Source organism: Eleutherodactylus coqui, chromosome 6 (genome assembly GCF_035609145.1).
Source record: "Eleutherodactylus coqui strain aEleCoq1 chromosome 6, aEleCoq1.hap1, whole genome shotgun sequence".
NCBI classification, from domain to species: Eukaryota; Metazoa; Chordata; class Amphibia; order Anura; family Eleutherodactylidae; genus Eleutherodactylus; species Eleutherodactylus coqui.
Genome location: NC_089842.1, coordinates 98,163,965 through 98,308,143, shown reverse-complemented (window position 1 = coordinate 98,308,143; position 144,179 = coordinate 98,163,965). Strand labels below are relative to the sequence as shown.

General features: G+C 44.9%; 1 protein-coding gene across 3 annotated transcripts; it reads right to left on the bottom strand.

Moving 5' to 3' along the window:
* Positions 1-31,635: 31,635 nt before the first annotated feature.
* On the bottom strand, positions 31,636-129,509 carry ETS1 (ETS proto-oncogene 1, transcription factor). Of its 3 annotated transcripts, none has more exons than XM_066607254.1 (10): positions 129,466-129,509; positions 129,258-129,340; positions 101,366-101,492; positions 43,083-43,202; positions 42,734-42,934; positions 42,336-42,413; positions 41,761-42,009; positions 40,775-41,035; positions 35,470-35,588; positions 31,636-33,826 (listed from the first exon to the last, which is right to left on the bottom strand). In XM_066607254.1, exons 2-10 carry the CDS (start codon positions 129,327-129,329, stop codon positions 33,611-33,613), a joined length of 1,443 nt encoding a protein of 480 aa, XP_066463351.1. In that variant the 5' UTR covers positions 129,330-129,340; positions 129,466-129,509; the 3' UTR covers positions 31,636-33,610. The 3 variants fall into 3 exon arrangements, with proteins under 3 accessions (XP_066463351.1, XP_066463352.1, XP_066463353.1); XM_066607255.1 differs by having other exon boundaries at positions 42,336-42,410; XM_066607256.1 differs by lacking the exons at positions 101,366-101,492; positions 129,258-129,340; positions 129,466-129,509 and adding an exon at positions 57,313-57,460.
* Positions 129,510-144,179: the final 14,670 nt, after the last annotated feature.

The window sequence follows — 144,179 nt, the reverse complement described above, 5'->3', positions numbered from 1 at the left end:
GAATCAAAAACTGTTCACCGCCTGTCTGTCGATTACAAATTTGCCACCACCTTTACAGGGCAAACTGGGGAACCTCAAGCCCAAATAGGCAACCAAGTCTCTTTCCCAAACTGATGTATATTAGACCGACAGAAGCTAATAGGAAGTGCCTCGTCTATAACCAGAATGTCAGAGGCCATCAGACTCCCTCCACCCCCAACTTTCTATTACTGGCTGGGACAAGCTTACTGACTCTAAGAGCAGCAAAGAAAGCAAGTACACATATTGCACAAAACAAGGAAACAAGGCAGGACTGCACACTACATTCAAAACCCTCAACAAGCGACCCAACAATGAGAGGAAAATAGGGTGACAGTTTTCGCCTCCCATCTTCTTCCTCTAACCCCTTGACCATCTGATGACCCACAAAATGTTTATTCACATCCCTATCTCCATGCAACTGCAACAAGAAGGCAATCCCCAACAAACTCTTCTATACCTTACCCAATGACGACCCACTATTATGACCTTCAACAAAACTTCCTCGGAGCAAAACCATCGATCCCATGTCAAAACGTAATTCCTACACATTGCCTCTAAAACAGAATTACAAATCAGCTTCATCAGTTCCCCTCTGCCAGGCTCCATAGGAAAACTGAGCATGGAGCCCCCACCTCATCTGCCATCGGCTGCAATTCTCTGAAAACTGGAGCCAAAAATTAGATAAAGCATGAGCCATTATGTTCTAACAACCAGGAACATGCTTGGCTTTAAAACAGATATTTAACTGTAAATAGCGAAGTCTAATCAAGGCTAGGATAGGGATAGAAGGCGAGGATTGACTATGCACCACATGCACAACAGCCATATTATCCTATCAGAAACAAAATACACCTATCTGCTAAATATGCCAACTCTACTGCAACCACAATGGGAACAAGCTCGAGGAATCAATATGCCAGGGACACCAGCACCAATGATTGCCAAAAATCACCCCGAGACGGTCACTCCTGCAGCATCTGCAAAAAGGCTCAGCTCCTTATTATCAATCTACCAATAAATGAACCCAGAAACGTCGACCACACACAATTGTCTATCAGGTCCTTAGCCAGCCTTCTCATTTCATACAGGTTTCAAACACCTTTTGTTGCTAAAGAAAGATGCCTAGCAAAATTCTCCCCATGGGTATAACCTTGCAAGCAAAAATTAACAAACTCAACAGCACCTACATCTGATGAAGGGTGACACAGAGCGACAAATGCTCGACATTATTCGCCGGCAGGCAAAACAAAATATTCAGCATCGATCTCTATCCCTAAAAAAGGACAACTTAGTCGCAGGCCCTTTAGTTTTCTTTATCTGCAACAGAAAAGCACAAGTAGTCAAATCACAGGAACCAACGAACACAATCATCCTAAATAGTGGAACACCTATGGGATGCCTGTCTAGTAGTGGAACATCCACTCCAAATACAAACTGAATAACTCAAAGTAATAACACAAAGCAGAAGATTCCGTGTTGTGGAACCAAGTCGTGGAAAACAGTCCAGATAGCTTGGGAGCAGACGAAAAGTGGATTCTATATCTGACTTGAATAGCAGCGCTCCCCGACCAGACAGCTGTCCAACAGCCATGGCTCCCCCTTAAAAGAGCCATATGTGATGCTGCACAAAGAACAATTCTATCCCCACTTCATAGCCTCCAAAGCCCAGAAAGTCAGGCTTGGGGTCTCATGACCGCAAAATTCTTCATAATGCCACTGCGTTGCATCGCCGTGCAGCTTATGAATACCATAGATGGAATTTACATATACCAACAACTCTAAACATTTCTCAGCTGTTTCTCACAAACACTGTGCACCAAGACTAAAGATCCTTGGAGTCAATTGCCAAAAGTTTGCAGCCATTTTCAGCTTCCTGTCCGACCCTCTCTCAAAATATCACTCCCTGTCTACTGTCACCTGATCTGTTGAAATGAGGGACCAAATGTCCACATGCTCCCCTTTTAGAATCTTGTTCCAGACCTCAGCCGAAACATCTATTCCCAATGGAGCTGCCTGACAAAACATAGTATCAAGAAAAAGTACCCCAGACTCCTTCCCCAGTTCTACTGATGGGTGACCAGATTGAACTTTTCCTGTTGTCAAACTGATCTAACAAGTTCTTAAGGGCAGACACCAAATCGGGCTTTGCTGATAGCATGGGAGTAAAGAAAGAAGACCAAGCTGCAGCACAAGAGTGCTCACCCTCCCTTCAGCACCCCACATATGCTGGGTTCAGAGCCTGACAGCTTGAAGCTGCAGGGTACCTCGCCAACAAATGATTCAGGGTAAACCCCCTTTCTGCTCTTGTTTTTATATTAACCAACTGTTACATCCATGTGGCGCACCAAAGCGCCATGCCTAAGCATGTGTCCTATTTAAAACTACATACCACACAGAACAGGACTGCGCATACAGCACATGTCCGGCCACCTGCACAGACATACAAAATATGTCACTGTTCACAGCAACACACAAGGTTATGCAAACCACACAGAATAGGACTGCGCATACAGCACATGTCTGGCCACCTGCACAGACGTACGGAACAAGTGGCAATTCACACCAACACACAAGGCCATGCATACCACATAGAACAGGAACCCACTGAGAGCTCGCATGCATCCAGATAGCAAACCATAGCTAGTCCAAGTGTCCTCACTCCAAGGAGATAGAGAGTCAGCCACTGTGCTGAGATACAGGGAACAGTGTCAGGCATCCCCCATCTGACACACACATAGGACATCAGACGTCTGGAGGCGGCACCTGCCAAGGGATAAGGGAGAAACCTGCAGGTGTATGCACCTGTGTGGTCACCGTACCACACACTACTCAATGCATACACCCCAGAACACAAGGAAGGGTGGAACAGGTTTCCAGACCATCCTCAGGGAAGGTGAGAGAGACACTTCAGACAAGCATGCATAACACCAACTCTAAATGGGTTTACAACAAAGTAAAGCTCTAAAGAGGGGATTGGCTGGAGAAATGCCACACCCAGCCAGCTCAATTAACCCTTACCTGTGAATCTATGCTCATGGAAACCTGTAGAACCACAGGTCCCAGACGCACAACCTAACACCAACCTTCCTTTTTGACCAATCATTGTGCCCTCAGTGTCTAGATTATTCCACACATTTACAGGCAGTCTACATCAATGTCATTAACCATTTCATGGTCATTTACTATTCATGGAAGTAATAGCTTAGTCTGCTGCGCTAATTTGTAATTTCCCAAAGAGTGGAAACCTTACGGAAAGTAGCCTTCCGGTTTTATCAGTTATTTGTTCTGTTTAATGGATGATTTTCTTCTGTGCATGCTAAGAAGTACCCTAGAAAAAATATGACACTAAAAACAGATCTGTTGAAACTGATGCGAAAGTGATACAAACATAGGCTAGTGTCCGTGTAACTGTTCCATCAGATAACATGCTATACTCTGCATATGGACTCTCTTTCAATGGACTAAAGAAAACTTTTGTTTTTTACTTTTGCAACATTCCTGCTGCTAAGTTACTACACTTGCTGAACTCTGTCGGCCTGACTCTTGTATGTTTTTAGAAGAGGATTTGGTGAGTTGACCATTTTTTGTGTGTTTTTAGAACTGGGATTGTGTAAACTGAAGGATGCCCATGCAGTGCGAGAAGATCCTTTACTTGCACTCTCTTATTCCTGGAAGAAAAGCTGACACTATCTCTTACAGGAGAATCCCCAGGGAACTCCTCTCTTCCCAGAGGTTGATTTTAATAAAGGCCTTCACAAGGAGTACCACTAGGTAGATCATAGTCAACCCTCCTAGTCGTCTTTTGCAATAAGCGACCCTCCCTCTTGACTAGCTTCAGTCTGTTCAACATAAGGCAACCTTCACACATGATGTCTGAGCTGTGGAAACTCAGCTGTGGATTTGCTGTTGCATTTCTGCAGATGAGCTTTGCAGAATTTACAGCTTTTTTGTTGCAGAATATGTATATGTACTTGCGTCTTCATATGCAAATTTTCTGCTGTGGAATGTGTTGTGTTTTTGGGATATGTTGGTGTCAGTGGTATTATTGTATCAGGGGATGACACCCCCTGTTCCTCATTGGCTGGAGAGCTGGCTGGGCTGCAGGTCCTGGCAGCCCAGTAAGGTTAGCCTCCCACTGAATGCATTTAAATAGCAGAGAGCGGCCCCCGCTGCAGGTGTAGGTGCAAGGGGCTTCCCTGGCTGCGCCCCAGAAGGCGGCACCCCCCTCAGTGCTAAAGCGCAGAGCGGGGTTGGCAGCAAGGAGGCCACATCGCGGGAGCGGCAGCGCCACAGGCGGTGGAGGAGAGCAGGGAGCCTCACAGAACCGCCCTCTACAATCCCCCAAGTGCCGGGACAGGCCAGCAAAGAGCGGGAGCGACACCGCCGCAGAGGCCGCGGCTTGGGCACAGCGACTGCGGACCCCATGAGTGACGGAGTGGGGCAACTGGGAGAACAGCCGGCAGCCAGTGCCTAAGCACAGGTGGGTGGGGGAGTAGTAGCACACTACTCACAGCAGGACAGCAGCCAGGGGACCAAGGCCAAGGCAAGCGTCCAAGGAGGGCTCAGTGAAACGACCCAGGAGGGGAAATCATGGGCTTCCAAGAATCTTCCAGGACCTGCAGCTATTCAGACAATCGGGAGCTAGGGTTGTGCCAAGGGCGTTCTTCCATGGAAGCCCTGTCAAACCCCTAGCTTCCGGTGGCATCAAGATACAATAATACCAGTGTCAGTTCCTGCACTGAGTTTACAACATCAAAACTGAATTTCCACCATCAACAATGACAGATTTTCAAGGAGATTCAGTGCGTTTCCGCAGGGGGAGTGCTTCAAGATTTGCAACAAAACTCGATTTGCGGATTTTGGTGCGTTTCCCATTCATGCAGATATGTGCTGTTGCCGCAATATAAGTAGACATGCTGCAGATTTCAAAAACCTCTGCATTTTTTAAATTTCATGCTTTTCCACAGCAGAACAAAATCTGCACTGTGTGAAGGAGATTTGTCACATCTTATTCACTCGTGTAGTACTGTAAACACTGTCGAATTTTCGCAGCTATTTCGTTAGGCTTCCTGGCAGTAAGCACTGCAGCTGCCACTAACAGTTAAAACAAACTGTAGAACTAAGTCCAGAGACTCTGGCAAGAGGCACAGATATTTAAGAAAAGACAACAGGTATGTTTTGATCAGATTTATTCTTTCTCTTAGGCCAGTGATGGCGAACCTTTTAGAGACCGAGTGCCCAAACTGCAACCTAAAACCCACTTATTTATCGCAAAGTGCCAACACGTCAGGGGGCGGGGCTTATTACGACGTATAATTGTACCCCTGTCATTCTAAAAAGGACAGGGCCGCTTCAAAATAGACAGGGTGCAGATTTTGACTGCTTTTTGGATGCAGAAATGCTGCAGAATGTCCTCAGCGGAGATTTCTGTGGAAAATTCTGCAGCATTTCTGCATCCAAAAAGTAGTCAAAATCTGCACCCTGTCTATTTTGAAAGAGCCCTGCTTATTTCTGCCACATGTAAACATACCCCAGCTGTAATAGTGACACCCCCCCAGCAGCCCCAGCGGTAATAGTGACACCCGCCCCAGCGGTATTAGTGACCCCCACATCACAGCGGCCCCAGCGGTAATAGTGACCCCCCATAGCGATAATAGTGACCCCCACCACACAGCAGCCACAGCAGTCATAGTGACACCCCCCCAGCAGCCCCAGGGTTAATAGTGACCCCCACCCCACAGCGGCCCCAGAGGTAATAGTGACCCCACCCCCACCCCACAGTGGCCCCAGCGGTAATAGTGACCCCCCCCAGAGTGATAATAGTGACCCCCACCACACAGCAGCCCTAGCGGTAATAGTGACACCCCCCCCCCAGCACCCCCAGCGATAATAGTGACCCCCACCCAGCAGTAATAGTGACCCCCACCCCCCAGCAATAATAGTGACCCCCACATCACAGCGGCCCAAGCAGTGATAGTGACCCCCACAGCGGCCCCAGCAGTGATAGTGACCCCCACCCCACAGCGGCTACAGCGGTGATAGTGACCCCCACCCCACAGCGGCCCTAGCGGTAATAGTGTCCCCCACGGCACAGTGATAATAGTGACCCCCCCCCAGCAGCCCCCAGTGCATTAGGGATACCCCCCAGCGGCCTCCAGTGCATTAGGGACACCCCCAAGCGGCCTCCAGTGTATTAGGGACACCCCCCAGCGGCCCCCCCAGTGCATTAGGGACACCCCCCAGCGGCCACCCAGTGCAGTAGTGACACCCCCCAGCGGCTCTCCAGTGCAGTAGTGACACCCCCCAGCTGCCCTCCAGTGCAGTAGTGACACTCCACAGTGCCCCCAGTGCATTAGGGACACCCCCAGCGGGCCCCAGTGCATTAGGGACACCCCCCAGCGGCCCCCAAGTACAGTAGGGACACCTCCCAGTGCAGTAGTGACACCCCCCCAGCGGCCCCCCAGTGCAGTAGTGACAGCCCCCCCAGCGGCCTCCCAGTGCAGTAGTGACACCCCACAGTGCCCCTCCCGAGACCCACATACTTACCTCCTCCTCCTCCCCCTCCTCCTGGAAGCTCAGCTCCTCTTCTGGTCAGCGATGGTCCGGCATGCATATTAACTTTTTCTTACCCACTTCTGCCTCAATAGGTAATTCCCAGCAACCTGATTGGTTGTTTGGTGAATCAGCCAACCCAAACAACCAATCAGGTTGCTGGGAATTGCTGATTGCTGCAGAAGTGGGGAAGAAAGTGTTAATATGCTCCCGGCACACACGCTGCTGGATGCCTCCCCCCTCCTGGCGGAACCAAGTAGTAGGAGACGTCAGGGCAGTGGGGAGAGGGATTCCAGCTGCACACTGAAGTCAGTGTGTGCCAGGATCAGCGCGGCTAGCAGTGCCGTTTGTGAATGCCGGCAGGGGAGCCGCGGACCCTGCTGGTATTCACAAGTGGTGAGCGGCCCATGGGGCGCGTGCCAGTAGGGAGGGCTCTGCGTGCCGGCTCTGGCACGCGTGCCATAGGTTCGCCACCGCTGTCTTAGGCCATTTTCACACAGCCGAGATAACTGCGCAAGATTTGTGCGCTGCGAGACGCACAATTTTTTTTTTCAGCATCGCAGCATGTGTTGTCTTTGGGCGTTCCCTTGGAATGCCTTGCATCGCCCATTGTTTTCAACGGAGCTGGCACAGCATTACATGTCCTGCTAGGTGCACACGAGTGCAATGCTAGGTTTTCCCATTGAAAACAATAGAAAGCGCTCTGCGATTCTTTTAGCTGCGTCGGATGATTGCTACTTCCCTTAAGTGATGTAAGGCGAGTTTCACGGCCCGATATCGCACTCTCCCGTGTGAGATTAGCCTTAGGGTCAAAAATGAATCAACAGCCACTCCACTGTACAGCTCTACTGCAAGAGCAATAGGAATACCCATGCATGCTAAATTTGGTGGCCTGGTCTCTTGCAAAAGTAAAATGTCATCTTCAGCCAAGAAAATCAAAGACTGCTGAGCTATCCAGTTTAATGCTGGCTACATTACTGGACACCAGTATCAACAAAGTGGGTGCCATCATCCTGGGTGATTGAATTAGATGACTTTGTTTTTCCAAGCCCCCTTCTTTACCGTCTGCCTCTCAGCTTCTTTTTACATCTGTCACACACAGGCAAGTCTTCCCCTCTAAGGACCTCACATCCCCAGAGAAAGAAGACTTAGCATCAGAGGTGTAACTTGAAGCTCCCGGGCCCCGATGCAAAATTTGTAACAGGGCCCCCAACTATAATGCTATACGTATAGTACTGGGTTCCCTATATGGAGAAAAGAGGCCTTATGGGCTCCCTAAGGCTCCTGGGCCTGGGTGCAACCGCATCCTCTGTATCCCCTATAGTTACGCCCCTGCTTAGCACCCCCTATTGTCCACATGACCACCTTCGGAGTTTCATCTTTGGTCTTTCTTTCCAAAGAAGAGGAAGAGATGTTATTGAGGGCTGATTGAGGAAGAGATGTTATTAATATTGTTGGAAAGACTAACCAGAGTTGAGTCAGTTTTATTTTTCCTTACCCTGATCTGAATGCCTATCTCTTTTTTTTTTTTGTCTTTTCGGTCCTTTGCTTGCACTTTTCTTCCAGCCACCTCTCACCATTCTCATCCATACTTTTATAATGCGAGGACTCTGCAGAGGTGACATAGACCTTCCTCATCCAATTTATCATCCCTCACGGCCTCAGCAATAAGTTAGCAAAGGAAAGAGAAGAAGCGCTGACCTAAGTCACCACACAGGTGACACCATATCTCTGCTCAGGATGTGGCTGGATGGTCTACACGTACAGAAAATGTGCACTTCTAAACCATGTAGGTCACAGAAAAAAGTGTGGGGTTGCCACCAATGTGACAAAGCTTCAGTTGACCCCGGTAGATCAAAATGTGATGTCAATGAAGGAAGCCTGTAGTTGGAATGTTGGCAGCCATGTTTTCTAAACACTTCAGTTTTGCATTGAATGTCCAGACTCCTAACCAAAAATTCCCCCTGTTCTTTTTGGGCACCTCCACCACCTCATTGTATCTATCCAAATACATCATGATATCATAACAAAGAGTGAATGGTAATGGGTAATAATGGTCACTTCCTATCTGGTAAGAGGTCAACAAAGTCTACTCAGCCGGACTTCATCTTTGCCAGCTCATAATTTGATCAGAAGAGCCCTGACCCCATCTGGCTGCAGATTTTGATACAGTTTTTTTTTAGCCCAAACCAGAAGTTTCTTAAAAAGGATTGGGAAATATAAAGGAAGGTTTTATACGTCTCCATCCTACTGAATCTACTTTTGGAGTTGACGCAAATAGTACATCAAAAATTGTGTATCTTTTCTAGAAAAAGAAACCTGTGTATCAAACCACCCTTAGAGGGAGCACTCACCAGACATTGCTACCTTCAATTCAGGAAGTCTTCTGGCTTCCGCAGGTCTCTGGAAGGAGAGATGTGCATGGGCTGCATAGCTGCGGTCACACATAGATCTCCTTGAATTGGCTAGTTGGCCTGATAATCAAACCCCCCTCCCCCACCTCCCTCCCACCCCCGCTCCACTTTTTTGGGAAACAAGAGCCTTCCTTCACTTATGCCTGGAAACCTACTCAGGGTGCATTTATATGGGCCACAAAAACGTACAAGCTCTGTGTATTTGTGGGACGCATAGAACTCATGCATTGTAATAACCTATTTACAATGGGTATACTTACATGGGTGATTTTTCTCTTGCAGCGATGCTGCTAGATAGGAAGATTGCCACATGTTCCAGTTTTGGGTGATATCATCCATTATTTTCTATGGGAGTTCGCAAAGATTACGACACTTGCATACAGATGTTTGCATGCAAGTGCGGTGCAATTTTTTTCACGAGAATGAAAAATGCATGTTCAGATATGCGATGTGTTTTTCTCGCAAAACGCATAGCAATCGCAGGAAAAATCACATGCTTGCAAGGGCAATATCAGTTCAAGGTTCCCAGACTGATATCACGCTTGTCCTTGTAAATCCAGCCTCACACTGTAAGATGGAGTGCACACGGCAGAGTAGCGTCTTTAGCGACCTCACCCATTAAGACACCGCAGCAACTGGAACTCTAGACCATGGCCATTTTTACACGGCAGTATTTTGGTTATTATTTTGCTTCAGCATTTGTAAGCCTAAGGCCGGGCTCGCGGGAATGGATTTGAATTGCGTATTCCGCGGTCGCCATCCACACGGAAGATCCGCTGGGAGAAGGGGGAGGAGAGAGATATTCCGCTGTTTCTGCAACCATTCGCAATTACTTTCGGCAATGGATCGCAGGTCTTCCACTGCGGATATCCACATGCGGAATCAAACCCATTCTTGTGATCCCAGCCTAAACCAGTAGTAGGTCTAGTAAACAGAAAAGGTGAAAATTAGAGATGAGCGAACGTACTCGTTTCGAGTACTTACGCACCCGAGTACCGCCATTTTCGAGTACTTCAGTACTCGGGTGAAAAGATTCGGGGGGCGCCGGGGGGGCGGGGAGAGGCGTGGCGGTGCGGGGGGAGCAGCGGGGGAACAGGGGGGAGCCCTCTCTCTCTCCCTCTCCCCCCCACTCCCCACTGCTACCCCCCGTGCCGCCACGGCGCCCCCCGAATTTTTTCGCCCGAGTACGGAAGTACTCGGAATTCGCGGTATTCGGGCGAAAAAGGGGCGTGGCCGAGCACGTTCGCTCATCTCTAGTGAAAATCTTTCCATTAGGGCTCCTGCACCCGGCGATCGCGATATCACTGTGGTATTTTTTAACGCAAATGTCATCAGGACTTTCTAAAGTGAAAAACGCATTGCACAAAAATTGCAAGCGATATCGTGATCGCCAGTGTGCAGGAGCCCTTATACTTTTTCTCTGTAGGTTCCATTCCTTGTATTGGCTTACAAATACTGACGAAAATAGTGACTTGTGAAAGTAGACTATTAGAAAAAGTATAAAACATTACAGAATCAAAAATGTAAATAATATCAAAAAGTTTTAACAAAAACAGCAAAATAATAATAATACTGCAGTAAGCATAACATAATAAGATGAAGCATAACATGATACAAATATAAATAAAATATACAATAAAGTATAATAAAAACAGAACTATTCCAGCCAGCACTTATACTACATAGCCATTTTACAAAAAAATCTTTACATACCAGAGCTGCACTCACTGTTCTGCTGGTGGAGTAACTGTTTACATACAGTCTATTACTTCACTTGCACTGTACTGAGTTACATCCTGTATTACACTCCAGAGCTGCACTCACTATTCTGCTGGTGGAGTCACTGTGTACATACATTACTTATCCTGTACTGATTCTGAGTTACATCCTGTATTATACTCCAGAGCTGCACTCATTAGGGCCTGTTCACACTACCATTAGTCTCAGTCAAGCATTTCCGTTTCTCTGTTCTATTTAAGAAGCAGAGAAACAGAAATAAAGGAATATTTTGTCTCCCATAGATTTCTATGGGATTAAGGGGTTGTCCCGCGCCGAAACTGGTTTTTTTTTTTTTTCAATAGCCCCCCCGTTCGGCGCGAGACAAACCCGATGCAGGGGTTTAAAAAAAAAAAACGGATAGTACTTACCCGAATCCCCGCGCTCCGGTGACTTCTTACTTACCTTGCGAAGATGGCCGCCGGGATCTTCACCCTCAGTGGACCGCAGGTCTTCTGTGCGGTCCATTGCCGATTCCAGCCTCCTGATTGGCTGGAATCGGCACACGTGACGGGGCGGAGCTACGAGGAGCAGCTCTCTGGCACGAGCGGCCCCATTCAGGAGGGAGAAGACCGGACTGCGCAAGCGCGTCTAATCGGGCGATTAGACGCTGAAAATTAGACGGCACCATGGAGACGGGGACGCTAGCAACGGAACAGGTAAGTGAATAACTTCTGTATGGCTCATAATTAATGCACAATGTACATTACAAAGTGCATTAATATGGCCATACAGAAGTGTATAACCCCAACTTTGTTTCGCGGGACAACCCCTTTACATTAAAATATTTCTGTTTAATTCCATTTCATTTCTGTGAAACAAATAGCGCAGTAAGCAGTCCGCTGCCAATGGCTGTAAACCATTGACAATGATTTATGCAGCCATCGGCTCCAGCAGGTGGGCACAGCTTGGCTTAGTGCAGTCCTCTGCACTGTGTCTCCACATCTAGGCTAACTTCACACTGACGAGCGTGATACCGGGCCGTGAATCACAATGGGAGATGCAATCCGACAGCATGCAGTAAGATAGAACTTGCTGCGATTTCTTTCCCGCATGGCAGTGCCATGCACGAAAACATCGCTCATGTGTATGACCCCATTCAAAGGAATTGGGTATTCGTGTGAGATTTGTGCGTCTCGCAACGGACTAATCTCACAAAAATTTCTCGGCCATGTGAAGGCAGCCTTAGGACGGGGCCTCAACTCTTGGTCCAGTGCTGTGTGCTTGCCCCCCAGTATAAAATCTGCCAGCCAACCCCTGCTTGTCGGGTCCCATGTTTACACAGTACGACGATCACTTAAAATCTCTCCTTTGAGCAATGCTTTGGTTTAAAAATTATTAAAAACTTAAAATAACCCTTTTTTGTGAATTTTCCTGTTTGTTTAAAAAACCCACATGTTTGGTATCATCTTGTCCGTAATGACCTGTACAATAAATTGAAGACACTGTTTATGGGAGAAAGGGCAAAAAAAAGGAGCCAAAATGCTTTTTTTGTTCGTTTCGCCTCCCAGTGAAAATGATAAAAGGGTCATATATGCATCAACATTGTACCAATAATGACAACAGCTTATCACGCAAAATGTAAGCCCTAACAGAGCTGCAATGATTGAAAACTAAGAAAAGTTGTAGGACTTTGAATGCATCAATGCAAAAAAAAATCCAAAGAGGGTTTTTAGGTTTTTATTGTGCAAAAGTCAAAAAACCTAAAAATATATAGAATTTTAATATTGATGTAATTGTACCAATCCGCAAAAAAAAATTGTGTAATTTATGCTGCATGATTAATGCAGTAAAAAAATTGATGTGTTTGTCTTCCAGCTCACCGAAAAAATGAATAACCGTTATATATCATATGTACCCCAAAAATATCACCAATAAAATCTACAACTCGCCACACAAAAAGACAAACAAAGTTATTGCCCTTTTGAAAATTGGAGATGAAAATCCCCCCAAAATAGTCACGTCCTTGGGTCCAAGATAGACCATTCCACTAAGGGGTTAAAACCTCTGTATGTGATAAATGCCATTGATTGCTTTAGGAAAACCTGTGGAATTGACCATTAGGTTAATTCAGTTTGAGGATTGATTGTTCTCGCCTCGAGTTCAGGTCACGTGACCCGATTACATCTTTGGTCGTGAATTTTAAATGATCATGTGCTTTGCAATTTATTGTTTTATTGCCTGAGGAAGATGCCATTATGGCAGCTAAATGCAGAGGCTCTACCAGTACAGCTTCTAAACCACCCGCTGGGTATCCTCTACCTTGCTGTGGCTCTCCTGTCAAGATGGACTGTTCCTTGTTGGTTTTATAATGACTTCTGTTGGTAATCGATGTAATCTCTGTTACTGGAGATGGCATGATGGCAGAACAGGAAGTGGAGGGGGATAAGTCATCCTGCTTATTGAAGTCTATAAGAGCAAAAAGGAAGGGGGAGGAGCAAAACCAAAGACTCACAACAATGTGTTCTTAGAGATAATGGTGAGTCAGTTACTGCTATTTATTCACATCTTCTCTGGTTTATACTGCTGTATGTTCAACTATATGATGATGTTAATTCTCTGTGTGTGTTATAGACAGTTAGAAACCAGGATCTGCAGTTCTCTGCAGTCTATAGAACACGGCACCGCAGCCAAGCTGCTCCCACCACTTGAGAATCAGTTGTACACCCTGCAGAGGGGAAAATGGTGAAAAATGTAAAAAAAATTCAAGTCTTATAATGGTCAGAAATAGTGGCATACATGATTCCGTGCTGGAGGAGAGTTGTCATTGCCACATTGTCTTGGTTGGAATCATGCAGATTGGCTGAATATAACCAGCTCCGTTCTAGAGCACTCGGCTCAACATTCTCATCTACTCATAGACATGAAGACCTTGGCCTCATTCTCTTTTACCAGAAGGCTGTGAATGGCTTCCTCATTGCAGCTTTGCAGATTCTCAGGGAGGGTGATCTTATCTATATATAACTGGATGCAGCCAAATGTGAAAAACCCCAGCCAGCTGTGAAATCTCTCCCAGCTCATTGCATTGCATGTATACATTCATAAAGCTGCACAGGTTCTAATCTAAAACAGGGGGATGGGAATACAGTCCAGAACAGTCTTTCTCCATATAACCATGCCCCCTACTCAAATAATATACACAATTGAATTGCGGACGGGCCACGGATTCCACGGGAAAGCAGAAGTTTAAAAAAAAACTCCATTGTGGATGTGTGCGGCGACGCGCCGGTGCTTCCGCACATATCCACAGTGAAGAAAATAGAAGAACCGGACAGGCACGCAGAAGATCGGGACGGGTAAGTAGTGTCCTCGGCCGAGGGCAGGGTCGGATTCCGCTGCGGGCTCCCGCATGCAGAATCCGATCCGCCCGTGAACATTGGGCCTAAGTGGGATAAACCTCCGGAACCCTCCATAGAAATGAATTGGAATGTTTGAAATAGTGTAACTGGAGATAAAGAGCACAGAGTTTGGGTTCTGATGATTCAGCACTTTCCTGAATTATGGGATACAAATCGATTTGCAGAAGCACAAAGATCATCTTACTGAATGTATCTCATGACAAGCGGATAATGAGAGGGTCCCATAAACCTCCAGCGTCCAGCCTGGCTGGCCATGTGTCTTACTTGACCTCTGGGTTGTATGAGCTGCAGATTCTTTCTTTGGTTTGTATCTCCCCAAGGACTCACCTTGTGCTGCTTCAGCCTCAGACTTCTCTCTCACATCTGCTTTTACTTGTTGCTTTGCCTCCTGGGTCAGATCTGCAGCAAAAACTGGCCTTTCACCTCCCGTCTTCACTGGCAGGTCATGGCTGCCTCCCTCTCCTTGTAAACATATACGATCTAGCTTTTCTGCAGGGACACTTCATTAAAAAATCCCCATTCCCCCAACTTGTATGTCGGAAGTATTCTTGCAGCCGCCTCTGATCCTTCTCTCCCACCTTGACTATTGTAACCTCAGGGTGCTTTTTTATGGAACGATTACTGTTCAAAGAATCGCTGGCTCGTTCCAACCTGAACGATAATTGTTGACAGCCAACAATGCGCTGCTACAGTCAACTGAACGACCGAACGCTCATGTTAAAAAAAACTATTTATCTTTGTGTTTAAACCAAACGAGCAAACTGTGTCATCACTTGGTCGGGCGAATGATTTCTTGCTATGAGTGAAAGAATCTTTAAGGGCTCCATCACAATGGCGAATGCACATTTGCGTGCACCTCAGTGCAACATTTTTTGCGCACTGAACGAGTCTTTTTTGCAGGCATATCGGCGTATTTTACAGTACTGTTTACACGGGGCAGAATTTCCGTGCGGAACGTCTGCACGGCAATTCCACCCGCGGCTCCTAATCCCGGAATTTTGCAAACTTCTCATCCACATGTTGCAGCTAATCCCTTGCGGCCAAGCCACACGAACACTGACATACAGTGCGGAATTCAATCCTGCAGCATGTCAATTCTTTTCTCATTTCTGCAGCGGCCTCTCTCCTCTCAATGGGGAGAGAAAGCCGCAGCGGAATGACAATGGTAAAAATGCTACAAAACCCGCGGCTAAATGCCGCAGGTTTTGACGCTGTGCTTTTCCAGCGGAATCCTCACGGGTTTTTCACTGCGGCCATTCTGCGAGAATTACGCTAGAATTCTGTCCCGTTTGATTCCAGCCTAAGGGCACTTTCACATCTGCACTGGGGATTCCACTTTCCTGCTCCCTTCGAGGAGCAGGGAAGGGGAATTACTGCGGTAAAATGGTTCTGTCGCTGAATGGAACCGAACAGCGCCGGACGGACCGCATTGACTGTAATTGGGTCTTTCCGCTTTTTGCCCAGCTACCCGGGATGCAGCTTCCAGTATTTTGAGCTGGCTCTGTGACAAGTTTTGACGCAGGTATGAGAATCCGTCCTAATTTGTACACCTGGCTCTGTGCAATCACCTGATGTAGAGAATACTTACTGCATATCAATTAGTCCGCCTTCACACAGGCAGTAAAAGCTACGGAGTTTCCGCTAGCGAATTTGCTGTGGAAATTCCGCAGCCTTTTCAGTACAGTGAAAGAGATTTGACAAGCTGCGTTTGTTGTTTGTTAATAATAATGTTAGCCGGTGTGACCTGAGAAGCAGGGACTACCACTACTGTATCATAAAACGCAAGACATTCCGCAGCGGGAAATCCTCACATAAGAAAGCAACTACAAACTTTGCAGCAAAATCCACAAAGCTTGTTAAGGGCTCCTGCACACAAGCGATTTTGTGCCTGATTTTGGCGCGCGGTAATACGGTCGCAAAAACCGCATACAATAGAATCCATTGATTTCAATGTGTTCCGTCACATTGCTCATTTTTCTGCACGCTTTTCCGTTGAATGAGAAAATATGCGACATGTTCTATTTTTGTGCGGATTTGCGCACCAAAGGCCCTCATGGGAGTCTATGTAGGTGCAGAAATACACACAAACTGTGAACGAACGTGCATGGGAAACCTTGCTTTTCTGCAATCACCTGTCAGAGCGTGATAAAGTTTCTAGATAATTGCAGGCAAGACGCGGCAAACATTTTGGAAAGTGCTTAGAAGAGTCTCTTTTTACGAGCCCCCTCCATCGAGTGGAGATGGAATTGCTCAGAAATCTCATAGATCGGAGGCCGCACTCTGCGAGCCCAGAGAATGAACTCCGTACCTCCTCCATCTCAAATGCCTGCCTCAGGATAGGTCATCAATGGTTGATCGGCCGGGGTCTGCCGCTGCGGACCCTGACTGATCAGCTGAGCGCAAGCTGTCAGCTCCGCAATACCAGAGGTCAGAGCGGAAGCCTCCGCACTGACCTCCCATGTCGTGGCCGGCGCTGGTAACTGCAGGCACGGATCTCATTAAAATCAATGAGGGTTTAGGTTGTGTCTGTCCAAAGCTTTTCTATCCTGAAGTCATTGTGAACAATTTCACTTTAATTTAGAAATCCCCTTTGTCGCCATCTTCTAGCTTTTTAAATAATTTTTGCAGAATTTTTTTACTGGAAAAGAGTGCAGAGTCTGGGATTAGCTCATTTTGGGGTTTATTTTCTGGCTTTTCAGCCCTTCCTCTGCCTAGTCTCCTCTTCCCTCGAAATTAGCTTTGCCCATTCATGACTTTTCGCCGCCACATTGCTGAGCTTAGCCTTTACTCAATGAAATCCTGGTGTGAAATGTGAAAAGAGGAATTCTCATGGAAAAAATGTAAACTCCCCTTATTTAACCAGCTCAGGGCCGGATAGTCATTGGATTTTTTCCCAGGGTTCATTGCTGATCTACATATGGATCTCATTATTTCAAGTCATTGCTGCGGCTCATTAACATCCCGCTGAAGTTATGAATCCTGATCATGAAGAGCACAATCTCTCTACAATCCCCGGCTGCTTCCAGGACTCTCCGAATGCTCCCATGATCAATTTAAAGGTCTTATTTGTCTCTTGAGGCTGAGTTTACATATAAGATGTTTTCTGCATGTGTCTTAAAGACAGGACTTTGTGATTCTCTGCCCTGGCATCTCAGTGTTATAACAGTCACTGGGCCTCATAGACACTAGGATCAGAATCGGGCTTTGAAAATAAAAACATTTGATTCTTCGCTGTGATGTGCAATCCCCTTATGATAACACGGAGATACTGGAGCACAGAGGGAAATGTTATCAATGGGACACGGGCACCAAAACTTTTTTTAATTAAACTTTTACTTTTCTACCCTTTTGATAACAGATAGGATGGCATGACTTGTAGGTAAAGTTTCACTGTGTAGGTAGTGTAAGTAAATGGAGCCAACCTGAGCCCCGGTCCATGTGCCTATGTGAGTGCAGACCTCTCAACCAGCAATTTGTATACCTCTAATTGCATATTTGCATGTGTTTCCTCCCACACGCCAAAAACATACAATTACATGAATACAGATTGTGAACCCCAATGGAGATAGCACCCAATATTAAGTGAGGGTGTAAAGTGGTACGTAATATACACGCACTATATAAATAAAGGTGGTTATTATGGGGGTGACCTAATGTTAACGCTATGCACATGTCACAGGTAGATGATGATGTGACACTGGTTCAGGATGCAATGCAGCAGGTGGAGTAAACCAAAGGTAACCATATTTATTTAAGAACATAAAAAGTGAACATTTAAATGAGAAATAGTGAAATATCAGGATTAGCCCTTCAATTCTGTATCACCTTTACCATATTAATGCTTTCTGCACAAAGGGCCAAACATGTGCATAAACAGGGGTGCGCAACCTCACAGTCTATCCCCTTAAATAATAGCTCAGTCTGTTGATTGGCCTAGCCCAACCCATATATCTGGGTTTAAACTCCAATAAACTGTCCTCAAAGTCCCTACAGCAGGCCTATCCAACTAGTAATGGTCCTTAAGGATGTGCACATTGGTGTCTACCAAGACCGGCCTCACTTACGCTCTGTTGCACAAAAGCCACAGCTGCCACTGACCCTGCCTTGTTCGAGGTCAGGAGTGTGACTCTTCCACATGCCCCCTTTGCTGTTTCTCCAGAATTGGACAATGCCCCTAACTGAGCTCTCTCGCCTTCATCTCCACATGTTTTCCAGTTTTCCAGATGCCCTTCTAGTGAACCAACATCAGCTCTATCAGCTGTGAGGGAGATAGTGCATTCAGCGCTTCCCCCTTACCACACACAGCACAAGATCAGTATAGTTTTAGGTTGGTGGAACAGAACATACACATGCCTGTCTACAATAATGTGGAGCGATAGTCTGAGAAATCCAAGTCTAAAAGGACCTACAAAGCTCTGGACCACAGTGTTCTGTAAAGATGGTTCTGGACCACTGTGTTCTGTAGGTTTGGCTCTAGATCTGTGTGTCCTGTAAGGATGATTGTGGACCCTGTGTTCTGTAGGGATGATTCTTGACCACTGTATTCTGTTTGGATGGTTCTGGACCATTAGGTTCTGAAGGAAAAATGTAGGTTTCTGTACCTCTATGTTCTGTAGGAATGGTTCCAAATCTCTGTCCTAAAGAGATAATTCTAGATCTCTGTGTCCTGTAGGGATAGTTATGGACCTGTGCGTTTTATAAGAATGGTTTTGGACCTCAGTGTACTGTAGGGATGATTCTGTACCTCTGTGTTCTGTGGGAATGCTTGCAGATCTCTGTCCTGAAGAGATGGTTCTAGATCTCTGTGTCTTGAAGAGCTGGTTCTAGATCTCTGTGTCTTGTAGGGATAGTTCTGGGCCTCTGTGTTCTGTAGAGATGGTTCTGGGCCTCTGTGTCCTGTAGGGATGGTTCTGGGCCTCTGTGTTCTGTAGAGATGGTTCTGGGCCTCTGTGTCCTGTAGGGATAGTTCTGGGCCTCTGTGTCCTGTAGGGATAGTTCTGGGCCTCTGTGTCCTGTAGGGATAGTTCTGGGCCTCTGTGTCCTGTAGGGATAGTTCTGGGCCTCTGTGTCCTGTAGGGATAGTTCTGGGCCTCTGTGTCCTGTAGGAATAGTTCTGGGCCTCTGTGTTCTGTAGAGATGGTTCTCGGCCTCTGTGTCCTGTAGGGATAGTTCTGGGCCTCTGTGTTCTGTACAGATGGTTCTGGGCCTCGGTGTTCTGTACAGATGGTTCTGGGCCTTTGTGTTCTGTAGGGATAGTTCAGGGCCTCTGTGTCCTGTAGAGATGGTTCTGGGCCTCTGTGTCCTGTACAGATGGTTCTGAGCCTCTGTGTCCTGTAGGGATAGTTCAGGGCCTCTGTGTCCTGTAGAGATGGTTCCGGGCCTCTGTGTCCTGTAGGGATAGTTCTGGGCCTCTGTGTCCTGTACAGATGGTTCTGAGCCTCTGTATCCTGTAGGGATAGTTCTGGGCCCCTGTGTCCTGTAGAGATGATTCTGGGCCTCTGTGTCCTGTAGGGATAGTTCTAGGCCTCTGTGTTCCGTAGAGATGGTTCTCAGCCTCTGTGTCGTGTAGGGATAGTTCTAGGCCTCTGTGTTCCGTAGAGATGGTTCTGGGCCTCTGTGCTCTGTAGAGATGGTTCTGGGCCTCTGTGTCCTGTAGGGATAGTTCCGGGCCTCTGCGTCATGTAGAGATGGTTCCGGGCCTCTGTGTCCTGTAGGGATAGTTCTGGGCCTTTGTGTTCCGTAGAGATGGTTCTGGGCCTTTGTGTCCTGTAGGGATAGTTCTGGGCCTCTGTGTTCCGTAGAGATGGTTCTGGGCCTCTGTCTCCTGTAGGGATAATTCTGGGCCTCTGTGTCCTGTAGGGATAGTTCTAGGCCTCTGTGTTCTGTAGAGATGGTTCTCGGCCTGTGTGTCCTGTAGGGATAGTTCTGGGCCTCTGTGGTCCGTAGAGATGGTTATGGGCCTCTGTGCTCTGTAGAGATGGTTCTGGGCCTCGGTGTCCTGTAGGGATAGTTCCGTGCCTCTGTGTCCTGTAGAGATGGTTCCGTGCCTCTGTGTCCTGTAGGGATAGTTCTGGGCCTCTGTGTCCTGTACAGATGGTTCTGAGCCTCTGTGTCCTGTAGGGATAGTTCTGGGCCTCTGTGTCCTGTAGGGATAGTTCTGGGCCTCTGTGTTCTGTAGAGATGATTCGGGGCCTCTGTGTCCTGTAGGGATAGTTCTGGGCCTCTGTGTCCTGTTGGGATAGTTCTGGGCCTCTGTGTTCCGTAGAGATGGTTCTCGGCCTCTGTGTCCTGTAGGGATAGTTCTGGGCCTCTGTGTTCTGTAGAGATGGTTCTCGGCCTCTGTGTCCTGTAGGGATAGTTCTGGGCCTCTGTGTTCTGTAGAGATGATTCTGGACCTCTGTGTCCTGTAGGGATAGTTCTTGGCCTCTGTGTCCTGTAGGGATAGTTCTGGGCCTCTGTGTCCTGCAGGGATAGTTCTAGGCCTCTGTGTTCCGTAGAGATGGTTCTCGGCCTCTGTGTCCTGTAGGGATAGTTCTGGGCCTCTGTGTCCTGTAAAGATAGTTCTGGGCCTCTGTGTTCTGTACAGATGGTTCTGGGCCTCTGTTTCCTGTAGGGATAGTTCTGGGCCTCTGTGTTCCGTAGAGATGGTTCTGGGCCTCTGTGTTCCGTAGAGATGGTTCTGTGCCTCTGTGCTCTGTAGAGATGGTTCTGGGCCTCTGTGTCCTGTAGGTATAGTTCCGGGCCTCTGTGTCCTGTAGAGATGGTTCTGGGCCTTTGTGTTCCGTAGAGATGGTTCTGGGCCTCTGTCTCCTGTAGGGATAGTTCCGGGCCTCTGTGTTCTGTATAGATGGTTCTGGATCTCTGTGTTCTGTACAGATGGTTCTCTAGGCTTGTCCTAGACACAGTAAGTAATTATATAGTAATTGGCACTGCGTTTAATTTCTATCTGTTTTACTTTTAGATAAAGACCCCCCAGAAGCCAGACTTGTGCAATTGCTTTTCTTTACAGTTTTTTTCCCCTCATTTTCTTGGGAAATCTCTGTCAGCATTTTCCCGTCAGAAAAACAACAGAACTAACAAGCAATGGACCCGGGAACCGAGTGTAAATATTTGTTTTGTTTGTAGTGGGCAATTGAAGGAGATGGCCGCGCTGGTCAGGACCTGGAATCGCTGGCACTTAGGGAAAGTTCTTGGCTGCAGTCATAATTAGAGGGTTTGGCAGAGGCGAGCGCTGGTGGAGGCTGGAACAGGAACAATTAGTGATACAGATGCCCTCACAGTTCAAGCTTTATTTATACAGGGAGGGTTTGGTTGGGGACAGTGGCTGCACTGATGTCTGTCTGTAATATATGGACTTGGCATCCATAGCTCCCGTGTGTGGACTAGGAAGGGTGGGGGGCAAAGATTCTGGATAGTACGGCTGCACTGAATGACTGTGAGATGTTTTGTTCAAGTTTAAAACCATGAGAATCTTCCGTAGCCTTATTCGAGGGGCTAATCTCTCCCAACCTCAAGAAACTGAGAAAGATGTCCTACAGGTGGTGAACTGCTCTGCTGGAGGAAAAAAAGTCATATAACAGCTGGGATATTACTAATGCAGGTTGGACATTGGACCACTGCGAAGGTGGAGCATGCTATATACCTAGTATGCTGTAGCACCCCTGTGCATAGAGGTGACGGAAGGCAGACCGTCTAATATGTGCAGGGGGGGTGGGGGTGGAATTGAACCTCTTGGAGCTGTGGAGTTGTGGTATTTGGGGGGCTCCTTGCTTACCTCTGCAAATAAGGAAGATGGAACAATACTTCTGCAGTGCCACCTATTAGATTGCAGCATTCCTTCAAATCAATATCAGACCCTTTAATTTAAAGAAATGCTGCCATTCAATAGGTGGCGCTGTAGATGTAATGTTCCATCTTCCTTATTTGCATATATTACCCAGAGGAGCATGCATGGCCTTATAAGACTCCTCACTCACCGCTCAGGTGTCTTCTCACACCCCTTCTGGGTGCTCTCCTTGGGGAGAGACGATGCCATCCCCCGACCCACTCACTCCCTTTTACACACTTTTTGGGTGCTCTCCTTAAGAAGAGACGACACCCCTCTTGCTTACCTCTATGACACATTGTGAGTGTGCAGACAAGGTGCTGTGTCAGGCTTCAACTCTGCTGACTTCTGCAGTTTTCCTGCATCTATAAAACCATATTCTGGTTTGCAGTTGAGCAGCGGGGGTCAGTGACTCATAGCAGCCGCATGTCTAGGCCTTAAGTGAATACAAAGAGACACTCATTGCACGGAGAAGTGAGCAGCTCAGGGCATGAGAAGGACATCTAGCAGAGGGACGTCACGACAGGGAGAAAATTGCACTATTTAAACCACATGCTTCAACGTGGCCTGGAGCTTCCTTGGCACAATCACAGGAGGCATCAGAACACATGGTCAGGAGTGAGCCCAGGCTGCATGCACCAGTCAGTGCGCTTATCTATTGCTATACATCCCATGGTGCCCAACAGAAGACACCTCTCCTAAGCCTCCATAGTGAGGTCTCCATCATAGCTGACACATTGACTTCATTATCATGTTGGAAATAAGCAAGAACCCCAACTTCTTGTTTTTACTCCAGTGGACATGACTTCAGTTGCAACTAGAGACACAAACACAGACATGCATTACAGGGGGTATAGCATCAAGACAACCTCTGTCTTTTTGCCCTATTGGTATATGGACATCATCGAAGAACCCCAGCTCCCCACTATTAGCCAGAGAAAGAAGGACATCATAAGGTGTGGCTCTTGCCATCAAATGATCTCAATGACTGCCAAGTAATATAACTTCCAGAACTAAGATATTGATGACCTGTCCTCAGGATAAGTCATTCATTTCAAATCAGTGGGTTTTCACTCTAAAAGCCACCACCAATCAGTTGTTTGAAGAGGCTGTGGTGCTCATGCAAGTATCATGGCTTCTTCTCAGGCATGTGATGTCACATTCATCGGTCACACGGCCTGAGAAAATCTCAGTCCCAGTCTAGTGAATGGGATTGAACTGCTATACCAGGCATGGCCACTATGCAATGTACAGCCCTGTACCTGGCAAGCACTGCAGCAGCTGCAGAGCTCGCGTTACTACAAATAACTGAATGTTTGAGGTCTTCAGCAGTGGGCCCCCACCCATCAGATATTGATGACCTATCTTGAGGATAGGTAATTAATATGTTACTTCCGAAAAACCCCTTCAAATACTCAGTGAAGTTGCAACTTACGTCACCCTTCATTACAAGTGAATGGTGACAAAGACATAATGTTTCCAATTCGCTTCTACAACAGAGAGTAGTTTCACAACTCTAAGGGCGCCCACCCACTGGCGTTTTTTTTTTCTTTGCGTTTTGCGTTTTTTCTCAAGAGCAATTAGTTTTGAATGTGTTCCTGTCCACTGGCGTTTTTTTTTTCAGTCCGTTGCGTTTTTTAACATAGGAACTGTCAGTTGCATATGTGTCCTTATTTTTCTCGTAATGCACCCATGAATGTCAATGGAAATGGCGCGAAAAAGCCGCGAAAATGCCGCAAAAAACGCGCCGAAAACGCTGCGTTTTTCACGCACGGAAATCGCAAACGCCAGTGGGTGGGCGCCCTAATTGTGGAATTTCATCTTGCACTTCAGTCACGTGACGCCTCTGGCTGAGATTATACACCTGAAGTCATGGACTGGACTTAGTCTGAGGATATGTTGACACAGCAGAAACTCTGCGGACTTTCCTTAGTAGAATTGGCTGCAGAAGATTCTCGAGGCTTGAAAAAACAAAGATGGTCGAATCACTTCTCTGACTACCTGACACACTCTGTGCATAACATACATAGATAGGCTAAGACACTACCTGCTGCTGTAACTGGCCAGCATGGCTCATGTGGGCAGTACTGATAAATCAAAGCAGGTGTGGTGTCTTAGACTAATGAGGGTCAGGAAGGCTATCATCTCTCCTTGAGGAGAGTACTTAGAAGGTGTGTGAGGAAACTTATAAGGCCATGCAGGCTCCTCTGGAAAATATGCAAATAGAATATACAATAATACCTCTGCAGCGCCACCTACCTCTGCAAGTCAATGTTAGGTCTATAGGCCTCTCATTAGCCAAGCCAGAAACCTACTGTGCACTAATGAGGGGCAATCACCCCGAAACAGCTGTCTGTGTATGATTTCTGTCTTCGACTTGCCATTTCCAGTCATTGTTACAAGACTTGTATAAAAAGTCTGACATTGACTTGCAGGAAGGCTGCCTTCCAATAGTTGGCGCTGCAGAGATATTGTTCAATCTTCTCGTTAGACTAATGATGCATAGTAATGCACAGTATGCATTAGGTAGTCAGAGAAACTGGTGTGGCCATCTTTGTTTCTCCAGGCCCAGAGGGCAGCATTAACCCCTTCTGACTCCAGGACGTACATTTACGTCCTGGAGCGGCGAAGTGTGTATGAAGAGTGATCGCGGGGCAACCTCTCTTTATACAGCGCGGGCGTCAGCTGTTTATTATAGCTGACACCCACGGGCAATAGCTGCAATCAGCCGTGCGGCCGATCGTGGCTATTAATCCTTTAAATGCCACTGTCAAATCTCACAGCTGCATTTAAATCCCCCAAATGATGTTCGGGGGTCCCATACAACCACCCCCCCCCCCCCCCCCCGTGTGAGGTCGCAGGGAGCCGTATGGGTGTTATGGCAGCCGGGGGTCTTCTGAAAGATGCAAGGGCTGCCTTAGGAGACTGCCTATCAAGCCATCTCCGTGGGGTGGCTTCATAGACTGCCTGTCAAATCGCAGTATGACAAAATGCTATAGCATTACGCCATACTGCAGAAGTGATCAAAGCATCACTGGTTGTGGTCCCCCAGGGGGACTTTAAAAAAAAAGTGAAAATAAGATCAATAAAGTTTGATTAATTTAAAAAAATAAAAAGTAATAAAAGTTTAAATCACCCCCCTTTTGCCATATCTATAATAAAAAAAACATCTACACTGTAAAAGAAAAATACGTATTTGGTATCATCGCATCTGTAAAAGTCTGATCTATCAAAGTAGCTCATCATTTTCCTCGCAAGGTGAACGTCGTCCCCCCCAAAAAAGGTCAAATGCACTTTTTCAGTCACCCTGTCTCTCAGCAAAAATGCAATAAACAGAGATCAAAAAGTTGTATGCATTCTGAATTGGTACTAACGGAAACTACAGGACATCCCACAAAAAGTGAGCCCTTGCACAACAACGTCAATGGAAAAATAAAAAAGTTATTGCTCGCAGAAGATGACGGCAGAAAGTAATTTTTAAAGATTTAATGTCTTTGAAAAAAAAAAGAGTAGTACAGTAAAAAGAAAACTATACAACTTTGGGTCAGTACGATTGCTACAATACCATAGAAAAAGGTTTTCATGTCATTTTTGTTGCAGTCTGTGTGCCATAGAAACAAGACGCACTGAAAGATGGCGAAATGTCATTTTTGTTTTCATTTTTTAAAAGTTTTTCAGTACATTATATGATGCAAGAAATGGCACCATTAAAAAATGCAACTTGCCCCGTAAAAAACAAGCCCTCATAGAGCGACGTCGATGGGTAAATAAAGGAGTTACAATTTTTTAAATGGGGAGGAAAAAAACGAAAAAATGAAAATGGAGGGAAAAAAAGGGGGCCATGTCATTAAGGGGTTAAAGTCTGTTACAAAAAATTGTGTGGAGGTATTGAGGTTCCCAGGATCCTAATTAACTCTTTTCTTTGTTGTAGTGAACCAGTAAATCATACCTGATGATGGGCTTGAGTCCTCATTGTCCAGGACTCAAGTTTATTACACACTTGTTCAGGAACTTTTTGTATCTGAGGCCACTGGGTTCTTTAGAGTGGGAGTCGGAGTATGTGGGAGCAACGGTGGCTTTACAGGCTTCTGCAGTCCCAATAGTTAGCAATTAGAGCACTTGTTGGGCTATAGTTCCTGATCGTGAAAGAAGCGTTCAAGTCTTTACATGTGGCAATTATTTGATACAGAAGTCCATTAAACATCATCTGTGTTTACACAACAATTTTGCCGATATGATTTTTTAGCATTTGCAGTTTGAAGTCGCCTACGAATCTTTACACACTTGGACGATAATCAATTCTCAAGATTAGTCAAAGTCTACCTTTATTATCCAATTGACTCATCATCATATCATGTGGGGCTTTCTGAGATGTTTGGTATCTGTTCTCTGACGGCAGTGACCTCCTCCAAACTCACCCCAATTTCCTTATCAATGTATTGTCTATTGTCTGACAACTTCCTCCAAAATTCTGCTGGAGGAACTCGAATGTCTTATCTGCTGAGTGCATCCATCTTGTAAACAATGAGCAAGTAAATCCCTCTGATTCCTGATCTCAGCTCCTTTGTCTTAAACCTTTTCCATGTTTACATTATTGCTACAAACAAATTCACATTCACTTCTATGGGAGAAAATAGGAAAACGGTATTTTGGGGTTGGAGAGCAGGTTATGTGGTCAATGATACTGCCAGATCTTTATATAAGGAGACACAGCACTACTAGAGCTTTCTAGAAATGGCGCATACTATCCAAGAAAAAAAAAAAGCCTCAGCGTCCCCATGACAACACTCCCTTTCTAATAACCCAACAAAGAAGGAAATTATATCAGCAGCTGACTTGTTGTCATTTAATACATTTATCAAGCAGAATGCAGAAGAAAAATGGTATAGTGTGTGTTGAAAAAATGGCACTAGTGGAGACCGCCATATTTATAGAGGAACTGCGCCATTGTTCATCTTAGTTTATCACAGATCACATGGCTGGGGTTAAGCAATTTGCAATGTGTGTGCAAAATGGATTACACGGTGTGCATCATCTCTGCTCCTCTTGCCAAATCTTTAGCTGAAGTTTTCTGCCACCCCCTGCCCCTTCTAAAGTTACGGTTTTATACTGCCTCAATCATGTGATCTCTATAATGTGATCCTTATGATTTGGCATCAGCTGATGATCACAATGTAATGTCTACAATCAATAAATAAGTTGTGTATTTACAGCAAGGATACATCCCAGTCCAGTGTGAGGGGGAAGCTGGTCATGCTTTAATGATGAGAATTGTAATAATGCACCAGCTCTACAGGATGCAGCCTCTGCATAGTGTGTTGTCACTATATATTACACTATGTATTCTGTAGTAATCCTGAGTTACATGCTGTATTATACTCCAGAGCTGCACTCACTATTCTGCTCGAGTCACTATACATATATTATTGATCTTGTAGTGATGCCAAGTTACATCCTGTATTATACTTCAGAGCAACACTCACTATTCTGCTGCTGGAGTCACGGTGTATATACACTACTTATCCTGATTTAGGCCAAATGCACACGGCTGGGTCGGATTCCGCATGCAGTATCCCGAAACGGAATCCGACCCTGTGCCCGGCCAGTGATCCCTGCTTACCTCCTCGGATTCTTCATAATCTATATTGTGGATATGCCAACCAGCACACATGCGCAGTACAGATTACGCCGAATCGTCGCTAGGCGAAGACGCGGATTCCACGACCTTTCCACAATGATGATTGCAGAAGGCCCAGGGATCGGACAGCTTCCATTGACTCCAATGGAAGCCATCCACGCTGGAATAGAACATGCTGTGATTTTCCTTCCTCGTGCGGATAATGCCATTTGATTTCGCTCGTGGACATTTTCCATAGCATGTTTATGGGCAGTATTTGCTGCAGAATCCGGAGACGGCCGCTCGCTCCGGATTCCGCAGTTTAAATACAACCGTGTGCACTCAGGCTTAGGCCCCATTCACACAAGCATATGCATATTTTCACGTGTCTGAGTGCTGCGTACTTGCAGAATGAATAATGCATTATTTTCACACAGATCAGCATAGTTGACTGTACTTTTTGCGCTCACAATGCATGTTAATTTGCGCACGGCAAACACAGATGTACCAGTTGAAATGGCCAATTAATCTGAGTTCCAGATGTTTTCCCTGCACAATTACGCAGTGTTACACGTATTTTCTAGCGTATTGCACATGCATCTCTATTGACGTCTATGGGAACTTTGGGTGGGCAAAAGCACAGAAAAATCCACGCATGTAAACTGACCTATTAAAGTTAATTGTCTGCATATTGCGTGTGCAAATACGCCCATGTGAAGGGGGCCTTACCCGATTATACTTCAGAACTTCACTTGCACCTGGTGAATCAGAGAGCAGATGTAGATGCAAGCAGGGAGAAGCGAATATGCTCTGGAACCGGTAGTGCTCTCTGTTGTCAGCTTCTCCATAGGCTTCAGCATCACATAACATTTATCAGCTTCATACAAATTTTTGGGGGTAAAACGGTTATTGAGAGCCTCCATAATATGAGCACTGTGCCAGCCCTGCATGTAAATACATATAGCCATGGTGGAGGTTGTAGTTCTCTGCATTATACAGTCATACTGGGTTACGATGGAGTTGTTTTGGAGGTTCTAGTGCCTGGTGGCAGGTAGTTTTGGTCATCCGCGTAAATGTTTTCAGTGGCGAGAGCTATTTCTGGTGAGGTTTTGTCTTCTGCTTCGGATACATTGTTGTTCCGCAGTACGTTTGATGTTTATCAGTTTCCATGGTGACAAGAAAACAAGGTTACTGTGAATGTAGCACTTTGCAGGTTGATTGCTGGTGGGCGACTAACATGACAGGGGTAGCTAAATGGATCTCGTTTACTGGAAACAACTCTTTTGGTGACATATAGGAAATGCATCCATACATTTAGCATGACAGCTCATAGGAACTGGGCTCTGTGATCAGAAAATAATGTGAAATGTTCATCAGCAGAGGGAAATAAGATAGAAATGCTGTATTTTCACTTTATTTGGTGCCACGACTTGTAGTTCTCGGACAGTGAAGGGGCAATGGAAAGCTTGTTTTCTCACGCTTCAGGTCCCAAACACAACTGAAACCTGCAATATTTAATAGTTCTGCCCCCCCCCTCCCCCCCTTCCCTGAAGTGGGTGCTGTAAAATTTTGGGTACATGATTCAAAGTGGACAAAAAAAAATAAATTAATGCATTGTAGGGTTAATGGCAGAGTTTAGGTGTGCACCAGCACCTCTCCAAAGCTAGTGTAGGCTACATGCACACGGGCGAGCATGATATTGGGCCAAGAAACTCAGTCCAACATTGCGCGTGCCAGTGTGTTTTACACCCAAATGCCACCCATTTTTCATTCAAACACACAGTGCATCACTTCTGGGAAATTGCGATCCTCTGGTGCGTTTCACACGTACTAGAGGATCGAAAGCGTTTCCTATTGTATTCAATGGGAAACATCACACCACATGCGAGGTCTTTAAAGGTCCCATCAAAAACAATGGGTAAGGTGTTCAGAGGAAACGCCAAAAATTAGGCCATGCAGTGATTTTTAACCTCACAGCATCAGGGGAAAAAAAAGAAGAAAAAGAAAAAAAAAAAAAAGAAAAAAAAAAGCTTATGTGAATAACGCCATTCAAAAGAATGGAGTTCATATTCATACAAGTTCTGAGTGTCTCGCAACACACAAAACGTGCGCGAGATTCTCGCTTGTGTGCATCTAACCTAAGGCCGGCTGTACACAAACAGGTCAGATTCCGCATGATGGAGCCCGCAGCAGCATCTGACCCTAACCACAGCCAGCATCCGTGCAGACCGCCAGTCATTCAAATCTTTGGTTTTTCCACATAGGCGATGATGCCGGAGCGGACCGGGAAGGTCTTCTATTCCTCACGGCCGGATCTTTCTTGCTTCGGCTCGGCGGATGTGCCCGACGCATGCGCGTGGCACGTCGACGTGTCGGCGACGTGCCGCCGGCGTGACGAATTCATCCGCCGGCCGAAAAAGAAGATCCGGCCGTGAGGAACAGCAGACCTTCCCCGCCCGCTACGGATAGGTAAATTCTTTTAAATTCTTATTTCCAGCCCTCATGTCCGCGGGGCAGGAGGGACCCGCTACGGATTCTACATGTAGAATACGTAGCGGGCCTGATTTTCCCCGTGGACATGAGGCCTTAGTGTAGTACAGATCAAAGAGCCAGTTTTCACCCATTAGTGAGAGAACTCAGTATGAACTCCATCTACCACAGCATTCTTATAAAGCTGTATGATATCATTCACATGAGGCCTTTCTGTAGCGATTGACAGCTGTAATCATAAGACATCTTCAGCCAGAGGACCCCCACCACACCAAATACTGAAGAATAATGAAGGACAATGACTTTTGTATAAATGCTTCATTTAATTAAAACATTTTGACAGTAAGAAATGAAATTGCTGAATATAGATTCACATATATAGAAAAATATTTAAATCAAAATTGATGTTCCTGCATCAGTAGAAACTACAGGGAAATAAAAAAAAAACAAAAACCTCTATTTCTAGACTCTGGACCTGGACCCCACATTGTGCTGCAGCACATTATTCCAGGACCTGGACCCTTTATATCATTGTTACGCCAGAACATAGAACAGTACATGAAATGCTACATTGTCAGTACAGAGACTCCCGCAGAAGTCTCATAAATTACAAAAAGGGAGGAAAAGCGGCTCAACCGATGCATCAACTGTGCAGACAGGGAGAATACAATAGAAAATCGTGTTTAACCTCCTCAGGGGTTATTTGCCAAGTGACAACCCATCAGTAATTGCCAATATTAATTCATGCTGCTTCTGGGGTCTACTGAAAGTATGGGAGATCTGCATCCCTTTCCCATGGATACCTGGGGTCTGTCTACTCTTGTCAAACTTCCTTGTTAGGGCTCACTTACAAGGGTGTAGGTTGCCCATGTAATACCAGTTGCTAAAAGCCCATTGATTTGTATTGGGCCACGCACACCTGCATTTTATTACATGCTTAAAATAATGCATCATGTCCTATTTGATGCGTAATATGCACCAATATTGGCTATGTCCTGTGTATAACACAGGCCATATATGCTCGTGTGGGTGAGCACTTAATCGCACTAACTCTATGGGATCTCCAACAATCGCAATAACCAACCAATCAATGCCAACACTAAGAGGTCTCCATAGACTTGAATGAGAGAGAATTACAGCCCTGACCTTCAGGAAGATATGTGAATGATTGCCATGCTCTATTCTACAAGGCATCTGCAATGTGTCCTATACATATAAAAGGCACTCCTCCAATAATGATAAATAGCTAAATGACAGACATAAGGCATGATCGTCCTCTACGGAGACAGATATGGTTGGTACGTTGTGTGTTCTGTAGGTAGATGACCCTTGTCTCTGCATATTCTGCATGATTGCAAATAACATTCATTAGCTGCATAGTATAAAACACCAGATTGTCTGCGATTGTCCTTGCTTCTGTGCCAGTGAGGTCAGCCAGTTCTGGATTAGTCCAGGACCTATAACATTTAACTACAACATGATATCCCCTCTACAATCCTCTCCGATTGTCTTGGTAATGGTTCCCGCTACTCTTTCAATACAACCCTGGTGCCCATAAGTGTCCCCGTCCCCCCCCCCCCCCCCATGCAATTTGTAAGTAGATCTCTTAAAGTGACACTCCAGCCCTGGACAAAAATTAAAAAAAAAAAACGGGCAAACAGCTTCTCAGACTACCTGGTGCCCACTGTGCATTATTCTTCAGGCTTGCTCGCATGGCTGTTTACATAGAGCGCTGCAGATCTCTTGCAGCAGTAACCACATTAGAGCCCATACGCTCCATCGGCAGAGATCACATATGGGCTGTGTAGGGCACAGCGCATGCCTGCAAATGGCGTGCTCATGGGCATGTGCAGCGTGAAATTTTTTAATTTTTTTTTTAAGAATTCCCTGCTCTGTTCAGAGCAGTGCTACATATGGAGACACTGCCCTTACAGAATGTATTGTGTATGGATCGCGTATCATACGCAGCCCATATAAGGGCTGCGTATGATACGCAAAGAAATAGAGCACACTGCGATTTATTTCTCCTGTGTATCGATACGCAGTGTGCATGGATCAATCAAAAACCGTGTGACACGCATGGGATACATACGTGGTGACAATACGTCAATGTGAATGAGCCCTAAGACGCTACACGCTGTTTGGATTGGCCTGTGCTGTCCATGTGAGCAGCAGCGGCCAGTCCGATCAGCATGTAGTGTCTTAGACTACCATTACTTACTAATGTACAGTGTGCAACAGGTAGTCAGAGAAGTGGCCAACTTTGTGTGTCCCGACCAGGTGGATGGGGATATGTCTTAATGACCCCCATGTAAAGCACCAATACCAAAGCACTATCCAAACCAACTAAAGAATTTTGCATAGAAAAAGGGGAGACAAAACATTCAAAGATGTCTGACCATGGAGCGTATTCATTATCCTCTGGAGTCAGAAGTGGAATTGGAACTTTAAATTAATCATCTTTATTTCTCAAAAGTAAAAAAGAAAAAAAAAAAAAAATTACAAACTCAAGTATTCCTGATGCCTGTCAGTCTGCAAATGGTTACTGCGGAGAATGAGTGGAATGTATAGAAGAGAGCTGTCCCCAGATGGGAAGGATGGCACCTTCATCACAAGTGTGCCACCTTCATTTGGAGTGTTCCCTAGTACTGCCGCAGAGCCCCCAGCTTAAACCACCACCCTGGTCCTCTCTGCTGCCCAGACAGTAAGTGAAAAAGGAGTTCCAGGCTGAACCCTTAAGAAATGGCAGTGTCCTTGCTGCATCTATCAGCTACCACACACGGGATTGTCATAGCAGATCATGATCGCACATATTAACTGTCTTTGGCACATTGAAAAAGCACAGCAATGTAAATCTGTACAGTTATCTTTATAAAATATATACATAATATTCTTCTCTATAAAAATACAATCTGGGAATACGCAAAAAAAAAAAAAAAAAAAAAAAAAAGGCAAAAAGAACGAGGGTGCAACCATAGTCTTAGAGGCTCAGCAGAAGGGCTACATTAGCGAGTTTGCGGCAGGGTAAAGGGCTGCGTTTGGTCACTACAATTATGAGTCCTGAGAAAGATTTGTAAAGTTTCTGTAACTTGAAACACTCAGCTTCATGATCAAAACAATATAAAAAAAACAAACAAACTTAAATATGTAATCCCCCCCCCCCCCCCCTTGTGTGGCAGCGCCAGTGCTCTGCAGATAGAACCCTTCTCTGCCCATAGCTGCTAATGCACAGATGTGACATTCTGGAGCTTATCTCACCACCGCCTGCAACCAACAAGTAGGAATGTCTCTCTTAGGAAAAGATGAGAAATACTGGCACAACACCTGGAATGACTATTTGCCCATAGAAGCCATCATGTCACTTCCATTTCAGCATTAAGGTGAGAAATGACCAACTGATCTTCAGTAACCGAGTCTCAGTCCATTTCCACCTTGCAAATGACAAAAAGCTTCTCTTCCCAGAATCCTCTGCATCCAACTTATAATAAAGTGTTCTGGGCATGGAGGGTCCATAGGGTTTTGTCTTTGATATGACCATCCCCCCCGTAACGTGTCCTTATTCGTCAGTGTCTGGTTTCACATCCAGCATGGCATGAAGCTCTTCCGGCACATATCCCAGGAGGCTTTGCAAATCACATACAAAGCGGTAGACGTATCGCTTCCCAGCCGTCTTGTGAATTATGTTTTTATCGTAGTAATATCTCAGTCCGCGACTCAACTTTTCGTAGTTCATTTTAGGTTTGTTTTTCCTTTTGCCCCAACGTCTGGCAACCTGTGAGGAAGGAGGACAAGAGTGAACCATCCGGTGGGATACAATGGAGATTGACCCTGTAGCAAAATGATGGGTGCTTAAAAGGAGACGGACAAGAAGAAATGTACTAAAGTAACCTTTAATGTGCATTAAAAATGGATAGGAAGGAAAAATCCTTTTTTTGGTCTTTTTGAAGTGACCGTGAAAAGCCTTGTGTGGATTTAAAGGGGATTTTCAGGATTAAACTATTGATGACCGGTTATCAATAGCAAATTGGTCGGGTCAATTTAGCTGTTTGTAAGACCCACTGCATTGTAAATGCACAGCTCCGAACACCGTGCGGTGGCCTGGAATAGTACTGCAGGTTCAATCCTATTCAAGTGAATGGCACACAATAGCTCCAGGCAGCTGCTAATTGGTGAAGGTGCCAGGTATTGGAACCAGATAATCTGCAATTGATGACTTTTCTTGAGATCAGGTCAATTATTGTATACAGGAAAACCCCTTTAAACCTCCATCCACATCAAAACCTACATACTGCCCGGCTTGAACAATGATATACTTGCTCATCTGAATTGACAACACTGAGCCTGACAAATCAGTAGAGGCCATGTCTTCAGCATCGCCCTAGTGCAGCCTCAGGCTCAAGTAAAAAGGAAGCTTAATAAAATGGTAAATAATAAAACCTGGAAAGGATTCTTTTGGAACGTTTAACAAAGAAAAAAATCAAAAAAGTGTACATGGCGCAGAGTGCTAAGGCAGCAGAAATGCAGGCCTAAGCTCTCGCTCTTGACCTGAAGGTTGCAGGTTCAAGCCCCACATGGTTCAGGTAGCTGGCTCAAGGTTGACTCAGCCTTCTATCCTTCCAAGATCGGTAAAATGAGCACCCAGCTTGGTGGGTGGTGGGGGGGGGGGGGGGTGTAATAAATAAATTACCTGAAAGCGCTACGGAATAAGTTGGCGCTATACAAATGAGATAATTTGAATAATTGGTGTTGCTGCATTCATAAAAGCTTAAAGTATTGGAATATTGCATTCTTTATCCTGCACAGTAAACCTTGTAAGAAAAACAATAGGCAAAATTGTATTTTTGTTACCCCAATCCTTAAAGAAAAGGGAATATGAAGTGACGAAAAAGTCACATGTAACCCCAAATAATGGGTATTAAAGCTGCAGCTTGCCCCACAAGAAGCCAGCCCCCACACAGGTTTATTGATAAAAAAGTTATGGATGTCAGAATGTCGTGATAAAAAGTTGTTTTTCTTTCAAAGAAAGATTTAAAAGTAGAAGAAACAAAAACAAAAACAAACCCCCCCCCCCCCCCAAAACTATAAATTAAGTATTACCACAATCTTACTAACCCGCAGAAGTTAACATTTTACTTTTACCGTACCACAAGTGCCGCACATCCACATTCAATGGTACCATATTAAAAAAAAAAAAAAAAAAAAAAAAAAAAAACCACGCCACACAACTTGCCCCACAAAAACAAAAGCCCTTATGGCTCTGCCAACTGAAAAATAAAAAAAAAGTTACAGCTCTTGGAACATGGGGACAAAAAAACAAAAACAAGTGGCCAGTCCTTAAAGGTGCAAGTTCCTGTCACTGTAGTGGTACAGAATTGCTGGAGGTCAGGGCATCAGAGTGCTGTTTTCACCACTTACCTCATCTGGGTCGGAAAGTTTAAACTCCCAGCCATCTCCCGTCCAGCTGATGAAGGACTGGCATGACTTGTCTGTTAGTAGCTCTAAGAGGAACTGCCAGAGTTGGATGGGTCCACTGCCTGGAGGAGAAGTGATGAACAGTAAGAACCCGCAATACAGGCAAACGACATCAGGAATACAAAGATGCAAAGCCTGAACATCTAAAGTTCCCAAACCACGATAGCAAAAAGTGGCGGTCATTACAGCTTCAGCAGAGGACATCATTTATTTTACCCAAATACCTGAATAGTGCAGGGGTACGGGTGGGGGCACAAGCTAAAAACTACTGCATTTATCCACATTTTTAAAAAAGTTACCATCTTGAAAATTTAGAGAACAACTAGGAAAATGCAGAACTCCATTATGGGGTGAAAACAAAAGTTATTTCTTCTGACCGTAAGTTCCGTTGCATTCTAATTAGTTAGGTGGTCATGTGATAATATATTACACAGAGGATCGGGGTCGTTAAACTCCGTGCTTAAGGTTTAACACACCATAGTTATATCAGTGTAGGAATACATGGTCAATCTGTACAGGAAGTAGTCAGGTAGACATCAGGCCAAGAATTCAGCTAAACATAACAAGTCAGGGGCCGGTTGCATCAGGCTTTTAGTGTACGGTTAGTGTACACGCGACGACTCGTTCGCATCTATGTGAGAGATTTCAGTTTGAGTTCTGTAGGTCTTCCATTTTTGGAGAACAATTAAATTCAAATAGAATTAAGTATTTGTTTTTTTCATGGATTTCAATTGTTGCGTTTTTTTAACGCGATTGTCAATGGGACTTTCTAATGTTAAAAACACATTGCACAAAAATCGCGAAGCACAAACTTGCGATGCGTTTTTAACATTAGAAAGTCCCATTGACATTTGCGTTGAAGTGGGTAGGAGCCCTTACGCAAGCAGGAGCCCTATTCTTTTTTTGGTGCATTCCGAAGGCTAAGCATACGCAATTACTTTGCGGATTTGCGACTTTTTTTTTTTTTACAAGGAGACATGCTAAGAAAATTAAAAAAGAAAGGAGGTTTTAGGCAGACAGCACAGGAGCCTCTAGTGACCACCGACCCATCCAAGCTGTTGTATGTGGATTACAGAGGCCATAATAATACTACCATGGCTACTTTTGATATGGACTCATTGCTCTGAGGCATCGGGCGTGGAAAAAAAAAAAAAAAAAAAGCCACGCCAACAGAGCCTCATCCTGTAGTGAAGACCTGGTTCTCAAAAAATTGCACCTTTGTGATCATGTGAGCACTAGAAAGGCGTATTAATGGAGTTGGGCAACCTCTGACACCGTTCCTTGCATGCGTAAAATATACAGTACATAGGCAAGCATACGTGTAAAAATGCATGCATACTCCAGTAAAACACTGCAAATCTTACGCTGTGTATTACGATATGGTCGTGTGAGCCCAGCCTAAGAGGATACGCTAACTGTATAGTCATATATTGTGTCGGTTTTTACATAGAACATATTTTAATGTAAAGTCTTTTTACAAAAAGTTTGTAGTTGAACTTTGTCTTTTTTTTTTCTCAAATGCAGAATAAAGTAGACAGGAAAGGTACAGAAACAAAGCTTGACTTGAACATAAGGGATTTTTTTTGTAGAACAGACAAACATGGTATGCAATTCTACTTCACAACAAAAGCATAGACAAGTGTAAGGGAGATCAAAGTATGCAAAATAAGTGCTTTCGAACTAAGTTTGACCCAACATCAAGCAATACATTTGAATAAATTTGTTTGTTTTTTTTGCTCAAACATATAAGCTCAACGGCTAGCTAAAACATGATGTGAACAGCCTCTTAATGTAAAGTCATCCTCCTGTTACATGAGAGAACCTCACACTCATGACAAGACCCCATGATCTAAGACCCAGCAACTCAACCCCACAGTAGAGAACAATCCAGGTCCCTCTCAGTCACTATGATGTATTTAGAGCCGACTTAGAGTAGATCAACAAAAAGGGAAGCCCCTGACCGGTTCATCCTGGCAAAGGGGTCAACAGAATTGTCTCCTAGACAAGCAAAAAAACAACAACTTTAGGCTTCTGGAACTAAGGGAATGAACGCTACATATAATTTAGGATTGTAAACGACTGCAATCCGATGACATCATAGTCATGGCCTCTACTAGGCTACGGTCTATTCCATTTGGGTAGAACAATGCCTCTACTGAAAACGATGGCCATGAGTGTCTCTTCACTTCATTACTTAAACATGTGACTACTTCATGGACAAGAATGGATTCCTGAGCCTTGGTAGTGGTAACTGGCTGGAAAGTCCCCGAGCAACCACAGATTGGCTGATAACAGCACACTTGTGTCCCCCGCTGTATCCCAATGACCCCTAACCTGAACAGGGTTCAAAGACTACACACAGTCAATGGGACTCACATGCTATCCCGGCACACAATGCAGCCTGTGTTACAGACCACAGCCAGCCATGGCGACCTCATTTAAGTCAGTCACATGATAGGAATGCGCTGGCCTCACCGGGAAAAAATGTCTACCCATTCTGTAACCGGGGGAAAGGGAACCCTGATTCTAAAAATAAAGCATGGCAAGACAGACTCCTCTTCTGTCCCCTTCTCGGGACACTGTCTGGTCTGCAGAGACACAATGGCCGCCTTATCATGGACCAAAACACAGCCAGCTTTAATGGAGAGGCTGGAGAAGGAGAGTGGATTTACCGCTCTCAGTCTGGGGCGAAGAGTCATTACGATGTACAATGAAGAAACAAAACCCAACTGCGCCGCATCTACAATTCACGATGTGGAGGCCGCGGCGCTACAAGAGGACTGAAATGAATTTTGACCTGTGCACACTTTTGGCTCCGGCCTTCAGGCCACAGCTGTGAGTGCAGCGACCGCAAGTCCCAGGGGCGGTCGGAGGAAGAACGTTCCCAGGCTCACTACATGTTTAAATAAGAAAATATTTCTTCAGATACTGAGCGGCTAACATGCGGTCTTATCCATCCGCCTCCCCCGACCCCTCTTGCCGGGACTCCATGTTGGGTATTCTTTGTTTTAATAGCAAATTTTAACTTTAAATTTAAACAAAGCTGACCCTTCCACAATCTTCACATAGGTTATTTATCTCCTGTGGTCATTATGCCCTAATCAATAGTTAACCTGGAGATGCTGGTCACCATCGTCATGGCCCTTCTACACGGGCATCTCGCGATTCTCCTGTGCCCGGTGGCACAATCTGGGCATCACGCGTTTGCTCGTACTTGGTTGGCCCTTTTAGACTCCGGTACTTCTCTTTCAGTGTTGTACATACCTATATGAAACACTGAACGATCACTGTTTAAATGCCACGATAATTGCCCGAGACGGCGCTGGATTTTATGCCGGTTGAAACTAAACCTTACGATTCTCGCTCGCTGTTCAGTCGTTTGCCGCATTTAAACCTAACGATTATCATTCACTTGAAGCGATTTTCTAAACGATAATCATTTCCTCTAAATGGGGCATTAGAAATAACGTTCCCAAGTGCCGGGTCACGTACAGTGGTCTCAGATACCAGCCCCCCATCAATAGCCAAAGCCCACATTGTCTGTGCCAAGATGTATGTAAACACGTGTCCAAATGTTCCCATCCATCTGGTGAGAGGACTTGCAGGGCCGCCGTCTGGGAATTACAGCCACATCCCCATTGTATACATATTTGTGGCCTGGGAGCACATATGGATGTATAGTTTGTGTATCTCTGCTGGAATTGTTTAAGGAAAGATCGGTAACACTTTGTGTGGGAAGAGAAGACACTCGGCGTTTAGGCCGGCTTCACACGGGCGGGAAAATGGCACGAGATTTGTGAATTGCAAGACTCCTAAATACACAAGATTTTTTTTCCGGCATAGCAATACGGGAAACAAACCACGGCACGTCCCATCTTTGTGTGTGCTCTTGCATCGCCAATTGTTTGCAATGGGGCTGGCGGCAGCACCACAGCACGTGCTAGGTGCACGCAGTGCGAGGTTTCCCCATTGAAAGCAATAGGAGAAACTTGGTGATCGCTACTTCACCGAAGGGATGAGGCAGTTTTGAGACAAAAAACGCTTCTCATCTGCGGAGAAATTACATGTTGACGAGCGCTATAATTGGGTCAGCCTTACTGTTGCAGTCAATGTGTCTCCTAATGGTGAGTGAAGCTGTCAGACATTACAAGTCCAGCTCACTGTTCCCACTAGGATGCGAAGATGGGTTTAGCAGAAATACAAAAAAAAAAAAGAAGTGTTAAAAAAGAACACTTTCATTTGCTATGTGAGTCTATAATCATGTTACTATGGGAACCACATTAAAAAAAAAAACAGGAAGTACAGATTAGTGAAAAATGGATGTAAGACACATGCAAACTGCAAGCGAAAATTGCAAAAGCGAATCACAAAAGGTTAGGAAAAATTAAAAAATTTTTTTTTTTTAAAGCGCAAAGAGAATGGTCAGCTTTGCACCGACTAAAATGCTGGATATTTGAAATCTGATTCTTTTAAAAAGGTCACAATTTCTTACAACTGTAATAAGTGCAAACCGACCACAAGATGAGCATTTCCACAATTGCAGCTAAAGACGTAACTATTTAATTTCAAAGCATCATTTCTAGGGTGCTCTGCAGGTTATATACACAACACCGCAGATTAGAACCAGTCTAAGGACATCCAGTTTCCACCAATGATAAAAAGTCTATTAACCGGAGCGCTCAGAGTCTCTCAAATGATAACGATTATTGCGTGAACCTCACAACGGCTTACTAGGAGTGTAGCGGGTCACCATCCACGGCAGCCCGTCAGATGTTGGTTCACATAGCTGTATGTGACTAGGTATAGCACAGGCCTATACAGTCCTACGCTGTGCCTTTCTGCAAGCGCCTTGTACGTTCTCTATGGCTAACACCTCTCAGCAGTGCCTGGTAAGCTCCGCGCCTCAGATGCTATCACCTCAGTCACGCAGAAGGTGTGAAAGTTACTTACAACGGAAAGCAAAAACCCTAAAGCTACTTTTGATGTTGTCTGAGCTGAGGTTTACTATCAGGGGTAGCAATCATGACCCAATTTAAGAACCTGAAGCGAGGAACATGATGCGCCCCTCACCGCCCACTCAGTACCCAGAAGTTTGCAGGCTCCAGTTCTCGGCTTCCACAGCTGCTGGAATTTCAGGCATGTAACATTCAGTCATGCTGCGGACGCAGGTTGCTGCATCAAGCCCACGCCCTGGCAACTTATAGGATTTCCTGCGCCTCACTGCACAGCAAACTGGTGCGGGCCTCACCTGTGTATCCAGCCAGGGCGGCTGCAGGGATGACTGGCTTGTCCTTATTCAGCTCCGCTCGGTCTCTGACATAGTCCTTGAATGTTCCTTTGGGTTTGTGGTTGGGCAGTGCAGGCTGGTAGTCCTCAGAGTCAAAGCTGTCGTAGGAAGGAACGCGCTGCAGGCTGTTATAGGAAGACTGGCTGCTCCAGGACTGGGTCAGGCGGTCACAGCTGTCATGACTCTCAATGCTTTCAAATGACTCCTGTCCCCCAAGTTTACCTGTCCGGAAGGAAGAACCAAGGTTAGCACAGCAGAAGTGAAGGAGCCTATGGAAGTATACAGATTATATGTCTGTGCAACAAAAGGAGCTTTAGGCGCCGGGACGGAAATCTTGCAGAATATCCGCAGCACGGAAATTGAGCGAGATTTCTGCAGAGGAAAGGGTGCTTCAAAACCCGCGCCACCTGGATTAATTCAGATCCTATGCAGGGCAAACAATTGTTTGTGTAATCGATTGATTGTCTATGCAGTACGTCACTGTTGGCTGCGTTCACACTGAGAGATGTGCAGCCAACACCACTGATTTTTTTCAGCTTCATAAAAGATGCGATCAGCCAACTAACGAGCGTTTGTTCGATTTCTCAGCTGATTGGGTGCTACTTTATACGGGCCAACAGTCTAGGAAGAAAATCGGAATATTCTGAAAAAGCAACAGATTAATTCCACAAAAGTTTTTTTTTTTTTAAAAGCCACATGCAACTCATATGGCCAAAAGCAGAGATTTATTACCCAAACTTACGCCAATAGTCATTTACTAAACATTTGTACACAGACTGCTGCAAGGACAGAGTCTGAGTCAGTCATTAAGGCACAAAGCTTGGCTTAAAGGAATTTCAAATGTTAAGAATTTGTGAATCACTTGATGAGTCTTTATTACATCATGTTCAGTGATCGCCTGCAACCCCCCCGCCCCCCTCTTCGTGTTTCTTGGCAGAAGTTCTTACCTCGGCTGATCCGTCCAACGCACATGTTATCTGGAGACACAACCTCCTGCTTGATAGTGAAGTAGTCTCCTTGCAGCGAGTCAGGCGGTAAGGGGTCTCGCAGAAGCGGTGAGGGGTATTCAGTCTCGTATTTCAAAGACAAGAGCTCCTCTGAGCTGATGGGGTGCAGGGTCTGGTAGGATTCTGTGATGAAGCTGGGCTCCGAGAACTCGGATGGTGGGACACACTGTGGATGTTCGATGCCGTAACCTGCAATACATGATAAATACCAATCATAAATCAGCTGTGCCCTGCTGTTGTTGTGGTTTCATTTATATAATAAGCCTCTATGGGCATGCTGCAGAGGGCCCTTTTACACAGGCCAATAAACCGTTCAGCTTCCCACTGACTATCGCCCAGTGTAAATGCACGCCCCGCGAGTGAATGACAAACGACTCGGTCCTGTGTAAAAGTGCAGGAATGAACATCCTTGGAAAAGGGACGCTGGTCACTTTTACTGACCACTTCAGCTAAGACCCAACTAAAATGGGCCATGACAGCAAACCCATAATGTTCAGGTGGTCTCCAATACTCACTGATAAAATAGTCCGAGCTGTATCTGGACTCTGGGTATGCTGGGGCCAAATCATTCGTTTGGTACAATTTTGAGTCTTCTTGGCCAAATGGTAGAGAAGAAGCAAAAGAGAAAGAAAGATACGTATTAATGACAGTAATGGAGGGACACAGTGAAGAGCAACATTTCCTCAGACCTGCATGACATGATTGAGAATACTCCATTATGCCATAGGACTGCGGTCCTGGCAATACAATATTTAAATTTCTATTAATAATTAAATTATTACATTCGAACGCCTGTCCAATGCTATGTGGACAAGAGTGGCCAGATTGGATAAGATGCTTGCAGAGTGACCCCGTACATAGCCTTCTGCAGCCACACACTCCGACAAGACCCAAACTCAAAGTAAGACGTTACCTTTCTGCAAGATTTCCAAGTGTTCCCATAAGATGTCTCCTACAAAATCTGGCGCCAATTCCAAGAAACATTCCTTTCCAAGTGCACATAAAGCTGCCCCACTAATGCGAAACTTCTGGAAGTCTACACTCTTCAAGGTGAACTCATTCACAGCCCACGACACCCAGTCCCTGACGTGAGCGTCCGTCCATTCTCGAGGGTCTAGTGGAGAGACAAGTGACAGTGTTCATATAGAGCTCTGTACCAAGAGCGATCCTACATTATAACCCATGGCTTAGAAGCTCTTCACTTATTTAGACCATGAGTGACCCCTTAGCTCATCTAATATATCATTGGTCATCAGTCTCACCGATGGGGATGCCCAGACGTTGCTGCTCCTTGGTGAAGCCGCTGAACGTGGCCCTGAGAGCCTGCGACATCATCTCCTTACTGCTGGGTGTCAGTAGGGGAACGTCCGCACACTCCATATCTGCAACAGAAAAAAGATACCAAACACATCAGAGATAGCTGACAGTTATTACTGCAGGATAGAGTATAAATATCTGCTTATACTGGCCATACACATGATATCATTGCTGGCAGAGAAACAACCTCTGCTTGCTGCCAGTGACACTCTACAGATCCAATTCATCCCACAGCTGTAGACTTGCTACAATTGTATCCAGTCTAGACAATGCTCTGCAAGCTTAATCCATCAGGACAGAGGGAAAGTGTGCTGATGTTTGCTATATTGTATCCGTGCAGGTAAAATGGAGATTACCTGTAGATTATTTTTGCGTAGTTGATGATCATGCTTTTGGTACACTTGCAATACATTGTGTATGTGCGGTGTTTAATACACAACACCACTAAGAAACAGACCGGGGAATTAAAAAAAGACAAACTAGTCACACACCGCATGACAGTGTACGTGAGATACTGTGCAGTATTGCTACCCTGCGGCTGCGATAAGCGGCTCACATGGTGGTAAAATGCTGCATAAAACACGCAGTGTTTCATGCATACAGCTGTGTGAATGAGCCCCAAATCTAAGCCCTTCTTGACGCTAAACCCCATTCCTGCCTCACAGTAAAGCTGACTTGTCACCTCTGGAGGAACCCCAGCAGCTGTGAGGGTTTTCAGCCTTTAGAGGTTAAAACATTTTAATTCACTTCCAGCAAGCAGAGATATTGGAAACGGCGAGGAATTTATTACACAGTGTAGTACAATGTGGCCAAAGGTTAAAACTAAATTTTAGTTCCATAGGACTGCATGTTTAAGGCCGGGCTCACACGAGCGGGTCGGGTTCTGCATGCGGGAGGAGCGGCCCCCAGTGGACTACGGCTGTGAGCCCAGCTGGTGACGCTGCTTACGGCACTAACCTGTACTGCGGAGGCGCACAGACGGTCATGCACAGTACAGGTTTCTTTGGTTTGTTTCTTGTTTTGGATTACAAGCGCCTTCACTTAGCGATGGGCTGTGGGTCGGACGCCTCCACTGACAACAGAGGCCATCCGCGCGAAATCCGTGCTAAAATTGAGTATGGCCGTCCGCGCGGACACCAATCGCAGAATCCACAAATCAAATCCGCTCGTGTGAGTCCGGCCTAAGGGTATTTGTTTATAAGATTGACAAAATAACTAGAACATTTTGTATCCTCCACAACAGGACACGAGCTTCTTCCATCACATCCGGAAAGTCATTCATACCGTCCTATGCAACACGTGAGATTGTTTTATTGAGAAGTTGCATGGAGGCCTCAGTGACGCTTCGAGCCTCCTTCCAGGAACAGTCTGTCGTGTCCTACAGCGTTCCCAGCTGCCAAATGTCAAGCGGCTTCTGCACAGAACATGACAGGCTCAGAACAAATGATTTGCCAAATCTCAGAGCCAAATCTGGAGCCGCGCATCCCAACACACCGCGCCAAGTACTCAACCGTGTCTGCATACCGCAGCAGAGCTGCGACATCGCTTGTGTGAGCGGAAGCTACAGGGTTAATCAACGCTCCATATTTAGAGGGGTGTATGCCACTGACTCACAACACAGTCAGATTATTGTTCACACTTCAAATTCCATACAACTCATGGAGTCTTGTTTAAGGATGCAAGATAAGTAACTATCCGGCCATCAAAGACTGAACAATCAACTGACAGCAGACTTAATCCTAGTAGTTAAACAGTGTAAACTTATACTAGACAGTCCAAAAATCTACCAAATTTATTACAGTGTCACTTCTCTAATATTGTATCACCCATCAGTTGGCGTAGTTTGCCAATGCCGCCATTGATTTCAAAGGGGCCTCGCAGACCAGGGCTTGAACACAACGTTTCTAACATGCTGCATGGACTGCGGGTACCCGCGTCATCATTTAGCAACGCCGCAGGAAATACAAACAAACTGCGCGTAACTGTCTGTAAGCCGCTACGGTCATTCATAGTACAGATTAATGAGGAATACAGGTTGACCATCCGGGCTCACAGCCAGAATAAGCTGAAGGCCTCCTGCATGTGAAACCTGACCAGTTTATGCATAAAGTCGGACGGATGAAATGGATAGCACATACGCATTGGGACTCAACCACACATATGGATGTAAAGGTCTCTGGAAGTGTTCAGCAGTGGAGACATGCAACAAAGTAGGGTCCCCTTTACACGGGACCACCCGTAGGGAGCAGATGTCTGACAGTCGTCCCACCGATGATCACTTCCGTGCTTTTACATGGGAATGATCATCGATGAGTGAATGGAGGCGAAAAGGGACAGAGATCGTTCCACCCGCCTTGCTCCATTCACAGTAAACAGGCACTCATTCATAGAGGAATGACTGCTTGTTTATACAATCCGATCCTCATTCAGTTTTTATGCCTGAAGAAACTGAATGATGAATGACAACCAAACGAATTATCGTTAGTCGTTCATTCTGCGTCTGTATTTACACTGATCGAATCATTCAGATTCTCACTGAAACGCGGGAATTTGAACGATTAATGTCCTGTGAAAAGTGTCCTTAGAGGATCATGGGGGGGAAAAGCCTGATAAAAGGGAGCAATAGACTGTAGGACAGGTGAATATTGTCAGCCCCTCTCTAGTCTGTAATAACAGTGGCTCGGGATCTCCATGACTCAGTGTCTGAAGCCTCCAGGGACTGCATATTATCAGGATGACTATGGCTCCACAAGCTGCACCAGGAATGTTCCTTTGTCCTTAATTAGCCCTTAAACTGTTCTGAATGAGACTCAAGGATACCAACACTGTTGTGCAAAAGATCTAAAGATCAGGAAGAGACGGATGAGAGGGATATTTACTGCAGGAATAAATTACTGTAGCTATAAAAAAAAAAAAAAAAAGGCACAACTAAAGGCCCATTTACACCCAACAATTAAATCGCTTAAAATTCGCTCAAAAGCCATCTTTTGAGCGGTAATCATTGGGTGTAAATGGGCTCATCTTTCAGTTTTCTGCCAAACTACAGTTTTCAGTTCTGCCTGAAATCCATCGTTTAGCAGAACCGCTGATAAGCAGGACCGCACACTGTGCTCTGCCTGGGGAGCGCTGATTACAGCTGATTGCTTTATATCAACTGTTCTCAACTCTCAGCCCAGCTGACAGAACAAAAGGTAAAGTATTCAGAGAACAGCGAGAGGTCTGTTCCCTGACTACAGCCCCCAGCAGCTCACATGCTACTAATTGGTACTAATAGGCATTAGTACCAAATAGTAGTTTATGCAAAGTGATCGCTCAAAAGCCATCTTTTGAGCGATCATCTTTGCAGTGTAAATGGGACCAGGAGTTGGTGGTATCCTGCGAAAAGGTGCAACACACTACGATCAGGGAGACATCCAGTCAGTTTCACCCCAGGCGGCGCTTCTCAAAGAGCAGCATTTTAGGAGATCAGTCATGTATCCCTTTACCTTCTCATTTCTAATGATTTGGGGCGACGCTGACCTTTCCATTATCCTCTTCTAGCAGCAGAAAGGCTAAAGTTGTCCCTGACTATTTTGACTATTGCAAGGGAACAAGGCTGGAGATAGGAGCAAGCGACTGCAGAACTAGGAGAATGTTGCACCTTCCGCTGGCTGCTGCAATGACATGTATGATTATATATAGAGGAGGCTATACATAGCTTTATGATGTTTACTTTATGTAGTTGTATTGTCCACAGCCCCTCTTCATATCATCTCTGCAGCCGCAAATACTCTTTAAATCTACTGTCTGGAGTTAACTACCCCGAGTAGCTTCAGTTCCGAGATCTACTTATGCCCCATCTACACGGGACGGCGGTAGTCAAAATGAACGCACGAGTGGGTGACGTCACCGATAGTTGTTCGGGTTCCTGCAGAATGTTTAGACATGTTGAGAATCGCTAACTTCTCGCTCAGTGGTTCTCATTCTATGCGAAACACTGAAGGCGAGAGCGTTTAGACACAGCGAGAAGCGCAGACTTCATGGTTGTCCTTTAGAATATTTTAAAGGGAACCAGTCATCAACTGTAAGGCACCATAAAATAAGCTTATAGTTTAGATGACCTATAGCCTCTAGTCATACTCACCAGGTTTCCCCTGGCAAAGTCAGAGTATATGGTATAGCCTAAGTACATAATAAATCAAAGTTCCATTTCTTGATTCCCACCAATGGCAGAATGGGGGTCACCTTCCCTCCAATAAACTACGTTATAAGGATCAAAAGGTTAGGTAAGGGGTAGTCCGGGAAGCTGTGCTTCATACTTTATTCCCCGTTCCCGCGCTGTGACCCCGCATACTCACAGCGTGACGGTTTTCAGCTAGCTTTGCGCATGCGCTCCCCCATGGAGATAAAAGAACGCATGCGCATAGAACCAGCTGAAAAGAATCACACTGTGTTGTGCGCCAACTTTGCGGGGACACAGCACAGAAATGGGGTATCGGTTTAGTATAAAACACAGCTCCCCAGACTTACCGCTTCCTCATCTTTGAGCCCGTAGTTTGTGGGGCTCACAGGTAAGGACAAGTTAGTTTGGTTTTTTTTTTAACTTAAGAAAAAAGTATAATTTTATATATATATATATTATATATATATTTTATTTTTTTTAAATTTATTTATTTATTTCGCACACTAAAAAAGAAACTAAATCCAGTAGCCCCATGAAGATGGTATAATACAGGGTTAATGGAATCTCTGGCTTCTACACTATTGTAAAGGGTGACAGACATTGTTGCAATACAAATATGACTAATTAAATCTGCAGCATAGTAAGTACATGTGTAGGATGTCCCCGGCTGCTCCCTCATTCATGTAGGGGATTTTCCAGTCACCATATAATGAAAAGTTTGGCAACTTTCTATTTCAGCTTCACACCATTTTCAAGATCCCTACTTGCTGCCAGTGAATAGAAAGGTCACCTCCATCCAGTGGCAAAAACGGATTCTGAAAATATACAACAGCACTTCCCCTTATGGCAGCAAGCTCCAAAACTCTGCCAAAAGATCACTCATGCTTTCCTCACTAGTACCAAGAACTGATCTAGTGCATAGCAGAACTTCTGCCACCAGTGCTGAGGAGCTGGAATCTTGTGGTACAGGACCAGATCATTCCCCAGCTGCTTGCTTCAGAGATGCAAGTATAGAATACTGGCGCCACTGGAACACAATGGTCAAGGAAAGGTCATTAAGGTGGGGGGTTACTGTATATCATTTCTGCTTTTCCTATATACCTTACACCAATCTGTGTCTAATGCGAGCCCCCCAGCTCATATTCCAGGCCGGGCTCAGATGGTGGGCTCCTCTCACAAAGCTCACATGGGATTAAAGGATATTACTGGGGATTTTCACAGTAGTCAGGGGCTCACAACACAGAGGCCGCCACTTGATGTGGATTAGAGGGAAACACTTCAGAGAATACACAATGGGTGAGACATTGTTATACCCCACACACGTGGACTCCATGTTCCCAACCTAATCCCCCACTCAGCACTGATCTGTCACATATCCCTGCGGGCACAACGAGGCCGGGCACCGCTGGTACCTCAAACACCGACCACACAGCTAAATCTGAACCACTGACTCATCTACATAGAGGAACGTGGACTACAAATGAACGTGTGTAGGAGGGTTGGCCTCACCAAATTATTAAGAACTAGTTATAAAAAAATAGTAATACTCTAATTTTACACAGCACACGCAAGCGCCAGACAGCCGTCCCAATGACTATCCTGCACGTTCACACAAGAGCGCTAGTCGTTCAGTGATTGGGAGCGGAGTGCGCCAGAGATATCTTTCAGCCGCCTGACTCCATTCACTGTGAACAGGCAGTCGCTCAAATATCGAACGACTCCTGCTTAAGCCAGGCTCACACGAATGGGTCAGACTCGGGGTGATCAATGAGTGGAACAGATTGCCACGGGAGGTGGTGAGTTCTACTTCAATAGAAGTCTTCAAACAGAGGCTGGACAGACATCTGTCTGGGATGATTTAGTGAATCCTGCACTGAGCAGGGGGTTGGACCCGATGACCCTGGAGGTCCTTCCACCTCTGCCTTTCTAGGATTCTGTGACTCCGCATGCGGATTTCTGCAGCGGACCACCTGCGATCATTCGCGGAGTGTAATTGCGAGTGATCATGGACGCACGTTATGTACAGTGTATCGTCCACACGGAAAATAGATAGAAATGCCGGCTCCCCCCACCAGCCAGCATTTCTATTTTCCTTTGAAAATTAAGAGAGTTTCCACTGCTCATACGCAACGTTAATTGCATATGGGCGACGGAACACTCGCTCCCTTTGACTGGAGAGCGTCCACGCGGAATCTGCGCTGAAATAGAGAATGCTGCAATTTTTTTCCCACTTTCAGAATATGCAGTTTGTACCCATGAGTGTGAATGAAAATTTGAAGATACACGCCATTCAATGCCCGCGTTTTACTGCAGAAACCCCGTATGGATGGCAATCGCGGAATCCACAATCCAAATCTGCCCGTGTGAGCCCGGCCCTACACCAAATGAGAAGCCGCTCGAAAGTCACCCCATTTCGGTGAGCTGAAACAAACGAGTATCGAGCGATTTCTCACTATTGGCGGCTGTGGGTATACAGTACAACCATCACCAAAAATCGCCGTTTTAGGCAAATATCCGTGTAATGGTATCTTAATGTAACATAATCTCACTCAAACATCTATTGACACCAAATATTGCAATGAGCGGTGAATTTCTACCCCATCTTGGAGACGCAGACAGCACTAACACAACACTAGGGTCTTGCAGTGAGGGGCCCGGGTCATTTGGGGCCCGTCAGTCCCATCCCCACAGTGTTGAGAGTACAGCTGGTCCATCCAGATGTGTGAGGGTTAATGTCCGCCGGTTCTCCACCCCCTATGATTGAGTCATCCCTGTGTAACGTGAGCCCACCAGTTTGTCGTCACAGCGTGCATGGGAGCCCAGTCAGTGCGCCTCTTCTGCAGCCAGATTGACTGCACTTCCCAAATATTCCCACACTGCCTGATTAACCTCCTCCCGGCCAGCCGTCCTCACACACCGCACATGACATATACACCCTCCTAATGTGGGAACCAGATTGGAAATGACGCGCTGCAGCAGCTGAGAAAGCGTTAAAGGGTCTTGCTTGCTCCCCTCTCACATGTGGCTACAGAGAGGGCAGATTGCAGCACCACGGATTCCACTCCCATGGACGCATTTCTCACACCCCCAGCGGTGCCCCCTTTCATATGGAAGTCATTTCACTTACAAGAGCGGCCCCATTACAGGAATTTCTTCTCACAGTCTTGTTTTTCTGCTCCCTGGGGAAACTGGGGAAAATCTTCTCACCCCCCCCAGATAGAGGAGGAAGGTCCCACCTCACACTTACAAGATGTCAGACCAGCAAAAGCACAACATCCCATCACACGGACATGTGGGAAAAATCCAAAGAAAGCATGCATGGCGCTCAACGCCATTACTGTTCCCCTCCTGCCCGCATTGGATTCTCACCATCCAACTCCATGATGAATCCACTTGAACAGGAGAGTACAACTTATTCCTGTCTGAGGGCCACACTGCCATACTGAAGCACCTCCAAGGGCCACAAGGGTATTCCCATCTGAGAATACCCCCACCCCTCTCTCCAGGAAGCAATGGCTCTTGTTGGTTCTCGAGCGCTGCTCAGCCAATGAATGCAGCGCTCGATGAACCAATGCGTTGGGTGTGATTGGTTTTCGAGCGCTGCTTAGCCAGTCAGAGCCATCGTTTCCTGGAAGTAAGATTTATGAATCCCATAACCAGAAAGTGATTTTCTGAGGGCGCGTCGGAGCTCCGGAGAGCGGCGGGAGGGACCTGGACCAAGCCTGCTAGGTAATGTATTCCATTTTTAAAAATGTAATGCAGCTAGGGCTTCTTTTCAGGGTAGGGCTTATATTTCAAGCCTCCTTGAAAATCCCCCCCCAAAAAAGGTAGGGCTGATCTTAAGGGTATGTCTTATTTTCGGTGACACAGTACAAAAGAGAGCTGCATACATATACGATGCCTCTAGGGCCATATAGGGACCCAGACATGGCTACGCAGTGCACCCTTAGTACTTGTCCTAATGCATAGGGGACCCAGCCATGGCTACACAGGGCACCCTTAGTACTTGTCCTAATATATAGGGATCCAGAAATGTCTACACAGTGCACTCTCAGTACATGTCCTAATGCATAGGGGACCCAGCCATGGCTACACAGTGCACCCTTAGTACTTGTCCTAATTTAAAGGGGACCTAGACATGGCTACACGCTGTGCCCTTAGTATTTATTCTAATATAAAGGGGACCTAGACATAGCTACACAGTGCACTATTCGTACTTATTCTAATATATAGGGACACAGACATGGTTGCACAGGGCACCCTTAGTACTTGTCCTAATATATAGGGACCAGACATTGCTACGCAATGGGGCTTCTCAGACGAGCATTCGAGCGTGGCGTTTCTAACACCGTCATTTTCTTACAATGTCTGCCCTATTTCAGTGTGTTTCAGAGACTTAACACACCTCATCACCCATTGCAACGATGAGGTGCGATTAAAAACGCTGTTGAATGCATTTGCAAATGCTCAAAACGCTGCGTTTTCCAGACGCCTGTGTGAGAACAGCCTAAGGAGCCTTTACATGAGCAAAAAATCATTCAAACAAGCAAACAATGACAGTTGTTCACCTTAAGAAGCAGTCAGTTTACAGGCGCAGATACTCATTTACATTTGTTCGCGATTCGCTCATTCACTCAATGGTTGGTTTTTCAGGGGACTGTGCCAGTAAATGGGCGTGACTGAATGATCGCAGATGACGAAAGAGGATTTTTATATTCACATAAAACGAATAAACAAGTTAGCGTTCATTCGTTAGTCACGCTTACACTAAACGATCATTCATTTTTGCATGACTCAACGACTATTTGAAAATAACCGTTCCTTGTGAAAGGCTCTACCTCCATGTCTGACCAACTGAAAGTCCTAGGCAACATCATTGGTTCGGGCCTTGAGGACAGTAAAAGAAACTGAACCCAAAGCCCTGAACCCTGCAGCAACGTGGACTTGCACAACTCACAGTCTAGCTATAGCAGGCCAAACTTGGCGCACTCATCGCCACTGCCTCCTCAATTCACAGGCCTCAACTCAGCCAAGGGGTCAGAAACACCAGAAATGTTAATTGTGGGCGAGAACTGCATAAGACAATGCAATTGATTGCCAGCGAGTTACCACATATCATACAGGCAGACAGAGCCCGCAATTGAAATCCACCTATAACCTATCTAGCGCCATTCCTGCCTGACCATATAGTTTCCTCTACCGACCCTTGTCCCAATGCTGGTTCTCAGCGTTAAAGGGGTATTCTGGAGATTCGGCAAAATCTCTCTAATGTTATCACTTATTGCTATTATTCCAAACATCCATCTAAACTATCAAACTGAACTCTTGTACCCTTCTTTTGCCGACCTGCGCCACCGCTGCTTTCCACATTGTTATTTAAAATGGATATCGGGGAGTGCAAAAACTACATCTCCCACAATGCCCCACTGCCAGTTACTGACAAGGGTGCATTCACAAGTGTATAAACTGTGTCGTCATTACAGAAATTGAAGGCACTGAGCATGCCTGACCAGTAAGACAGTGGAGCCAGACTGAATGACCACCTAACGTGCACGGAAGTGTTCCAATTATACCTCAATGGAAGAGGTTGGGGACAAGAAGACTCAAGACAGGTTCCAGCATGCCAAATCTTTTAGCTCTAGGGTGATAAGCCACCACCAGAGGGGTCCAGAGGTAGCTTGTTGCCCTCTTCCTGTTAAAAACACATGCAGGCTGCCAAGCTGAGCGTACATGTGTACGAGCATCAGAAGAAATAGCTGAGTGCCAAACAAGCATTTCTATGAACCCATCAGCTGAACATCAGTTGTTATAGCCAATTGGTTTATAAAAGGGGTATACTGGAACTTGAAAAAAAAAAAAAGTTCTATTGAGATGATTGGTGGGGACACAGCTGATCAGCTGGGATAGGAGAGGCGGTTAATTGCTGATCATCTGTTGATGTAGGAAAAATAAGGAGTATTCTGGAACATTGTTTTAATACTAGCCATTTCCCCCCTAGTTGCACATACACAAGAATTTTCGATTTGGCCAAGCATTGATCTACTTTACATGGGGGCGGTTGAGAAAACTTCAGCCAGAAAGCTTTGGCAAATGTCTTATCTCCAGGAGAGACCAAAGGATTGGGCATTGAAATTCAAGGTGCCTGATCCTATTTTTTCCCAGTATCATCTGTAGAAGGAAAGTTGGGAGGGCCCAATACCCATCTGGCTGTTGACCGATCCTACTAAAAATCTGCGGACGCCTGTTGTACAATGTGTATGCGTGCCATAAGACTGAAAGACACAAAAGTTCAGCCAATCCCCAAAACAAAAAATAATTTGCAAAGTAGATCGATGGACACTACAGATCAACTTGACTTCATATATAGGATAAGAAAAAAGAAACTCTGCACTCAACATGCATATGGATAACACTTTTCTGAATGATACTTTTCAGAATGCAAATGATCACAGCAAGCAGGGAGTGCAGGGAGATCTCAGCTCTAAAGGCTGCAGAATTTCATGTATGGAGTATGTATAATACAGGCAGTAACTCAGGATCAGTACAAGCAATGTGATGCATGTACACAGTGACTACTTGTGAGCGCAGCTCTGGAGTACAAAAACAGAATTAGTACAATAATGTATTTACAGAGGGACACTACTGATTTTGGAGATGTAACTTGTAATATGCTGTATTCAAACGCCTGTTATCATGTGTACAGTACATTGGAATTAAAAGCACTTTAAAATTAATTCTGGTGTTCACTCATGACTTCAGTTTTAAAAGTGCACCTTCATATTACTAGGAACCAAGTATCATAGACGTAAGGATTATCCTTAAAGGGTTTGTACAGGGTTAAAAGAAACATGACTGCGTACTTCCAGCACCACAACTGTCCATGCTTTGTATCTGGTATTGCAGCTCAGCTGTGCTAAAGTGAATGGGGAGAGAGTTAAAAGGGTTGCCCCATGGGATAGGGGGTGAGTATCTGATTGGTGGGTATCTTGACTGCTGGGTTTTGCAATGGAGCAATAGGCAAGTGTGTGCACTACCAATGGAACTCCCAAAGACAGCCTGAAATCCCATTGTACTGGGAAACCCATGCACTTAGGCAGCACTGACACAGCGTTATTGACTAGCAATGTGATTACATTGGGGGTTCCATCACAGTAACTGAAAGCAGAACTGACGGAACCTCAGAACAGAACCATTCACTTGCATTGTAAAGAGGACAATGCAAGTGAATGCTCCTGTCCTGGGGTTCTATTGCAGCGCCGTTTTCTGTAACTGAACCCCAAAGTAGTCACACAGCGTGCTGTGTGAATGCTCCCTTATCCTTATTGTACTATGGATAAGCACATGAAATCCCCAGTACAATTGGGAGAAGTCCATTACATTTTTGGGACTTGTTTCCTATTAATGGAAAGCTGCCACATATAATGGAGTTTGAAAAGCCCCATCTGAATGTGAATATTTGTGGCAGAATAAAGGAGACCACACTTCTCACCAAAAATGATGATGATGGTATAGAGAGAACATCTGTCAGTGACAGCGGACAGATACCTAGCTGCTGCTCTGACAAGAGGTGTGAAACCGCTGTGGGGTTGGCCTGGCTCCTGCTCCCTCACATTGATCACAGTGCATACACTTCTCAGAGTCTCAGCCCAATAACCCTAATTAAACACCCACACAAAGCCTCTCCGAGAGCCCTTTATGCCGATTGAGTGCACTTTATGGCAGAGAGGAACTAGGATTCTGGGAAGACAGACAAAGCCCAAGCTTTTAAGACACCATACATATGCCATAGCCATGTCAACTATAAAAGTCACAGCATAAACTCCATTATACCCTGTGTAAATCATTACAGGGTAAACATGGACTCTTCTATAGAGAGTGAGAATGCAAATACTATTGTGGCTACATCTGCTTTATGCAAAATTTGCTTTAATTAGACCCCATATAGATTGTTGCCTACAGAGGCCAACATCCAGGGGGGGATTCTGCATTATGTGCGCAGTAAGCTGCAAATAACACAAGGGTCACCATTATACACAGACTGGAAAGCCCTACTAAGAAGTGTCACAACTATCAGACTACCCAATAGTCATGTGTGAATATTATAATGGGTCTACATACGGGACTGATCATTTGCAGAACTACACATGCTTTGCTCTTATGGATTTTAGTGACTGTTCCGATGGCAAAATAATGGTGAAGGACCAAGAAACAACATCAAGAACAGTCACTGACCGATACAGGGAGATAAGTTAAGCAATCATTGTACTGATGGGGAAGATAATGACGTCATCAGATTCCAGAGGAGCGAATTCTGCCCAGTGTTTCCCAACCATCTGCTGCCAGATAGACGAGTGCTCTACAGGAGAAAGGGGCTTATACATCTAGAACGGAGAATTAATAATGAGTAATAAGACGCCTGAAAAGTGTTGGTCCCTACTATTGCCCCAAGACTAGCAAGTTTGGAGTAAGTTTTCTAACTGTCCACCCACAGCTGACTACTGACATTAGCGTGGGTCACACAGCGAGAGGTGAAGGCACATTTCCTGCCTCTCGACCATTGAAGGTGAAACAAAAGCATTTGTTGGCTGGATAAGATCCAGGGAGGAAGAAGCTGCAAAAACGGGGCCAAAACCCTCTAAGATGGGTCACATTCTACAAAAGAGTTTATAGGATGGTCATTTGAGAGGATGGAGGTCAGGCCTTTATCTGGGCTCAATCTGCCTTGTAATAAGGACAAAGAGAAGCAAGGAGCCCTGTCATCACTCTCTTATCAGCCCTAGGACCACAGACCCCTGACTAGCTCTGATCTACAAGACTGTTTACACCTTCCCAGCCCCCACCACATGCACACAAGACAAGATCTAAAGGATACAGATTATCTAAACACAAAGTAACAGTCACTTCAGCAAAAGTTACAAACCAGCAAAGCAAAAAATAAATACAAGAGGATTCCAAAACTTATTGATACTTATTGGACAGCAGCAGTAGATACCGGCTCCACTCCCATAACTAAACCCAGGAGTGGTTGAGAACTCCCCCCGCAGTGCAGGTGACCTCTACACATGGGACAGTCCTTTACCTCCCTCCACCAGGGCCTGTTGCACCTCAATGCACTTACTACTGTAAAAGTAACTACCTGAAGCTGAATGCTACAATAGTATTACACTTTAAAAAAAAAATGCAGAACCAGGGAGGATGATTGAGCCTCCAGCCCCCAATAAATAGTGCCTGTGTCCAAGAGGCACTGCAGCAGCTGCAGTTTCAGCCATTGCTCAGTGCTAACTCCAGGACCTGATAGGATTCCTGACTTCTACTAGCCAGCTATCATAGAGAACTAATCAGATTACTGTAATCTCCTTATCTGCTGCCTGGGATTCATGACCTTCCCCCCCTGCAAGGCGAAACCTGCACAGCCCCCAGCAGCTGGAACCACATTCATTACATCCAATTACTGTAGAAGCTTCAATGATTGCAAATGCCTATGGGGGAAAATCACTGCCCCCACACTGACCAGGGCACTGCCCAACAAATGTACCAGGAAACTCTATATAGGGCCCAAGGCACAGCAAAATGGATCTTGGGAGCTAAAAGGTTAATTCTTCACCTAGTGATGATTCCATTAGGGCACTAATTGGTGTGAAGCCTGCCCAGTGGTGGCATCTTCAGGGCAGTAAGAAGGTGGTAGCACTAAGGACAGCAAAGGATTAATACCCAGTGCCAGCAGCACCAGGGCAGTAATTGGTTAATGATGCCCAGTGGTGACACAATCAGGGTAGTAATAGGTTTAGGATGCCTGATAGTGGCACATTCAGGGCAGTACTAGGTGTATGGTGCCTGCGGTGGCAATATTGGGTTAATGATGCCCGGTGGTAGCACTAGCAGGACAATGAAGGGTTAATGCAGCCAGTTGGGAGTCTCTCCGAGCACAGTGGTCCTCTGTGTGCGGGATCAGGTCGGGGTGCAGGGAGAGGGGCCCGGGACTCAGTCCGTCCAGGACGCACAGCGCTACTCACCGGCACACGAGTACGACTCATACTCCGGCTTCTCCGTCTTGATGATGGTCAGGGTGGGCTTGATGTCTAGCGCCGCTTTCATGGCTGCTGCTACGGGTGCTGGTCCGGAATGTGCCGCCCGCCCGCCTATTGTGATCCGCTCTTCTAAGCTCCGTCCTGCCCGAGAGAGAGACGGGCGTGACCGAGCGCTGACATGGGGGCGGGGCTTACACTCTGCAGACCAATGGGAGAGGCCGGAGAGCACATAGACCCTCCCTGAGAATTGCTACCCTGTAGTGTATATAGCTCCGCTATAGCGCCACCACTCACGGCACGGCAGCGCCGCATACGGCTTCCACGCAGGTTCTCGGCTCCGGCGGTTTAGTAGCGCCCAAGGAGAGAAGGCAGCGCCGGAGATGGGCGAAGGGGTGGAAGCTGCGTGCGGCGCTCTTTACGGGTTGGTGGGTCCGACTTCACAAAGTTGGGGGGTTGGGCACAAAGGGGAGGCACTATTAATGGCACTAACAAGGGGGCGCAGTATCACTTAATGGTGTCCACAGAGGGGAAGAATTAATGGTGGCTAACGAGTGGACGCACAATTAACCCCTTAAGGATGTGGCCCTCTTCCCCCCCCCCCCCCCCCCTATTTTCGTTTTTCCTCCCCCTTTTAAAAAATCCTAACTCTTTTATTTATCCATCACCGACGCTGTATGAGGGCTTGTTTTTTGTGGGACGAGTTGTATTTTTTAATGGTATTATTTATTGTGCCATATAAAATATACAGAAATACTTGGTAAAAAGTGAAAAATGGTTAAAAAAAACCCGAAATTCCGCCATCTTTGAGTGCGTCTTGTTTCTACGGCGTACACACTGCAGCAAAAATGACCTGATAACTTTATTCTATGGGTCAGTATATTTACTACAATACCAAACTTCTATAGTTTTGTAATTTTTTTTTTTTTGCTGTACTGCTTTTGGTTTTTTTTCAAAAATGTAATTTTTTAAAATTATTTTCTGACACCATCTTCCGACAGCAATAACTTTTCTTATTTTTTTAGTCGACGTAGTTATGAAAGAGCTCAATTTCTGTGGAATGCCTTGTGGTTTCCGTTGGTACCATTTTTGAATAGGTACGACTTTTTGATCACTTTTTTTATCATGTTTTTATCATGGTTTTTCTTGAAGACAGGGTGACAAAAAAAAGCACAAATCTGGCGTTGTGTTTTTTTTTCACCGTACGGGGTAAAATATGCATTACTTTGATAGATCGAACTTTTACGGACACAGAGATTACAAATATGTTTTTTTGTTTTATTATTTAGATTCTTTTATTAGAAATATTGCACTTTTATTTATTTTTTAATAATTAGTAGAAATTTTAAAAATTATTTTCACTTTATTTTTTTAGCCTCCCAGAGGGAACAAGAAGGGCACGGCTTGATAGCCATTCAGCTATGACAGCCCTGGGGCCCTTCAGAAGGCCCCTGGCTGCCATGACAATCACAGAAAAATGGCCGTTACTGACTGAGTGCATATAGATGCATCCTCCTCTCACCATGCAGGTAGCTGACTACCAAATGGAGGAGCCAATAACACCTGTGCAAGGGGGAGCCCAGGGTGGCAGTACCAATGTGGTTCACGGATGGATATGCAGGGCAACCCGCGGAATTATCATGGCGTCATTAATAGGTTGCTGGTCTGCATGGTGGACTACATATATCAGAATGGTCTGGCACCCTGTATCCACTATGTGTGGGAGTGTACGCCAAGCACCCACCCCCCTCATTATCAAGAGGCAGTGTGAGTGGGTGTTTCATCGGTGTCTTGCACAGGTGTTATTGGCTCCTCCATTTGGTAGTCAGCTACCTGCATGGTGAGAGGAGGATGCATCTATATGCACTCCTCACTCAGTAAGTAACGGCCATTTTCTGTGATTGTTTTTAATTCTTGATTTCCCCTTCTGTGGCTGCCATGACACTCGCACAGCAACCCGTGATCTTATTGCAAGATGCCGTACGGGACCCTGGAACATCAGCCGGGGGGATTTAAAGGGTTAACAGCTCTGATGAGCCGTCCGGCTTATTGGAGCTGTTGCGGGAGGGTGTCAGCTGTAAGAACAGCCAACAGCCGCAATGCATGGAGCGAGATCGCCCTGCAACGTCCCTCCATACATACCCTGCAGCTGCAGGATGTAACTGTACGTCCTGTAGCATTAAGGGGTTAATGGTGACACAGACAAGATACACGATTACTTTCTGTGTGGCCACACAGGGGGGGACACTATTAATGGTGGCCACAGAGAAGAGGTATTAATGGTGGCTAACAAGTGGACGCACTACATAATGCACTATTAATGGTGTCCACAGAGGGGGCATGCTATCACTTCATAGTGTCCACAGAGGGGGCGCACTATTAATGGTGTCCACAGAGGGGGCATGTTATCACTTCATAGTGTCTACAGAGGGGGTGCACTATTACTTTTGGTCTGACTATACAGGGGACATATTTTATGGAGGACCATAAAGGGGACAATGTTATTTTCTGAGAGACACAGAGTAACACAATTACTTTCTAGGAGGCCACACAGGGCACACAATTGCTTTGTGTGTTCAGAGAGGCGGTATTATTATTATTATCTTTTGGGTGGAAAAAAGGGTAATTATTACCATGTGAGGGCATAAGAGGGTATTATTACTAAGTCAGGGCATTATTTCTTGTGGTGGGCACCATGGGGGAATTACTGTGTGGGGCATAAGAGGGGACACTAGTACTATGCGGGGCACGCAGAGGAGCATTGGCGTAGCAGCAAGAGGGAATGAGTGTGCAGAGACATATCATGGCTACAAGAAATCTTCATGGCGCTCTGAGCCCAGAGAGAGAATAAAAGGGGCTGTACCAGAATCAACTTTTTTCACCAATTCATACAGATTCCGCACCCAAATCCATGGCAAAATCGGCACCATTTGAGCACTCTTTTGAGTTCTATGACAGTTTGTGCTGCGGTTCATATGGTGATTTTTTTTTCTCACATGAATTCTAACATTCATTAAACTGAACTATGCTGGAAAATTCCAACCTGGATCTGACAATGCCCTAAAAATGGACTGCTACTGCATATACCCTCTTCTCTGTCTAATAATACAGGGTGGGCCTTGGAAAAAGTAGTCCGCCTTTGATCCCATTATCACACTCTTATAAAAGCGTTCTAAAAGAAAATGTCTTTGTTACCCATAGCAACCAATCACAATGCAGCTTACATTTTACCTCAGCAGTATAAGAAATGAAAGCTGCGTTGTGATTGGTTGCTATGGGCAACAAAGACAGCTTTTATAAATCTGCACTAAGGTGTTCTTCCTGCAACAGCGAATGTTGTGGACCCTGTGCCCCGGCCTTGACCCCCGCGTACCTGTCCTGTCTTTATCTCTCTGCTATGCGGATATGCTGGCTGGAGCACTGCCGCACATGTGCAGTGCGGAGAGTTGCGCCGGCAATGATGTGGTTCTGCCGCGACTCGCAGCGGTATAGATGGCTTCCATTGACTGCAATGGAAGTCGTTCCTATGAGTCTCGCAGTAGAATAGGACCTGCTGCGATTTTCCCCTGCGAGCAGAAAATTGCAGTTGATTTCCGCTCATGGGCATGGAAATGCTTTTGCCTTGCATGTCCTATGGGCAGTATTTGCTGCGGGATCCGGAGGCAAACACTCTTTCTGGATCCCATAGTGCAAATACGGCCGCGGGTATTAGGCTTTATGATGGATAAAGCAGGGCTGTGGAATTGGAGTCGGAATCAGAGTCACATTTTAGTGGAGTTGTACCAACTCTGGATTATAAGTATATATATATATATATATATATATATATATATATATATATATATATACACACCCACACATACACACATTCTAAATCTGGTATAATTAACTCAATGAAGAATTTGTTGCATATTTCCTTTCATAGGAATTTAGAAAGTTTTGAAATGTTCTTTAAAAATAAATATATGTTCTATTCCTCTAATCCCCTATTTCTCAAAAACATTGATCACTACAATGTGGAGGCAGCAATAAACCAGTTACTGCCTCTCCTCTCCATTAGACTAAGTATCCTTATGCCACTACTTCAAGGCTTTGGGGTGAGATGGGTCTGCACTGTCTGCACATGCTCAGTAGTGAGGCTCCTCCGCTGCAGACCACAGGATCAAAGCCGGATGTTACCATTTTAATATAGTAAATGTATCACTTAGAAAACGAATTATATATGAAATAGTCAGAGTCTGGGAAAATTGAGGTGTCAGAGGTTTGGCTTAGGCCAGTTTCACGTCTGCATCGGAACCTCCAGCCTGAAGTTCCGTCACCAATCCGGCTGAAAATACCGGAAGAAAAAGCCCTGCTTGCAGCGCTTTTTCTTTCATCCAAAAGCTAAGAGCAAAGCGGGTGGATCCCATTATAGTCAATGGAGTCTGCCTGGTGCAGCTCGGTTCCATCCAGACATGGAACTGTTTGGCCCCAGGGGTTCCACTTTTCTGCTCTCCAAACGGAGTGGGAAAGCAGAATTCCTACCACAGATGGGAAACCACCCTTACCGTCTCCACAGCCTTGGGATAATGCATGGTTCATTTATCGAGTCATGTAAATTCACAGAATGTTAGGTCCTAGTCTACTGAAAATCCCTACCTGACTCATGAAACACCACTGCACGACCAGAAAATTAGCCCTTAGTGCACAATGCCAGGAACACAACTGAATCAACTGTGAATACTGCGGTTTATCTGGACATGTTTAAACAGTTTTATGACCAATTAACACCTAAAGAAATAATCTGTCTACTGCTTTTTTCAACACGTTGGGGCAACATGCCACATCTCCTGCAACCAGGCTACTGCGAGGGGACAACAAGGGGCATGGCTTAACGTGAAAGGGGCATGACCTAATGTTTAAAGAAGTTTACCAAGCCATGCTACGCTCAAAGCAGGAATTTCCCCTTTTTTTGTTAATCAAAAGTTGGGAGGTATGATAAAGACAGTATTTATTTTAGACAGTTTTGATAAAAGAGGCACGTTGAGTAATCATCCACAGTGCGAAAAGAAAAAAAAAATAAGTGAAGCCATTAATTTAATAACCAGTAAATCCCTCTTTAGCAGCAATCACCTCCATCAAATATTTTTTGGAGCTGCATATAAGATATGTACAATATTAGGGAGGAATTTTTGACCATTCCTCTCTGTAAATGTGTTCCATTACATCAGTATTTCTGGGATGCCTTGCTTGCACAGCTCTCTTCAGGTCATACCACAGCATTTCAATAGGGTTAAGGTCAGCACTCTGATTTGGCCATTCCAAAACACAAATTTTGTTCTTTTTCAGACATTCATTAGTTGATTTACTTTTATGCTTTGGGTCATTGTCTTGTTGCACCACCCAACATCTCTTCAACTTGAGGTCATGGATGGCTGTCCTTACATTTTCCTGAAAAATGTTTTGATACACCTTAGAATTCATTGTTCCCTTTAGGCCGGCGGTCCAGGGTCATTGCGAAGTCCCGCGGCAGATCTCCGCCACTGAAGCCGCTGCCCAGGAGCAGAAGCCGCCACCGAATCTCCGCCGGTCAGCCCTATCTAATAGATAGGCTGACCGCGCAGAATCGGGGCAATTCGCAGCATGCTATGAATTGCCCGCCACGAGCGGAGAATTGCAATGATTCTCCGCTTGTGGACACAGGGCCGGTGCTTTCCATAGCAACGCTATGGAAAGCTTCAGTCTGCTCCAGCCTGCGTGATTCACCAGCGATTTACCGCCGGCGAATTCACGATCGTGGACAGGGGGCCTGAATGATCAGAAGACATTCAGGCCCTGAAGCAGCAAATCAGCTTCAAACCATGTCGCTCCGTCCACCAGGCTTCACAGTTGGGCGAAGGTTTTAGTGTTGGTGAGCAGCGTTCTTTGTCCTATAAACAGATGTGCATTTGTGCTAAAAAGTTCCACTTTTGTCTCATTAGTCTATAGAACATTTTCTAAGAAGCATTGTGGAACATTCAGGTGGTCTCAGGCAAACTTGAGACAAGCTACAATGTTTTTTTTGAGCTAACAATGGTTTCCATTGTGGTGTCCTATGAACACCAGTCTTGTTCTGCGTTTTTCTTATAGTGGACATATGAACATAGGCTTTTGCAGTTTGTGGTCTTCTGTAGGCTTCCACTGTTACCCTTGGGTTCTTTCTCGTCTCTTTCAGAATTGCCAGTTGTACTCTTGGAATAATCAAAACAGAACCCCCACTCCTAGGGCGAGCAGCAACAGTCCAGAATTTTCTACATTCATCGATAATTTTGTTTTACCATGGATTAATTCACACCCAGATTTTTAACAATGCTTTAATAGCTTTTTCCAGCTTCATGTGTCTATAACATGTCTTCTGAAAGTTGTTTATATTGTGGTATGGTTAACACTAATCAGTGTTCCATGTAAAGAACAGATTCGTCAGTAACCAGACTTTGTGTCTTTATATAATGGGCAAAGCACCTGTGAAGCCCAAGCCTCCAGGGCGCATTCTCACATAGTGGTCCCCAAACAGCTGCCATGCGGTTGGGTTGCAGCCAAGGAACTCGCACATGATGCATATCTACATGGTTTGTTAATGACTTAATGGCTGAGGAATATATATATATATATAACAAATACACACAGTCAAAAAATCTCAAGCAGCTAGAATGAGTTTTCGTAATCAAATGAAACTTTCTCTGTGTGATTGTAACGTTGATCTAAGTGATTACAATATCAGAGCAAAAGGATCATTTATTGCGGAAAACCTAACTCTTGGAGGAAGGCTCTAGTACCATGTTGGGCCGCCTCTAGATCATGCAAGTTCGTAGGCTGTCGAAGTTGGCGTCCCAGATGGTCCTATACATGTTCTATTGATGATAAATCTGGCAACTGGACAGGCAACACCTGGCTGCAGGATGTCCTGAACATATCCGTGAGCTGTCATTGTCCGTCGTACCACTACTAGAGGTCACCGACTGTCATATGCGATGGGCCCCTACACCATCAAACCAGCAGTGGGGACAGTGTGCCACTCCACGGCAAAGGCAGGATTGAGCCACTCACGCCTAGATCTCCAGACATGAACACGGTTGTCTTCAGGGACTAAACTAAACCTGAATTTGACGCTGAAGGTAACCCATTTCCAGTGCATAGTAGTCCAGTTTTGTCATTCACGACACCACTGCAAACAGAAGTGACGGTGGGTGTCAAAGACAATACATGTAATGGGTGTTGTGTGACCAAATGTCCTTCAGCTAAGCACCAGGAAATGGTTCCAACAGACACAGGGGCTGTAATGATGGCGCCACCGGTCTTTGGATGGCAGATAACGAAACAGTTGGAGCTGCTCGTGCTTGTTGGATGATCAGACGATCCTCTATACTGGTAGTCTGTCAAGGGCGTCCTGAGCCCGTTTACCTTGTGTGCTGTCACTGGTCCCAACACCTCTGAACAGTCTGGTCAAAATGTCCCAGGTGGCAGCAATTCGTCAATACAACCATCCAGTTTCTCGCATTCTAATAAGGCGCCCCTCTCAGTCTCTGATAATGGGGTGAAATCTCCAATGGAACATAGAGGCATCTAGTGGCCAGCAAGCTCTACACAAGCAGAAGAATAGGTCACTACACACACGGAGCCTCTGAGAGCCTTTTTATAGGCCAAGGGTGGAACCACTTGTAGGGCCTCAGGTGACAAGACCGTTCAGCTAATCACACCACAACTCTATCATTTACATATCTGCCTGAGATGTAACTGCATGCCGAGTTTTGCAGCAAAAAGACAACTCCTAACTGCTTGATTTTTTGTTTTATTACAAAGAGTGTATATCATTATATACTCCCTCCTACCCTGCGTAATATAATACTACTACTGTATATATATCCGTTAGATGTTGTAATAATATTACACTTTATATATATACACACCATTGATTAATTTCATAGTATGTTATTTTTGCTTAGAATCACTCATGCACCCCGTCACCCTGTGTAATGATATAACATGGGTATAGCACATAGGCTTGGATACACCGCATGGTTGCCAAATTAATTTAACTTTTTTTTTTCTGGACAACTTATTCAAACATCACAGACAACCAATCATTTTTTTTACAAATTGGACAAATAAATGAATGCTAAAGATGATGAGCAATATCTGTCTACAACTCAGAACACAGATATGGATAAATATGCAAAAGTGACTCTGAACTGTAAAACGTGAATTACATGCAAAATAACTTACATCAACTTCATTTTTGAAGAAAAAAGTCCCCTATCTTCACAGACTCTCCAGGAATTTATTGACATAGTTGGCAGCCCTGGGACACGGCTCAGAAGACAGTATCACACATAATAGGATTAGATACAGTGGCTCAGCAGACAGTATCACGCATGATAGACATGTGAACGCTGTTTTGTGTATTTAATATAAATAGGTATGAACAATTCTGAAAGGATTCATTTCTTAATATCTTGAGCTCTGTTCTTCTAAGACACAGATCTCATGCATTATTATAAAATGATAACATTCTGGCTGCCTGCAGCCTCCACTAGGGGGAGTGCACACCGTACAGTTTTCAATGTTTAAATAGTATGCAGTAGGCTTGAGAGCTCCCTCTAGTGATGACTGCAGGCAACCAGAATTCTTTCCTATAAAATGATGCAGGCTGGTACAGTAAATCCTACTTCTGTAAATCTTGATCATCAACTGTTATTGATGGAGGAAGTAGTGTGTGGCCAAATATTTCCCTTGCAATATTGCATAGTGGCTGTTGAATGTTTTAGCTCATGAGGGAGGGTGTTACTAAGCAGATACCCCCCCCCCTCCCTTAGTCATCAATATTCCCTAATAGGACATATGGACAGAGGTCATGTTCATGAGACAACCCCTTTTATTTTGTCTATTCAGGGAATACTGGACCCAAAGTCATCATGATAAGAATTGATAAATATTCATTGGAAGTTTCTATTTATGACAAATTCATTTTAAGCACTAAGGTGTTTCCCCCCCAAATAAGACCCTGTCTTATATTACCCCCCCCCCCCCCCCCCCCAAAGGCATTAGGTCTTATTTTACTTACCTAGCAGGCTCGGTCCACGTCCATCACACTGCTCTCCAGAGGTCCACATCATCACTTCCTGGTGACAGAATTCATAAAGCCCGCCTCCAGGAAGTGATGGCTGTGATTGTTTCTCCAGCGCCGCCCTCAGCCAATCAATGCGGCGCTCGATGAACCAATTACAGCCATCGCATTGGTTCATCCAGCGCTGTATTGATTGGCTGCACTGCGGCGCTCGAAGAACCAATCAACAGCCATCACGTTGTGAAGGCGGGTTTTATGAATTGGCTAGCCGCGGCTGATGTAGTTTTCAGATGACAGTCGCCCATTCAAGTCTATGGCTGGATTTAGACGAACGTATATCGGCTGGGTTTTCACGCCGAGCCGATATACGTCGTCTCTCTCTGCAGGGGGGAGCCTGAAAAAGCCAGGAGCAGAAATTGAGCTCCCGCCCCCTCTCTCTGCCTTCTCTCCGCCCCGCTGCACTATTTGCAATGAGGAGAGGCGGGACGGGGGCATGGCTAATTCTCGGAACTTAGCCCCGTCCCGTCCCACCTCCTTTCATTGCAAATAGTGCCGAGGGGCGGAGAGGAGGCAGAGAAGGGGCGGGAGCTCAGTTCCTGCTCCTGGCTCTTCCATCCTCCCCCCTGCAGATGAGGACACCGTATATCGGCTGGGCGTGAAAACCGAGCCGATATACAGTCGTCTGAATCCAGCCTCTGGGTGCATTTTTTAATAATGGATTGCACTTGTTTGCTGCGATTGCAATTTATTTTTAATGCCTTTAACCATGATGAACATAAAAAAATCTTGAGAAGCAGAAAATGCAAAGCTTGAACATTTATGGGTTTTTTGTTGTTTTTTTTTACACATGTGAAAATCTGATGCAAATGTTAAAAAATTATGCTGAAAATAATAATAGCAAAAACAAGTAGAAATCAAAAGAAAATTTATACGGATCACAACTGAAGCTCAGAGGTGAATGGCTGAACTGAGGTGGTAAAATCAGTACTGTGCCACCTGAGTTGCCCCTAAGTCATTCACCCGTCTATTTCAGTGATGACCACAGTGCTGGGGAGGGGGCGAGATCTACTATATCTATTACCCTAGTACAGGGCAGGTCTGCTCCTTTCGTCAGCCTTTCAAGTGAGAAGCAAATGCTGAGCGAGGCAGCACAGGGCTCGGGTCACTGTTTTCCTTCTCTAAAAAATCCACTAAATAAGCAGATGGGGAAAAATGTTCTGTGAAGTTTGGCAATTGGAACAGCACAAGAGAAAACTTTTCATTTTGTGCCAAGTCTTTTAGCCAGATGCTGAGTATGAGGGAAGTCAGGGCAACACTCCGACCATCTTCAGTGACTAAAATAGACTGCAAGGATCACGAGACAGAGGCCGGTGACTGTGACTTCTGTGTCTTGTACCCTGGCAGGAGGAGGTTTTGTGAAGCGCGATGTTGGCAGTAAGGCTAGGATCTCTATGATATCCAGGTGTATGTCCCAGACTGAAGCCAGCAGGTGAACTGTCCACTTACATGTTAATGATGAATTAAGTGATGTGTATAATTCACTATGATAGTGAGTGATCACACATAGGCTGCCACCTCTCTGCTGTGAATGGGATAAGTACCCGTTATCATAATTTATGGCTGTCACTGTAGGCAGCCACCCATCAAACATGTGTAGGATAAGTCAAAAATGTACTTAAACCCCCTGTGAAAATTGCAGTTGACTTGTCAATTTTGATATAGTGGGGCGGTGGGAGTATCAGCTCTATACTTAGATGCATCTGGTATAGCTTGCGGAATGGAAAATGAAGGAATGAAGAGGTTAGAACCTAAACCCATGCTCCCCTGATACATTGGATTGGATCAAAATAAAAAGGATCTGCTCACTTTATGTAATGTGTATGTCCAGCTTCACTGCTACACATCAGTATAACTCAGAGACAATGCATTCTTCATGGATCATCTCATATCATACAGACACCTCTACCTGAACACGTCTCTGCTCCTTACTCTCAGCACTGCTCCACCTCTGCTGTTTGTTGGCTTTTGGCTGGAGGGGCCTTTAAATCTTTCCATTTTTCAATGTAAATCAACACATACCTAACGTACTGGATTTTAAGGAAATGTTGCAGGATCAGCTCAAAAAGCGTCGGCCTGGGCATTTCATGCGAGCTCCTTGCCAACCACAGCCTGCAAAACACTGACGCATCCCACAGTGTGCGACTCCACCTAATGTCTCCACATAGTGACCCCCACAGAGGGCAGATGGAGGGATAATGTTTCCTGGAAGTTTTGCAATGACTGAGGACTTCATAGTAAATTTAAAGAGTAACTGCACTTATTAAAAACTTTTGGCATTTCAGAACAACATTACAAAAGTTTTGGTAGTTGGACATCTATACGTTCATCTTCAGCTGCCGAGAAGAGCTGGCAGACAGTGAAGCCAGCTGGAGGGGCACAGCATTTGGGTGAGCGCTGGAGCTTCTTCTTTTGAGCGGTCAGTTGGGGTCTCTAGCACCCGGACCCCAGTGTTCAAAACATCTGATAGATCGTTCTGACATAGCAAAAGTTTTTAAAAAGTGCAGTTACTCTTTAATACCGGATAAGAGCCTAATGAGATTTTTTGAGTTGTCTGATAAAGACCAAAGTGTCATATCACTGGCTAATAATAAAGGTGGACAACCACATTTAACCTCCTCTGCAGATGTTGGATTTCAACATACTGGATTTTTGGTCATGTAGGAGATAAGCTGTTAAGGGGTGTTACAGCGGCTCGTTCTCTATTCCTCATGTGTATGGGGGGTGTTGGGAGGAACAAATATTCATCAAACAGCCATCTAAAGCGGGCATATTTCTGCTGTTATGGCAGTAGAGCTCAATTCTGGGTCCAGCAGTAGCCGAAATGCCTGTCCCAGCAGCAGGGTCATGTCCCCCTATCCTATACATGCTTGTTATATTACTGAAAGCAGACCCTTAAAAAAGGTCATCAGAGTCCCTACTCCCTCCACTCCCCATCATCTGTTTCTTTGCTGCAGGCTATTTAAACATATGGAGGAGGGATGCTTTTACAGACAGCAATCAGCAGTCAGGGGGTTAAATGAGATTCCTCAGATACAACCCCCTGCAGGGCAGTAGATTAATAGCACTCAGCACTGGGGTCTTATGTGAGGCAGCATGGAAGGCAGCCCTCCAGCTAATCTTATTAAACCACCACCACCAGAAAGAGCCATAAAATTGTCCATGTGTCCCTCATTCTCATTGTGGTCAGGAGCATTGAACTGGAGGAGGCTGATCTACAAGTCACTTGAGAACTACTGCAAAGTTTATAGAAACTGTTCCCAGCATTCCCCAAGCTGAGTTGCACATACATGCTACAATGTTTAAACATGCAATAACTGAGCGTGTCTGCGTGTGTGCCCAGCAACTAAGCATGGCTGCATGTGTGGCTGACAACTGACCGTGACTACATTTGTGTCTGACTACTGACCAGGACTTTTACATAGCAGAAAATGGTCGGGTCGTCTTCTCGCAGTGCATTGTTGGTCCAGTTGCTTCATGTTTTTGGTTAGAATATATCTGCAGATTTTGAAGCTACATCGACCAATGCTTGTCTATTTTTCTATAAGATCCTGCTGCATATGGCGACTGTAACCAGTGGACTTTTCTATTTAGAGGCCACAAATTTACCTATTTCCATGGTCTGCTTGTAATCTGTGCCGTGGATTTTGCTATAGATTGTGGGTTGAAAAAGTTATACCGTATTTCCCCTAAAATAAGACCCTGTCTTATATAAATTTTTGCTCCAAAAGCCGCACAGGGTTTTATTTTCAGGGGGTGTCTTATACTCACCCAGCAGTTGTCGTATGGGTCTCTCCCACTGGGCTGCGGCACTCCAGTAGGCTTCTGTGTAGTCCTCAATGCCGACAGAGCATCTGTTGCTGGTGATGGGACTTGAATACCCCGCCTCCAGCAATTGCTTGCTCTGATTGGTTCAGGAGCACCACCTCAGCCAATCAAAGCCAGCACTCGATGAACCAGTCACAGCCATTCAATGAATGGCTATGGTTGGTTCATCAAGCGCTGGCTCTGATTGCTTCAAAAGCTCTGCCTGGGCCAATCAGAGCAATCACTTGCTGGAGGCGGGGTATTCCAGGCCCATCACCAGCAAGAGACGCTCCGTCAGCATTGAGGACTGCACGGAAGCCTGAAGGAGGTAACTGCTAGGTGAGTATTGTTTTTTTTCTTTCTTTCATATAGTGTAGCTAGGGCTTATTTTCAAGGTAGGGCTTATATGTAAAGCCCCAATAGGGCTTATTTTGGGGTAGGGCTTATTTTGGGGGTAGTTTCTCCTTGTGGAGTAAGTGTGAGGAGACTTAAGGACGTTTCACATGGGATGGAATATTCTGCAACAGTGTTGCAAATTATTCAACACCAAAATCCATACTGCTGACATGCAGATTTTGGTGCAGAATAGGAAATTGAAACCTGAAAGCAATTCTGCATCAAAATCCGTAGGTAGCAGTGCGGATCTTGCTGTGGATGGCAGGGACTGCATATTCCGTCCCGTGCGAAAGGTCCCTTATAAGGCCATGCATTCCCTGGAAATTTAGTATGCAAGTATCAAGATGGAACAATGCCTTTACAACGCCGCCTCTTAGAAAGCAGCATTCCTGCAAGTCAATGTCCGATCTTTTAACAGGTCTTGTAACATGACTAGGAATATAAACCAGAGTCTTCTCCGGGATTAAAAGATGGTTTTGTCAGTGAATTGCACAAAGGCTGTGTATGGATGGCAGTCACTGAACAGACACTGTGTGTTTATAGATACTACTCAGGTCAGAGAATGGCTGCGCCTTGAGAACCAATCCATAGTCTGTCTACAGGGTCTCCCCAGACAATAATCAGCGAATTATTCTTCACCATTAGCTCGTCTCTATCATAGTCATGTAGAATGACCGATGCGGGAGTTGCTATACAATTAGCTGGAGTTAAAGTGACACACACATAGAAATAAATAAAAGAATGAAAGATTTCCTTGTTCATCACATTACAGTCCTTTAGTAATCAGTCCAACAATGGCGCGCACACAGGCTGAGCCGGGAAAGAATCTATTCTTGTTCCATGTCCCAAGGCGGTGGGGCCTGTGCTCCCTCCTATGACAGGCGTACAATGCATCTCACCCAGACACAGATCACAGACACCCCACCAGGCTGAGAGAAAAGGCTCCGCTCTGCCCAGACAATTAGACCAGTTGAAAGGACATTTGTTAGTGCCCTCACCAGCCAGCACGTGCCTCCCCAGCAGCTCATTGCGGAGTTAATTAAATAACATGCTCGGCCTAATTACCCCACCCCTGTGTCACAGCATTTATCGCACTTGGTGAAGGCCTGGCTGCTCTGAGTACAGCCGAGCGTACAAGGATTCATAGTAAAATAAATCTTGTTATTTGTATAGCACCAACTTATTTTGCAGCGCTTTTCAGGTACCGTATATATTGGAGTATTAGCCGACCTGAGTATAAGCCGAGGCAATAAGTTTCACCACAAAAAACTGAGAAAACTTATTGACTCAAGTATAAGCCGAGCTATACTCCAGTATATAGTAGGTAAAAAAACCCTCCATACTCACCTCCTAGCCAGCGTCTGTGTCTGTGTCACAAGCTGCTTGAATTCTCCCCACTGTTATCCCCCGAATGTTACGGCACTCTGCCCCCCGAGCGCCAGATGGAGTGCCCTGAACTTCCCGCACCCCACTGTCCCTGCCTACTTGCCTTGGCCCTGGCTAACCCCAGGCGGACAACTGGGCGGCGGTCCCTGTACTGGCTAGGGACCTGGCGACTACCACGATGGAACTAACTAACGGGGGACAGAGTGCCGGCAGAAGAGGCTGGTGTAACAGACCAACAAAACGTACTAGGTAAATCAAGACTGGAGGTGGAGCTCACAGAAAAAACGAAAAGATACTGACCAGCAACTAGGGCAGACTGGAACAGACCTGACTAGAGGCTAGCAGAACCAATAACTGGCAGTGAGCTCAGGTCACTGCCAGCCTTTTAACTTCAAGCCCCCGCCTGGGGGCGGAGAGTGGGAGGAGCCGACTCTCCCACTGTGCATAAGGAAGGTGGGGGAGAGCGGGCGGCACCCTACAGGCAGACACGCCCACGCCGCCGCACGCTGGCTGTCCCACGCCGCCGGGAGAGCCCCGACTGCAGAGCTCCGGGACGCCGGAGCCGACATCGGAGCGGTGCGCGCCGGCCGCAGGACCCAGCGCTGCTCTGCATGGTAACACCAACGTCCTCTCTGCTCAGCTCTGTCATCTCTGTGTAAGTAAGTGCTGTGATTGGCTTGAGCACCAGCCAATCACAGCTGGCGCTCGAACCAATCACAGCGCTTACTTACACAGCGCTGACAGCAGGGGATTAGAAAGTCGAGCAGGGAGATGACAGCGGGGAGAATTCTAAAGCAGCTTGATTGGCTGTGAATGATCGAGCACCGGCTGTGATTGGCTGATGCTTGATCCAATCACAGCTCTTACTTACACAGCGCTGATGGCAGGGGATTTGAAAACCCAGCAGGGAAATGACAGCAGGGAGAATTCTAAAGCAGCTTGATTGGCTGTAAATGATCGAGCACCGGCTGTGATTGGCTGACGCTCGATCCAATCACAGCTCTTACTTACACATCGCTGACGGCGGGGGATGACAGAGCCGAGCAAAGAGGATGGCGGGGGATAACAGCGGAGAGAATTCAAGCAGCCTTCCGCACCACCGCCGGAGACACATACGCCGGCTGGGTGATGAGTATAGAGGGTTTTTTAAGCTTTGCCTGACTCGAGTATAAGCCGAGGGAGGCTTTTTCAGCACAAAAAAATGCTTATACTTAAAACTAGGCTTATACTCGAGTATATACAGTAATTTTTATTTATTACCCCCCACCAAGCCGGGTATTCATTTTACCGACCTTGGAAGGAGGAAAGGCTGAGTCAGCCTTGAGCCGGCTACCTGAACCAAGCGGGAATTGAACTAGCAACCTAACATGTAAAACTCAATCTGCCCAATATAAATGTCTTTACCCATGACTCACATCTTAGGATGCTACATTACAGTATAAGCTCAGTGAACGGTGCACTAGTGACAATGGTGAGCTATGCGCCATTTCTTCCGGAGTGCATCAATGGAGGTTTATAACTACTGGACCAGGCCAAGACGTTGTGCTTTCTGCATAGGAAAGTTTCATATGGCAAACATTGCCCCACCCTGTCTATCTCGGTAATTGTGAAAATATTGACGGTGCTGGAAAAAGGTGAAACTGTGTGCTTTGCCTGTACATGCTGTGCTGCCGAAAACGGCATTACAAAACCATGGGAATTTGTGGTAAATAGCTGCTCACGTGCGAGCACCATGATATATTCTTGAACCCATATTTTCCTATACAGTGATTATTGGCAAGTCAAAGGCTGGGTGCTCAGCTGTTAAAGACAAGGAGGAGAAGGCAGACACATTACAAGAAAAATAAAGTCGTATTTGACATGAAGAAAGAGGCAAAAATTACTGTATTTGCATAACTTTTTTTAAAAAAGTATATTCGTCTAACTAGCGCAAGTAAAAAAATAGCTAAAAATAGCTCCGTCATAAAAACGTGGATATTAAAAGATCAAAGGGGTGTTCTGGGAATTTTACTATTATAACCTGTCCTCAGGATACATCATCAACAGTTGATTGGCACCGGGCTGGTACTAGGTATCCCTATAGATACGTTGATTCAGTTCGCTGTCATCAGCATCAGTGGTCAGGGCTGGGAGGAGGCTTCACTCCCATCCATCTATTATACGTTTAACCCTTACCACCAATGACTACATCGAGCGAAAGTGAACGATAATTGTTCAGTCTACACATAAGTGAACAACAAACAATAATTGTTCACTTTTCGCTCGTTCATGTTATTTATGTGGCTAGGAAAAAATCTTCAAGGCGGTCTGGGCTGGATGGAAAAGACGGTAAATTAAACAACCCACGTCAGAGAGGACGTCACCTGTGAGTCACTAAATACAACTATACTGTGATCACTTATAAAGACTGCATAGTGACTGTGGAGAACTGGTGTTTACCACTATGTGGTCATTGTATGGTGGTAATACTGCTCTTTGTAGAGTGTGTATGGTGGTCTTATTCAACCACTTTGTGCTCAGTATGGTGTGGCATTATTACTTGTTTCTTGTAGAGTGATAATATTGGCCTTTCTATACTGTATTTTGTTCACTGACAGTATGTAAATATCTGACCACTATATCTTCACTGTGTGCTGGTATTATTGGTTATATTGGTACTATACTAGGCCCTGACTCAAAGAAGCGTGTGTGCCTGTTCCTGACCATGTCATATGAGGTTTATATGTTCCACTATATTCTAGTGTTGATGGTGTGGTCCATATATATATATTTAAAGGGGTTGGCCACTTTATCTTCACAGATGTATTGGAAACAACACTATAAGCCACTTATTGATATATTGTTGTTTCCAGCACAGTTTTGAAAATAATCATTAAAAAACCCTTTAGGCCAGTGACAAGGAGTATGACCAAGTAAAGCAAGGGTCACTCCGGCAAGCATAGTGCTCTGCCATTTTTCCATGAATGGGACAATTTTTATGTGGGTTGGTGGCGTGTCCCCGGGGTGATTTTCAGCCCCAGTCTAGCCCTCCGTCCGAGCTTTACTCTCAATGCTGGCAGTAGTCATAGCAGCTAATAGCACTGTAGTTCTCAGAATACTGCCTCCCTGCAATGGCAACATAGAGTAGTCTGAGATGCTCCCCAAACTGTGCCAATATCTGTTATTTGACATAAGCATAGTGTAAGTGCATTGAGCATGTGCAGCTGGTGATGTTCCTTACTATTACATGTGCGCTTACACTATTTCAGAAGCCAGAAAGATTTATAAAATAAACATAGAACAGAATAAATACAGAGTCAATATGAATTATCTGCTTTTTGTTACATTGTGAAGGGCAACTAAAGATATATCTGCATAAAGCACCGTAGAACCTAATACCAGGCCTGACTACGATGAGTGAATGTGGAAGAGGGTGGTTGTGAAGTACCGTGCTACAATTGTTGTTATCTTGTTTTTTATTTTCAGATATAGTATGTTGATATTTGTGTTAAACTATGGTTGAAGGCTGACCTCTAGTGGTCATTCAGTGTTATTGTTTTTGTTTCCCTTTGCAATTTAAACGTGACTATTTTTGTGATAGGCTGTTTGGAGATCACATGTCTAGAAAGGTCCCAAAGGTTCTGTGACACTACTTAAAGTAATGCAGTGTGAGAGCAGAGTATGCCAGTAGAGATGTGAGAAGGAAGGAGCAGCTGCCAGTGGGGATGCTGTACCAGACCCCCTGACATGGCCGTGCATGCTGAAGATTGAGGAAGGAATGGCTATCAGTTGGGAGAAGATGATGATAGTCTTAGCAGTAATGAAAGTGACAGTGGAAAAAGAACCAGCACTGGTGGAAGCACCAATAGTAATAGTAACAATGCAGTACAGGAAGCAACACAACAGAACCTTGTGTGGTGCAAAGTGTTAAGGCAGCAGTAATGCAGTCCTAAGCTCTCTCTCTTGACCTGAAGTTTTCGAGTTCAATCCCCACATGGTTCAGGTAGCTGGCTCAAGGTCAACCCATCCTTCTGAGGGTGTTAAAATGAGTACCCAGCTTGGTGGGGAGATAATAAGTTTTGAAAGCGCTGCGGAATAAGTTGGTGCCATACAAATAACAAGATTTATTTTATTTTTATTGAAATGCCAGCAGTGATTAAAGTACCAGGGAAAGAGGCACAAGCACTAGAGGAAGCAACAGAAGTGATAGCAGGATGCACTTGCGCTACAGGGAGAACCAGCCATGTGAAGGTACAAACAGTGATTGGAGCGGTCAGCAGTGATGAAAACAGGAGTAACACTGCTTGCACTAATTGAAAGTACCAACACAGCAGCACTGATAAAAGTACCAGCAGAAGGAGCACCAGTGGTAATAGAGTAACAGTGTTGGAGGGAGTATTTGGTGATGGAACTAAGGTCACTGATGGGAGTATCTGTGGTGATAAAGTGATACCTATTGGTTGAGGTAGGTATCTCCCTACTATAATGTTCTCCAGCCCCCACTTAACTCTGAGACCTCAGTCTTCTGGTTCCCCTGTTCAACCTCCAGGCAATGGATAGGTACTGCTTGATGTGTTCCAGTGCCTTCAACCATACCACTGCCCTTCTTCTCTCTGCAGCTTTGCACACCGCCTTCTAGTCTCTTTACGGGCTTGCTCTGTACCTACCTCTGATTCAACCCTACACTCCACTGGAAACCACCACTGCTCCATCATCCTCCATCCTGACTTAGCGGCCAGGGCAGGGATTTGTGAGTTGCCAGTGAAAGGCATGGTCCATTCCTGCCCTGGTGGTTGAAATACTCATGAGCACACTCCAGCACTCATGAGCACACTCCAGCACTCATGAGCACACTCCAGCACTCATGAGCACACTCCAGCACTCATAAGCACACTCCAGCACTCATAAGCATACTCCAGCATTCATGAGCATACACCAGCATTCATGAGCATACACCAGCATTCATGAGCATACTCCAGCATTCATGAGCATACTCCAGCACTCATGAGCATACTCCAGCACTCATGAGCATACTCCAGTTATTTAAACAAAAAAAGGCATGGCTTGTGGTATATAAAAAGGGGCTTGTGAGTGAGAAATCTGAGAGCCCCCTTCCATATGACATCCATATGCAATAGAGGTCACATGTACTGATGTTCGGATAAGACACCTAAACCCATCCTATAATTGCTTCTCATACAATGCTCCTTTACATTCGGACAAGTTTTTGCCTTGGGCGTTTTACTACTACATCACTGGATTTCACACTCCTGCAGCTTTTGCAATAAGTGCATTATTACTCATGAAACGTGAGGTTTACACTGGGAAATGCAGCTTGGAGCCAAATATGAAGGAAAATAGGAGACATATGGGGAAAGTCACAGTCGGGATCTGCTGGGATGTGACTCTTCATTTTCCATGACGTGAACTTGCACTGAAGATTTGATAAAATACTTTTTACCCCATTAGCGGATGTGGCCATCACTGTAATAACATGAAGCTATAGGAAAGTATTGATCATGTCTGTGAAAACACTTAGTGTACGAGTATTGAGCGCTGATGGTCTCCAGAGACCCTGAGATTTATACCTGGCTTTCAGACTAATGTAGCCCTGGCCTCCTGGATATAATATATGTCAATATAATGCACAACAAAAGCATCATAATAGCCTGAGGTTACCAAATGATGTCATCATATGCTCAATACAACATGAGTGACATCACTGCCAGGGCACCCATACATGAGATATAATACATTCTGATAAATTCGTATTCAATACGTGTCTACTTCTTTCCTCACATTCTCCCTTGCACTTCCTAAGGCCGGGCTCACATGAGCGTAATTTTATTGCGTATTATACACGCAAATTACGCGCACATAATACGCAGTGAATGGAATCAATGACAGTACATTGATTTTCATGGATCCATTCACACTCGTTTTCTATGGGTGCATTCGCAGCACAGTGCATACGCAATTACATTACCTATGCAATACCAAGGGGTACATAGCAAGGAACTCACAGTTGATCCAGTCTTCTGGACCCTGTTGAGATTTCCCTTCCTCAGTTTGGCACTGCCAATTGCTCCCTCCTCACGGTGTGTGGCACTAATTGGTATAGTGTTTTGGGTAATCTGGGTTCTTTGGCATTGACTGCCTTTCTGTATTGTGGCACGCAGTGACATAGTCAAAAGTGTTGTACACTTACACATGGGTTAGCAGGCACAGAGTAATGGTGACCAGCTGCCAAGTGGCGGTGTGTGTGTGTCGGTGGACGTGACTCCTTAAATGTGAACTTCAGCTTGCCAAGAATCACAATTTTTACATTCCTGGGGAACGGAGCCAGGATCTTGTCTGAAGTGAGGCACGGCAGCTGCTGCTATCTGAGGTGCGACAGCTGCTCCTGTGCAGGTATTGTCACATTTGAGGCTCTTCACATTATATACAGGAAATGTATTAATATGAAAAACAATAACTATGTACATGGCGGCAGCCGAGATCAACACGGATTATGTCTGCACATACACGGTATGTGTGAGTACTATGCAATGATCATTCTGACCTACTGCTGCTAAAAAGTTGGACATCTCACGAATGGTTCATCTTCCTGGATAATATGTTATCATGAGAAGCTACATGTGCATCGCCGGCTGTATACATGGAATGGGGAGCGATCATCTCTATGACTGATGGATGGGCATGTTGGCTTCTATCTAATCTGAGAAGCTTCAGACACTGCTCCTGTGTTTTATGATTACTCCAGTAATTCCACCAGTCCCATTACTGGTAAACACTGCAGTTACTTCACATGTAACAAACGAGTGAAAATACAAGGAAAAAGAGCAAAGTAATAGTAACAAATGGAAACAAGAGATGGAAAACAGTCCATCCTCAGTGCTGTTATATTGTCCTACCTCTAGCCAGAATATATGGCATATGAAGAACAAGCATCACTGAGGGCCTCACCAGTCTTATCTGACTCTAATATTCACTCCCCTTCCGTTAAGATGCTTTTAGACGGTACAATTATTGGTCAAGAAAATTGGTCAAACGAGCAAAAGTGAACGATAATTGTTCAGTCTAAGGGCTCCTGCCCACTGTCAAACATTTGCTGCAGAATCCACAACACGTAGCTTGCTCCATTTTTCCGCGGATTTTGTGCGGACGGCTTCTATTGAAGTCAATAAAAGCTCTCCAATCTGGTGCTCTTCCACAATGTAATTGCGGAAAGGTCACAGATTCCGCGGGGTGATGCAGGAAAAGCAGGAGTTTAAAAAAAAATCTGTACTGCGCATGTCTGATGGCTCACCGTGTGGACCATCTGCAGTACAGATCAAAAGAGAAGACAGCAGGTACGCACGGGATACCGCATGCAGAATCCGGCTATGCCGTGTGCAGGGGGCCTAAATGCGAGCCACAGATTGAACAACGAACTTTTGTTCGCCATTCATTTTATACAGGCATAAAAATGATCGTTGGCTCGTTCATTTGTCGTTCGGTTTAAACAGCACTAATCAGTCCCTCTCATCACTTATACAGCGAATGTGAATGGATGAACGATTCTTGTTTGAACGAGCTAACGATGTATCTGTCTGTCTAAACAGGCTGCATGAGTGCCGTCACTCGCTCGTTTGAACGATAATCGTCTTGTCTAAAAGGACTTAAAGTTCTGATTTCCAGAAAACTCCTATAATTATCAAACCGCAGAGCAACTGCTGGACTCACTCTTCAGATTGTACGTAACCTACAGTTCACCATGACATAAACTGTAGAACCTAAAGGTAGTCATGCATAGTAGGATAAGGCTTTCCAAAACCACTAATTTCAGCAGGATTGGCCGGCCATCTAATGTATATGGAATGGAGGAGGTTGGAAGAAAGTTGGATTAGGCATGTTCCTGTGGGAGTTAAGCCATTGACAAAGAGGTATGAAAGTGGGGCGCAAAAGAGTCTAGAGAGATGGGGAACAGAGGGATCTGAAGGGCAAAATAGAAGGGTCTACAGAAGAGCCAGAGGGATATAAAAGGTGACTACAGAGAGTTTTGAGGGGGGAACAGTGGTGTATGGAAGAGGGCAGGAGGGTCTGGCAGCAACTTATTCTCTTCTTCCCATTAAAAAACATATGTAGGTGAGGCAGCGCAAGCATGTGCATGGGCAAGTTAGGAGGGACGTCCGTAAGCTGTCTAATGGCTTCTTCGTGATTTCAATGGTTTAGTTTTCATTAGCGGCATTCTCCGACGGTTAGTAGTACAGGCACGAAAAGATAGCTATCTTCCCACTTTTTTTTTCAAACTCGCGTGCTATGGCGCGGAGTTTGAATGCCCCCGGAAAAAAAAGACAACGAGCGTAGTTGTGCATACGCCCATGTGTTTTTGCCCTAAGGTGTATGGTCAGGTATATACACCTGATGTGGAAGTAAAGACACAGCACCACATATAGGCTGATGAAACACGCCTGCCACCAGGTGATCCTGTCAAAAGCTGCCCTATTTACCGCGTTACTCAACTGCACTAAATGCTGCTCAATGGATTTTAAGGAAAATAAGACTTTGTAATATACTCCTCGTGTCATTCAGGCTAGGGCCAAAAATCACGTTGTAGCTCTACAACATTGCACTCACATTCAGGTTAATGGGGTTAAAGTGTGAGCTGCGGGTTGCGGATCACAAAAAATCCAGCTCCAGTGAATTTTTTGCGATCCGCAAAATAACAATAATCAGCTAGCGAAAATAGCGTCCCTGATGATTTCCACCATTCATAGTTTAGAAGCTGCAGATTATTAGCACAAGATTATGATTGCCATAAATCTGGGCCTGACAGTGCCCCGCTGGGGTTAAAAGGGTTAAACCCCCGTGGGTCAAGCACACATTTCCCACAGTTTATATAACCCCTTTCCCAGCTCCCCCCTCTCGCCCTGTTCCTAGAGGAATCTGCCCTAGCGACCGTGAGCCGGAAACTAAAAATATCTCTCGGTTTATAAACACATCTTAATGAGCGCAGAGACAGCCAAGCTGGGGATGGAGAAAGCTGCCGGCTTCTTGGCAGGGCTGCGCTGCACTGATAAGATCATGCTCATACTTTAGAGGGGTGAGGGGTCTCTCATTTTGATACTGGGCCAGAGAGAAACTAAATACAGACTAAATGTACAATGAGGAAGGAAGGTCCGCCATGCTGCCCATGTAACAGGCCAATAACTCCCACTGTGCTCCATTAAACCTAATTAAACGCCAGTATAGGACGGAGAGGCCATAAACCATACTCCGGCCCCATGGAATTCTTCCATAAAACTCAGCTTTATGTGCTGTGAAAGAGCCCCCTCCTCTATTAGATTTCAAGCTCTATGGACTTAGATGCCCATGAGTTGAAGCTCAGCAGCAGTGCACAATCCGGCATGGACAATAGGATGTAAGGACACAGCAAAGCCTGAAGGCTACACGGCAAGATGTGTCATGCGACATGATGCATAAAACTGGTGTGACTCGCTTGCTGCTGCACAAAAGTTTCAGAGCTGCAATTTGGCTGGTAATAAAAAAACAAAAACTTTCCATCAAATTGTAGCAAAGTCGTAGTTGCATTAGGGTTTCACATCTGTGGCTGGGGTTACGTTTTTCTAGGGAGCAGGAAAGGGAAATCCCCTAGCGAAACAGCGCTGAACGGACCCCATTGACTATAATGGGGTCCGTTTGGTTTCCACTCAGCTGCTCGGCATTTCACCAGAAGAAAAAGTGCTGCAAGCAGCTCCGTTTCTTCGGGTATTTTGTGCCAGATCTGCAATGGAATCACCGACCGGCACAGATGTGAACGCAGCGTTAGGCTATATTCACATGGGTGAGCGCGATAGCGGGCCAAGAAACCCGGCCTGATATTGCGCTTGTCAACGTGCGTTTTACCCACGGATGCAAGGCATTTTTCATTCAGAAACGCCTTGCATCACTTCAGTGAAATTGCAGTTCTCCAGCGCTTGTTTACACATGTCGGAGGATTGGCAATGGGATACATCATTAATTTCAATGGGATACATCACCCAGCATGCGACGTGTTTGACTGTCCCATTGAAAACAATGGGCGATGCGTTCCGGTGGATGCGACAAAATAGGATATGCAGTGATTATTTACATTACAGCATCGTTGTGAGGGCCAGTATCGCTCATGTGTATGACTCCATTCAGAATAATAGAGTTCATTTTCACGTGAGTGGCCTTAGGCTAGTTTCACACAGGCAAGTGCCATCCCTTCAGTAAAGTGTTTCCCATTGTTTTTAATGGAAAACCTTGCGCTGCACTGGCGTGCACATTACATGCCGCATGCTGTGTTTTCCTGTCCCATTGAAAACAATGGGCAATGTGTTCCAATGGAACGCTTAAAGATAGGGTATTATTGTATCTTGATGCCACCACGAAGCTAGGGGTTTGACAGGAGAAATGCCCCTCTCACACACCTAGCTCCCGATAGGCTGATGTCGCCAAGGTCCTAGCAGCACAGTGTCTATAGGTATTTGTGTGCCATAGACGATTATTAGGGATTATGTTCCTGTTAGTTACACAGACAGCGGGAATCTGCAGCAGCAGAGTGAACGGGCCACGGAAGAAGCACCGCAACGGAAACAAAACGTTACAGCCGGGGAAGACAAGGAGACCACTAGCACACCACCAGCTGCAGCAGCGCCAAAGGAGAGTGACAACGCCAGCAGCAATGAAGGCCCTAGAAGACTTACAGCAGCAGCAGCGGAGCTCAGAGGCAGGAGCTGGGACAGAAGAAAAATTGTGCCGTCCCTGGAACGCACAGCACCAGCAGCAGGAAAGGATCAACGACACTTACAGCACCTGCAGCGGGGGACCCTCATTCACGGCCGCAAGGCAAAACAGGAGCTGAATACTGAGCTGCCAGGACCTGCAGGGGAGCCATCAAACCAGCCAATTAGTTATAGGGGGCGTCACCCCCTGTCACTCTTGGCTCCACCAGTACTTCCTGGTGGCGTTCACATACAATAATACCCAAAGAGAGAATATGCCATGATTTTTTTCTGCAACGCGATGCGGGAAAAATGTTGTTCCTGTATATGACCCAATTCAAAAGAATGGGGTTCATATTCATTCAAGATTTGTGCATCTCGCAACACACAAATGTCACATGTGAAAGCGGCCTTACATTGGTGACTGTGGTGGAAAAATCTCACATGCCACTTGTGACCACGATCTAACAGAATTGAATTTTCTGCTACTGTTGTGTCAGAGTTGCATTAGGCTGCAGGTCACCAATCAACACCATTGAGAATCATTATATGCAATGTTGCAAGTGACTTGCGTTGCCATGTAACACTAACCTAATTGTAGGTATTTGTTTCCGCTCCGTCAGTGAGACCACAGATTACTACAATCATACAATTGACGTTATGATTGTTTACAGGTGTTGTCCTATAAAATGAAGTTATCTCCTATCCACAGATAAGGGGATAACTGTAAGATTGGTGAGGATTAGAAATGAGCGAGTATACTCCCTAAAGGCAATTGCTCGAGTGAGCATTGCCTTTAGCGAGTATCTCCCCCGCTCGAGACTGCAGGTTCGGGTGCCGGCGCGGGGGAGCGTTGAGTAGCGGCTGTCAACAGGAGGGAGCGGGGGGGGGGGGGGGAGAGAGGGAGTGAGAGATCTCCCCTCCGTTCCGCCCCGCAGCTCCGTGCCCGCCGCCGGCATCCGAACCTGCAGTCTCGAGCGAGGGAGATACTCGCTAAAGGCAATGCTCGCTCTAGCAATTGCTTTTAGCGAGTATACTCGCTCATCTATAGTGAGGATCTCAGCAGTGGGTACCTCACCAATCATGAAAACTGGGGTCCCAAAGGTCCAAAAAAATGTAATAGTGTTCACATCATTTTCACAATTGGTGGTGGGACTCTACCAGATAGTAATCCTATGAATAGGGAATAACTTCATTTCGAGGGACAAGCCCTTTAAGGAAAGTTTACGTCTTGCAATGTAAATATTAGATATTTTCCATTATGTACAAACTGTATCTTCACCGGGTCACATGGGAAATACCCACTCCTCTTTAGCCTCTTTTTCAAATATTTATTCCAACTGCAAACAAAATAAACAAAAACAAATTGTAACAATCATGTGATTAGGAAGAATCATCACGTCTATATAGGTTGTATTCACACGGGCAATTTTCATGCGCTAGTTCCGTCTGAGCCTGAGATGGACAGAAACCTCACAGAAAAAGAACCCATTTATTTGAATGTGATCCATTTTTTAAGGCATATTGCTATGGGGACCATATAAAAAAGAGCCAGGAGGAGAAATGTGCATTAAAAAAAACGGATTTAAAATGCATGCAAATCACATGTGAAAAATTGCAAAAACACATAGCAAATGTGTGAAAATGGCATTAAAATCACAGAAAATGCTTAGTATTTTACTGACCAAAATCGCACTCGCTCAAGGGAGTATTCACGTGGACAATCTTCCCATGTAAGTTCTGTCCGATTCCAGGATGGACAGGACTCGCAGGGGAACAGAACTTATTAATTAGAATGCGTTAATTCACAGAAGAGATTTTTCATTCTGACCGAGTTTGAAAAATCAACGCATTTCCCTTTTTTTGTCCTCTTCTTGTTCAAGAATTGCCCATTATTTTCTATGGGCACGTTCCAAAAATAGATTGCCCTTGCATGCCATGCGTGCGAGTCGCATGTGACTGCAATCCATTTTAAAGTATTTTTCTATTATAACCACATGCGATTTTTTTTTTTTCACGCACGTAAGAAAGGGATGTAAATCTGATTGCACATTTTAATCACAAAAACAGATACATAAAGACACATGAAAATTGCAGTGAAATCGCAGGTAAAACGGTCTATTTCTCTTTGCACTGTGAACATTACTCTCCATAGTCTCTGGCATGGACTAAGATTGTTTAGTGCAGTGGTCCCCAACCTTTTTGGCACCAGGGACCGGCTTCAAGCAAGACCATTTTTACAAGGCCCGGCAGGGTTGGGCGGGACATGGGCGGGGCTTTGGTTATAGGGGGCAGGGTTATGAAGGGGGTTGGAGTTTAGTGCATTCTTATTTAGTTATGACATTAGAATGTCCTGGCAGTACACACATAGGGCAGTGTATAATCTCCCCCCCCCCCCAGCACACACATAGGGCAGCATATAATTTATCTCCCCCCCCAGTAATAGACAGCCCCCATCCCTCAGTAATAGACAGACCCCACCTCTCAGTAATTAGCAGCCCCTCCCCCTGTAATAAGCAGGTCCCCCCCCCCAGTAATAAGCAGGTCCCCTCCCAGTAATAAGCAGGTCCCCCCCCCAGTAATAAGCAGGTCCCCCCCCAGTAATAGGCAGCGCCCCACCCCCAGTAATAGGCAGCGCCCCCCCCCCCAGTAATAGGCAGCGCCCCACCCCCAGTAATAGGCAGCGCCCCCCCCCCCAAGTAATAGGCAGCCCCCCCCAAGTACTAGGCGGCAGCCCCCCCCCCAGTAATAGGCAGCCTCCCCAGTAATAGGCAGCCTCCCCAGTAATAGGCAGCCCCTTCCCCTGTAATAAGTAGCCCCCACCCCACCCCAGTAATAAGCAGCCCCCCCAGTAAGCAATCCCCCCCAGTAATACGCAGGTCCCCCCCCCCAGTAATAACCAGCCCCCACAGTAATAAGCAACCCCATTCCCCTGTAATAAGAACCCCCCCCCAGTAATAAGCAGCCCCCCCAGTAATAAGCAGGTTCCCCCCAGTAATAAGCAGGTCCCCCCAGCCAGTAATAGGCAGCCCCCCCAGTAATAGGCAGCCTCTTCCCCTGTAATAAGTAGCCCCCCCCCCCCCAGTAATAAGCAGCCCCCCCAGTAAACAACCCCTCCAGTAATAAGCAGGTCCCCCCCCCCAGTAATAGGCAGCCCCCCCATAATAGGCAGCCCCCCAGTAATAGGCAGCCCCTTCCCCTGTAATAAGTAGCCCCCCCCCCCCCAGTAATAACCAGCCCCTTCCCCTGTAATAAGTAGCCCTCCCCCCAGTAATAAGCACACCCCCTCCCCCCTCCCCAGTAAGCAACCCCCCAGTAATAAGCAGGTCCCCCAGTAGTAAGTAGCCCCCCCAGTAATAAGCAGCCCCCCCAGTAAACAACCCCTCCAGTAATAAGCAGGTCCCCCCCCAGTAATAGGCAGCCCCTCCATAATAGGCAGCCCCCCAGTAATAGGCAGCCCCTTCCCCTGTAATAAGTAGCCCCCCCCCCCAGTAATAACCAGCCCCTTCCCCTGTAATAAGTAGCCCTCCCCCCAGTAATAAGCACACCCCCTCCCCCCTCCCCAGTAAGCAACCCCCCAGTAATAAGCAGGTCCCCCAGTAGTAAGTAGCCCCCCCAGTAATAGGCAGCCCCTTCCCCTGTAATAAGTAGCCCCCACCCCCCAGTAATAACCAGCCCCCCAGTAATAGGCAGCCCCTTCCCCTGTAATAAGTAGCCCCCCCCCCCCGTAATAGGCAGCCCCCCAACCCATATACTTACCTCCTCCCTGCTGTCGCTCTCTGTCTGCTTGCCCTGACGTCAGCCCGGAACGCTTCCTCCCCGAGTCCTCTCCTGCGGAACTAATGAGCAGGGGACTCGGGGAAGAGTATCCTGGCTGCACAGACGTCAGTGTGCGCCGGCATCAGCGCGATTACCAGCGGGGAGCTGCGGCGCCCTCGCTGGTAATCGCTTCGGTGGTCAGCGGCGTCGGCACGCCGCGGGCCACATAGCACAAGGCAGCGGGCCGGATTCGGCCCGCGGGCCTTGTGTTTAGAGTAAAAGTTCCCGGCGGTGCCGCGGACCGGCGCTAAACACCCAACGGCCCGGCCCCGGTCCGCGGCCCGGCGGTTGGGGATCCCTGGTTTAGTGCATTTATTTCATTGAATGCATAAGGCTCTAGCAGACAAAAAAATTGCAGGTTCTGATTTCTTAAAGGGGCAGCGCAGTCCCCGGCAGTGCAGCTGGCCTGGCAGGGAAGGGGTTAGGCCGGAGGTCTGTGTGTTTGGATTGTGTGTAGAAGCAGAGCAGGGTTTGGCAGGCTGATGTGTGAGTGGAGAGCGCACAGCTGCTGCATACACTCTACCTGTTATGAATGGAGATGCAGCAGAGCTCGGGGCGCGTGATCTCGTCATGTTGCTCTGCAGAATGTTAGGAACAGACATCATTTTCCAGTCGTAAAGATCTATGATTATGTCAGGCAGGCTCCTCTAGAGGGAGGGAGGGAGCTGAGAGAAACCATTATATGCAGGTACAAAGAGGAAAAACACAGCAAAACCTACTGAATAAGCCATTTGTTATACCGCAGTATTTATCCGCACTTCTATAGTATAATAAGATCCACAGAACATAAACCATTATTGATCGAGGTTCCTGCCCAGTCTGTGACCTTCCACAAGAGAAGTGTGACCTTCTGAAATACTCTGGCTCTGCACTCTCATTTATGTAACTATTTTTCAGGATAGATCATCATCAGTAGTTGATCGTAGGGATCAGGATCCCCGATGATCAGCTGATCCTTCGGGCCACTGTCATTGCATCAGTAGTCAGGGCTGGAAGTGTAATAGACAACTTCACCCCCAATGAAATCAATGGGATCAATGCCTCCTATTACACTTCCAGCTCTGAATGCAATGAGTAGCTGGAAGGGTAATAGAAGGCATCGCTCCAATTGATTTCCGGGCGTGACCATTAATGCGGACATCCGGTCCTGCTGCACTGAGAATCGGCTGGAGGATCAGCTGATTGGTGGGGATGCCAAGCACTGAATCCCCACCATTCAACTATTTATGACCTATCCTACAAATAGGTCATCAATAGTATATTCCTGGAATACCCCTTTAAGTCACCATAAAATAGTATTGTGCCCCTGATCCTAATCCCCTTGGATTCAGAGCACCTTCTTATGGTTCTCCTGACCTTTAGTTTCATGATAATAGCGATCAGGATCTACTATTGAGTCTTGTCTCATTATATCCATGTTCTAGCTCCTCCTAAATGGAGCGGTGGCCTCCAGGACAGGCTTTTGTATCCCAGGGTCTGACTGATCTGGGGTCACAGCTGATAAAACACTGTCCTATAAAGAAGCAGCTGACACTACAATACAAGCTTATTATTATTACTGCGTGTTTATAAAGCGCCCACATATTTCCATACGATCCAGTGAGGTGGAGGGAGTGATCTCAGGATGGGATCTGATCATTTTTAATTTCAGTCTTGCATTGATACTATGATATGGATTGTCTCATCTACTGCAATCATTGTAGGGTTGTACGGTACCGTTATGGGGGTGCAGGCTGTCACAGGGGGTTCTCCTTGATCTGGGCTGCACAGTTTTTACAAGCTGTAGTCACATGCCTTTTGGTTGTTTCATACAGGGGAAGATCTGTAACATGACAGACAGCATCTGGCTGCCCAGTAACGGGAGAGTTAACGTTTCGGGGAGCGGTGGCAGTGTACGGGCTCTCTGGCTTGTTTCAGCAGGGGAAGTGTGTACTGGGCTGATTAGAGGGAAGGCTTCCTCCTTTCCCATAACCTCCAGACCCCCAGTGGCCTGAATGTTTAAAGCAGCCTGCCATGTTTTTCCCTTTATTTTATGCTGTTTATTTTTGGGGAGGGGAGGAGACAATAGCTGGACGCCGTTCCTCTCCCACTTGCTCCGTAAATCTGAGCCTTTTTATTCATAGATCATTCAAATACTCAAGGATTAAATCTATCAGATGCGGAAGATTCCCTGATCCACCTGTGCTCATCTGTATCCTTCACTCGTGTTCTTCTCTAAACCCAAAAAACAGAATCTGTCTCCTTTATTGTGCAGATCCAAAAGTACAGTTACTAGGTCAGCAAAGAACAACTCCACCCATCATCATTTTGTCTGACCGTACAAAGTTTGTTCAATGGATGCAGTAATATTGTATCTATAGGGAAGACACAAAGATGAAGTGAGGGATTAAAGGCAGGTCCAGTCTTCTATATACAAAGCTTCATTATTGTGCAATGAAACATTCTCAATCTTAATATGAGATGTTTCACATCCTCACTGCTCTGCTGTGCTTGCTGCCAGTGAATGAAAACCATCCTGATCTATTCCTACTGCAGCACGGCTTGCTAAAGTGGTTATCCTACAAACGAAGTACATATAAATATGAAATATGATTGTAAACTATTTTGCACTTTTTCCAGACAAAAATATACCTTTATTTATCTTTGTGTCCCCCTCAGCACCATTGCTCCTCTGTGTTAGTATAGATAGGCTGCTGGGCGGTGTCACATGACCCACTTCTCTCTTTTCTGTTAAAACTCTCAAAACCCCTTGTATTTACTAACTATTTGAATAGAAATCTTCCAAATGCTTGATCATCCTGGGAAAGCAGAGGAGCAGGAATTCAGATATCGCCCCCCCCCTGCTGATTGGACCAGGGGCTGTGCAGTGCAGCATGGGAAGTCAGGGCAAGGAAATTAGGGCAGTGAACTACTGATAGAATGCTAGGCTTGCCACACACTCAGGACAGCAGAAAAATGGGGAAGACTACCTGACAATCAAAATTTACAGACATGAAACAAGGTGCAAACAGCAGCAAATGAGAGGGTAAGGAGAATCTGGTGTAGTTTAGAAGACTTGTTAAACTCAGGTACCCTTCTAATCTGTTCATTCATTGGCTTATTAGTGTCTCATTTACATGACCCAATAATCAGGTTAACAAATGGTCAGATGAACATTCGTGACCAAGAATCAAGCCCTGTAAAAGGACGTTAAGGGTCCATTCACTGAGGTGCATTTCCCGTCCGCGTGCTGTCATGGACAGCAAATGGACCCATTATAGCCAATTAGGCTATTCAGCATTTCCAATTCTGGTCCGTATCATGGACCAGACAGACCAGAATAGGACATGTACGTGTGTGCTGTAAATCGGGCGTAACTTGCATATGCTCATGTGAATGGCTGAGGAAAAGCAAGAGAAGCCATACAGAAAGGTGCCACAGTGTTTCCATAAAGAAAGCATAGCATCTTGAAAACTCTCAATTTTTAATTTAGAAGACAATAGGGATAACAATTGGTTCATTACCTCCTCCCCATTCTACCGGTGGCATGATGATCTAAACAATTACTAGGTATGACTGATTGCTAGTTATATCCCAGATCACACTGCCTGTTGCTGAATTGTTCTTGCCTGGCACAACAGATTTGAGTCCTAGATAATACTTTGTGCTACTCTTCCTCCTCAGTTCATTGGGATTAAAGAGAAATGATTCCCAACAACCTGCTATAAAAGATGAGGCTCATGCCAGAGTTTATCTCTAAAATTTGCAATTGCTAACTAGAGAAGGCATCAGTTCCCCTCCAGTCTCTGTGGTCTTCTTGTGTGGTCTTCTAGCTGATCAGTGCTGACCAATTCCATCGATCACAACCTGCCATATCTTCAGTCTCTTCTCTCATGGTCATGTTCAGCTGTAGAAGAGCTCAGTAAATCATCCAGCCATGTATTTGGTTCCATGTATGTTATACCTCTTTTCTGAACATCTGCATTGGGCTAAACGTCTCTCTAAGTATATTGTTACACCTGTCAGCTCGTTGTTAATTTTGCCAGCACACCTTGTTCTGTCCAGACGAGCCAGGGTTAACATCTCCTGTGCCTTCCAGTCAGGTTAATTACACTGCTATGTGTCCGAGTAGTGTCCTGGTGATTGACAGGTCTTTCTACCTATCGGCTCCTCCCGCCTTCCTATAAGATCCAGCTCATGCTGCCTGGGAGTGGTCGATTATTGTTCTGATTCTCTTGTCCATTGGACCTTGCTATTGTCTGCTTTTCTTTCTGTTATCTGCCAGGCCTGTCCACTAGACCTTGCTTTTATGTTCAGCTTTCAGTGCCTGCTGAGTAGTCTAGCTACCCTGAACTGCTGGTAATCTGTCCATTCCAAAGTACCAATGGTACTTTGTGCCATTCCCTCAGTCCGCTTGCTAGTCTGCCCCGTTTGGTATCCTACTTCTGTCAGCTTGTCCACTAGACCTCTCTGTTGTCAGCCAGGGTTTTCCAGTCCGCCTCTGTTTGTATCTTGCTTCTGTCAGTTTGTCTGCTAGGCCTAACTGTTTTCATCCAGGCCTTACCATCTGCCTCTGTTCTATTTGTATTGTTTCATGTTGGTTCTTGTCATCTGCCTTTCCTGTCGGTGCTAGTGGGTAGTAGTCTCTTGCATAGGTACTGCGGTCCATGCCTGTCCCCCCTAGTAAGCGTAGGGTCAGAGTTGGCGGCCTGGACGTGTCCACCATCAGGGCTATCTCCAGGAAGGGACAGTGGCGTGGATGTAGATCAGGGATCATCCCCGCATCGTGTGTACCTAAGCACCCCACTAGTACCGTAGCATATATATTTTGCAGCTCAAACATCAATCCAGCAAGAATAACCCTCTGCTGTTGAATTTTCCATCTCTAATGGTCAAACGATCTACAAAAGTGACACCATCTTTCCCATCATGATCTGGGCTCATTCGTACCTTCGCCTCCCTTCGCCTCCCCATACAGGCGCAAGTGCTCACATGTATAGTAGGCTCTCAAATTGTAAGCTATGATGTATGCAGAAGTGTTCACCTTTAGCTAAAATCTTGTTGAGTGCAATCTAAAGATATATTGGGGAAACACAAAAGTGACTGATAAGTGACTTCTGATACATGAATCCCAACGGATACAACATATTTGCAGCTACTGTTCATCGACTTCTCATTAATATCGTTATGACCTCACCCAACATCTATAAACATCTCTTGGTCTTCTCTTCTAGATGGCCCTATCCCTAGTAGTCGGAGCATCTCTCATGTTCTCAGCCCTTCACATCCCCTGCTTCTTCACAATACTTCTTTCCCACCAGCAACCCCCACTCCTGCTCTCCTCACAGCTGCACTGCTCCTAGATGAAGCCTTTAATGGAGCCTGCGTCACTTCTAAACACGGCACATCTGGAGAGGGGGCTCAATTTGAAATGAATGGGCTGCGTGTGGTGTCATCCCAATGGCTGGGAAAAGTCAGCAAGAAAGAAGCAAGGCGGGGGGTGGGAGGTAAAGTCCCTCTACATCAAATTATTCCTCCAGCACTGAAAGGGTCACAAAGAACTAGCTGCACATAAAAATGATTCTGCAGAGGTTTACAATTTTCAATCAGCTTAGAACAGGCAGGAAAATACCTAAGAAATGACATGTAACCGCAGCTGGATGTGGAGAACACAGGCGTGCACTATGCATCCAAGGGTTACATAACAGCTGCAGACTATGACTGGTGGATACAATGTTCTAGGTGGCATAGAAAACATGACCATCTTCTGACAATGTTACAAGTGACCAGGGAGGAGTGTGAGAGATCAGTATAAACTTTTAATCTATGTATTGCGCATCACATACACACAGTAAAATTAATTAGTAGCCAATAATTCAGAAAGTCTGATAATCTACCACTTGTTTTTAGCACAGGACTGCAATATAATTTAATATTTCACATGTCTAATAGAAGACCAAGTGAGTTTTATAAACTTTTTATGTTCATCCAATAATCCTCAATATATGGTAACCCACAGCTCCGTGGTATTTGTAGGTGCAGGATCTCGGTTGCAAATGGACCTCTCCACCACATCCCATAAATGTTGGGCGAATGTGCAGGTAACACCATTCATAGAAAATCTCCAGAATGCTCCTCGAAGCAATTCTGGATAACTTAGGCCTGATAACATGGTATACTATCCAGCTGGAATATTCCATCATTCTGTGGGTACATGGAATCCATGAAGGGCTGCAAATGGTTATCAAGCCCTGAAACATGGCAGGCACCAATCAATGACATGTTTAGGCGAACCAGTGAACCCCATCCATGCAATGGGACCACAACCCCCACGAGTATAGAACCACCATCAGACTGCACAGTGCTTTGTTGACAACTGGAGTCCATGGCTTCATGGGGTCTGGGTCACATGCAAACTCTACTATCAGCTTGAAAAAAATTGGTACTATGACTTATTGGACTATGCTACATATTGCCAGTCTTCTAGAGTCCAGTTGGGAACCTCACGAGCCCAGGTAAGGAACTATGTCATAGTATTAAGAAAGGCATTGCGGTGCGTCTTCCGCTCCTATATGGAAGCTAAAGAACCCTTGCACTTGCTGTATTTGCATTGTTCTGCAGGATATACACGTGGGGCCTCCTGCATTGGATGTGATTTCTGCCAGAGTCACTTGTCTGTTCGCATAAACCATTCTAGCCAGACGGCGCTGCTCGTGATCATTAAGCACCTGTGGGCCACTTTGTTGATTCGGGAATGGAACGTCTCATCCACCTGACACCCGCTATCATGCTTTGTTCATACTCCAATAATTTACCTTGCCTTGCCATGAGCATGCCGGTCAGTATTCAGCCTCACTTACAAGATACAACGTATACAGAGGATGTCACCTGAGGTGATGACACTTCTTAATTAATTTACATAATGACTTTGTGCATGTTAGATTAGATATATAGATAGAGAAAGAAGGCAGACAAGGAAGCTGCAGGCATCCAAAGCAGACTACAGACATGTCAATGAGATCTTCTGGTAATCCTGGCTCTTGTTCTCCTCTAGATAAGCGGTGCTGCATTTGGTGACAGCACATATTAATGGGGGAGCTTAGGAAGATATCTGTTGGTTCATGGCCTGCATGCCTCATCTCATGGTCGCTCATCTTTCACGCTGATCTCACACTCAGCAGTTCCGCTAATATCCATGTTGTAATCCCCCAACGTCGTACTGGACATTACATTTTTTTATGCTTTGCGCCATTCCCTCTTCTGTAACATCTCATCATTCAGGACCCTGAACTACTCATCCTGTGTTCTTGTAGCATAGTAAGAGGCGATACAGTGAAGTCATGAATAGGATACAAAGCCTGTGTGTATGAAGCCAGGGATGACCCACTTCGAGTCGCCCCAGGCCCTTTCCTCCCCAGAGCCAAACTGATTCATAACCAGTCTTAATGAGCGCATAGAACGGCCCCATTCATATCAGGGCCGGGAGCCACTGCTTATACTGCAACAGGCAGAACTGAGGGGGCTGGGCGCTGGACATTACACTTAAAAGAAGAAGAATGGAGACTCTCAGAGATGAAGATGTGTGTCTTGTGAAGTCATGTGCAGCTGGATGGGAATCTATAAGGAATTGTCTGCTCTGTCATGTTAACTCCTATACAGCCCGAGAGTCTGAAATCTCATTATCTGCTGACTCCCTGCAGCTATTCCTGAAGATGCTCCACTGCGGGTTAAAAACGAACTCCCAGAACTGTTAATAATGGTCTTGCAGCTCAATCCGCTGTTATATAGCGGCTTATAAAATGTTTATGGGGCAGCTCTTCATACCTATTGCTTGAATGAGTCCTTGGCCTGAAAACAGCAAGCGCACATACAATGGCGTAACATAGATCTGCGTAGGAAGAGATGCCCTCAAAGTCTGAGTGAAGCGGTCAATACTTATACATAACACAGAATGCTGATTGTAAATGTACACATTCACCAGTAAATTGAACTAGATAAGAAGCATATCTATACAACTGACTCATGGGAAAGTAGAGTGACAATCAATATGGCGGTCATAACAGATCCTTCTAGCAGGAATGGCTGTGCAGCTCTCCTACCGTGTTTCCCCGAAAATAAGACAGTGTCTTATATTAATTTTTGTTCAAAAAGGTTTAACTTTTTTACATGTATAGCTGCCTGGACTCTATTTAAATTGACTTTTTTAATTAACTGTTAGCAGGGCTTAATTTTGGAGTAGGGCTTATATTTCAAGCATCCTCAAAAAGCCTGAAAAATCATTTTGCATCCTCTGGAATTCTGGAAAATCATGCTATGTCTTATTTTCAGGGGATGTCTTATTTTCAGGGAAACAGGGTAGTATATAGGGAGTCAGCTCTAAATCTATTTCTGGATCATTTTATTGCTAGACCAAGCCAGCTTTTACCGGGGTAAGTCACCCAGCTTTCCCAAACTCTTTGAAAATTTTGGGTAAACTTCCCATTGGTCAGTCATGGAAAAGAGATCTAACCAAAAACCACCCATATGGAGTAATAAGGACTTTGACCAAGGAGGATATAACCTATCAGGGCTAGTGAGAGTTATGGCTTGCCAATCACAGCAGAGATCTAGATTGTGGATGTCATGGCATACTAGGAGTAGTAGTTTTACAATCTATGGAGAGTTGCCAAGTCTTGCTGGGAGTAGTAGTTTCAGGACCGCTGGAGGGCTGTAGCTTGAAGACCTCTGGTATAGATGTTACAATTGGAAGCATTCTTAGCGTGCAGCTGATATGACTATATGACCACAGTATTAGGAAACGCAGATGCCCCAGTGTCCGTAGGGAAATGCTTCTTGTAGAATCATCTACATATTTCCCACTGCAGAGAAAGGAAGAGCAGGGAGATCTGCAAAACTCAGAAAAGGAATTGAGCGAGCTATAAATAGGATAAAAGGAAAGGAGAACATTCTGGGTATTTGGCAGGATCCTCAATGAATGCCTGTGAATGAGTGTAGAGCGTATGAATGAGCATGACTAGCTCCTATGTCCTGTGTGTCAGTGTGTGACTAAATAGTATTTGCGTGTTAAGGCCAGAGGGTGGGATCCCGCTGCCGATCAGAAGAAGTTCAATACTCGTCCCACTACGTGGAAAACGTAGGAGAGGATGTGCAGCGTGTTTATATCTCTGATTGCTGTGTTTGTAGCAGCCGCTGAAAGAATGCATTTATTTATATCAGTAATAGGGAGGTTAGGAGGAGTGGATCCAGGGAGTAAGCGGGAGCCCTAGTTCTTTGAGGGAAAGTTCACATCTAGCGTTTTAACACATTGCAAAAAAATAAATAAATAAATATATATTTTTTGTTTGTTTTTATCAATGTGTTAAAGTGATTGCAGAACAGTATTATAATGCTATAAAAATACAAGTACGGTAGTGCACTAAGAACAGACACATTTATACTGTGGTTTATAGGGTTTTTTTAGAATGGTCAAGAAATGATTGTGATTTAGTAATGTACAGCAACGTTGCGCATCATTCTATATATAAATGCTGTTGCTGAAGCATGTTTTTAATGGTGTAAAATGGATACATGATTTGACATAAATGATATAATGTGATGGTAAAGGAGTTGTCCGCCTTCTGGACTAAAACAGGACAATGTACCGAACTTGCATGAAACACGCCTAGAGCCCCATTTACATCCAACGATTATCGCTTAAAATTTGCTTAAACAATGTCTTTTAAGCGATAATCGTTGCATGTAAATGCTGCCATCGTTTGCTTTTTGTCCCAATGATGATTTTTATTTGAGTTTAAAATCCATTGTTCGGATGGAGAGCTGATAGCAGGGACCACACGCTGTGATCTCCACAGGAGCGCTGCTAACATTGTATTCAGCTACAGTGCCAAGGCAGAACAAATGGGCTGTATGCAAAGAACAGACCACCCGCTGTTCTCTGCATACAGCTCAGGGAGGCTCATTTACATGCAAATGAAAGTAATAAGCTGCTAATGGGCACTAAGGCTACTTATGCAAAATGATCGCTAAAACCGTCATTCGTCCTATCTTTTGAACAAATTTTGAGCGATCATCTTTACGTGTAAATGGAGCTTTACTCACCTATTAGATCCAGCACCAGCACTCTGGCTCTCCTCGCTAGGTCAGCTGCAGCAGAGACATCATGTCAACTACATGTGATTGCTGCAACCAATCCCTGGCCTCAAGGATACACAACAGTGTCAACAAAGACAAAAGTACTATGGAACCAATGATCTATATTGTGAAACATGGTAGCATTTTAGAACAAACATACTTTGAAGTCTGATTCAAAATGGTGCCCTCAGTCATGGGCGCGATGCCACACAGGCCTTTGCGCCCCTGGATTGCCTACAAATAAGGACACATATTACGAGGAGAGAGTCAATTTTTCTCTATAAGCGCATAATCAATGCCACCCATACGCAATTACAACAGTGCAGAAAATGTAAACAAAACAAAAAAAACTGGAAGACTGCGCATGACAGTGTGCATGAGATATGCTGTAGCGTGCAGTACAATATTGCTGCCATACGCGGTGATAGGCCGGCTCGGTACTGGTGTACCTTGACGCCACAAGGAAGCTAGGGGTTTGAGAGGACTGACATAGAGGAACGCCCCTGTCACACCCCTAGCTTCTGATTGTCTGCCGACCCAGCAGAGGGCCGAGAGCAGCGTGTAAGGAGTTTTCAGTGGGCTTGAGGGTTAGGGTTAGGGGTCGTTTCAGTGTTAGGCTTACATTTTTAGGTGTAATCATGTAAGCCTAACACTGAAACAACCCCTAACCCTCGAGCCCACCCCAAAAGTCAGTGCAGCCTCCTGGGACCTTTCCCTGCATTAACTGTCTGCTGGTTGCTTCAGCTAATGTCCCCTGAGGTCTGAAGTCCCACCCCCCAGCACCACCGTGGCGGCCGCTGCCGGTGCACCCACCACGATGGCACAGCTGGCCGCTACTCAGACAGCAAGGGGGAGGGAGGGGAAGCGCTGCACCCGGGAGGCCCTGGACGCTGTGCCGTCAGGTAATGGGCCTCAGCCGTCAGCTACTGAGGCTGAAAATGGGGGATTTGGGGGGTTAGTAGCTGCACCCGGGAGCACCTGCATGCCTTAAGGGGATGGAACAGGAGCCGAACACAGCCCTTACTAACGCTGCTGCCAGGGAACATTCAGTGTAGCCCACCTGCATCCACAGCAGCGGAGGGGTGAGTCCAGCCTATGAGCAGCCAATCAGACACTGGGGGCCCAACATAGCTGTCAAGCTCCCTAACTGTTGGCTACACCCACCACTTCAGGTGGCATCAAGGTACACCAGTACCGGCCAGCTCTATAGGGGTAAAGCCCTGTGTGACTCATGCAGGGTTTCACACATATGCCCGTGTGAGCCCAGCCTAAATTGTGATATTCCAAAAGTGTGCACATGACAATAAGCATTTCTCATTCATAGAGTATAAAATTGATTGTTAGCAAACGGCTGCATTGTGCCCAAATAATACAATTGTATGTTGTTGTCACAGCTTTCTTTATTACATGCTTAGCAAAATCTTGTTTAACGCATCTTATATTAGAGTCCGTTTACACAAAACAATTTAGCATTCAAACAAGCGCCCCACAGAGTAACAATGTCCTCCCACCCCCCACAAAAAAAACTCCCCAGACACACCGAGGCTGTTGCAGAGCTCAACTCCTCACATCCCGCTCTGACAGTACAGTATATGCAGGAGATAGAGTAGTCAGACTATGCAAGAGCAGTGTTGTGTCCAGCAGCAGCGTGAATGAAAGTGTTGGCTGTCCTACTGGCTGGAGTTTCCAGGGAAGAGGCCAGCCAAACTTAGCGCCTCGGCCACACAGACATATAGGGAAAAAATCCTCCGAGGCTTCAAACGGACATTTTTAACCCTGTATACTATATATGTGACATATTAAAAAAAACAGCTTCAGCAGTCCTTATTAATGTCTTTAATATATACACCGCTACTATACACTGGTTAACTGCGCACTGCTTTTATAGCACAAAATGTGTCTTGAGTTTTATAAAGCGCACCTGTCATCCCAGAGGACTTCTTTACAGAATAAGCGGTCATGTGTGTACATGGGGAACAGTACTATTTCTGAGCATTGTGGAACCTGCTCTAATTTTCACTTTTTCCTTAGCTGGTGGTTGGAGTCTAGAACTAGGATGTCTCCCACATACAGAACACATATAAAGTAGATGTGATGTCAACACTAGTATGAGCTAGAAAGTTATTAGAGCCCTCAGTAGTATCATCTGTATGTTTCTCTGCCTCTCTTTCACTCTTCTTCTTTCCTACCTTATCCATAGACTTCTAATGGCTATCTAATAGATAGGCTCACCGCGGAGAATCGCAGCATGCCGCGATTTAGATCCCGCGAGTGGAGAATCACTATGATTCTTCGCTCGTGGATGCCGGCGCTGCGCTTTCCTTAGCAACGCTGTGGAAATCTACACTCAGTGTGATCCGCCGGTGATTTACCGCCGGCGGATCATCGTCCATAGACATGCAGCCTAAGGTCGGCTGCACATGGCCAAGTTTGAATTGCATCCCACTCTGGATTCTGCAGCAAATACCTTACATAGCATGCTATGGAAAAGCGTTTTTTCTGGTACACAAGCGGAACTCAATTGCGATTTTCCGCTCGTGGAGGAAAAATCACAGCATGCTCAATTTTAGTGCGGATTATTCACGGACGGCTTCCATTGAACTCAATAATGGAAGTCGTCCAACCCGTGGCCCTTCCCTTGCAGGTACCCTTGCGGAAAGGTCGCAGGTACCCACATCAAAGCCTAGCGACAGCACGAGAAAAGAAGGGATTTTTAAAAAAAAACAACTATACTGCACATGTCCGACGACTCGCCGTGTGGGCCATCTGTAGTACAGAAAAAAAGAAGAAAGACAGGTACGCACGGATGCCGGCGGGGCACTGGGTCGGATATCGCTGTGCGCTCCAGCATGTGGAATCCGACCCGGTCGTGTGCAGCCGGACTAAGATATTTTACAAAGTTTCTTATATTTGCCTGTATTATAAGTTTATGCAAAGTTCATTAAAACATCAGTGACCAATTGTAGTAGTCCCTTCTTAAACCTTTATGGCATAGCCAGAGTATGTGTCCCACCTCTGCGACACAGACCTATCTTGAGTTAGATCTCCCCACCATCCATGGTCACCCTGAATGCCGTGGTTGTGAGAGGTCGGAAGGACACAAACAGCCAATCGCCCTGTGCTACGCTGTTTCCATAAGTCCTGTAGAAGTCAAAGGGAGTTATGTAAACACCGTAGCAGAGCTATTTTCTCTAGTCACATCAAGAGCTGCATACTAGATAAGACAGAGAGAGAATTCAAAAAGATCTAGAAAAGCTTGAACAGTGGGCAGCGACTAACAGAATGGTATTTAACAAGGAGAAATTGAAAGTCCTACATCTGGGCAAGAAAAATGAAAAAGCACATACAGAATGGGAGGAATTGGGCCAAGCAGCAGCACATGGGAAAGACTTGGGTATACTAATAGATCATAGACTGAACATGGGTCAACAATGTGATGCAGCAGCCAAAAAGGCAAACACAATTCTGGGATGTATTAAGAGAAGCATAGAGTCCAAATCACGTGAGGTAATTATCCCCCTCTACTCTTCCTTAGTCAGACCTCATCTGTAATACTGTGTCCAGTTCTGGGCACCCCTATTTAAACAAGACATAGATAAACTGGAGCAAGTTCAGAGAAGAGTTACCAAGATGGTGAACGATCTAGACTAGAAGCAAAGGGAGGAGACACAGAATAGAAATTAGACAGTGAGGGTGATCAATGAGTGGAACAGGTTGCCACAGGAGGTGGTGAGTTCTCCTTCAAAAGAAGTTTTCAGAGGCTGGACAGATATCTGTCTGGGATGATTTAGTGAATCCTGCACTGAGCAGGGGGTTGGACCAGATGACCTTGGAGGTCCCTTCCAACTCTACCATTCTATGAACACTACCCCCTTGTTAGTCGCTATATTCAGAATTACGGTACAGTGGAATCACATACACAACATACACAATACTGGACACAGTAACCATTTTAAGGTTGTAGTTTGATGTGCGACTGATATAGAATTTGCTCTTGCTGATGGCTTTGAAACTACTTTGAGTCTTTTGTAGTTGTTAGCCCTGTAGCTCCCAGTAGGTGTTGTCGCAGGGACAGATTGTAAAAACACTGCTGAGACAGTGACAGGTTCAGCAACTGTCACACACTCTGAGATAGAAATATGAGTAAAACTGAAACCTGTTTTTACAGTGGAAGGACTGACTCATTGACTACAAGATACGGTGATGAACACAGTGACTGACAATACACAGGCAATGACTCCCAGCATGTTATCACATGAAGCCACATGCACTGTACTAGATTAAGGATGGATATATAAACACAGAGGGTCTGATATCACTGCTACGCATGCACAGACGAGGCTCAGGAAAAGAAAACCCAAGTTCCTGCATATTTTGCACAACTCAGAACTCCTGAGACCCTATGACAACAATTCATGCTTCTCTACTCCGGCCACTCAGTGTTATCATAGGGCCCTGGTTTTCTTATCAGCAAATTTATTGAACATTTAGTACTCGGTAAAATAAACTTTAAAAAAAATTCTATCATAAATATATATATATATATATATATATATACATACACACACACACACTATATATATACTGTATATAAAATACATAGAAGGGTGAAATATAGTAGTCATCTTCTTCCATCAGTGACCAGTATTGCACACTGCTCATATATAAAAGGTACCTGCTACATCTGCTTCACATGGAACCTTCTGGAATGTTACATCTTTCCACAATGGATGACTCCACTTATCCGGATTCTCATGCACTGGAAATCCATATGGGATGTATGGATCCTGGAAGCTTGAATTCTGTAAATGCAAAAGCCAAAAACCTATAAAGAGGCACTCCAGTGATATTTTTGTTGTCATTTATTATGTATAATTATATGTCAGCTAGTATTACTTTGTTTAATTATTTTTATTCCTTTCAATTTGAAGCTTCCTGGAGTCTCTCTCTCTTTAGGTGGGTCATGTGATCTCATTCTAACCACCTGAGATTTACTTGGCTTTATGTTCTCTCTAAAAGTTATTTTCTTGGTCAGCATAATTCCTGTGTGATGGACCCTACCACACAAACTCCTATCATAGTTTCTGATGAAAATGAGAGACTCCTGTCACGCAGTTATAATAGAGGAGTTCACAGCTCATCCTCTTGTCTGTATACTTATGTCCTGTAGTTTACTTAGCTGAATAAAGAAGGTAATGATAATTACAGTGCCCTCCCAGCAGACAGAGATGGTACAAGCTCTAGCTGCTCATGTGATGTTGGGCTAATGCACCATGGGATTGATGGTACAAAACAGTGAAAGAGAAAGCGGGGACAAATCTCAACATTAAGATAGTGTCTGATAAGTATCACATAGGGTGCTGCACTGCATGGAAGTGACTGCAATACACATGGGAGACCTCCAGAGTCTGATAGGCAATCAGGAAATGGGGTCAGGGATGGAAAAATGTGTTTTCTCTGGGATGGCTCTTTAAAAGAGGTTATATCCAGGGGCCACATTTCAAGACACACTAGGGGCCAATCAGCTCTTCTACCATTCAACTCTGAAGCTACAGGCTCTTCCCCCAAGCACTGCACAACCTGCATTTAGTTTTTAAGGAAACAGTTATAGTTGCACTCACTATTCTGCTGGCAGAGATACTGTGCACTTATATAGCATCATTTATACTGTACTGATCATGAGTTGCAGCCTGCATTATACTACATAGTTGCACATGTTTGCCATGGGAGTGAAGGGGTTCCCTTAAAATTTATAGCATGCAGATAGCGAGGACTAATGAGCTGAGCCCATGCCATCTATAGCAGGAGCCAGCTGTCATTGACAGCTGTACTCCTGTTGCAATGGTGGGAATCAGAGAGAACACCTATGCCTGCCGTTAGCCCCTTACATATACAGACTTAAAAAAGGGAGGGAGCTCCTGAAACCTCTGGGTCAGCCCCGACTTTCAGTTTGAATGAATAGAGATAAAACACTGCAGTACTGAATTACTGCCGCATATTAGGATTAGAGATGAGCGAGCATGCTCGGATAAGCGGGGGATAGTGGGGGAGTAGTGTGGGAGAGAGTAAAAAAAAATATTTTCCAAGAGTTTTTATTGTGTAAAAGTATCAAAAAATTATAACGTTGGTATCGTGTGATAAACATTGGAGTAGAGATGAGCTAACATACTCGTTTATGGTGATTTCGCAATCGAGCATCGCTATTTTTGAGTACCTGACTAATCGGGTGAAAAGATTCGGGGGGCGCCGGGGGTTGCAGAGGGAAGTGGGGGGGGGGGGAGAGAGAGCTCCCCCCTGTTCCCCACTGCTACCCCCCGCTACACCCCACCGGCCCCGCCCCCCGGCGCCCCCGAATCTTTTCACTCGAGTAGTCAGATACTCGAAAAAAGCGATGCTCGATTGCGAAATCGCCCTAAACGAGTACATTCGCTCATCTCTACATTGGAGAAGTAATGTATTCTTTACCCTGTCCCTCCAAAAAAAATTAATAAAACATATTCAATGCACTACATGTACCCCAAAATGGTCCCAATAAATACTACAGCTCGCCATGCAATAAACAAGCCCTCACATGGTCATTTCGAAGGAAAAATAAAAAAGTTATGGAAAGTGGAGATGAAAAAAAAAATCTCCAAAAAACGATCACGTACTTAATAAGCACCAAATTAGACTGCCTCCTTAAGCAGTTAAATCTGGCTTAAGACTGAAATCTGAATGAATTATTATTTTTCCAGGAAGCCAAACTAAACGGAATGATTCTATGATCCCCTGTGAATTCTTCTGCCTGCAGGGACCAGCTATGGCTGTGGACCAGCACTCGTATCATTCCAGTACACAGTGCAGGTCTGCCATTTGTGCAGATGGCTCCATCACGCTTTCAGTTAGGAACCGTTGTGCAGCCTTAGAGCTTTCATCAGCAGAGAACAATTCATATAACACAAAATAAGTCGTTTCCTGTTGTTCTGCAGGTGCACAGACGTTTGATCTTCACAGTTTCTCTTTGCCTGACAATTGTAAAGATTCTTTAGGTTACAGTAAAGTAGGTCACAGTCAGAGGCAGGAAACAGTAGATTTATTCATAACTAATGGCTGTTACCTGTGAAGCTGCCCCTCCAATGTATGTGATTATATCAGGCTCTATAGGATCCCTATATAATATAAAATGCCAGCATTTGTGTAGCGCTCCATCATGTAAAATGTCACTGCACTTGCAAATACAGCACTGCGGATGTTTTTTGTGCATAGGGTACAGGTCCCTATAAACTCATTTCTGGACACATCAGCTCCCAGATGATCGCATTGTATATCATTTTAGCAAAGTTGTGATAAGTATTAGCCTCTCAATCTGAACTAGAATGTTGCTAGTCACTGACAGCAAGCAGCGATCTTAAACTGTGAGGAATTCAAAGTCTATTAGAAAGTTGCGGAACTTTTCCTTATACAATGATTAAAGTGTACCCACAATCTGATAACTTTTCAGAATAAGCTGGTGTGTGTACATGAAGAAAAACACTATTTCTGGTCGTCATATGACATGCATCATGCATTTTTAATAGCTTTCTCCTCTGCAGGCTCCACCTCTAATCCTCTGTATTGCCTGAGCTGGTGGTGTATACTAGCTGCTATGTTGTCTCCCATACACTGCAAATATAGGAGAGCAACATCTCTTCTTCTCTGCAGCACACCCTCATAGGTAACAGCATCATGAAAGACGTAGTAAGTACTGAGTAGGCAGGGTAGATGTGATTTCAGTAGCTCTGAGATAGTAAATCACTTACTAATAGCTGCAGCGGCATCTTTGTGTGAGTCTAGTTTCCTCCATCAGCTGCTTCCTCTCTTTCCTCCACTGCCCTCTCTATAGTCTTATATGGGCAGCATGAGGCAGCAGCAAGCAAAGACACCCTCCCCACACACACAAACTTTCTGTAATCTGTTTTGGTATAGGTCTTGCTGCTAGAGACAGATTTTACATAATGGGCAGTAGACAGCAAGTTACAAGGAAGTGAGACACCTAGTGGCCAGCACTTTAGAGTGATTTTTTTTTTAAGTGCAAAAACACCATTGTACTTTTATTAGTTATTACATTGACAATCGCATAAGCTTAAGTTTGTCTAATATACAGTGACCGTTTATGCTTCATTATATAAATCCCTTTAATAGCCGTTATAATAGCTGAGCTTGACCCAAGCAGCACCTTGTGGTCCCCCGTAACAAGCACTGCACACTCCTTCTCCCTCATTGCACGCTTTTTGCTTTGCAGACTGTGTCCATGACTATAACGTTGGTACATGAGGAGTGTGAGAGTGCACATCGTCACCTTCCTGTAAAACTACAGTAAGATCTCTCCGCACGGACAATCTCCCATCCATGACTCAGCCTGTCTCCAGGTGACATTACGCATTGCTATATGGACAGGTTAATTAGCTCCCACAAGCCACAAGCCAGTCAACGTCCCAAAATATGGAGCTGTGGACCCTGTACAGCTTGGACCAACAAATGACAGGGACTACAGTACATAAGGGTCACTCAGCACATCCTGACAGAGAAAACAAGAATCCAACAGGTTACATTAATCTGCCTAATCCTATTGCTTCTACTGAGATAAGTGGTGCCAAGGATCTTCAGTGACTGCTTATCTCCCCCACCTACTAAAACAATATGCTGCTTCTAAAGTTAGTTAGTTAAACGTTTATGGGATAGTCGGTGACACCAGCTGTAAGTTCTTTGCCCAGATCACATCCCTATATTCTCATAGCATCATTACCAGTAACTGGGGTTGATCTGGAGACAAAGCATCAGTGACATCAGTAGCTGCAGATATAATAAACCATAAAGCTAAAGAAGACAGAGTAAGCAGAATTCACAGCTACTTCAGATATTACTGATACACTGCCGTCATCAAGAACCGATACAGCGCTTAAAGAGAAACTCAATCTCTAATGATAGTTTCCTGTAACCTGCTCTGTGCAGTCATTTACATACTTATCTTACTGTCACTAATGCAATAACTCAGAGTAATACTATTAATATGCAATACAAATACCCTGAGAACTAGCTTGTAAATTGTTAATGCAAACAGGTAACAGATACCATCCTATCTGTTGAGGCCCAATAAGACACAACGATTCTCGCTCAAAGCCACCTTTTGAGCGATAACCATTGCGTCTAAATGCACAGACATCATGCAGTTTTCGTGCACGATTCATTCCTCGCTCAATTCTAGAAAACTACTATTATCAGCAGTGCAGGTTGTTATCACAGTCGGCAGTACTGATAAGATTCTTTCAACTCGTGTCCTGCTAGTAGTTCACAGCGTGATGCGAGCTGTAAACTCGGAGAACAGTGCAGCTGTTTGCTTATGCAAAACAGCTGTATTGTTCGCCGAGCGGTAGCAGTGGTGTCCCGCTCCTCCTGCATAGCTCTCTGTTGTTTCAGTGTTAATGGGGTCTTAGAAGGGGGTTCTTTACTGTAAGTGCAGTGAGACTATAGAACTACATGAGTGCGTGGTGATGGCAAATTCGATAAAAGAGTTTAAGAGGGGCCTGAGCGTTACAATATTAAATAGATTACAATTGATTACTTCAGAAGGGTTGTTGATCCAGGGATTATTCCGATTGCCAGACTGGAGTTAGAAAGGAATTTTTCCCTTAAATGGGGAAATTTGGCTTCTACCTCATTGGGGTTTTTTTTTTGCCTTCCTCTGGATCAACATTGGGGTAATAGTCTGAACTGGATGGACATATGTCTTTTTTTAGCCTTACATACTATGTATGTTACTATCAAAAGCCATAAATTAAGAAGCAGCTATAAATTTGCAATGATCCACACAATCTAACTTAGATGACAACAATGATAAATCTTCAGAACCCTAGGTTTATCAGGTGATGAGTATAAACATACCCTGCTAAGGGTGGCTTTATACAGAACAACTGTCATCCAAGTAATCGCTCGAGAGATAGTTCTTCGTGTGAAAATGGCTACCAACAGGGTAACGAGCAATAATTCATTCACTAGTCATTTTGTTTCAGCTCACCTAAGGTTGCTATTACATGAGCTCCGTTGGGTAATAGCACTAATTGCTAGGCTGCGACTGCGCTTGCAGGTTCAGCCTAGCAATTGTCGGGAAAACGCGAGCACTGGCAGCTACTGCTTGCCCTTGTGTAATAACAGTCTGATTGGTGTAAACAGATAATTGTTTTTTCTTTCAAAGACTAGCCAATAAACTGTGTAGGGCAGTGTACTCCTCAGCAACCCCAAACATGGACAACAAGCGCTCTGTACTTAAAGGGGTTGTCCCGCGGCGAAATCAAAAATTTTTTTTTTCTACCTACCCCCCCACATTGTGCCCCGTTATAAACAATCCCTTTGTTATTTTTAAAACAAAAAAAAATCGCTTACCTGCATCCACGTTCGGGCAGTGTCTTCTTTTCTTCTTTTAAAGATGGCCGCCGGTCCTTTCCCAGTGATGCATTTCTCCCATGGTGCACCGCGGGTCTTCTCCCATGGTGCACCGTGGATGTCTTGCGTTCCACTGCCGAATACAGCCACCTAATTGGCTGATCGGCACCACGTGACGGGGCGGAGCTACGATGACGACGCGCAGACCAGCTCTCCGGCGCGAGCACACAGCAGAAGACCGGACAGCACAAGCGCGTCTAAAGAAGCCAGAAGATGCAGAAATTAGTCGGAGCCATGGAGACGGGGACGCCAGCAACGGAGGGGGTAAGTGAATAACTTCTGTATGGCTCATAATTAATGCACGATGTATATTACAAAGTGCATTAATATGGCCATACAGAAGTGCTGAACCCCACTTGCTTTCACGGGACAACCCCTTTAACAGTTATTTGTATGCTAACTACTTGCTGTAGTGACTATTTTGAGGGACTATCCGAATGATAGTCCAGAGTAAACCCACTCTTAATCCTTCAGTTCACATATGTGGGGAAAGAACCATGGCATCCCATTTCTTGACGCTCGGAAACTGTTGCTTAAATTATGCTGATTATTCTGTAATAATCATTTCACACTTTGTTATTGCAGCAGGAAATCCGTATTCTCAGAAATCTCATTCTCATTTTGCAGTTTTGAGGGATTTGCTCCATTATCCTTGAAACAGAGGCACTTTGGTAAACATATTTGTGAATCCCAGTGTGGAATTGCTGGGAGGGCTTCTGCTCCTATATAATGCAGGTAGTGATGTGTCTGGCACGTCACTGCCCAGATGAAGCCCAAGCAGCACTGTTCCTAAGCTGCGGAGCAGTACAGGCATCAGAATAGAGGGCCCTGATGACCAAGGGCAAAGAAGAAGGACTGCAAGGCCCTGTTGATCAAAAGCAAACATGATGGATGTAAAGGCCCCGAGGACCGGAGGACTGAAGGTTCCAGATCAGTTATGGTCCGAGGAACTGAAGTTGCATTACCGCCCCAGTATAAATGGCCAGTTAGATCACAATGGCATGGGCCAGTGAGGGATGCTCCACTCGCCTGATGGACATGTAAGTGAGGCTCAGAAATTCTGCGGGGACTAGCAGGCCTGCATTCTGCTATTCATTTATTATGTGCGGCAAACTGAGGGGTATTGTTTTAATTTACTGTTTTATGATTGTTAGGGTGCACTGAGCTATCTGATGCTGTAAGTATAGTGGGGAGGTCTTCGCAGATTGAGGGATCTGTGGAAAAGTGGATGCACTAAGTGAATGCTGATAGTGTGCCATCAACAACATTGTGTGTCTTGGTGAAGAGATATAGCCCGTATAGGTTGAAAACAGATATGGGTTACATGAAGCAGAGTTGGTAACGGCCTGCAGCCAATGGAAGCAATCAGGTAACTCACTGTAGCTCGGTTCGGGACAAGATGTAACATTGGTGTATGCAATCAGTAAGCACTGTTTTTTTATCCTTTAATGTTTAACTATTTGTGCCATTCTATGAAGTGAAACCATAAAATTTACCTTCTAATAAAGTTTGGTTTCTGTATAAGTATTGCCTCAACCTCCGTACTGTCATCGCAAAGCTATAGTACCACCAACCTGTTTACAACAGCACAGCATGCTTACCTATTTCATCAGGGAAAATTGTGTGCAGCAACCCAGAAGGCAGACAGACCCCATTATAGTCAAAAGGGTCCATCTGGCATTCTTTGGGTCTGGCATGTACTGGTTTCTATATTTCTATTATTTGGCTCCTCTAATGGAACTAAACAATGTGAATCACACCACGGGCCTCATAAAGGTGTAAAAGAGGCCCAATACTCTGGCCATGATATAACTTGTATCATGCATTTTTCACCAGTTTCCTCTACAGGCTTCATCTCTAATTCTCAGTTTTCCCTAAGTTGGTTGGTGGAGACTAGTTACTATAATGGCTCCTACATACTGCACATATAGCAGAGCAGGATATCTTCTTTTTCTCTTTTTAACACACCCTCATAAGCAACAGCAGCATGGAGAACATTATACAGCAGTACTGAGCATTGTAGCTCAGTGAGATAGTAAGTACTTACTATTAGCTGCAACTCTTCCTCTTGAAGCTCTCATAGATTTCTATTTTTAAAGGCTCCTGCTACATGGTTATAATGGAGATTATATATCAGCATCCTGACTGTATACCTTTGGTCTGAAGCTTATTTTGGTGAATATACAAGTTGTGAGAATTACACTCTTCTCCCAGGAGGCAGAGATGGTACAGACTCTAGCTGTTCATGTAATGATGTACTAATGGATCATGTGATTTATAGCACAGAATAATGAACGAGATAACAGGGACAAATCTCAACATGAAGATGGTGTCTGATAAGTATCAGACAGGAGGCTGGCACTGCATGGAAGTAACTGGAATATACAGAGGAGACCTCCAGAGTGTGACAGACAATTAAGTGAGGGGGACAGCGATGGGACAATGTGTTTTCTCTGGAGTAGCCCTCTAAAAAATGTTCTTTGATTCTTGGAATCCTGGATATGGTTCCCGTCTGGGAATGAATGGACATGCAGTTGTGGCCGTACACATTAGATAGCTGTTGGCCCGAATGCTTATTCAACTGATAGCTATCTTGCCCAACCACCCAATACATATTCATAATGTGTATACACAATGTAAAAAGAGGAGAAAGCTACTGCCAGACATCTCTTGAAGCGGTTTATCTCTCCAAGAACAAAAAGAAAAAAAGTTGAAATCCAATCTGCCATTAGGGGAAAATTGGGAGGCGCCATAAATATTAGATAATCAGTGTGTTCGTCTCACAAACATCTAATGTGTATGTCTATCTTAGCTGTAATAAGTTTTTTGTACTATATTATGTAGAAACTGTGAAATAACTGGGGAAAAAAAGAAAAAAATGACTTTATATCAAAATAGGAATGTGCTGGCTGAGACGAGGCCATGGATTTCTGGACTTACTAAAGATGATGAGACAGATTGTGTACATCATCACTGCTTAAGTGCACTAAGAAGAGGATCAAAAATATTGAGCAAGAGTCCCAGGGAGCCATTCTCCAATTGGGAATTATGCCAAATCCTATGAAGAGGAGAAGGCGACTGCATCCAGTCAAAGTCAAACAACACGGAAAGAAAGAATCCTAACAATGAAAAGTCAAGAATTGGAACAATGTAAAGATTTCATAAACAAGGAGAGAGAAGAGAGTCATGTGGAAGACAGTGAGGGCCTGGTGACCAATAAACTCTCATAGAAAAGCATCTGAACTCATAAGTGAGGAGAACTGTAAGAATGTGAAGAAAACAGAACTGAGTGAATGATTCAAGAAAACTGCTCTCCTTGGACCAGCAGAGAATGGAGACAGCAGAGATCCCAAAGTTTTGTGGACTTGGGGAGCTCTCTGCTGTCTCCATTTTTTTTTAAAGAAATCAAATGCTTTAGGTCTGATGGATCAGGAATAGATATGAGCGAGTATACTCGCTAAAGGCAATTGCTCGAGCGAGCATTGCCTTTAACGAGTACCTGCCCGCTCGAGACTGAAGGTTCGGGTGCCGGAGCGGGGGTGCGGTGAGCAGCGGTAGTCAGCTGGATGGAGCTGGGGGGGGGGAGAGAAGGAGAGAGAGATCTCCCCTCAGTTCCTCCTTGCTCTCCCCCGCAGCTCCCTGCCCGCCGCCGGCACCCGAACCTTCAGTCTCGAGCGGGCAGGTACTCGCTAAAGGCAATGCTCGCTCGAACAATTGCCTTTAGCGAGTATACTCGTTCATCTCTAATCAGGAACCTTTTTGGGTTAATGCACAAATAAATTTAGAGCAGTTGACCAGACCTCCATGAGCAATGAGAACCACAGTGCCTCTATAAGTGGACATGCATCCATTATAGTAGTAAGCTGGGCCCTTGTGCTCTCTGCTGACCCTAGTGTCATCTCGCTTGACACTAGGATACACTAAAGACTTACTCACACGAGTGTACGTGTCCCGCATATCACGTTCATATTTTTCACATGTGTAAAATACGCAGTAAACAGCAGATACGCATTTAGAGGCAAAACACATGGGCGAATGCGCTAATACGCTTGCTGCTATGGAGAGTATCAGCGCATGAATCATGTTTTTTAAACTTTTTTTATTTGACTATTCAAACTCTACGTTAGTACATGCAAGTTGGAAAAAAAAGCAAGAAGATAAGTCCTGTCCTATCTTTCTCGCACATTGTACTAACGACATGTAAGAAAGTTAGGGTGAGACCAGCTTCACACTGACGAGAAAATCGCACAAGATTTGTGCATTGCGAGATGCACAACTCTCACACAAATATGAGCCCCATTCTTTTGAGTGGAGTCATACACATGAGCGATGTTTTCCTTCATGGCATCGCGATGCAGGAAACAAATTGCAGCACGTTCTATGTTCCTGCGGGCTCTCGCATCAGAGCGCCCATTGTTATCAATAGGGCCGGCGGCAGCATCGCAGAGCCTGAGTCACGGCAGAGGATTGTTTCTTTCCCGAAGTGATGCGAGGCGGTTTGTTTTTTTCACATGTATATTTGCTGCATATGCTAAATCCCCATAGCCTATATCGCTGTGTATTACAGACCAAAATAGGACATGCTGCAATTTTTTTTCATGCGTGTAACAAGAGACGTAGGTGTGAGTGGCCCAACATAAATAAATGGGCCTTGAGCACCGTGTATTACATGTGTGTAATACGCGGATGACATACACACGTGTGAGTGAGCCCTAAAACACTTGTTTTCTACATGAGTGCGCACTTGCTGAATCATTTTATTACAGCATCTGAGTAAAATGACTTAAAATCAACCCAATTACCAGACTGAAGACACTGCAGACAGACAAACAAATACCCTAAATAATGATTTCATGGTCCACAAATTTGGGATCATGACTCCTTTTGCCTGTTCACCCCTCTTATTTTCCTTAAACTCAACCTACAAACTGAACTCTTTATGGCAAGCTTATAACCTGATGCTCCTCTGAACGTCTGCCCCACTACCACCTGGAAAATGAACCTATATATTCCCTAATGTCTTGTATCTACTCCATATAGACCACACGTTCCTACAGCCATGGTTGTCTCTTTTAAAGTATCTACACTACACATTCTTCCCATTAGTCTCGGATCAGATGTGCCACCCAAGCAGACCTCTGTCTCCCCATTCTAGCTTGAGGGGGAAAATGTGACAAATACCTTAGTTACAATATTCACAGCCAAAGTGTAATAAATTCGATGACTTCATTATTATGATAAGTGCTATGGTGATTTCCTGAATGTAAAAACATAAAACTTCCGATGACATATCCCGGTGCAGAGGAGGATAATACTGATTAGAACATGCTCAGATTCCAACATGACTATGGAGCCTAGCCTCCCCCACCTCTATTACCAATGCTGTAAGCCAGGAGAGGATGGGGAAGATGGGCTTCTCTGGGAGTATTCTGGAAATTTTTTTCATTAGGTTTGGCCAGACAAGAGCCAATTTGACTGTGAAGTTATGCCAGTCTTAAGCGCTGAAAACTAAAGGCCCTTATAGACGCAACGATTTTCGCGCAAAAATAAATCAAAGCCGTCTACTGAGCGATAATCGTTGTGTCTAACTGCACTGACATTGTGCAGTTTTTGTTAAGCCGTCGCTGATCTTTAAGCATGCTGAAAGATCAGCGATCAGTAATCAGGAATTACTATTGTTTAGTATTGATACAATTGTTTCAGCTGTATCTTGCTCCCTGAAGACAGCCAGGGTCTGAAGAACACAGCTGTCCAGCTGTGTTCTTTATCCCCCATTTGGAGTGCTCAGCTGTATAACAGCCGGGTGCTCCAAGCGGGAAACAGCTGGATGCAGAAGACAAGTGAGCGATAATCGTTGTGCCTAAACCAGGCTTAACCAAATCAGGCCAGTTTCACCTGTGTGTCGGACCCTCAGGCGCAGATCTTTTTCTCCAGTCCAAAAGCTGGGCAGCAGGGCGGAAAGTGGGGGGACCTCATTATAGTCAGTGGGGTCTGTCCACCGTTGTTCAGTTCTGTTTTGAGTCAGAGATGTTCAACCAGGGGGGTCCCTCTTTCCGAAAGGAGCAGGAAAATGGAATCCCAGTGCAGATGTGACACCACCCTTGCCCGATGGCCAGGTAAGGGAAAATTAAAGATGTCTTATTATGCAGGATTAATTAAAAATTTGCAATCAAGAGTCTGTGCTTATACTACTGACAGTAACAGAAACAATTTTGCCATTTTTTTGTCTTCTTTTTTCATAAGAAGTAATTGTACACAGCGGTGCACCCTAATTCAGTGTGAAGGCCATTACAGATGGGTGAAATATTTTCTCAGGATAGTTGGGAGGAATCCCGGGATAGCATTATTACCATGATGTTGTTCATTTTGCATATTCTGCCCCATTGACCTATAATGGGTCTATTGGATTTGTTGTTTGTTTGTTTTTTTTCAATTAACTGGATAGAACAGCATGACGCGCGAAAAGGCAACAGAAACCTCAAGAAGAGCCTGTTATGTTCCTTTTTGTAGCAGCGGTGCAGGGGATATCAATTATCATTATTATTTGCATTATTTTTTATTTTGCTTTCACGGAAGCAATGTAAAATTCTACAAAGACTTTCGGGAACAGATCACAAGAAGTCCTTCCAACTCTCATGCGTTTACGCCGTGCTATATTTAACAATCTTATTCCCAAACACACTTCATGGAATTTCTCCTGGCATTAAGAAGGTTTCCAGGAAAGTGCTACTCGGAATCTTTTTAACATTCTCTCCGCTGAGACTGAAGTGGGTTATGTATGTATTGCTCAGTCCGTGAGGTGGCTGCCACTCTGTCAGTCAGTCCTGGTGTCAGTTCAGGGAATGTTGAATGATCTAAAAGTCCCTTCACACTTTCCATCGTTGTACATTTTACATTGTTTTCAAAAATATATTTACGGAAAACAGCATCACTATGTGCCGGTTCGAGGGCTTGACCTTAAGTTTGTTACTGGGAATTATTCTTCACCAGAGCTGTTCTGAGTATGACGAGAGGAAACTTTGTGCAGACACGGAATAAGCAGGAAAGCTGTGGGATTTCAGCTCTGAAGCTTGTGAAACAGAGTACGTCTCTGGAGTATAATACAGAATGGGATTCAAGATCAGTGCAGGATAAGTAATGTCATGTACAGTTGGGTCTGGGAGTGTTTGGGCAGTGATGTCATTTTCATAATCTCTCCTCAGTACATCACCACAATGACTTTGCAACAAAGCATCAATATATGATTGAAGTGTGGAGTTGAAGATGTAACTCAAAGGTTTTAGGAAAAATTTAGCATTAACCATTTAGGAATTACAGCTATTTTGTACATCGTCCCTTCATTTTTACAGGCTCGAAAGCAATTGGACAATTAATTGATTAGCAGTTTCATGGTCCTGTGTGACCTGTTAACTCATTAATTCCTGGCAAATTTAGAGAGATAATTGGTTTGGAGCAGATTACAAGTGTTGAATTTGTGTTTGGTAGCCGCTCATGGGAACTCTCAATATGTGATTCTGAGATGTGGCAATGCAGGTGAAGAACGCCATCATTAGGCAGAAAACAAAAGAACTCTATCAGAGAGATAGCAGAAATTTTAGGAGCTGCAAACTCAACAATTTAATACATTCTTAAAAGAAGGAAAGTGTCGGTGAGCTCAGCAACACCAGAAGGCCTGCAGGAGCACGGGAAACAACTTAAGTGGATGTTCGCAGAATCCATTCCTTAGTAAAGGTAAAAACTTTCACATCTAGCCAACTCAAACACACTCTCAAAAAGGTAGACATATCATTGTCAAAGACTACAATCAAGAAACTGCAATGAATGTAGATACAGAGGGTTTGTCTGAAGATGCAAACCACTGGTAGCACTCAAGAACAGAGAGGCCGGATAAACCTCTGCTAGAAATCATCTACAATGGCCACCTAGTTGTGGAATTGGATTTCATAGACAGACGAAAACACAATGAATAATGGGAAGAGAACAGTATGGAGAGCACCAGATTAAACCCTGTGGAGACCCCTAGGCAGTCGAAATCTCTGGGCCCCCTTGGAAATGACCTTTTAGTCTAATGGTCCTTTTAGATGGCACAAGTATGGGTTGTAATCCTGTAAAGTGTGGCGCACTTATCTATGGCTGACATCTTTGGTATTGGTTCACATGTGTAGACTATTTTGTCTGCAGTCACCCCTCCCCCAATTTGGTTTGAGGCGTGTGGCTGCAATTTAGTCTGCTCTGAACAATTTGCTGCCTCTTATTTAGAGGTGTAACTTGGAGCTTCTGGGCCCCCATGCAAAATCTGTAATGGGGACCCCAACTATAATGCTTTATTCATAGTACTGGGCTCCCTATCTGGAGAAAAGTGGCCTTATGGGCCCCCTAAGGCTCCTGGGCCTGGGTGCAACTGCATCCCCTATAGTTACACCCCTGCTCTTATTGCAATCTGGCACTCTATCAAGGAACATAGTGATGGAGCCTATCCAGCAATGTATCGGGGGATGCATATTTGGCTTTCTTTTCTGTGAGTTATGTCTTTGTATATTTTTCTCTCACCTCTGATTTTGTGCTGTTAACACAGGAGCGACTATGCCTGGCATCGCTCACAATGTTTGTTCAATCACTGCTTGCATTTACATGGGAAGAATATCATACAAATTCCCGCAGGTGTATGGTAGTCTGAACAGTTCTGGACGATAATTGTCCCGTGTAAAAGGGCCACAAGTAGTGTAGTGGGCACGTTGGCTGCTAGATGAAGGTGTCCATCACTACTTTACATTAGGTGATATGAAAAAAAAGGTTTGGTAATGTGTTAGCCAGTAGAGTAAAGTGTAATTGTTCCCAGCAAGAGAAACCAAGTAATCTTGTAGATATAATACCTGTCACATTCCTCAGCTCAGTGGACTGATTAAGCATCTATCTCTTTGCTCAGATTGGTGTTATTTGAAGTCTCAAATTTCTGTGTAAACATTTATTTAGTCCCCCCCTCCCCTCTGCATTTGTATGTTATAATTATGTCCCATCCAAACCAGTTTCATGTTAGCCTGATGAAGGGTTGATAAGAAGAATCCGAAAGCTCGCTGTAACATTATGTATTTTTGTTAGCCATTAAAAGGTATCATATCTACAAGATTACTTGGTTTCTCTCACTGAGAACAATCACACATTACTGAACATTACACATTTGTAGGTTGCACCAACCTTTTTTGCAAACTAACAGCTGACAGAAGATGAGCTTTCTATCACATATTGATGACTTTGTTTCAAATCCATGGTGGTGCTGTACAGAAGTGAAATTCTAAAAATTGTGCCACTCTCAAAATACGTTTGGACACAACTATGTACACAGTGACTTCACCAGCAGAATAGTGAGTACAGCTCTGGAGTATAGCAAACTGTAATTTAGGATTAGTACAAGATAAGTAATGTTAGGTAAGTACATACACAGCGAGCAAAATAGTGAGTGCAGTACAGTAAAATAGGAGATGTAACACAGAATCAGTAATGATATGCAAATAAGAGAGATGGAACAATACCTCTGCAGCGCTACCTATTGGAAGGCAGCATTCCTGCAGGTCGATATCTGACCCTTCATATTAGCCTTGTAACAATGACTGGAAATTGAAAGCCAAGCCAGAATCTATACACAGACAGCTGTTTCGGGATGTTTGCCCCTCATCATTGTGCAGTAAGTTTCTGGCTTGGCTAGCGAGAGGCCTGTGATGTGGGTCAGGAACGCAATATTTTGTCCTTAGAGAGAGCACCTAGAAGGTGAGTGAGGAGACTTATAAAGCCATTCATGCTCCTCTGGGTAATATGCAAATAAGGGAGATGGAACAATACCACTGCAGTGCCACCTATTGATATGTACACAGTGACTCCACCAGGAAAATCTATATGTATGTGGATTTGACATATAACCTGTAAAGTGTTCATTGGAGGACATGGGTTTTAAATATAATGCACTGCATAGCAGTAATGATGCTAAAAGCAATGTTTCCAGTATAAAGTTTTTTTTTCCTTATTATTTTTGGCTCAGGAGGTCTTGGTATGTTGTGATTAGCGGACAACATTTCCATCCTTTATAACTTCATGTTAGCTATTGGCCTCAGTTCAGCGTTTGTAATGTTGTGCACTGATTAATATCTCCCTGTATCACTGCAACATAATGAATATTATTACTTATGTTTTTTTTTAATAAGGTTCAATAGGTTTAAATAAAAAGCCAGCTCTTATTATATTATGACTTTCTAGCGCAGACACTACTACAGGAGCAATGCTGGGAACAGCGCTATCTGTCACACTCACTGACTGTGGTTTCAACTGAAAAAGTGATAATTTATAGTGAAATCCATTACTCTTCAGCATTTTTATAAGGAGGAGGGAATTGAGGGGAAACTGATTAAGTTAGCTAATGACACAAAACTAGGATGGATAGCTAACACTGGAGAAGAGAGAGATAGAATTCAAAAAGATCTCAACAAGCTCGAACAGTGGGCGGTGACTAACAAAATGGTATTTAACAAGGAAAAATGTAAAGTCCTACATCTGGGCAAGAAAAATTTAAACCAGCACATATATAATAGGAGGAATTAAGCCAAGCAGCAGCACATGTGAAAAAGACTTGGGTATACGAATTGATCACAGACTGAACATGAGTCAACAGAGTGATGCCGTAGCAAAAAAGGCAAGCACAATTCTGGGATGTATTAAGAGAAGAATAGAGTCTAGATCACGTGAGATATTATCAATTCCCCTCAATTCTTCCTTGTCAGATCTCATCTGGAATACAGTGTCCAATTCAGGGCACCCCGAAGACATAGACAAACAGAAGCAAGTTCAGAAAAGAGTTACCAAGACGGTGAGCGGTCTGCAAATCATGTCCTATGAGAAACAGTTAAAGGATCTGGGAATGTTTAGCTTGCAAAAAAGAAGGCTGAGAGGAGACTTAATAGCTGTCTACAAATATCTGAAGGGCTGTCACAGTGCAGAGGGATCAGCCCTATTCTCATTTGCCCAAGGAAAGACTAGAAGCAATGGAATAAAACTGAAAGGGAGGAGACACAGATTAGATATAAGACAGTAAGGGTGATGAATGAGTGGAACAGGTTACCACGGGAGGTGGTGAGTTCTCCTTCAATGGAAGTGTTCAAACAAAGGCTGGACAGACATCTGTCTGGGATGATTTAGTGAATCCTGCACTGAGCAGGGGGTTGGACCCGATAACCCTGGAGGTCCCTTCCAACTCTACCGTACTATGATTCTTTCTGTGATATTTCCACTTGTGTGAGGCTCAGTATAACTTTTCAAGTTGTTTTCTTTTGAAGTATTGCACGAGTTCTTAATATCTTAGTGACTAATGACTGCATGGATGGCTCTGCTCACACTGAACAAGGCTTTCATATTTGCGATGAATAGTATAGACTGGTTATGATCAGCCTCTCTACTTTTTTACCAATACTCGTAAACAGTTTTTTGATAAATCTACCCCAATGTGAATACAACCTTAGAAAGAATTCAGACGTTAGTAAAAAAAAATAGAGAGTCAAAGTTGCTTAAGGCGGTTAAACACTGTAAAAAAAACGACCCCTGAGTCCAGAGGCGTAACTTAACCCTTTCCAATCCACTGTCTGACCTTTGAAGACATTATGATTTAAGACTGTACAGCTCCGATGTTGGAAGACATCTGTCGGGGTACTCTTACTGTATATTGCCAGCCTCTCTGCTGTCGGAGCCTATCTAACGTGTCACCTCATGCAGTACTGGCTTTAGCCAGCATATAGCGCCATTGTATAACGACAGAAAAAGAGTAAGCCCCCTAGGAAAACCAGGATACAAATTGGAATGGAAAGGGTTAAAGCTTCTGGCCCCAATGCAAAACCTGTAACAGGGCCCCCAACTATAATGCTTTATTCATAGTACTGGGCTCTCTATATGGAGAAGAGAGGCCTTATGGGCCCCCTAATGCTCCTGGGCCCGGGTGCAACCACATCCCCTGCATCCACTATAGTTACGCCCCTGTTTGCAACATTCTGGATAAGGTGCAAGTTTTTAGAGATACTCTACGTTGATCATAAGCTATTCTATGTGCATATAGAAGCTGTGCATTTTTAGGATGAAATGTATCTGGAGCAACCATAAAGGAGGTTCACATGTTCATGAAACTGCATCCTCTAAAGCAGTGGTGGCGAACCTATGGCATATGTGCCAGAGGCGGCATGCAGAGCCCTCCCTGCTGGCACGCGTCACCATCGGCCGCTCACCACTAGTGAATGCCTGCAGGGGCCACGGCTCCCCTGCAGGCATTCACTCATCAGCGCTGCTATCTGCGCTGATCCCGGCGCACACTGTGACGTTAGTGTGCAGCCGGCATCCTCCTCCCTCATCCCCCGACGTCTCCTACTTGGTTCCGCGAGAGCAGGGGGAGGAGGCATCCGGCAGCACATTGTGACGTCAGTGTGCACCAGTGATCAGGCAGAAGAGGAGTGGCACTTCCACGAGGAGGAGGGGTAAGTATGTGGATCTCGGGGGGGGGGGGGGGGCATTATGACTGCTGGGGGACCGCTGAGGGGGGGAGGGAACCGCTGAGGGGGGTGGGACCGGGGGCATTATTACTGCTGGGGGTGCATTATTACTGCTGGGGGGCATTATTACTGCTAAGGGGCCGCTGGGGGGGGCATTATTACTCCTGGGGGGGGCACTGGGGAGGGGCATTATTAGTGCTGGGGGACTGCTGAGGTGGGGGCATTATTACTGCTGGGGGACCGCTGGGGGGGGGATTATTACTGCTGGGAGACCACTGGGGGCATTATTACTGATGGGGGACAACTGGGGGGCATTATTACTGCTGAGGGGCCACTAGGGTGTATCACTATTATTACTGCTGGGTGGCTGCTGGGGGGCTGTCACTATTATTACTGCTGGGGGCTGTCATGATTATTACTGCTGAGGGGCCGCTGGGGGGGTGTCACTAATATTACTGCTGGGGGGCCGCCGGGGGGTCACTATTATACTGGGGGCCGCTGTGGGATGTCACTATTATTGCTGGGGGGTCACTATTATCGCTTGGGGCAGGGGTCACTATTAGTGCTGGGGTGGGGGTCACTATTATCGCTGGGGGGGTCACTATTAGTGCTGGGGTGGGGGGTCACTATTATCGCTCGGGGGATGTCACTATTATCGCTAGGGTAGGGGTCACTATTAACGCTAGGGTAGGGGTCACTATTAACGCTAGGGTTAGTGGGGGGGTCACTATTACCGCTGGGGTATGTTTACATGTGGCGGAAATGGGCAGGGCTTTTTCAAAATAGACTGCTTTTTGGATGCAGAAATGCTGCAGAATTTTCCACAAAAAATTTCCGCTGAGGACATTCCACAGTATTTCCGCATCCAAAAAGCAGTCAAAATCTGCACCCGGTCTATTTTTAAGCAGCCCTGTCCTTTTTAGAACGATGGGGGTAAAATCATACGTCGTGATAAGCCCCGCCCCCTGAAGTTGGCACTTTGCGATAAATAAGTGGGTTTTGGGTTGCAGTTTGGGCACTCGGTCTATAAAAGGTTCGCCATCACTGCAATAAAGTACCCATGTGCCAATTTTCTTTTTTAGTAATCCAAAATGAAATCTACATTGTCCAGCCGCCTCTGATGTCCACTTCTTTTCACTTTCCTCTATCACCTCATGACATCGGATCTGTGAATTGCAGTGTTTTATACTTCTTTTACAGTCAGGTCGTCACCAAAAGGTCTCCGTCTCAGATGCTAAAATGGAGTGCCCAGATTACTCAGTGTTAAACTGTTGTAAGTATTTGCACTTCCATTTGGTGTTTGGAATTTGACTGGTCTTGCACACGACTCGGGGACTTGCAGACAGATACAACAAAATCAATATGTGGCAGTCTGTGGTCTATTTTTACACTGCTACAAACTTTAATAGCTTATACAAATATACCTTGTCAAAGAAAGCTTTGAGTTCAGACTTGGAGCAGAGGGTTATACACTAATGAAAACATCACTTGCAAGGCTCCTCTGCTGTACCAAAGCAGGCATGAAGGCATGGCCAGCCTCAGGATAGAAAGTACCCTGTATGGAATTTCATTCCATGGCCCCCCTCCCATTGATCATGGCATTTAAGGAGTTAATCCCATAAAATAAGAGGTTTCTCTAATTCTGGCTTTTACAGTACATATAATTCTTTAATAATTTTTTATTAATTTTTTTGGCTGATGGAGTGACCAAAAAAACAGCAAATCTGGCATTATCTTTGCTTTTTTTACAGTATTCACCACGTGGGATAAATAATGTGATATTTTAATAGTTTTATAATAATATTTTTTATAATAATTTTAAATCATTTTAAGGATGTGGTGCGGATTATCCATTCAGTACTACTTCTTATGTTTATTTTTTCGTTGTTTTCATTTTTATGTGAAAATTGGGAATTATATTTACCCTTTAAACAGGTTGACCCACAAAAAATACTAATTATAGTTAAATCCAATCCATGATTATACACAGTTTTTGTATTTACACTTATTAAAAAATATTTCTAACCTCAGATGTTCCAGCACTAATGTTAGAATAGCGCCACCTGCTGTCTCTATTCTGTGTCCACCTCATTATTTGTTCCAGTATGGTCACACATGCTCAGTTTTGCTTCCCTCTCTGCTCCACTGGGTATGTGGAGGGATCCCTGGTGTGGTGAGCGGCTGCTTCTGAAGTTGCAGCATCTTCTCTGATATCAGAAGAGATGCTGAGCAAGTGATGAGAGGAGGCAGCGTTGCTGCAGGGAAGCAAGACTGAGTAGGTGTGACCACCTTGGAATATTACTGAGGTGGACCGGACACAGAAAGGCTCTTCAATAGAAACAGCAGGTGGCGCTATTCTGATATTAGGAAGTGGTGCTATTTTAATACTGGGGATAATATTTTTTTAATCAGTGTAAATAGAAATTTTTTTTCTAACTATGAGGTGGATTTAACTGGAAACAATATTTTTTGTGTGACAACCCCTTTAATATATTAATTTTATACTAAAATTTTGTTAACCTTCATTGTATGTTCTTGTATAATACACTGCCATACTTATGCAAGAATTTGCTTAATATTTATAGGTTTTGTTGACGTGTCATGAGAAGGAAGGGGTGGCGAATCCACTCTACTGTATAACAGTTTCAATGCTAAAGTCACATTATCTGCAGCAGGTGAGTTATGTCCAATCACTGCTGTTGCAGGCAGCTGTGTCAGCTGTTTAGACATAGCCGGTACCCACGAGGCATGGAGCCTACTTCATAGCATAACCCCCTACCTTACAACCTATGCACAGGGGCGCCCCATCTATGAGGCAAATTCAGTACTCAGCCTCAAGAGAAACCAACTGTGAAACTATTAAAAGTTTTTCTTAATATAGGGATTACGGATATGAAAAAGTAAAGCGCCAAAGACATCTGTGTGGCATCCTCTGAAGAGACGTGCTGTGTAGAGATGAGCGAGCGTACTCGGATAAGCACTACTCGCTCGAGTAATGTGCTTTATCCGAGTATCGCTGTACTCGGGGCTAAAGATTCGGGTGCCGCTGCGGCTGACAGGTGAGTCGCAGCGGGGAGCAGGGGAGAGCGGGCGGGAGAGAGGGAGAGAAAGATCTTACCTCCGTTCCTCCCCGCTCTCCCCTGCAGCTCCCCGCTCCGTGCCGGCACCCGAATCTTTAGCCCCGAGTACAGCGATACTTGGATAAAGCACATTACTCGAGCGAGTAGTGCTTTTCCGAGTACGCTCGCTCATCTCTAGTGCTGTGTCCAAAAGAAGCTGTCTGGTCGGTCTGGACTGGATGGACAAGACAATGTCATTATTTATTCTGGGTCATAAAGGCTATTTTTTCTCCTTAGGGAGAGCAGTGAGTGAGGAGACTTAAAAGGCCATTGTTTATTCTGCCTGCCTCTGATCAGTCCTGTAGTCACTGTATGGGCCGTAGAGTGATAATGCGTAGTAGCATGCTTGTTTGTGAACTGACAACTCCTATCATACTTTACCATTGTTCTGATAGAATACGGAAGTGTAAACTTAAATAACAGTGGCTCATTTAACTTTATAGTGTATCCCTTTAGTTTTAAAAGTTCTCGTTTATTGTACACTCATTGTCAAAAAGAAAATCCATACCCTAGAAGTAGTTGTTGGAATTGAATGTAACTTTATATATGTGATTGTAATGTTGATATGTGATTACAATAACAGAGCAAATGGAGGATTTATTGCAGAAAACTGAACACTTGAAGGGAGGCTCTAGTACCCTGTTGTACTGCCTCTAGCTTGGATAGAAGATGTGATACAGGCGGGCATGGAGGCTCTAGTACCCTGTTGTACCGCCTCTAGCTTGGATACAAGATGTGATATAGAGGGCATGGAGGTTCTAGTACCCTGCTGTATCGGCCTCTAGCTTGGATACAAGATGTGATACAGGCGGCATGGAGGCTCTAGTACCCTGTTGTACCGCGTCTAGCTTGGATACAAGATGCGATACAGGCGGGCATGGAGGCTCTAGTACCCTGTTGTACCGTCTCTAGCTTGGATACAAGATGTGATATAAGCGGGCATGAAGGCTCTAGTACTCTGTTGTACGGCCTATAGCTTGGATACAAGATGTGATACAGGTGGGCATGGAGGCTCTAGTACCCTGTTGTACCGCGTCTAGCTTGGATACAAGATGGAATACAGGCGGTCATGGAGGCTCTAGTACCCTGTTGTACCGTCTCTAGCTTGGATACAAGATGTGATATAAGCGGGCATTGAGGCTCTAGTACCCTGTTGTACGGCCTCTATCTTGGATACAATATGGGATACAGGTGCGCAAGGAGGCTCTAGTACCCTGTTGTACCTCCTCTAGCTTGGATACAAGATGTGATACAGGTGGGCATGGAGGCTCTAGTACCCTGTTGTATCGCCTCTAGTTTCAATACAAGATGTGACACAGGGGGCATGGAGGCATAAGGCTGGGTTCACACAGGGTGGATTTTCCGTGGCAAAGCCGCGGAAATCCGCCCGCGGCCGCTAATCTCGGGATTAGCCAGCCATGTGGACGAGATTTCACAGAAATCTCTTCCACACGGGTCGGCCAATCCGCTGCGGTAAGTCCGGCTGAAACCGCGGCGGTTCTCCCGGCAGAAATCTCGCGTTTTTTGCTGCGGACAAACCACGAGATTTCCGACGGGAATACGCCCCGTGTGAACCCAGCCTAAAGGTTGAATATGATATCCCTTGGCATATGGCTCCACAATTAGGCTGGGTTCACACGGGGCGTATTCCCGTCGGAAATCTCGCAGGTTGGACGCAGCAAAAACCGCGAGATTTCTGCCGGGAGAACCGGCAGAAGCGGGCCGGACGCTCGCTTTTCCGTTGCAGCCGGCGCTCCATAGAGGAGAGCGTGGCCGCGGCGAAAATAAACAAAAAAAAAAGTAAATAGACATGCTGCATCCTCTGAAACTGTGGCTGCAGCGGCCGCAGCCGCGGTTTCAGCCGGACTTACCGCAGCGGATTGGCCGTCCCGTGTGAACGAGATTTCTGTGAAATCTCATCCACATGGCTGGCTAATCCCGAAATTAGCGGCCACGGGCGGATTTGCCGCGGCCAAGCCACGGCAAATCTGCCCTGTGTGAACCCAGCCTTACTGTAACTGAGCCTCTAGATCATGCAAATATATAATATACAGTTTATAGGAAGATGTAACCAGAAGAACAGCTTGAAGGTTTGGGGTACCACATAACCTACTGAGACACACATTGTTCCTCCTTTGGACAGACAGTTTCTACTTTTGATCTGGATTATTACATTTTGGATTTTGTTCCATGAAGTATCAGTCTGAGTCCTAACTGTATATTAACATTAACACTGTACATGGTTTAATTATTGTGATTCTCTTCATAGACCCCTTCAGTATTCACCTAATTTATGTATGAAATGGGAAGCTAGAAGAATATAGATTGAAAAGTAGACCTTTATGAGTTGGATCACACATAACGGCAGCATGACAGTTAAGCACAAATGGAAACCACAAAGAGAAGAGAAATTCATCATCCCTTCAGGATCTGCTCTAACTGCACAATCCGACCGCTGCGTGTGAACTGGTCCCAGTGTCGCTAGGTCACCATCTGAAATGTTGGGGATTTGTAATGACATCCAGCTGTATTAGAGTAGCAGGTAATAAAATGTGATCCTTTCTTAAAGGGGTTGTCCAAAATCTGAAAATGTTTCTTAATTGCATAAAATGTTCAGAAATAAAAGAAAAAGATTCTATACTCACCTGTTTCATCCCTCGCCAATCCAGCACTGCCCTTCTGGTTCTCCTCATTGGGCTTTGTATACAAGGCTGTAGAGGTGATGTATATAAACATATGACTGCTGCAGCCTCAGTGATCTTGAGCCGTAGGCCACTGAGGTCTACAGCTCTCACCACAGCCGTGTAAACAAAGCCTGAAGAGAGGACCGGAGTGGTGGCACCAGCGGGAGGTGGAAGGGTTGAGTATAACATCTTTTGCTATTTTAGAAGGTTCCATGCAGTTAATTTTTTTCATAAATCAGACAAGTCCTTTAAAGGAGATGTCCCGCGCCGAAACGGGTTTTTTTTTTTTTAAACCCCCCCCCCCGTTCGGCGCGAGACAACCCCGATGCAGGGGTTAAAAAACCCACCCGCACAGCGCTTACCTGAATCCCGGCGGTCCGGCGTCTTCATACTCACCTGCTGAAGATGGCCGCCGGGATCCTCTGTCTTCATGGACCGCAGGGCTTCTGTGCGGTCCATTGCCGATTCCAGCCTCCTGATTGGCTGGAATCGGCACGTGACGGGGCGGAGCTACACGGAGCTACACGGAGCCCCATAGAGAAGAGGAGAAGACCCGGACTGCGCAAGCGCGGCTAATTTGGCCATCGGAGGGCGAAAATTAGTCGGCACCATGGAGACGAGGACGCCAGCAACGGAGCAGGTAAGTATAAAACTTTTTATAACTTCTGTATGGCTCATAATTAACCCCTTAATGATGCGGCCATTTTTCGTTTTCCATTTTCGTTTTTTCCTCCCCCCTTTAAAAAAATCATAACTCCTTTATTTATCCATCCACGTCACTGTATGAGGGCTTGTTTTTTGCGGGATGAGTTGTATTTTTCAATGGTGCTATTTAAAGTACCATATAATGTACTGAAAAACTTTTAAAAAATTCTAAGTGGAGTAAAATGGAAAAAAAACGACATTTTGCCATCTTTTAGTACGTCTTGCTTCTACGGCGCACAAATGGCAACAAAAACGACATGATAACTTTATTCTATGGGTCGGTACGATTACTACGATGCCAAACTTGTTTAGGTTTTTTTTTACTATACTCCTCTTTTTTTTTTTTTAAAGACATAAAATTTTTTTCAATTATTTTCTGTCGTCATTTTGTGCGCGCGATAACTTTTTTATTTTTACGTCGACGTAGTTGAGCAAGGTCTCATTTTTTGCGGGATGTCCTGTAGTTTCTGATAGTACCATTTTGGAATACATATGACTTTTTGATCGCTTTTTATTGCGTTTTTTCTTGGAGACAGGGTAACTAAAAAAGTGCATTTCTGGCGTTCTTCATTTTTTGTTTCGGACGACGTTCACCGTGCGGGAAAAATTATGTGCTACTTTGATAGATCGGACTTTTACGGACGCGGCGATATCAAATACATATTTTTAATTTATTATTTAGATTTTTTAATAATAGATATGGCAAAAGGGGGGTGATTTAAACTTTTACAACTTTTTTTTTTTTTCAATTAAAAAAAAACTTTATTGATTCTTTTTTTTACTTTACTTTGAAGTCCCCCTGGGGGACTTTAAGATGCGATGCTTTGATCGCTCCTGCAGTATGATGTAATGCTATAGCATTACGTCATACTGCTTTTTGACAGGCAGCCTATGAAGCCACCCCACGGGGACGGCTTGATAGGCAGTCTGCTAAGGCAGCCCTGGGGCCTTTCATTAGGCCCCCAGCTGCCATGATACGTGCAAGGCTCCCCCGATCTCACCGCGGGGGAGCCGCGCGGGACCCCCGAACATCGTTCGGGGGATTTAAATGCCGCTGTCAGAACTGACAGCGGCGTTTAAATGGTTAATAGCCGCGATCGGCCGCGCGGCCGCTCGCGGCTATTGCCCGCGGGTGTCAGCTGTTATAAACAGCTGATGCCCGCACTGTATGAAGAGAGGTTGCCACGCAACCTCTCTTCATACATACCCCGACGCTCCATGACGTACCAGGTACGTCATTGGTCGTTAAGGGGTTAATGCACAATGTACATTACAAAGTGCATTATTATGGCCATGCAGAAGTGTATAGACCCACTTGCTGCCTCGGGACAACCCCTTTAATATCGAGAGGCAGCGACAAACAAGATTGTTATTCCCAACGACCGGCAACATTCTATTTACAGTGTATCTTCAGCTTTATAGTTTATAAACACAATTAATCTCCATAAACTGTGGAGTCACTATGTGCATACACATAAAAGGGCCACTTTGGGGAAACTTTTTACCAGTTCCCTGGGTTGCAATTACCAAAAGAAAAGTGACAAGTACAGTTAATATACTTCCAGATTGCTTTATTGATGAGATATCCCCTCCAACCGTCTGACGTCTCACGTGACCTGTGCTGAGCTGCATCCTACAGGAGGCCAGAAGTTACTTTCTGTATTCATTCCTATGAAAGTCATATATTCTTTCTCATTGGAATGAATAAAAAAAAGGACTTCCGGTCTACACAGCAAACCCTGAAGGATGTGGCTGGGTCAACTGGAACAACAGGGGACTGGAGCAGATATTTCATCAATAAAGTGATCGGTAAATATATTAGGTGTCCTAGTAGGCACTTTGTGTCAATTGTACTCCGGGGAACCAATAAAAAGTTTACCTGCAGTGGCCATTTATTCCTGTATTAATCCTGTGTTTCATCCTGTATTATATTACAGAGCTGCAATCGCTATTTTGCTGGTTGCATCACTTGATACATAAATTACATTATTTATCCTCTACTGATCTTGCGTTATGTCCGGCATTGTACTTCAGAGCTGCACTGACTATTGTATTAGTCAAGTCACTGTGTACATACATTATATTACGTTTCCTGTACTGATTCGGAATCACATCTTGTATAATACTCCAGAGCTGCACTCACTGTTCTGCTGGTTGTGATTGGAAATAGGAAGCTTGTTGACAGACACACCTAGTTCTAACAGCTGTAGGGAAGCATTTAGTGTTCTCCTTCATGAAAATAATGTACAGGGCTTTTCCAGAATGCAAATCAGTAAAATTTGCTCATTCACACAGGCGTATGGGGGCTGCATATTAAAAATAATAAATCTTGTTATTTGTATAGAGCCAACTTATTCAGGTAATTTATTTATTACCCCCCACCAAGTTGGGTATTCATTTTACTGACCTCGGAAGGATGGAAGGCTGAGTCAACCTTGAGCCAGCTACCTGAACCATGGGGAGATTGAACCTGCAACCTTCAGGTCGTGAGCGAGAGTTTAGGACTGCATTTATTCTGGCTTAGCACACATATTTTTCATGCACGTAATATACAGTACATAGTTAAATATGCATATTTTCTGTGCATTTTTAATGCCCATAGCCTATAATGGGTGTAGTATGCATTAAAATAGGACATGCTGCATTTTTTTACGTACACATGTGAAAGAAACATGTCTGAATGGCCTAATGTAAATCAATGGGCTTTTAGGACAATATATTATGCGCGTAATACAAATCCCCCATACTCCTGTGTGAGTGAGCCCTGAAGCAAACCCTGTGCAGAAACTGAACAAGCAAGGAATCCTGGGAGATTTCAGCTGTGAGACCTACAGAATTGGATTTTAATACAGGCTGTAACCCGGGATCAGTAGACTATCAGTAATGAGAGACAACAGATTAATGTACATAAAGTATTAAATACCACACAATGGTGGACAGACACCTCTAATGGGACTACAACACAACAGATGAATCTACTTAGCACAGTAATAACAGGATAATTGAATCTCCCCCGAACATATTATGACTGGTGTAAGACTTTGTTATGGGAATCTAATAGTTTTACACAGTTTTGCACTTACCACGACTGCGGGAGGCGGGAGCGGGAACATGACGGAGCCATCAGTGGCCAAGGAGCTGAAGTAATAAGTCATGGCTGGATCACCTGAAGTCAAACAAACCCATGAGAACCAGTCACAGATGTACAGAAAACCAGACACACAATCCAGAAAGAACACAGAGAGCGTTCATCAGCCATAAACAATGTGGCCCATACATTCACTGACTTACACTGTCCTCGAATGGAGCCAACTATGGAATATACCTCACTGAGCAGTCAGGGAGACAGTGATACTTATGCCGGAGATCGAATCCACATCAGACTCAGCAGCATAGAGGAAATGCTAAACCTGAAGAGGTTTCCTTCCTTCCTCAGTGTCTGACTCGCCTTCCTTCTCCTAAAATTCAGAGGAGAAAAGGCACAGGGAGGACTTGCTTAGCTAAGGAACGACCAATGTGATTGGGGCAGTAGTTCACCAGGCCAATTTATGGGAATTCAAGGGACAGTTAAAGGGTAATAAACACTTTATTACACCAAAGAACCAATGACATTTATAAACCTGTGGATTCACACAGGCAATAGGATATGACCGCCAGAAAATGGCAGCGATATCGCATCAGTGGTCCGTGCATTATATCGCTGCATTTTCTCACGGCAATACCGCTATTTTGTGGCACTATGTGTGAGGCTTGAAATATTGGCCCCACCCCAAAAATAAGCCCTAGTCACAGAAAAACATTAAAAAAATAGAATACATCACCTAGAAGCGCTGTCCAGCTCCACTGCATCTTCTCCCCAATCCCCAGCACTGGTCTTCAGCATCTCTTCTGGCCCGGAATTGGAAAATTCTTGCCTCCAGGAAATGTGCATCTGATTGGCTGAGTGCTGTGATGCTCAGCCAATCAGAGCTAGCGCTCGATGAACCAATCACAGCCATTCATTCTGTCGCAGCCCTCAACCAATCAGAGGCAGCGCTTCCTGGAGGCAGGAATTTTCTAATCCCCGGACAGAAGAGATGCTGAAAACAATTGCCAGGGACCAGGGAGAGAACGGGCCGGAGCTGGACAGTGCTTCTTAGGTGATGTATGTGGGGTTTTTTTTATCCTGCAGGTAGGGCTTAGTTTAAGGCTTTGACAGTAGGACTTCCTACTGTCAAAGTTACATCACACCGCACGCATGCATATCGCGAAATCTGTGAGGATTTTGACTCGCAATGTAGCATGTTACAAAACATCACATGTGTGAAGGAACCCATAGGAAAGCGTGGGCTTCACATACATGCGATTTGTAGCATTGTCGCATTGCAAAAAAATCACGCGTGTGAACGATGCCTTAAGAACAAAGAAAAGGAACACATATACACATGATGGCACAAATAACAGTAATAATAAATAAACAAACAATAATATAGTAAATAACATTTGTTGTCTTCTCCGGTTTTGTGACGCAGGTTGCAGGATTTAGTTAGGTCTCATGAAATCTCAACATGCAAGGAGAATGTGTCCATAGTGACGGAATAAAATGCTGAATGGAAAATCTCCCAAATTGTTATACATCATAAATTGGGGGAGAATGCCTCCATCTTCATATGAGCTGAGCGAAGAATGATAGATTTCTCTAATATCATATATTCATACCTGATTATTAGATGTATAATATTCTATTATCCTGGTCTAACAAATGTTGGATTTTCAAAGATGATAATAGTACTAGTGGCCCTTGTCATGTTAAATAGTTGGGGTTGTCACCCAGTTTTCCTCAGACTCTGAATGCAATCTACTCTTTTCCAATCTCATACTGCTCTGCTGTGCAAATGACAGTCTTCTCTTGCATTATATCCAGGAAGCACAAGACAGTAAGTGCTATAGACCCGTCCAACATTGGGAATAGCCAGGGGACACAGAAAAAATGAATCGGAGATGTAAAATGATACAGAAACCAGAAACCGTCCATCAGCAATGCTGCATCTGGTTGCAATCTATGGAGGCTGCAGGAATAACTCCTTGTATTCCCCTAGATCTAGCAGTCATGTGTCCTACTTGACCCCATGGCTGAACATAGCCAGCATGTATTAAATTTCATGCCATCCTTGGATCTCATATTAATGTAAACATTTACATAAAAAATGAAACATATGAATAGATATGTTACTGAGCAACCAGCACAATTACTAGGGACCCATATTGGCTGCGATCACCCGCACCCTGGAATTCGCCGTTGTACTGCTCTGATGGCAGCTCTGCCCATGGAAGACTCATTGTCTGGAGTTACAGTTTGAAAATCTGTGATCTTGGTGCAGAAGCTTCACTTGGACCCATCATCTGACAGCCAACAATCTCATGTTGTGCCACTTACTTATTTCACCCAACATAAGGGTCCTCTTACATAGACCAATTCTTGGCCCGATGTAACGTGTGGCGGTTGACAAACAAGAATTACTGCTATTGGGAGAATAGATAGTTGATCCTCTTAGGCCAGCTGTACATCTCCACCCAGCTCTGGGTAAGGATTCATCTCCCTGGACAACCCCTTTAAGACCTGCTTTATAGTTCGTCAATATATATATAGAGCTCTTATCTGACTCCTTTTCTGCAGTCAACAAAGATTAGCACCTTAAAGGGGTTGTCCCGCGCCGAAACGGGTTTTTTTTTTTTTCAATAGCCCCCCCCCCCCCCCCCCCCCCCCCCCGTTCGGCGCGAGACAAACCCGATGCAGGGGTTAAAAAAAAAAAACGGATAGTACTTACCCGAATCCCCGCGCTCCGGTGACCTCTTACTTACCTTGCGAAGATGGCCGCCGGGATCTTCACCCACGGTGGACCGCAGGTCTTCTCCCATGGTGCACCGTGGGCTCTGTGCGTTCCATTGCGGATTCCAGCCTCCTGATTGGCTGGAATCGGCACACATGACGGGACGGAGCTACGAGGAGCAGCTCTCCGGCACGAGCGGCCCCATTCAGAAGGGAGAAGACCGGACTGCGCAAGCGCGTCTAATCGGGAGATTAGACGCTGAAATTAGACGGCTCCATGGAGACGGGGACGCTAGCAACGGAACAGGTAAGTGAATAACTTCTGTATGGCTCATAATTAATGCACGATGTACATTACAAAGTGCATTAATATGGCCATACAGAAGTGTATAATACCACTTGCTTTCGCGGGACAACCCCTTTAAGGGTTTTCCATTGAAATCAGCGCGAGGCGTGCCCGCAGTTACAAGCTCCGGCCACTACATAGAGGTCGGACCAGAGACTTCCACTCTGACCTCTGTGTACTGTCAGTGCACGCACAATTAACTGATCGGTTGGGGTCCCGAGTGATAAACCCCAGCCGATCAACTATTGATGACCTATCAGAGTTGGGCTGGGGATTGTTCCAGCCCACCCCTCTCAATTCACTGCCAGCAAGCAGTCATTCATAAGTGAACGACTGACTGCCTGTTTACACAGAACAATACGTTGCATGCAGAAACTGAACAACTAACAAAACGTGAAAGACTTCTCGTTCGTCGTTCAGTCGGTGCATGCATTTACGCTGGAGGATAAGCGTTCCGAGTCTCGCTGGATCGTGGGAATCCGAACGATAATTATTGTTCTGTGTAAAGGCACCTTTACTGATGGTTCTATTCTCCCTTTATTATAACCGCTTAGACTTTGTTCATTGCCGGATGGAGCGCCTCCCTCAGACACTTGTGGATAGACTGGTCAGTGTTACTCGGCCATTGTGTTCTCTGTTCTCATTCAATAAGTGGACATTGTATAAAGAGGCTGAATCTAGATAGAAGCCAGACTGGTGGCTGCTGTAGGGGGTGCAGCAGCTGCTGCTCTTCTGTATATGCAGGGTTACCAGCCCAGGTTGATGGTTTTTCACTGTATATTTTCCCATCTTTTGCTTATTTAAACACAGAAAACATCTTGTAGATTGATGGTGTAACTGACGGTGAGAGAGACTGGTGCCGCCTGTCCATTCATAAATGACTGCACATCACTACGCCACCCAGAAACCTGGTGCTGGACTGCTAGCCTACAGCAATATGCAGAATACTGCTCCTCATATAAGGCCATTCAATAGCTACATGGTGCAAGCATTAATCGGGCCAGATTTGTAAAAATCCTCCACATGGCTTGTACTGTAAACGGTGCGGAATTTCCACAGCGATTCCACCATAGAAATTCTGCAGCATTTCTGGCCCACGTGAAAGCGGCCTCAAGGTATGTTCACATTGCAGAATCCGACATGGAATTTTCTATGCGGATTTCGCCTTTTGATCAAAATCACATGGGCGCATGCGCTAGTATGTTCCCCGCTACAGAGCATATTAGTGCATGAACCAGGTTTTTTTTTTGACTATTCAAACTCTGCACTAGTGCGCGCAAGTTTGAAAAAAAAAAAAAGGGTCCTGCCTGATCTTACTCGTACGTAGTATTAAAAAACGAGAATCCTGATAATGAAAATGAAACCATTAAAATCATTGGTTTCGTTTCGTCCCATTATGCGGACGTGATTGGCATATTGCAGAAAATTTCCACCACAAATGTGCAGCGTTTTGACAAATGCTGCGGATTCTGAGGCTGCAGCGTGTCTATTTATGCTATGGATATGTGCTGTGAATTTCAACTCTTGAAACAGAAGGGTTAAATCCGACAGCAGATCCACTTCAAAAACCGCAGCCAAATCTGCACCATTTAGGGCGGTTTCACATGGGTGTATTTGCGCGTGCAATGCACAGAGAATGGAACCCATTCTTTTCAATGGGTACATTCTTATTTTTATTTTCGCACGTGCATTTTGCGTATGCTCTATTTTGTGCACCTAAGCCCCAATAGGAGTCTATGGGGGTGCGTAAATGTGCACCCGAGATCCGCACATCATGCTGCGCAATTTCGTGGTGGAAAAGAACACACCAGAGACTAGTTAGAGTAATTAGGCTTTTATCTCGGGGCGCAACTGTGTCCCGAGCCCATGTGAACGGTCAGCGCGAAAATTCCAGTAAAATGCGCAGATATACGCTCAATAGCACAAAATTCGCAGTGCAAAAACGTTGCGCTACCACGTGCTTTTACGCGTACACTCATGGGAAGACGGCCTTAGGTGCTGATTTGGCCATCATAGTTTTCCAACATAAGTGCTTCAGGGTTTTCCATAGCTCGGCTGGACCCAGCATGCATGTGTATGGGGGGAGATAGGAAAAGCTGTTGGCTGAATGAGCTGATAGCTATGTAAGGTATATGGTCACCTATAGGGTGGGTCCAGATGTGGTGGATGTGCTGCGGATTTGCAATGCTGATTTCACGCCTCAAATCCACAGCAATCCACAGTACACATTTTTTCAAAATCCCATTGAAATGTCCACACACAAATGTATTGGATTTATGTTCATTTATTTCCTGCATCTGGACCCAGCTTTAGGGCTTATTCAGACGCCCCTATGTGCTACATTTGCGTGCGTGTCTGAACATATTACTGTACTTGCGCATACATGACCAGTTCACATGCACGCGCAACACAGCTTTTCCGTAGATTAAAAGGCTAATTACCCTAATGAGGTCCACACGTTTTGCGGAGTATTTCACGCTTCTCCTTGGTTATTTGCACACCTCCCATAGCCTTCCATGGGAACTTTGCTGCACAAAACGCAGAAAAATAGAGCAGGTCCTACCCTTTTCGTACACGCAAAATGTATGCGCAGAACATGCTCATGAGAACAGATTTTATTCTCTGCGTTTTGGGCACGCAGATTTTGTGTGTGCGAATACCCTTGTAAACACGATCGTGTGAAGAAGTCCTTACAGTGTGATTTTCACATGAACTCCCACCATGCACTGCTCTCTGGTGACCACTTTCCAGTTAAATTCTGATTTATAGCTTTGGATGTGGCTGGAGAAAAAACTTTGTAACTCCCAATCTGTGCAGTAATTACTGATAAGTAATGTAAAGTGGTCACACAGTTACTCAACATTCGGCACAGTACTGTACTGAATATTGCGTTCATAAGGAGTTGTTCACTGGTGACTTCATGGAAAAAAATACAGCTTGATGGACATGTAAGTAAATAGAAGATAAAGATGATTCCTCTCCATACAGAGCCTGGGTAATTAGTAATGACAATGCCCATATTTCTCTGCTGTCACAATTCATCAGTTACATGTTGGAATCTAAGGCTGATACCGTGGAAATCTGCACATAGCACAGAACGCTCCAGATGTCCAGCCACTCAACGTACTCCGTCATCCGGAGCCCCTGCATGTCACACTGTCATTACAGTAGAGTAATGGGAGAAGATTGTATAACGAACTGTAAAGACTATATACCCTCCCTCTAATTATTGGCTACTGCGGAATTGAGCAATATCACAAGTAACCATTACAGGAGTCGGAAGATTTTTGTGGCAATTTCGGCATAATAGTAAAGCAGCTGAACAGGACAACTAATGTCTGGATCCCTTTCTCATGGATTCTGGCTTGTTTTTCAATTCCAAAGGCTAATATAAAAAATCTAACATTGACTTGCAGGAATGCTGCCTTCCAATAGGTGGTGCTGCAGAGGTATTGTTCTATCTTCCTTATTTGCATATTTCCCAGGGGAGCATGCATGGCCTTATAAGTCTCCTCACACACCTTCTAGGTGTCTCCTTAAGGAGAAACGATACCCTTCTAGGTTGCTTTCCTATAATGGGGAAATGAAAGAGATGTTCTGCTTTCACTAATAGCAAACAGAGATGAGGAGTTGAAGCACAATGTATCAGAAAGTTGCAGAACTTTTTATAATGCAATGATTCCGTTTCAGATACATATGTTATAATTCTGAGCAATACTCTAATATGTTACAAGTAGAAGGCGATGGACATGCATGAAGAATGGGCCTATCTGACAATGCGGATAGTGAAGCTGCTGATAGGTCTCGGTGGTCACACCCTGCCTGACACCTCCTCTCTTTTAGACCTTGTGATATATTATCGGCCCTTATCTCTCTATTGTTGGGTGTTGTGTATTACAGCCTGGGGTGTGCGCTTTGTCAGCCATTCTATGTATGTGTCTGGGGTGCCATCAGGAAGTGAGCCCCATTGTATGCACATTGATGGGCCGCATGAATACATTGCCTGGTGGAATGCATCTCTCCTCCGTCTTCCCCACCTTTTCCTTTACCATCATCACTGCCCCAAGCTTCCAGGGCAAAGGAAAATAAACTCATATTAAGTGTCTTTTGTGCCTCTCCGCTCAGACAGCCGGACCCCCTGAATGCTCGGAAGCCCCGTCTGTCTAAAATAGAAACGCTTAACTTTGCCTTAGATCCTTGTAGCAGTTTCAGGGCAACATCTGCTGACAGACTTCCTCCATCGAGAGTTTTTTTGGCCTCCGTATCAAAGGCAAAGCGAACAATAGTCCAAAACTCACATTCGAATCTGCACCTTCCTGTGAAAACGTTAACCCCTTCAATGACGCAAGAATAGCATCAAATGCATCAAAACAGACAAAAACCTCGTACAATTCAGCCCCCCCCCCCCCCAACACACTCCATATCGCAAGCCTCTCCCCATATACTACTATAGCAGGATGATGAAGTTGTAATTCAATGAGGCCTAGAATAGTACATGGCTCATCTGGTCCTTTTCCTCTGATGTGTAACAAGATATGACCACTTATAGCACTTTGTGGATACTGTATTACTATGGGATCCTGGGGGAGGGGGTACTAATGTCCCAGCTGAACTATGGTAACTTCTGTCCCTGAGAGCAGCAGAGAATCAAATGTGGACATGTAATGGATGTGTTCATAGCTGGGTGCAAATATTGATGTATCTGCATGGGGGTTATATATTTTTTTCATTGTCTCATCATGATTGCCAAGCGGTTAAATGAGGAAAAACGATGAAGAAGTCCCAACTTTTGTCCCTATAAAACCCTAAGTCCTCATTTGACTGTTAAATTCACGTAATTATGCCACTATTGTCAATGAGTAACTGCACTTTTTAAAAAAATTGACATGTCAGTTCGAAGACTTTTATAGACATCTACATGTTCGTCTTTAGCTTCCAAGAGGAGCCAACAGGCGACGAAAACAGCTGAAGGGGCACAGTGCTCGGATGAGAACTTCAGCCACTTCATTTCAGCAGGGGTCTTAGCATCCGGACCCCACTGATCAAAACTTTTGACATATCAAAAGTTTGTAAAAAGTGCAGTAATTCTTTAGGTTTTCCCATTCACTGACAGAAAGCAGAGATCTTCAAAACATTGAGCTTTTCTTTTTGCCCTTGAAGCTGCATTGATCTAGCCATATGGCACTAGATCCCCGCTTCCTACCATTTCCGTCAGTGCTGCGGGATACACAATACACAGGGCTTCCAGTATTCTGCTTTTCTTCTCCTCGGAGTTGTCAACAGCAGTACACTTTTTGCTGCTTTGGATCAAGTCTTGTAGCAGAATTCCACAATGTGTCACTTACAGTGTCCCAGATAAATAGGGGTCAGTGCTTTTCCCACAGGTTCATAGCCCCCATTTTACCTCCCCTCAGTGAAGCCATAATTCTGGGCCACATTCCACGCTTTATGACAGCAGAACATGTGGATGAGAACACATGTAATGCTGACATATAAACTGACAGAATGTGAACTAGGCCCTGCGCTCCTTCGGGACACAGAGGAAGAAAAACATCTGGATCTAATCTGCGGATGAACCTCCTCAGCTGACACTCCAGTTTGCCGCAGGTCTCCGATGCTCCTGTATCATTTGCATCTGATGCTTTGCAGTAAATGGTAACCCTCCCCCTCTTTCTCCTCTATGAACCCAAAATCGTAAATTGTCCAGATGATGAATTATCCTCTGCAGGTTACACTTTATCTGGAGTCGATTAACCTCTTCATGCACATGGTAATGCACTGCTGCCCAGATGATTTTCTCCTCTCTTCTGCGTTCATGGAAGGGTTAAACAGTTTGACCCCAGGAGAGGATCCCATTTCTCTCTAGCTTGCTATTCTTGACTTAAGCAAACATGAAAGTGAAAGACTAAAGCTAGTTTCTTTTCATGAAGGCCGATGCACACTTACTGTATGCCAGAGTTGCTCTTGAGATGCTCTGGCGCTACTCACCTCAGACACCAGTCTGTGTGCCGTCCAATATACAGACGACCAGCATATTAAGATGCATTTGCATGTCCTAATTCTCGTCCATGATACGGACAAAAATAGGAAAGGCGAAACTTAATACAATGGGTCCACATGCTGTCCGTGTGCTTTTCATGTCTGACACACGGATTAAAAACACTGGTGTGTCAGAGGCTTTAATGTCAATGTCAGCGCAATGACTGCCAGGTGTCAGGGTCCTGTGGTTGCAAAACAAGCCCAAATCATCACTCTTCCACCACCGTGCTTGAAAAAAAGTCTTTCTCCCAACAACCCTTCCAAGCCAGCCATATTGGTTCAGTCGTTTTCTAATTGTACTGTCAAGAGCTTGGACATTCAACATGCTAACTGAGGCCTCCAGAGTCTGAGATGTAGCTCTTGTGTGTTTTGTAATTTCTCTGAGCATTGCATGGTCTGAACTTGGGGTGAATTTGATGGGACATCCTCTCCTGGGAAGATCGTTGACTGACTTGAATGTTTCCGCCTGTGAATAATCTTTCTTACTGTAAAATGATGGACTCCAAATTGTTTGGAAATAGCCTTCTCTAACAATTGCTTCTCTAAGATCATTGCTGATGTCTTTCCTCTTTGGCATTGTGTTAACACATGCCTGAATGCTCCAGACCAGCAAACAGCCAAAACTTTTTTTTTTACAGAGGTGGTCATACTTGCCATTGATCAATTAATCAAGGACATTTGATTAGCAGCATCTGCCTACGACTTACCCTCTTAATTCCTATAGAATAAAGGTGTACCTATTTATTCACACGCTGCTTCTGCATTGTAGCCTAGTTTTTGTTAAATAAATAATGGCATGGTATAATTTGCTATGTGTAGTTGTTCATCTGAGGTTGTATTTAGCTAATTTTAAAACCTTCTAAGATTTTTTATCATGTCCTGATATGTAAAATCATAGAACTTAAAGATGATATACTTCGTTTTTCTCTTCTGTGGCTTTGCTGTTCCAGAAATCTGATGCCATTTAATGTTGCTGTTAGTCAATGTGCTCTGGTGCGATTTATTCAACTTGTCTACCTAGCTTTCTGACCCAGCCTTTTATTGAACTCTGATTTTGTATTTCTTCCTGCTGTGCTGTGCCTTGTTGTCCACCTGGTATGAACCTTTCTGCATGGAGCCAAATCTGTGTTGGTATCACCCCCTTGCATTCAGGCCGAGCCAGGTTTTAGCTATGTCCTTGCCTTTCCTGATTCTAAGGGGTGTGGTGTCAGGTGAGTGATATCAGTTCTCACCTGGTTCTAGTTGTCCGGCCCTTTGTAGTCTGGCTTTGGCTTGACTACAGTGCTGGTCAATTTAGTATCCTCCTGGGGGTGCTGAGGTGCACAGCCTGTTTTCGGAGCTGCTGTTTGTTTCTGTGGACTGCTGTCAAGCTAAGTACCACCATTGTTATTCTTTGCTACAGTTTTTATTTCATTCAGTGTTCTCTGGTAGGGACTTCTTAGGGGCTGAGGTTTGCGTGCGGGTCCGCTCTTTATCAGAGCGATCGGCCTACCGATTAGGTCTTGGCCCCTCCTGAGTAAGGGGTTTTGTTTATGGATAGATTTTCCCTTTTGGTTTTGTTGGTTTAGTTACACATGGTGGTGCTATGGTTTAGTTACGCACGGTCGTTTTTTATTGTGTTTGTTTGCCCTGCGCGTCCAGTTGGGGTGTAACACAGTGGTCCATCACATTCACTTTAATTTTCGACAGAAGCTGGAGTAAATTATAGCGGAAATCTAAGCCATGTTTTTACCTCCAGTAGATCCAGGAGGAAGCACAAAGGCAATCCAAGATGTGTGACAAATGTATTTAGAGACTTACACTTCTTAATACATTTGGTACATTTTATTCCAACATCACCTTATCTAAGACCAGCATGTACTATGCCAGTCTTAGATAAATGTTCCACCAGGGCAAACTCCACCCTCCGTTGCCATGTTTTTTCTGAAAAAGTGGAAAATCATGAAGCTTGGACTGTCAATCAAGTAAGGAGTTTAGCCATGTCCCCGTACCACCAACTGCATTATTTTGTTCCTCCAGAACTAGTGCCTCAAGTTCCTCATTTTACTTCCCAATCTTCTTGCATTGTGAACATGGACGTTAAGTTGCCATTCATTTTTCTACATTCAGTTTGAGGAATGTGATTTCTTAACACTTTGTGGGCATATTTCTCGTCAATGTTCATTTTCAACATATGGATTTCCTTATCCAGTGCCATAATCTTTCCCATACAATCCACGTCTCCACCCACCAATGTTATCTGACCTCTTTTTAACTAATCTAATCCTTTATCTTCAGCCTTGTCCTCCCCTTCATCTCTAGTTTAAATACTCTTCTACCCTTGCTAGAATTGTCTTCCCCAGCACAACAGACCTGCTTCCACTCTGGTCTGCAGAATACATTTTGTATCCCAATAAAAAGTCAGATCAGCACTCAAGGAACCCAAACCATTCTCCTTTACACCAAGACTTTATCTACACATTTGACTCCCTAAAGTCCCGATGTCTGTCCTGTGTTCAGCTTGGCACAGGCAGTATTCCAAAGAATATGACCTTGCAGTACTTCCCTTCAGCTTGTAGCCTAGATGTCATATTTGAATTATTAAGGCTCCTACACTTACTATGTTCTATTGCATACTTCCACATGAACCTTGACTGCAGGATCATCAACAATCTTGCTAATTAATTTTCTCCACCAGTCCCACCACATGCCTAATCCTGGCACCAAGAGGACAGCAAACTACTTTACTGAGATGGTCTCATCAACAAATTATTCTAACCATTTCCCCATTATAGAATACTTTATAACTAGCACTAGCTGTGTCGCCATATTTGCTGTGGGGCCACCATGGTTTTCTCTCAAGATAGTTGGCACATGCTCAGAAACTCTGTCAACAACGAAGTTCTCTGTTTAACTCAGGCTTATAACATTTTATTGTACCTTCACAGCAAATCCTCATACTGCATTGAACATTAACACTGTACAGGAACTAAATCCTGGCCGTCTAGTCTCTTGCTACACATTTAGTACTACCTTTACTAATATTAGGCTTAGCGCCTCAAAACTTCACATCAGCATACCATAAATCATATGTTCCAGAACAAGGGTATTTCCTTTCCTGTTTTGCTTTGCAGTTCAGTCTACAGAGCCTCTATACCATCACAGTGGAGTCAGGAACCCAGGAGTTCATAAGCGTTGGAGCTAGAGTGGGAACCTCCCAACAAGGCCTTTCAGGTATAGCATAATGAGGCCACTCCACAACAGAGAACCTTCTCTATTGACCTTTTTCCTATACTATGGCCCTCTAGTGGCTCAAACTTGTCATTACAGTGGTTACACTGCCACGCTGCATTCATATATGCTTTGAAAATAAAATGCACTAGAATAATCATCTACTTGATCTTCTTAGGTGTCGGTCAAATCCCTCTAAACAAGTGATTACTGGATTGGTACAGAGTCGATGGAACAGGGCAGTACTGGGGATTGTGGATCTGCACTTTGTGTCCTTTGTAACTTATACATTGTATCTAAATGTTAATGGTAAGAAAAACAAACAAAAAATTATTGAGAAAACCGAGCTGCGCAAATTACTAAGGATTTTCAGCACAAACCACTTAATTAAATAGTCTTTGATGAGAGACGGAGAATAAACCTTTGGTGGAGGTGAATCCAGGCCACCCAGAGCACAGGAAAATAAACCGGAGGAGTGAGGGCCACCGCTCAATGCAGCAGCTTATTTGTAGAAGAATTAGCCAGGCTCAGCACAGACGCTGGAGCTCCCCATGTACTCAGCACCAACTGAACGGAGTATTGAGCAAATATTTATCTTTATCAATAACTGTGAAGTATAAATGCAGACAAATCGTGCAGAAGAGTTAATAATGTATCCGAGCTGAGCAAACCCTGCATCACATACTAAATGTTTACAGAGGATACGTCACTGGAAATTCCTTTTTATGCCATGTATATTAGTCAGTCTTTCTTGTAAAGCAAGCTAAGAGCAGGATATCCCCTTAGGTCCCTTAGTCCAGAGCCAAGAGCTGTTTTGCATTCAGAATGAGTGTCTGTAAGCATCCAGTTAAAAGAATGCTTTCTAAAATATTTTTATTTTGGTTCTTGCCATTTTCAAGATCTCTGCTTCCAGTTAGGTAAAAGGAGAACTCTTGTTTACAGCCAGAGGCTAAAAACCTGTGCCAAATATATACTTATGTCCATGGGTACGCACGGATTCCCAGTGCAGAATCCTGCAGCGGATTCCAGCCGAGACCGCAGCCATAAGGCCAAAAATGATATTATATTCACCTGTCCGGATGCTGTGTGGGTCTCCTCTGTTGCGGACGGATCGTTTTTCTTCTGCACCGCGCATGCGCTTGGCACACCAGCGGCGTGCCGCGCATGTGCCGTACTTTCTTTCTTTTTTAAAATCTCCTACTTTCCCGCGGATCCATGCCACGGCCGCAGTGTCAGCTGCGTCTGTGCCACAGATCAGGCGGCTTCCATTGACTTCAATGGAAGCTGTCCGTGCAGGAAAACCACAGACAATGAAGCATGCTGCGGGTGTCTTCCCGCTCGTGCGATCCAGGGGGAAAATGACATCTGCAGGTGTTTAATTACCTGCGGGTGATTCCCAATGATTCCCTATGGGCGCAGACTGCCTGCACGGGAGACCTGCATGGATTTTTTAAATGAATTTTCCCGTGGACATGAGGCCTTAGAACAGAGGAGGAACAGAAGTGCTCCCATTACAGGATTAAAACTCACAAAGAAGCCAAACATGTATCACCTGATACTGCAGGGCAGCCCCAATCATCACATCCCCCTAAAGCATGCAGAGAGCCAGATTGCAGGGAGCTAAATGTTCAGTGCAGCCACTCAACTCAGGAGGGGTGACTGCAAACAACATAGTCTGCACATGTGAACCGATACCAAAGATGCGAGCCATAGATAAGTACACCACACAATACAGGAATGCAACCCCTACTGGCAAAGCAGTGCATTGCCCTGTATCACTACAGTGCCCCACTCTGGCAGGGCATCCTGGGCTCCACTAGCATCTATAGCACACTGCACGCCAAAAAAACACTGATAACTGCAGGTGTTAGATTGTATTTTGGCCAAAACACGTAAGCTGACAGACAACAGGAAGGCCACCACGCATGCGTCAGAACCTATGCTATCTCACAAATAGCTAAATAAAATCAGAGGTAAGGGAAAAAATGCACAAAGACATAACTCACAGACAAAGAAGCCAAACATGCATCACCTGATACTGCAGGGCAAGCCCAATCACTACATACCGCAATAGCCTGCAGAGAGACAGATTGCAATATGAGGGAGCTAAATGTTCAGTGCAGACTAATGTGTAGTCACACAACTTAACCCAAGATTGGGGAAGGGGTGACTGTAGACAACATAGCCTGCACATGTGAACCGATTCCATCACAGGATTAGCACTGCTGCAGCATGACATGCCCTCGAGGAGGATGTCTGCTCCAATAGGAAGGAGAGTAGGAGCGCAGAACAGGCTAGACAGGTCCTGGTAGTGTGATACTCAATTATTAGGGGGCGGACAGAGCAATCTGCCACAAAGACCAGGATCGTTGAATGGTGTGTTGTCTTCCTGGTGCTCAAGTTTAACACACCGTGGATTGGCTTAACAGATTACTGGGAGGGGCTCGTGAGGATCCAGGAGTCACGGTACACATGAACACCAATGACAAAGGTAGAGGTAGGTCCTTTAAAATGATTTCAGGGAACTAGAATGTGAGCTTAGGACAAAGACTTCCAAAGTAGTATTTTCTGAAATACTACCTTCACCATGTGCCACACCAG

What these genes read in the sequence shown, in the direction of transcription:
- ETS1 (XM_066607254.1), bottom strand. Translation starts at nt 129,329, where the DNA reads ATGACTTATTACTTCAGCTCCTTGGCCACTGATGGCTCCGTCATGTTC. An exon ending in ACGTCTGGGCATCCCCATCG is followed by an intron (nt 42,935 to 43,082) that starts GTGAGACTGATG and finishes TCTCTCCACTAG; the next exon opens with ACCCTCGAGAATGGACGGAC. An exon ending in CGTTGGACGGATCAGCCGAG is followed by an intron (nt 41,036 to 41,760) that starts GTAAGAACTTCT and finishes CCTTCCGGACAG; the next exon opens with GTAAACTTGGGGGACAGGAG.